Raw genomic sequence first — 144,179 nt, 5'->3', positions numbered from 1 at the left:
TCCAGTACCAGCTACCTGAAAGCCTTTCTGGGGGAAAAAAATGCAATACAAGTAACTGAATGTCAGCGTTGAAGGGCTCCTTAAAGTCTGTCAACTACGGCAACATATTTTACTAATCAAAAAACCTTGGTCAACAGAGGTTAAATAATTTGCTTCATGTCACGAAAGCTCATGGCAGACCAATACTAAATCCAGGCCTCCCATTTAGGAATTAAGTGCCTTTCTCTCCTGTGACTTGGACCATCCTTCTTCTCATATTTCTGAATGAATAAATACACTGACAAGTCTGACCAAATACGGAAGGAACTGGATGAATACCATGCTAGGAGCTAATGATATCAGAGCCAGCCTTTATGGGAATATGATTCCTGCTCACCCAAAAGACATAATTAGATAAGTACTACAAAAATGGATATTTATAGTAAGTTCCAACAAAGTTGTACCGCATTTCCAAGTTATCTTCATCAGTTTCAGTTACCTCAGAGGTTCACTGGGATGGTCAGCCTTTTTCTTAGTTTGATTTGTTGTGTTCTTGCTTCTATTTTCAAAGACATTATGGTGCCATGACCAGTCAAATTTCATTCAAGTTCTTGGGATGCCTCAGTACCCACGGCTCAAAACTACAAACCCAAAAATGCGTTTTTCCTGCCTGCTTATTCTTTCCTTCTCCAATTCTGCAAGTTAGTTTACAAGAGGGACTCATACATTATGATTTTGGATGGAAAATATGCTATCTCGAGTCATTCTCCGTGTTTTGTGGCTCTTGGAGAGCCCTAGGAGAGGAAGAGACTGAGCAAAGAGAGGCTCCACTGATATGCTTGTGGCTCCCTTCATTTGTTAGCAAGAAACAAGAAGGAAACCACAAATGCCATAATTTATAGGTCTCCTTTGCCAGGGACACTCTCAAAGGCAGCACACCCCACTGCAGTCCCGTCTTATGACTCTTGATGGAATTCTCTCAGAAGGGATGGCACGTCAGAGGGCCTCCGCTCCGCCGCCTACCACACTCATCCCTCTTCCCCAACATGTATCTGTGGCTTCTTTGCTTAATGTTGGTTTCTCCTTTTGTCCTTCTTCCTCTCCTGGTTCCCTCAGGTCCAAGTTCAGGAAGAAAATACTTCCTCTCATTCCTGCTTCAAGTCATAGTCTCTTTTTTATTTCATTTGAAGTAGCTGGTATAAACAAATTACAGAGCCGAATAGGGCAATTTCACTAAAGATAAAAAAAATGTTCTTGCATATATCAGTTCCATTCTAAGGCAAATATTACTGATGGGTCACTGAAATGCATATGCTCCTCTTTTCCCTGGGCACACAGCTGTGCAGTATTTGATAACTTTCCTTACATTTGAGTAGTGAATACATTAAGTTCTAGCAAAACCAAACATGAATAGAAGCGAGATGTGCCAATTTCAGACCTAACCTATACAAGCGATAAATATGTTCCTCTATGTCCTTTTTGCCTCTGACTATCACAGAAGCAGGTAACCACAATGATCTTGAGAAACATGGGTTGAAAATGCCAGACCCTCAGTCACCCTAAGTCCCTCAGTTAAGGAGAGCCACCTTAAAATAAATCAATTTCTATTATTTGTCAGTGACTGTACAGTTTGTGCCTATTTGACATGGTAGTTACTGACCCCTAATTAGTGCCCATTTCTTTGTAGGGACAATGCCCAGAGAATAGGTATCAGGATACCTAAATATTACTTCAACTCTGCACTAAACACAATTGCTACCTTAGATGCATTTCTTCACTTCTTTGTATCTCCTAATATTTGTTAAGGATAAAAACAATATGGACAAATCAGAAGTCATGGAACCTTACTGTTAAAAGACCACCTGGTCCAGCTTCATTATGATACAGACAAGAAAAGTACAGTCCAGAACTGGCCCATGTGAACCAAATCATATTGCCACCAGTTAGAGGCAGGTGGTATCGAAATTCAGAACTATTACTCCAGCCCAGGGTTCTTTCCTATAAAAGCTGATAGTACAATGATTCCCCAAAAGGAATATTTCAGTAAGAAAGGGGAAAGAATGCACATATGTTCATTGGGATTCTAGTTGTAATACTAACATTCAAAAAAGTGTCACTTGATCTTGAAAGACTCTATACCTTAATTACATCATGCCTAACAAGAGACCCTCCCCTGCCTAGAAAAGGAAAACATTACAAATCACTGATTAACATTTTCAACTCAAAAGAAAGTTTTTAAAAGTCATATAAATTGGACAATGATGACACAGGTATATCAAATACCAAGTTTGGGGGGGTTGCTATTTCTCTCCTTGGTAATCAAATCCAAAATATCAAAAACCAGATTATTGAGTCCTTGCACTACCCACAATTTCTTGAAAACAATAACATGGCAGGCCAAGATGGAGGCATTAGGTAAACACACCTGGTCTCTGTGCAGTGAAAATTAAAACTAAATTACAAAACAAATATCACCCAGATTTGTTAACAAATCAAGCTCCAAGTTCAACACCAAGGATTTAAAGAAGCCCCATTCATCCAGAGGGTAGAAGGGGTGGAGACTTGGAGGTGCAGAGAGGCATGGAGAAACGGCAGGACAGGCGGTCCCACATCCACATGTGGTAGATAAAAATCAGAAGGGAGCAAGTGATCCCAGCCCCAGACCAGACCACCGAGCAGAAGATTTCCGTGCCAGAAAGATAAGTCCCCATAACTTCTGGGTGTAAAAATCAGCGGAGGTTGGGGCAGCAGAAGAAACTCTGGGACTCTCAAGAGCTTCTCTTAAAGGGCCCACAATGGACTTAGGACTCACACAGATGCACTCCCCACCCCAGGATTTAGCACCAGGGCAACAGCTGGAAGAGCACAGGTGGCACATGAGGAGAAGGGGAGAAAGTAAAGTCACTAGCAAAGAGGCGAGTGCTGGGGAGAAAGCTTCCTCTCTGGCAATTTCCGGAAGCCAGGCAGTGGCATTGTGTCCTCTCTGAGCCCTCCCCGCACAGAGCCACGAAGCAGTGAAACAGGCTGCCCACCCCTGACAATTACGTAATGCTCCACACCACCCAATTTACAGGTGCCTTTTCTACAATAGGCCATGCTACTAAGACAGGGAATCAAAGCAGCTCTACCTAACACACAGAAACAAACACAGGGAGGCTGCCAAATTGAGGAGACGAAGAAATATGGCCCGAATAAAAGAACAGAACAGAACTGCAGAAAATGAATGAAATGAAATGTAGATAAACAACCTATTAGATGCAGTGTTCAAAACACTGGTGATCAGGATGCTCAGAGAAATCACTGGGTTCTGCAATAGCATAAAAAAGACCCTGGCAGAATTAAAGGTTAAGTGAAATAAAGAAAAATCCACAGGAAACCAACAGTGGAAGGGATGAAGCTGAGATTCAGATCAATAATTTGGAACAAGAGAAAGAAAAAAGCATTCAATCAGAAAAGCAAGCAGAAAAAATAATTTTTAAATAACAGAATAAAATGAGGAGCCTCTGGGACATCTCCAAACAAACCAACATCCAACCATAAAAATGCCAGAGGAGAAGAGCAATAAATTAAAAACTTATTTGAAAAAAAAATAAATAATGAAAGAAAATTTCCCTAATTTGGTGAAGCAAAGACATGAAGGTCCAGGAAGCACAGAGTGTCCCTAAGAGGACCACAGCAAGACACATCATAATTAAAATGCCAAAGGTTAAAGATAAAGAGAGAATCTTAAAAGCAGTAAGAGAAAAGCAGAGAGTTATCTACAAAGGAGTGCCCATAAGACTGTGAGGTTGTCTCTCAAAAGAAACTTTGCAGGCTAGAAGAGACTGGCAAGAAGTATTCGAAGTAATGAAAAGCAACAACCAACAACCTAGATTACTCTACCCAGCAAAGCTATCATTTAGAATTGAAAGGCAGATAAAGTGCTTCCTATACAAGGTAAAGCTAAAGGAGTTCATCATCACCAAGTCCTTATTACATGAAATGTTAAAGGGACTTATTTGTGAAAAAGATGACCAAAACTATGAACATTAAAATGGCAATAAATGCACAACTGTCAATAACTGAATCTAAAAAACAAAGTAAGCAACAAGCAGAACAGGAACTGAATCATAGATTTGGACATGATTTGGTAGGTTATCAGCAGAGAGGGAAAAGGAGAATGGGGGGAAAGGTGCAGGCATCAAGAAGTACAAATTGGTAAGTACAAAATACGTGGGAGGAGGCAGGAGGGGGGGGGATGTTAAGAACAGTATAGGAAATGGAGTTGCCAAAGAACTTATATGCATGACCCATGGACATGAACTACGGGAGGGAATTGCTGGAGGGAATGGGGATACCAGGTAGAGGGGGGCAAAGAGAAAATCTGGGACAACCATAAAAGCATAATCAATAAAATATATTTTAAAATTGTCGGGGTCAAGATACTCATATGACCTCAGAGTTACACCCCGCTCATGACATTAATTACACAGGATAAATTTTGTAGTCACCCCTTGACCCATGTGATCAAATGTAGCAACACCAGCAGTGGAAAACCTGACATTATGGAACCTGAAACAATGCAATAAAAAACACACAAACTTGCCCCAAAAAAGAAAAGAGTAATCTTATTCTGTTGACAATTTATCACCAAAATCTAACAAAGTGCTTGACACAAAGAACAACTTTGATAAATATTTGATAAATGGGTGAATGAACTCATTATATTTTTATGATGAACCCCATAGAATTTTTATGCTCTAAATATTTACATCACAGACATTTATGACAGTAAACTACCCATCGATTGTTGTTGGTGTATAATAACCAGCATTGCAAGCTTTTTTGCAGAAAGCCCAATGCTTGCTTGAACCAAGAGGTGGAAGAGTATAGTGACTTAAAGCGTGGACAAGCCAGACAGCCTAGATTTTAATCCCAGTTCCAACAACTCTTTTGGGCCCTTTATTGAACTTCCCTGTGCTCTATAAGTCAAGCGTGGGTGCTGCTAATAACAGAACATACCTTGTTTAATGTGAATATTAGCAAGAAAACAATGTGTCTCTTAGTGTTTGAGGAGCATTTAATGAAGGACTGTTTCCAAATCTGTGGGCATGGAATCAGAGCACCCCTGAGCTTGCAACAGCAGACAGACTTCACCACCCCTCAGCTTAATGCATAAGAGGAAGGAGCTCTTTCCCAGACCCAGAGAGAGCAACCATCAAAGAAAACCAGGAGCTATGGTTTTTGAGAAAAAGAGGCAGCCAATCTACAGTCACTCGAAGGGAGGGAACTAGAGTAATAAGTACCATGATGTCATTTTGCTCCCCCCTTCTGACCTCATGCTGGAAACTGTCATTGACCAAACACAACTAGAGACCATACAGCAAAATGTTCAGTTCCAAAAATCAGGCTCTCAAGGAGGAGAGCAGAGTATAGAAGGCCAGAGAGTAACTTGAGGGGTATGTAGAAAATGAGCATACCTCGTAGTTTTCATGAAGACCAGAAGTCCTGATATATGCAAGGTTCTGACAGTGGTGCCTAGCCCTCTGAAAGCACTTGCCATTATCCTTTTTTAGTAAATCAGCAGTGTAGCCAGCACTGCCTACAATCAAATCTCAATGTTGCCTCTCACTAGGACCATGACCTTTAACAGGTTTCTTAATTTCTCTATTCCTGTTTCTATTCCTGCAATATGGGGACAAAAATAAAACCCTTGTGGAGTTATGATCATTAGGTGAATGGCACATGTAAAACATTTAGAACAGGACCCAGTACATAGAAACATGTGAACATTTTTATTATCCTGTTTACTCAAGAGCTGTTGACTAAAACAAGATTTTAATTAATTCTGAGGCAATGAAACCTCGGGGAGGGGGGAAATCTCCCTTCAGCTGAAATAATTCTCTATTTATTCTAAGGAACTGTGTAGAAGGCTTTTCAATATACCCAGTGCTGCATTGTCCAACAGGTCAATGAAACACAAGCTTAGGGCCAGCACAAGGCAGGGATTGAGCAAATAAGAGAAGAAAAAATGTTGAGAGAGAGAGAAAAGTTGAGCTTTGAAGGATTTATCAGAAAATCTAGAAAGAAGTCATCTTAACACCTCTAAGTTTCAGATGGTTTAGCATTGGTTTACTATGAGTAATATACTAGGAGCTGGGGGAGATGGAGGGCATGCTGTTTCCAGGACCTGGGGGTCCCTCCAGGTCTTCCTATAGTGATGGGACACCATCATTTGCCTTACTAGTTTGTGTGTGTATGTGTGTGTGTGTGTGTGTGTGTGTGCTCACATTCACTTCAGAAATACTATGATCTCTTTCAGGATGCAGTGAAAGAAATGGAGCTTTAGATGGGAAAGGAACATAATAATTGGATACTTAGTATATTAAAGCCATTGTGTTGGGCTCCATTCAACTTACAGACCTTTATCAGATTTACTTTTATTTTTTATTTGGCAAAGCCTCTAAATAATACAGACCCTCACACCCAACTTTAAAAAGAGCTCCCCAAGAAAAATATCTCACTCTTTCATCTTTCAGGAAAAGTGCTACACAAAACATTCTGACTCATCAAAACAGCATTGGGACTGCTCGACAGTGCAAGCACTTCAAACCCAACACTTCAAAACAAAATGTTTCGTGGGTTCCTCACCTGAGTGGGGAAGTGTACACTTTTTGTAACTGGACACTGACACTCCCAGGTCTCACCGAGTTTTACGGTGGCAGTGAGAGAGCACAGCGTTCAGTAGTGTGAGGATGCTTCTGCTGACACTCAGGTCAGGTCTGTTCTTGTTGGCTATGGTGGAGAGAAGATAATGGGACTAGTGGGGAGGGGACAGGTAGGTAAGAGCAGACGGATAGGTAACTCAAGAGTGGAGCAGACAGACCAAGCCTACTCTGCCATTTACTTACCCAGATTTTTTGGAGCCCTGTCTTTAGCCTGTTCAAACACAGAACCCAGAAGATTCCTATTCTTTTTTTGTATTCTTTGATACCACCAAGGAAGATGCCATGATCATTTGAAACCCAACATCCACATACCATTTCCAAAGGAGGAGAAGAAAACGGTCAGATCCCCCCATCTCCTGGAGTTGAAGTTTTTTGAAATACATATTTTTTAGTTCTTAAGAAAAGTTTAGTTCTCAAAAACACTGTTTATAATAAATCATATGTCTCTGTTTTTAAATTGTAATCAACTATATGGTGAGAGCTGCTCTTTTATAAAAACTCTAAAATTAAAACAACCACTTAACACTCCAACCTAATGTCTGCAGTAAATCAAATGTCTTTGTTGTTTAGATTTTAGCTGCACAGGTCCATACAAAAAAAGGAGTTTTAGCACTATTTATAAGAAGAATTGTCTCTCCAAACCCATCCAACAATTTTTTCATTCTTTAGGTAAAAACTTCTGCAGGAACTTAAGTGGGGTATAGGCAAGCTACCAACAACTTTTTGTGCCAGAAGTTATATAACAAGGTCAAATTTTAATGTACACACAAATCTACAGCAGCTTAAAAGAAGCAGTTGTTCAAAAAGCATCCAATAAATCACTGCCAAGGGGCTGGGAGGGATGGGTGAGCATTTGTGTTAAACCACAGCTCCGTCACCAGTGTGTTGTGTGACCTTGCACATACTGCTTAACCCCTCTGCTTTCTGGCTTCCTCCTATGTGACTGCTTTGCTACTCACCCAATGTCCTTCCAGATCCAGCTCTTTATAAGACAGTCCATGTGCACCTTTCTGTTCTCCCCAAAGGCATTGTCTCATGACTCTGCAAATCTGTCCTAAGAAGAGCATTATCACAGGACTGTTCCTTGATGGACAAAGCAGTTCAAGTTCACTATAACGAGAGAGGTGTACATGAACACTATACTAATTCACTATTTTTCCTCCATTGGGTTGATGAATATTTGAAATCATGACTGCATTTTGTTGGCCAGCTACAAGGGAGAAGAGGTTAGAAGCAATAGACCCCAGTGGCAATGAGCAGCATGGCTAGAGCCTCGTCTTGTTTGCTAACTACCATTCCTGACCTACAGGAAACAGAGCTGCTGGGAGAAATTGCTTGCCTTGGGACTGCCTGGAAAAGGAAAATACGAGGGTTAAATGTCATCTTAGGTGAAAACAAAAAATAAGTGCTCAAAAAAATGATGAGAGTATATCAAAAGGACACTGGAATCATTTTGAACGGGCTCTAACTAGCTAAATTTATAATAATTGGAGCACAAAATAAATAAGGGTAAATGATAAATTATAACCTATTAAATAAAATAGAAATTCATAAGTCAATATTGATCATCAATACATAAACAAATAGGGGAGTAAAGAGGGTTCTTTTTCACAGTAAAATTCCAACGGATAAATGTGGAGGGAATGGAGGATTTTGAAAGTCAGTATTTGGTAACCGTCACAGTAATAATTGGTACAGGTAAGAATAGTCAATGATGCAGCCACTGTGGAAAACAGTATGGAATTCCCTCAGAAAAGTAAAAATGGAACTGCCTGGCATCATTAGACCTGGCAATTCCACTGTTGAGATTATACCCTAAGAACCCTGAAACACCAATTCAGAAGAACCTATGCACCCCCAATGTTCATAGCAGCACAATTTACAATAGCCAAGTGCTAGAAACAGCCTAAGTGACCATCAGTAAATGAGTGGATCAAAACACTATGGCACATTTACACAATACAATACCACGCAGCAGAAAGAAAGAAGGAACTCCTACCCTTTGCCACAGCGTGGATGGAACTGGAGAGCATTATGCTGAGTAAAATAAGCCAGGCGGTAAAAGACAAATACCATATGATCTCACCTATAAGTGGAACCTAGTTAAAAAAAAAAAATGAAAACATCCGCCAAGATGGAGGCATAGGTGGAAACACTGTGCCTCCTCTCACAACCAAGTTTAAACTCAACAAAGTTTCAGTAACAAAAATGCAGCCAAAGCACATAAAATTGAACTATATGGAAGACCAACAACAACAAACCATTCAGCCAGACCGGTAAGAAGGGCGGAGCCAGCAGCTGAGCAGGGTCAGGCAGGAAAGATCTCCCGACCCAGGTGCGCAAGCAGCCATGGGCGGATTCCAGGTGTGGGGTAGCAACAGGCTGACCCAGTGAGGGCGTAAGGGGGCAGGTTGACCGCGGTCACACATTCTCATGCAGATAAACCAGTGAAGGAGCAAGCAGTGAGACAGACCATGCAGGCCCCGGCAGCGGGAAGCAGCAGAAGGGAGCGACATTGCCCCTCTCTGACCCCGCCCCCACATAAAGCGTCACAACCCAGTGACTGAGTTGCCCCACCCTGGTGAACACCTAGGGCTCCGCTCCTCATACATAACAGGTTCGAACAGACCAAAACATGGCTCAAGAAGAACTCAAAGCCCCAGAGCGGATAATTCTAAGCAACCAAGAAATAGCCAACCTATCAGAGGCACAGTTCAAAACACTGGTGATCAGGATGCTCACAGAATTGGTTAATTTTAGTCATAAATTAGAGGGAAAAATGAAGGCTAAACTAATTAAAATGAAGGGAAATGCACAGGAAACCAATAGTGATGCAAAAAAAAACTGGGATTCAAATCAAGGGAGTGGACCAGAAGGAAGAAAAAAAAAACAAACAGAAAAATATGAAGAAACTAGAATTCAAAAAAATGAGGAGAGGCTTAGGAACCTCCAGGACATCTTTAAACATATTAACATCTGAATTATAGAGGTACCAGAAGGGGAAGAGGAAGACTGACAAGTGGAAAACTTATTTGAACAAATAATAAAGGAGAACTTCCCCAATCTGGCAAAGGACATAGACTTCCAGGAAGTCCAGGAAGCTCAGAGAGTCCCAAAGAAGTTGGACCCAAGAAGGAACACACCAAGGCACATCATAATTACATTAGCCAAGACCAAAATGAAGGAGAGAACCTAGAAGCAGCAAGAGATAAGGGGACAGTCACCTACAAAGGAGTTCCCATCAGACTGTCAGCTGATTTCTCAAAAGAGACCTTAGAGGCAAGAAGGGGCTGGAAAGAAGTATTCCAAGTCATGAAATCCAAAGACCTACAGCCAAGATTGCTTTATCCAGCAAAGCTTTAGAATGGAAGGACAGATAAAGTGCTTCTCAGATAAGGTCAAGTTCAAGGAGTTCATCTTCACCAAGCCCTTATTATATGAAATGCTAAAGGGACTTATATAAGGAAAAGAAGATAAAAATATGAACAGCAAAAGGGTAGAAAACTCACAGTTATTAACAACCACACCTAAAAGAAAAGCAAACTAAAAGGACAGCTAGATCAGGAGCAGAACCATAGAAATGAAGATCACATGGAAGGTTAGCAACAGGGGAGTGGGGGGAAGGAGAAGGGGGAAGAAGGTACAGAGAATAAGTAGCATAGACGGTAGTTAGAAAATAGACAGGGGGGAGGGCAGGAATACTATGGGAAATACAGAATCTAAAGAACTTGAGACATGTGGTCATAAACTAAAGGGGGGATGGTGGGGGAGGGGTGTGCAGGGTGGAGGGGAATGAGGGGGGAATTAGAACAACTGTAATGGCATAATCAATAAAATATATTTTTTAAAAAACAAGCAAGCAAGTATAATCAGAGACATTGAAATAAAGAACAAATTGACAGTGACCAAATGGGAGAGGGGAGAGGAAGAGGGATGATGGGGTAAAATAGAGGAAAGGCCATCAAGGAACATGTATGAAGGACACATGGACAAAGCCAAAGGGGGTAGGTTCAAAGGCAGGGCAGCAGGAGGGTAATGAGGGAAAATGGAGACAACTGTAATCGAACAACAATAAACAAATATATAAAATTTAAAAAGAATCACCAATAGTTCTTAATAAATAAAATTTGAGGAGAAGGATATTTGCATGGCCTCAGAACATCTCCTCAAGTATTTATTAGTTTTATGAGAGGAAATAGCAACTACAGTGGAGAAACCAGAAGACACCTTGATCAGCTTATCAAAATGTAAATCACCATTGAAAAGCAGATCAAACATCAGGTACTCTCTGATTTGATAGCCTTGTGTAGTGTTCTGGCTGGGGATGCACAACCTGAACCAGATCAGGATGAAACATTCGGACAAATCCAAATTAACAGTCTATAAAATACTTAGCTCATTTGCTTCAAGAATACCAGTGTTCTGAAAACCAAACAAAAAAAAATGCTGAGGAACTGTCTCGGGTAAGGGAGACTAAAGGGCCATAGCTATTGAGTGCAGCACGTGATTTTACACTGGACCCTCTATTAAAAGGGGGGAAATAGTTTTAAAATGACATTATTGGGCAGTGGAAAAAGTTGAAGTATAAACTAAAGTATAAAAAGTATCATGTTAAGTTTCCCAAATGTGGCATCTGTACTACCTTCTATAAGAAAGTACTTCTTGGCCCTGGCTGGTGTAGCTCAGTGGATTGAGCACAGGCCTGCGAACCAGAGGATCGCGGTTCAATTCCCAGTCAGGGCACATGCCTGGGTTGCAGGCTGGTTCCCTGCAGGCCAACTCCCAGCAGGGGATGCACAAAAGGCAACCATACATTGATGTTTCTCTCCCTCTCTCCTTCCCCTCTAAAGATACATAAATAAATAAATTTTTTTAAAAAGTTTAAAAAAAAAAAGTACTTTTTTCCCTATAGGATATACACAAGAAGTTTTCAGGAAATAAAGGATCATGATGTATATAAACTATTCTCAAATCACTTATGATGAAAAATAAATTATAATATGATTTTTAATATAAAATCTATCAAATACTGGAAAAGATGAGGTTTACAGAGACTTTGATACAAATCCCAGTCTCATCACTAACAATAACTTTCGGCTTTTCGCTCTTGGCAAGTTTCAACAGTTTGGAGAGTTAACTACCTCACTTACTGAAATGAAATATAAGGACTTGTCTTATAGTAGGTTGTATGAATAAGATCATCTATGTCTTCTTTCATTATATTTTATTGATTATGCTGTTACAGTCATCCTAATTTCCCCCCTTTCGCCCCCCTACACTCAGCACCCCACACCCCTCAGGCAATCCACACCCCTTGTTCATGTCCATGGGTCATGTTCATTGGTCTTTGGCTCCTCCATTTCCTATACTGTACTTTACATCCCCATGGCTATTCTGCAACTACCTATTTGTACTTCTTAATCCCCTCATTTTCACCCATTCCCCAAAACCTCCTCCCAACTGGCAACCATCAAAATGCTCTCTGTATTCATGATTCTGTCTTTGTTCTTCCTATTTGCTTCATTTTTTAGATTTAGTTACTGACAGGTACACGCTTATTGCCTTTTAATGTTCATAGTTTTAACCTTCCTTTTCTTAAATAAGTCCTTTAACCTTTCATATAATAATGGATTTGGTGATGATGAACTCCTTTAGTTTTTTCTTGTCTTGGAAGCTTTTTATCTGCCCTTCAGTTCTAAATGATAGCTTTGCTAGGTAGAGCAATCTTGGCTGGGGGTCCATGCTGTACACGACTTTGAATATTTCTTACCAATCCTTTGTAGCCTGCAAAGTTTCTTTTGAGAAATCAGCCAACAGTTTTATGAGAACTTCCCTATAGGTAACTATTTGTTTTTCTCTTTCTACATGCAAGATTCTTTCTTTATCTCTGAACTTTGGCTTTTTAATTATGATGTGTCTCAGTGTGGGCCTGTTTGCTTCCTGGACTCTCTGTGCTTCCTGGACTTACACATCTATTTCTTTCACCAAATTAAAAAAGTTTCCCTTCATTATTTTTTCAAATAGATTTCCAAGTTCTTACTCTTTCTCTTCTTCTAGGACCCCTGTGATGTTGGAACACTTGAAGTTGTCCCAGAAGCTCCTTACACTATCCTTGTTTTTCTTCTCATTCTTTTTTCTGCTTGTTGTTTTGATGGGTTGTTTTTTGTTTCCTTAAGTTGCATATCATTGATTTTATTCTTGGCTTCATCCACTCTACTGTTGATTCCCTGTAAATTGTTCTTTTTTTAAAAAATATTTTATCTATTTATTTATCTTTTAGAGGGGAAGGAGAGAGGGAGAGAAACATCAATGTATGGTTGCCTTTTGTGCATCCCCTGCTGGGAGTTGGCCTTGCAGGGAACTGGCCTGCAACCCAGGCATGTGCCCTGACTGGGAATTGAACCGCGATCCTCTGGTTCGCAGGCCTGTGCTCAATCCACTGAGCTACACCAGCCAGGGCAATTCCCTGTAAATTGTTCTTTATTTCCACTAGTTCATCTTTCATTTCTGACTAGATCTTTTTTGTGCTATTGAAGTACTTACTGAGTTCTGTGAGCATCCTTATAACCAGTGTTTTAAACTCTGCATCTGGTAGTTTATCTCCATTTTGTTCAGTTATTTTTCTGGAGCTTGGATCTGTCTTTTCATTTGGGTCATGTTTCTTTATCTCCTCATTTTGGCAGCCTCCCTGTGCCTGTTTCTATGTGATAGGTAGAGCTGCTATGACTCCCTATATTGGCAGCATGGCCTAATGTAATAGGTGTCCTATAAGGTCCAGTGGCACAGCCTCCCCTATTACCCAAGCTGGGTACTTGGGGAACACCCTTTGTGAGAGCTGAGTATATCCTCCTCTTGTAGTTGAGACTTGATTGCTGTTGTCAGATCAATATGAGGGATTTACCCAGCCAGTCAGCTGCAAGGACTGGCTGTGATCACTGACCACCAACCTTCACTTTCTGTGGAGGATCAGCTGTGCAGGGGCAGGTTGGTGGTGCTCTAACATGGTCTGTTGCTGTCTACTGGGTACACAGGCTCTGGGATTTCCTGGGTAGTGCAGGTAAGGGTCAGCCATCACCTATATTCTGTCTAAGGCCACTCAGCATGAGCTACAAAGAAATCTGCAGGTGGCTGCTACTTGTACTGGTTAACAACTTGGGTGGGCTTGTAAGCTGGGTGGGGCAGAACCTCAAGGATTTAACAGGGCAATAAAAACCATGTGAGCCAGGTTGATGGAGTCTCAGATACGGTACCCACCTTCCAGTTCTGCGGCTTTGTTGGGGGACCAGGGGGCCAGAAAAGGAACAATGGCCTCTGCCCACTTTTCTGTCTAGGAGAAAGCTGTTCCCCAGCTCTCAGTCTGATGCCAGACATGCCTACACCTCCATCTTGACCGGAAGTCTCACATGATCTATGCCTTAACACTTAACAAAGTGCCTAGCAGCATAGAAAACACTGAGTAAACCACCAGCTTTTTCTTTCTGCCACAACATTTTTCCAACTAAGTGCTAGGACATTTTAGAAACTCATTAACTCTTTCAGGCTGCTGGCATACAACGAAGTATGTGCAAGTATTGTCATCCAATGAATAGAAGAAGACTCGAACAGTTAACACACAGTGTGTTGGTCCGAAATTCTGTATTACCTTCTATGTAGAACAGTTTCATGAGGCAGTGGGACATTCTGTGACGAGCTTGGGATGACTTGGAATTGAACACCAGCTCCACCACTTCCTAACAGTTGACTTTCAAACCTCAGTTTTCTCACCTATAAATCATGCATACCTTGCATGATATAAGAACTTGAAAAATATATGGGAAACACTTAGTTCCAAAAGGGTGATATAATAAATGGTAGATATTATTATCATGGATTTCAGTGAATGTCTCCTAATTCAGTTTTACAACCTCTGACAAGAGTTTTTGTGTGTTTGCTTGTTTTATATTATAAATAAACACATTTGTGAGAAGACAACAGTGGGTTATGGAACTTTAATTAGAGTTTTGGTGTTTAATACTTCACCTTTCCTCTTTAAATTTGCCAGTTAAGGGCAGTACAGTAGCCACCCTCATCTTCAGTTTTATTTTCCTTCATTTTAATTACCCATTGTCAACTACATCCAAAAACATCTATGTCATTCAATTCGCTTCATCCCAGGTAGGTCTTGTATCATCACATCATCACACAAAGGATGAGTACAGTACAATAAGAAAGCTTGAGAGAAAGACCATATTCACATAAACTTTATTATGGTATACTGTTACAACCTCTATATTTTATTATTAGTTATTGTTATTAATCTCTTATTGTGCCTAATTTATAAAATTAACTTTAAGCAGGTGCATACAGAAAAATAAACAAATACATATGTGTGTGTGTGTGTGTGTGTGTGTGTGTGTGTGTGTGTGTGTTTGGTTCTCTCACAGTTTCAGGCATCCACTTGAAGTCTTGGAACAGATGCCCCACTGTTAAGGGGAACTATTGCAATTGCTATTCAAGGAAATAACAACCACCAAGTAGAACCTGGGTCCTGATTTGTTGATTTCTGAGAGAGAACCCAATACTCTACAATTTCAGAAACTGTGCTGGTATTAGGGATAAAAAAGTAGCTAGTGATATAACTAAGAACTAAAGACAGAAGAAGGAATAGGACCAAATGAACTTTTAATTTCTTTTCCGACTTAAGAGAAAGCGGAGAGTAAAGGACTGAGTGGAAAGCTGGCCACTCAGATAAAAGTCATAAAAAATGATGTTACAACCAAATGATTTGAAAGAGTATTCTCCAGAAATATTGGGAATGGGATTTGGGGAGAAGAGGCAGACATTACCAAATGCTTGATTTTCAAGACTGGAAAATTTCTTGGCTCCCTTCAATATAATCTGAATGACCATAGATATTATTTTAAGATGGACTTTCAGCTTCCACATGTACTCCAAAGATTCACTTCTAGGAGTGGTAAACAGGAGGGAAGAACCTTCTGCTAGCTTCTAAAGCATGATTTATAGAGCTAAAGCCCTGGACCTTCCTCTTGGGTAGATTTGTCCCAGATGTCCTCCATGGGGGCTCAGCCAATAATGTGTGATTTCCCATCCACTAGTCTCTTAGCACCCCTTGGTCTGAGGATAAAAGTAATTAAGAAAGTTTACAAAGTAGAAGATCAAATTCCATGGAACACTGAAATCCTCTGAGCAAATATGGCAAAAACACCAACTATGGAATTATAGGTTCAAAACAACTAGAGAAATCAAGTGATTGAAACTGGATCCCCAAATCTTTGAAATATCGTATCTGGAGATGTCACTCTTATTGATGCAGACAGTAGCACAAAAATGGAAACCAACACTGAAATTTTGAAAGCACATCCACTTTCCAAATGTCAATATAAACACCCAGGATACTGTTGAGTCTTCCAATCCACACTTAGAATAGGTCCAAACCCACCAGTTGCTCCGGGCTGCACCAATCTCAGCCACTGGAGAGGAGACTTCAGGAGAACAGACTTTTACCTTTTCCCACACTAGAGTTTCTTTCGAGCAGTAACTTAGAAGAATGGGTGAAGCAATATGAACATTCAGTTAACAACATTATTTATTAAATTTATTAAAAGTGGACTAGTCAGCAGGAGAAGCAACAGATATCTAGTTCCCAAGACGCCCCTGATCAAGGAGGCTTGATTTCACACATTTCTGTGAAACTGCCTCACCTCTTTCTCCTTGACTTTTTTTTTTGATCCATATTCTTTTCTCGTACTTCCCTTGGGAAGGTTATACAGAGTCACCCACCTTGGAGGTCACTTGCCTAGTTCTTCCAATAACTTCTTTATATTATCAGTTAGATATAGGAAAAGGTTTGGAGTCCCAGTTATTATTTTATTTGGAGTCCCATATGTTAGGTATATACATGGGCTTTCATTGGTATCAACACTTAACAAATAACCTTAAAGCCAAGTTTTTGGACCAAATATAGTAATTCTCTGGGCAAAACTTTATAAGAGCTAGGTAGTACTTGCATTATATCTTGAGATGCTAATTGGTATTAAGCTCTTTTTCAGTATCCTGTACTTTGTTTTAGTTTGGTGGGGGGAGGTTGGCAGAGGTCTCCCTTCTTAAATTATCCTTATACCTCATGCACTGATTTCTAATGCACTGTGAGACCTGCTTTTATATTTGATCTCATGCCCAGTCACACGGGACTCTCCTGTGTCTGTGAGCTGTGAACACTGAACTGGGGGTACACCAGACATTCTGCCCATGTTGGGCCAGTTACAGAAACGAAAGAAGTTTGAAATCAGAGACAAGCTTCTACAGAGATTAAAAAAGGTAGAAACAGGTCACGCCAACAAAGCCTCCCTAAGCAGGGCCCTGCATTAGATGCTCACTTCTTCACATACTCGAATTAAGCTCAAGGAAACCATGGTCAGCTTTGCTTTTTGACCAAGACAGTTGTGTTAGCAGAGACGCTAAAGATAAGAGTTCCTTCTTGACTTTCTGGATGAAGAGATCACCATTCAAATAATGTTATGCATACCAAAGAGATATAATAGTCGTAAAAATCAGAGCCACAAGAGGAGAAATTCACACTAGTGAGAAATAATTGAACCATCTGGGGCGGGGGGCGGGAGGAATGGTATAAAGAAGATACCTTTTAAGATGTTTAATATAGCTGCTGACACGTGAAAAATACCACACCCAGACCTAGCTGGTGTGGCTCAGTGGATTGAGCACAGGCTGTGAACCAAGGAGTTGCCAGTTCAATTCCCGATCAGGGCACATGACTGGGTTGTAGGCCAGGTCCTTGGTGGGGGGTGTGAGAGAGGCAACCACACATTGATGTTTCTCTCCCACTCTTTCTCCTTCCCTTCCCCTCTCTCTGGAAATAAATAAATAAAATCTTTTTTAAAAATATCACACCCAGAAGAGGCATGTACGAGAAAATGAAACGAGCCTCTCAGGCTCCAAGTGTCCAGGCAAGACCAGCAGGAAAAATACAGGAAATAAATGGCTGTGAACTTTTAACCTGTAAGAGTTCAGGTGAAATATCTTGAGCTAGAAAATGAATGGCTCTGGAACAGAAAGCCTCAGCCTGTGGGTCGTGTATTTGCTCCCACCTGTGTGCAAAGCGCAGTCAGGGCTCTGGGGAGCCCTGTTTTGTAACTGCTGAATGGTTTCCCATGGTTCTTTGAGAAGATCATCGCTACCCACGATTTTCCAGGCAGATTTTTCTAAAAACAAAATTGTTCTGAATTCATTTTAGGTTAAACATACTGCTTCCTCATAGAAATTCTTTCCAAACAAGACCTCCACCTTACACTCATAATAGTCCACAGGTTCTCCTTATTTATTTTTCTAGAACTTACTGTTTATCATTCCAAAGCCTACAGTAAACAAAATAAATGTAAGAAAAGTGAGGAGCATAGATTACATTAGTACCTAAAATAATTCCTAGGATGTTAGCCATCAAAAGAGCAACCCCTAGCCTTCTTCCCACAGCTTCATTCCACACAAATGTATCCACCACGATCCCTTATTCTTGAACCAGTTTTCTTCACCAAACCTACATTAGCATATCCCAGCCGTCATTTGGGCCATTCGTCCCTCATTAGATAACAAACAGAGGAAAGGTCCATTTCCTGCTGGTCTCTAAGTGGAACAAAATAAAACGAGTTTCTGTTGGCCCCGCCGAGTATTCCTATTGAGCAGAACATAGTTTTCTGTGGGGCGAAAGGTGTAGCTGTATCCAGAAAACTGTTTCTCCTTTATCAAACTCCATACCTGTATCACTGAATTTCTGTTATTATTCAAAAACAGCCCTGGCTGGTGTGGCTCAGTGGATTAAGCACCAGCCTGGGAACCAAAGGGTCACTGGTTCGATTCCCAGTCAGGGCACATGCCTGGGTTGCAGGCAAGATCCCCCCCAGTAGAGGGCACATGAGAGGCAACCACACATTAATGTTTCTCTCCCTCTTTTTCTTCTTCCCTTCCCCTCTGCCTAAAAATAAATAAGTAAAATATTTTTTAAAAAGAAGCAAAAATATACATGGTGGCAAAGCTTACAGATCCCTCAAGATTCAACCCATTTTCCACGGCTCCTTGTTTGAGGTCTACCTTCTTAAGCAGGGCCACATCTCACCAGCGGAGGATCAAGCAAAAGAAAGCAGGAGTTCAGTTCCAGTGTGATCCAGGCACATCTCTTCTTCCTGGCAAAATTAGGGGTGAATATGAGAAGATAAATCTTGGGCCCTGTGTAACAAACCCATTCTTCTGCTAGCTCTCCCAACCTTGATCAGGCTGTAAGTTTTCATAAGTAAATTGCAGCCACCTATAATATTGCCATTTAGAATAGGAAAAATATAGTTGGTCTTTGTCCTGTTTTGGGAAAGAGCCCCTAAAACCCTTGGAATTTCCTAAGTAATGAAAGTCATAAAGGTGTCCTTTGTTATGTTACTGCGGTGACTTTGGGACCCCACGCCCCTTAAGGATGGGAGCCGATTGCCAGGAGACCAACCACCTGATTAAAGGGTTGGAACTTGAAGTCCCACCTCCAGACCATCACCTCCTCGGAGGGGAGAAGGGCTGGAAGTTGAGTCAATTATCAATGGCCAATGATTTAGTCAACTGTGACTCCATAAAACCCCAAAGGGACAGAATTTCAAGTGCTTTTGCATTGTTGGGTAAAAATTGAGTTGAATTTTTGGACATCCTTCAGTGTCTGAGATTTGTTCGGTGTTGTGTGGAAAGCCCCCACCCATGCTCATCCCTGCCTAAACCTGCTGGTTGGAAACTGAATCTCAGAACACTGAAGGAAGCCTATGCCCTTTATTCCTCTTTTCCCTCATGCAGAAAAAAGGAGAGATTTGTAAAACTGAGAGATGCAAACAAAGGATTTAGTTAGCTCACTCCAAGAAAGAACATGTTTAAATAATATAAGAGAGTCTTGAGATTAATGTGATATTGTATGATCACACCCAGTGGTTGAGGTGGGAGAACACCTTCCTCCCCTCCTGGTCCTGTCTCTTTACTTCTACCTGGCTGATGCCCCAGGTGAAAACTGTATGCTTGTCCAGGTACAGCTGCCTCACCGAAACCTCTGGACGAAACCCTATCTGGCAGCTCTGCATACCAACCTGCTTTCTCCACTCCGCAAAGCTGCTATAGGCACTGGCTCCTGCAACTTCTCACCGTCCATTTGCCTATAACCTCTGCTCCATTGACCCTCTGCATGTCCACCCCAAACCGTCTTCTTAAAATCCAAAGAGCCCAGCTTGGCCTCCCCCTGAGGTTCTAACCTCCAGTGTACCCCTAACACTCTCCTTGGTCCCTTCACCCTCCGCCCTGCCTTCTCCTGGCCCTGCTTCCATCCAACCTGGTGTCATTGACTACTTACCAGACGCTACTTAGAAGATATAATGTAACTCTTTGGCCAATCCTTCCACTTAATGAAAAAGTGATGAGAGGCTTAGGAGCAGTTCCCATCAATTTCTACATGAAGCAAAAAGAATCTCAGTTGATCAGTTCAAACAAGAGTCATAGTTAAAGTGATTTGAGAACAGAATTGACAGAATTCTATTTTTTTGCCAAACAATTTTACCAGTTTGTAAAGTTGGAGATTTTTTAATGATCCAAGGTGGACACCCTAGCCACGTGTGTGCACATGTGCCATATGTGTATACATTTGTTAGGGCTGGGTTGCAATTGTTGTTGCATTATAAAGTGTAACTTTCACAAGAAAAAAAGTTTAATCCTTTTTAGGGAATGGGCATTACATAATCGTCAAATACTTCACCCTTATAGATCATTTAAGGCAGTTTTTAAATCTTGCTACAGTTTTCTTCATTCCAGTCTTAACATCAAAGGTAGAATTCCTGGATGTGTAAGGCGTGGATCTTTGAGTTAAGTTGTAGTAATACCTCTCCAAAACATCACTAAATCATTTCTTCCTCAGGGTTCACTGCTGGTCATTTACCGTGAGAATGGGGAAATACGCCCCTCATTCCATCCGCCTCTGGTTCATGTCAAGCTGACACGCTGTGGGTCAGTTCACTCGTCCTTAATACATTGTTTAAATATATGGTGAAAGCAATATTCATCGAGTGGTATAAGGATCACCACCCCCCAAATTACATCAGCTCTACTCGAATACTTCCATCTTCCACAGAAGTCATGGAGACCTCGACGTCCCCACAGCCCGAGACTCGAACAGACCAACAGAAGCACTCTGAGACGGATGGCACGGAAGCCAAAGGTGACGAGAGACACGAGCACTTTTTCCTCAGGTCCCCCTGCCCAGCATCGTTGCTTTGTGACGTTGGGGGGATGGCCAGTGAACACTGTTTAAGACCATTCTAAGGGGTAAAAGTCTGTCCTAGAGGGGACTTCTATTTACAAAGCCCTTCTCCATCCCCACTGGGGAAACCAGGGCGAGGAAAAGAAGAGACATCTCATGCCTGCGACGCCAGACTGCACTTATGGTTCAGTCTGGCACCAGGACAAAGGACTGGGCCTGTCCATGCAGAATGGAGCAACAGCGATGGTCAGTTTCCTGTCCTAACTTCATGCACAGGTGAGTCAGTATAACACACAACCAGAAAGTCATAGATATCACTAATCACCAGTCTCACTGGCAAAAAGACGCCTAATTTTGACATCCCCACGGTCTGCCTTTGCAGGTACTTAAACAACTTGAAGTGGACATTGGCTCTCAGGAGTGCTCTGAAAGAGGGGAAAAGCTTCATTTTTATCACAGATATTTGTTAAGTAAATGTGTGACTTAGTTCATAAATTACAGAATAATTTGTTAAGACCCTTTGATAAATGTTTATCACAAATAATCCCCAATTCCAGAAAGAATAATATATTTACTTAGAACATAAGAATTTCTGAAGCCAATACGTGTACTTCTGTTTTTAAAAATTGTTATACTATAGATCATTATGCATGAAGAAAAAGTAGATTTCAGTTGGAGAAAAATGTAGTAAAAATAAAAATAAATGTAAACCTGAATACTTCATATACTCATTAGTACGACACACCCCCACCTCTTACGATTATTAAACAAAGATGCTAAAATGAATGTAAGTGAGCAAGCCTGGTGAAAACGAGGCACACTGAAAGTGTTTCATTTTGATGGGCGTGGGTGGCCCACCTTCACAAACAGGTTTAGCAGGCTTCCTGGCAGGAGATGGCAACAGCCCGTCAAGGACATAAGGCCACAGAGTCACAAACCAAAACTTCAGCTGAAAGCTTCCAAGACCCAGAGAATTACTAGTGAATAACATTTAAACCCATTGATATGAGAAGAATTTTAAGCATTTTTCAAATGCAGATGTCTGTAGAAGAATGGCTTCAGTGAATACTTGGCTTTTACTGAGAACTTTTTAAATGAAAACCCATCTCTCCTGGTGGCTCAACAGGAAAATTTAGTCAAATCCAACTGCTGTCCAGGAGGGCCCCCTTCCTGCTTTCCGTAATTGTAGGCAATGCAGACACGACATTTTCCTGAACGGTAAGCCAAAGCCCCAGATGCCTGCCCAGATTCTATCCTTTCCAATTGGCTTTGACATCCTCAGCCCCCCCCCCCATAGGAAATGAACGTGAGCCCTTGCGCTCTCGCCTCCTGGGTGAAGTCCCATCTGAAAGGCCCTTTTCAGAAACCAGCCCACGCTCACCTGACCCAGAAGCGCAACTGCAGTGAACTGCTACTCGTGTCTGGCAGCTGCACTGAGAAATCCTCTGTGATTTCCATTGTCATTCTATCACCCTACTGTCTGCTTCTTAAATCATTGCTTCCACTCCTCTTCTTGAATGTGAGTGAATGTCAACAGTTCACAAAGGGAGGCCGCGTTGCAATTCCTGCCACTGACTGAAATCTGCCAAGTTGATATATGGTTCTCATCATTTTGGGACCCATGCCACACCTTGGCAAGGGCCCGCTCCGAGTCTGACATGATGAGCTGTGGCATCTCTCACGGAGGGATGAAGAACTTGCCCTGCAGTCCATTGCCTTGTGAGATGCAATACCTTGTAAATTTGGCCAAGGCCTCCGCCTAGCAGCTTCAGGAAAGCCAGAAAAAGAGAAGTTATGTTTTTGCTCCTTCTGTACCAGTTACCTACGATACAATTTCCTTATGAGCTTGCTGGCAATTCTAGCAGCAAAGGGACTATTTGTTCCTCTGTGGACATTTTCAAGGCCACAGGATAATGGTTTCAAAAAAAGAAACGGAAAATGATGAAATAGGAACAATGCTATTATCCTTTCAAGGAGAAAACTACCAGGATATGTCCACTGGGTGGTCTAATTATTACAAATGAGTATTTATTTTTTTATTTGTCTGTTGGTAGCATGACTTATTTCAGAAAGGATTTAAACAGCTTCCAAAGAAACTTACAATATGGCGAGACAAAATACCTTTAAAACACACCCGGAAAAAAATCAAAGACAAACTAAGGGGATAGAAAATGAGAGGGAGAAAGGAACAAGAAAATTCATGTTTGCCCTGTGTCTTGCTAAAGGTACGCCACATATTATTACTATTATTAGTTGTTAATTAACTATAAATTACTATATTCACAAGTAATAAGAACACTGTTTATAGAATGAAGATATGGGACTGAAGATCTCTAAAAGTTTTCTCAGAATGAAGAGTATAGGATTCTTGGTGGGAGGCACATCGGTGTTGCTAACAGATGGACTCCTGTTCCATGTGTTCCGTGGGAAGCAGACACGCACATGCTGTGACCACGATGCACTTTTGGTCCCCAAGTTCCTGAGTGCTCAAGCTAACCGGAAAGAGTAGCTCTATTGTACGTTTACACTTATCTGTTAGAGACCATGGCATGAAAATTCCCCACACATGGAAGATACGCGCACCCCAAAGTCCACTGCAGCATTATGCACGGTGGCCGAGACATGGAGACACCCACGGTGCCCTGCGATAGAGGACTGGATAGAGACGATGGTCGGCGTCTACGCAACGGAGCACTACTCGTCTGTGAGAAAAGATGGAACGCTGCCATTTGTGACAATGTGGATGGATCTTGAGAGTATCAGGGCCGAGTGAAATAAGTCAAATGGGAAAAGGTAAGAACCATATGATTTTATTCATATGTGGGTTATAAAACTGAAAGCAACGAGTGAACAAATAAGAAAAGCAAACAAAAACCATAGACACAGACAACAGGATGGTGATTAGTGGAGGAAGGGTGGGGAGTAATAAAGGCTACAGAGGCCAAATATGTGTTGACGGAAGAAGGTTTGACTTTGGGGTGGGGGGTACACAAGGCAATGTGCAGATCATGTATCAGAGAAATGTACACTTGCAATCTATATAACCTTTTAAAAATATATTTTATTGATTATTTGGTTGCAGTTGTCCCAATTTCCCCCTTTAATCCCCTATACCAAGTACCACCTTCCCTCCAGTAATTCTGCCCCCCTTACTTCATGTCTATGGGTCATGCACTTAAGAAATTATGGGGATCTATCTTTCCAGTGCTGGAATCCTGAGCTGTGCAGTCTGGCCTGGGGCTGAGATCGCTTTCTCCCAAGGTGTCCCTCCTGACTTTTATCCACCACATGCAAATGTGGGACCAAGCTGCCTCCTCTCAGTGCCTCTGCACCCACCCCTGCATCTTGCCCCTCCTGCCCACCTGGATGACTGTGGTTTCTTTAAATCTTTGACAGACTTCCATACAGTTTGATTTTCTGATGGCTCTGAGTGTTATTTGTTTTGAGGTTTACTTGTAATTCTTTCTGCCATTGTGTGGGAAGATGAAGCATGCCTACCTATGCCTCCATCTTGACTGGAAGTCAAAGAACCTATATAATCTTATTAACCAATGTTACCCCAATAAACTTAATTTTAAAAAAAATATTCAGCCCGGGCTGGTGTGGCTCAGTGGATTGAGCCTGAGAACCAAAGGGTCACCGGATTGATTCCCAGTCAGGGAACATGTCTGGGTTGTGGGCCAGGTCCCCAGTGGGGAACATGTGAGAGACAACCACACATTGATGTTTCTCTCCCTCTTTTTCTCCCTCCCTTCCCCTCCCTCTAAAAATAAATAAAATCTTTTTTTAAAAAGTACTCACGATTTGCATCCTAAAAGCTGATATCCTACTATTTGGGACAATTACAGATAAGCAGCGGCACCACCAAATAACACTTTAACCGGGACCCAGCTCTCTGACTGTTGACTCAAGAGCAGTTTCCTGCACACCTATGGAAGAAAATTCAGAACTGGGCCAAGCGATGGGGGGGCGGGGGGGGGGCGGATTACTCCCCTTCCAAAAAGAGCAATCAACACTCCATGGATTTGGATGATTTATTACTCGGCACCGTGAAGCTGGCATTCAGAAAACCGACTCACTCTTCATGGAAGTATCCTATTCAAGAATCCTGTGCATGATGTGTTCTGACAAGGCAGAGCCATTTTTCAACATCTCTACCGGCTGCCTGTCACTCCCCCCGCCCCAGTGGCAGAAAGTGGAGAACTGTCCTGGCTCCTCCCCACTGCTCCTTCCTCCGTTTTCAAACCGGGCATGCGCAAAAGAGGACAAGGAAGCTGAGCTGGTGTTAAATGCCTGTTGAGGTCCAGTTACCCTACCCGTCACTGACTCCAGTACGGACCTTGCCACACTGGCCAAAACACTAGCAAGATTTTTAGCTCATGTTAACATTTCCATCTTAAGCCATTGGTGGTTTGTATTGGCCTTGTCTTGGGCCCAGCGGGGTGGGGTGTGATCACGCTCCAGTGCACATCCGCACGCTAAGCAAGTGTCCTGGGAAGCACAGCACTTCGTTTCGCAGTGCAGAAATGAGACTTCCAAAACTCCTTCAGGATTGGCTCCTGCCCAGAGTCGGAAGTTGTCACAGAAGATGGCCAAATTCTCCTGGCTATGAATGAAACACTCTGCTTACAGGGAGGTGACTCTTTGGTGCATCAACAACCAACACCACCACCCACCTAGGGGATCTTTTGCCCTTCCCCAGACTCGCTTATCTATCCCTTGTATCCATGGAAGTAGGAAAAACCTGCATCAGTGTAGCCAAAGCTAAGGCAAGCACCAACAGTAACAGCAGCAGTTCCCATTTACAGAAGACTGTTTTATATGGCTGGCCCCACACCAGTTGTTTATGTGATTCCACATGGTCCTCACAATGGGTTCATGAAATTGATTTTATTAGCCTCGTTTTCCAGAGGAGGAGAGCCAAAGTTAAATAAATGAAGTACTTTGCCCAAGATCACCCAACTAGCAAGCGCTTAGGTTTAACAAGTATGAGGCTAGTTGAAAATTTCTTTCGACTCCTTGGAGAAATGCACCATATAAATCATAAAATTTTTGAACCCTCTGAAAAATTTTCCCCACACTGACCATGAAATTACCAGGGAGTATGATTAAGGAAGCCCAGAAGGCCACAGGGACAGCACAGGCTCTGCCTCCAGTCCTCTAGGCCAGCGGTCTCCGAACCTTTTGGCACCAGGGACCAGTTTCGTGGAAGACCATTTTTTCTATGGACTGGGGAGTGGGGGCTGGTCTGAGGATGATTCAAGCACATCCCGTTCAAGGCCACCTCCTGCTCTGCGGCCCAGTCCCGAACAGGGCTGGACTGGTCCCGGCCCACAGCCGGAGGTTGGGCGCCCTGCTTTTGACGAGATGCGATCCTGGCACCAGGCCTGTGGGTCTGTTGCAAGTGGCTCTTTGTCGGTCTACACCAGTGGTTTCCAACCTTCTTCATCTAGGGGCACACAGAAACTAATGACTAAAATTCTGCTGCATGCCAAAAAACATATTTTTGCCAGTCTGACCAAAAAAAGGTACAGTTTTGATTCATTCATACCGGACTGCTGTTGTGTTAGCTGTTGCCATTGTTTTAGCTGACAATCTAAGGGAAAAGAGGTCAGTGCCCCTGACTAAAGAGTCAGGTGCTGCACGTTTTAAAAATTCTTGTGGCGCAAATTCTTGTGGTGAAAATCGCTGGCCTATACAGGTTGGATAACGACCAACAAGCGTCAGTGAACCTCAGGTCTTCGCAGGCAAGGGGGGCCCACAGGGCATAGTCCACTGCCGTTTGCTCACCGACAGTTTATCCAGACACTCAAACTAGCCCAAGCCCCCTGAAAACACCCTATTTATTCCAAGGAACCTAGTAAAACTTTCTCCGACTGAAGGCTTAGCAAAATGCCTACAACTAATCCAAGGCCTGCAAGTTCACTGGGAGCTAGTTTGAGAGGAGGTCAAAGCTTACACACCAGGGAAAACAAAACATGTGCGAACGTGGCTAAATCTTTCCTTCCAAAGTGGAGCTGGACAACTCTTGTAAACACACAAATACACCGAGCTGTGTTGTGAAAGGAGCCATTTGTTTTACTAACACAAGTTGGTATGGTGCAAGATTTTTCTTGGCAAACAAACAGAACACAATGGAAAAATTTGTAAACAATGGGGTTTTCTGGCAATTTTTTGAAAACTGAATGAACAGCCTTTCCAGAAGGTAAAAAGCCTTTCCTTCCCTCCATCCCCCACAAGTTACCACTCACATAGAATCACTTTCAGAGTCGAAGCAGATGGAGGAACACAGCTCAGCGACCCGCAGAGCTCCTTCAAAGCTCTGTTTGGTCTCTCACGAGCTAACCTGACAAACGCTCCACTTGGGGAAGGACATGGGCCTGGCCGGAAGGAGCAGTCTCTCGGTGACGGTCACATGCTACAGGTCAGGAGGCGGAGAAATCGCGCCTCTTCCCAGAACTCCTCCAAAGGGTAGTCATCATCACAGTGATGGAGGTTCGAGTACAGGAATAGCTTTCATTTCCAAATGTTACTACGAAGACCAAAGGTTCTTGCACAAACACAGGTTTTATTGGAAAAGTGTTGGCTGAAGGGCAAGAACATAGAAAGTTTCCCTGAAGATAAGGTATACGATACCGGCTTAAGACATCTCAGGCCGTGTAGTCACACCTCTCTCCCGAGCAGACCCTGGACCACATGGATGCAGTGTGTCTGCCCTCCGCATCCTGTGCCTCTCTCTCCCCTTGGTCGCTCACAATGGCTGAACACACACACTGGGTGGGAGTCCTTGCCTGACTCATCCCATTAACACGCTCAGAAACTACACCTACAGGACGCATGTGTTAGAGATGCAAAGAACTATGAATTAAATATTTTCTAACATCAGTTTATGTCCAAACATTTTTAAGTGAAAACTTTATATACTCCACTATACCCAATTCACTGATTAGGTACAATTCACTAATTGTATAAAACCACACATAAAAGATGTACATCAGGTTTTGCTATCCAACTCCCCCTCCCTAAGGAACTGGTAATAGCCCTTAGTCACTAAGACAAGAGGTTAATTCTGGTGTACTTCCAGACCCTCTCCTCTGTATTACACACTAGGCTTATTCCACCTGCCCTGTACTGGGATATACCCTCACTTCAGGGTTTCTGCCATCAAAGTCTACAGATGCTGTTTAAGCCTATCTGCCCTCAACCAAGTAACCAATGTCAACAATCTGTTAGCTTGTCTGTATATTTTATACTCTTCTGCATCCTCATATATTCCTATGTAAGCACATACATAATATGTATGTATATTTATGTGCTGCTTTGATATCTATACTAATATAGGTGTTGGGAATTTTTTTATTTTTAAGAATGAGATTACACACAAACATACAAACATATTTTTGTTCCCAGTTAAGAGTATGTCATGGAGCCCTGGCTGGTATAGCTCAGTGGATTGAGCACGGGCCTGCGAACCACATGATCGCGGTTCGATTCCCAGTCAGGGCACATGCCTGGGTTGCAGGCCAGTTCCTAACAGGGGAACACCAGTGGCAACCATACATTGATCTTTCTCTCCTTCTCTCCTTCCCTTCCCCTCTAAGGATAAATAAATAAAATCTTAAAAAAAAAAAGCAAAAAGAGTATGTCATGGAAATCCCTCCAAGTATTCGTGTAGCTCATTTCCTTTCATGGTTATTCACAAGTTCACAGTATTTCCCGCAGTTTAATCAACCACCTGCCTGTCGACGGGGATTTATTTCCTTGCCTGTCTATAACGTAGTCCTATCCCACTGGAACCACAGACAATGGGATACATGTAAAAGCCCAATCTGCCGAGCAAAGGTGTGAGGCCACCTACAAACAGAACAGGAAAACGGAGTATTCACACACCCCCTCTATTCCTTCGCGCCTCCGCTGGCCCCAGCACCACAGACACTGCGCAGCAGCCCCAACTGGTCTCTCTGTTTCCACTCTCACCCTCCTGCATTCTGCCCTTCACACAACAGCCGGTGAATTGTGGAAGTGATCAATCGGCTTATTTCCTTGCTGAGAACATTCACACAAAGAATTACGTCCACAGCCCACCAAGTCCTGTATGATCTGCTCCTTGGCCATCTCTCCAACCTCACCGTCCACTCTCTCCGCACTCACCCCACTAACCATATTCCCTTTCTTGTCCTTCCTGAACCGCCCCAAGAATCCCCCAACTACTGACATTTGTCCCTGGTGTTCTTCATGCCTACACACTCTTCCCCAGGAGTCCTGGGCGCCTTTCCCCAGTTTACACAAGCTTCTGCTTAACTGTCCTCTCCTCAGAGAAGCCTTCTCGAATGATCACATGGGAAATAGCCACTTACCTTGCTGTATGTGTCTTCCAATCCCTGAGCACTACCTGGTAGTATATTATTTAATTATGCAATTATATATTTTCCGCCATTAGAATGCAAGCTCCATGCCTTGTCCTCCACAGTATCCCCAGGCCTGAGAATAGTGCATAGTACGTAGTAGGTGCTAAATAAATACTTGTTGAATAAATGAATGAACAAAGGAATGAGTGCCGACGGTGAAAAAGGGAGCACTGTGATGGAGAGACAACATGTGTAGGCACTGAGTCTGTTAGGAGAGCTGTCGCTGAAGGCGTTTTGCTTAGGTTGGCTCTAGCTCGCACTTCATCTTGTATTAGCTCTTTTTCCACTAAATGTTCTTGTGCTAGAGTTAAAATTATCTCTGAAAGCAGACAGTCGGGGAAAGGTCCTAAAGATTCCTTACGCCACTTGAACTATTGCACACAGTTGCCTGAGCTGCCGTTTAATGCCTCCCTCTGGGGCCTCCCTGGGCAAGAACTACAGTTGCGAGCGGAGACCAAGGGCAACACCGGAGAGAACGTCCCCACATGTGAAGGGTGCTCTGTTCCCCTTTTGGAAGTAATACAAAAAGGACTAATGGAAAATGGATGCTGAGTTATACTGTTTCCCATTTTCCTTTGAGTTCAATGTAGTTCAAAAGACAGACACTCCCATTATCACCTGCTTATGAATATGGACATGCACCTACACTTCAGTAAAAAGAGCGAGTTAACTAGTAAGGACCAAGCGTCTTGTGAAATGGGAAGTGGAATGCGTGCGGGCAGGGCTGACTCCGTTTGCAGTGGGACAGCCTCTCAGCCGACTCCCCGGGTTCTCACTGCCGTCTCTGCTTCCAGGACTCTCTGTTCCAGGAAGCACATGGAGCCGTTCCCCTCCACCGCAAGCTTTGTGGCCTCCCACTTCTTCTCCTGGGCAGACCCAGAGAAATCTTCCAGCGGAGGGAAGGAGGTGGGTTCACCAGACGGTGGGAAAGCATGGGATTCCTACTGAAAGAGCCCACCTGTGGGCCCCCCACCCACCGCTACCTCGGCAAGGGCAGTGAAGCCAGCCTTTCCCAGCCTGGATAATTCACCCCTACCTCATCGGAGGGCATCTTTGGTAATGATCTGATTTAATGTCCCTTGAACTAAGATGCTAACAAAGAGAGTAGAATAGAGTGCATACATTTTCTTTTTAATTTATCACAGAGTTATCTAGCTTACTATTGTTCAGACATTGCTCCAAGAATTTCAAATGATAGCTCGTTCAATCTTCATAGCAACCCTATTAGGTCACAGGTATGATTAAACTAGTCACTGACTTGTCCAAGTCGCAGAGCGTAGACTGGCCACCCCAGGATCCCACCCTGGTGTGTGACCCCAGGGCCCTGCTTCCCCACCCCACACTGCATTGACCCCCCGCCCCCCCCCAAACTGCCCCCCTGCCAGCCCCTCCCCCTGCAGCACTGGCCTCTGACAGTGGGAAGAAAACTAAGTCTCCTCTTACAACCTTTTCTTTCAAATCCAAAAAATTATTTGTAAGAAGTAACCACCTAAAAATGTTTTAAAGCGTACCTACTACCTTAGCAAAACTCAGCTGGAAGAGGAAACTCTTTATGTGAAGGAAAAAAAATGGGTAAAATGTTCATACTCAACGTCCTGGATTTAGGTTAGACCACAGCTCTCTGCCGGTGCTGATTTCACTGGCACTGGTCATTTAAAACCTGCTTCAGAAAGAGGCCCCGTTTCACAGGCACACCCAGCTGTAAGCCTGGTAACCTGTGGTTAATTCCTACAGGACTGCATGTACCCCCTGTTTATACAAACAACACTGGGCTAGGTTCCTGGTGTGTATACATTTGAATTGTTTGTACTTAACAGTGAATGAGCTCAGTTTTCCTATTATATCTCATATTATTTTATAGCAGCTTTTCAAAATGTTCCATACTATAAGGAATGTGTTTTATGCCATGTGATAACAGGCAGGAATTGAAAGAGAGATGATGTGCTTTGAGAGAGGGACATATTAAGCAGAAACTATTTATAAAATATGGAAACTTTAAAAAGATGAGTTGAAGATTATAATCCCACTGGCTTTCATTTTATAGTTGCTCTCATCCCAAAGCCTGAGATATCAAACAAGACCTCTCCAAATGAGATCTCCTATCATTTGGAAAAACAAATTATTCCAAAAAGGAAAATTTGTAGATTAACAGTGGATGGCATAGGGTGTTGTTGCCATCTCGTAATACAGCAAGGACTCAGAATTTCCACTAATTTAAAAATAATCAATAAGAAATAGTTTCTGCCTTATCAAAACAGCAGTAACCCCAAACATACTTTTAAAGTAGTTTAGAAGAAATGTTCAAAACCTACTTGAGAATTATAAACTTCTCTGAATCTGACAAAGGCAGAACAAATGGAAAGACATACCATGTTCTCGAAGAGACGCTCACATCATATGGATGTCATTTCTCCCTACCTTTATTTATAAATTATGCAATCCAAACAAACACAGCTCTCAGAATTTTTGAAAACTAGACAAGTATTTAGAAAGTTTGGAAAGAACAGACAGACAAGCAATAACAGTGAGCAATAATCTTAAAATAAGAGCAATGAGAATGTGTGGTTTTATAGACATTAAATATATTTTAAACCCCCTATAATTAAAATTATATGATATTGGCTCATGTATAAACAGACCAGTGAAACAGAAAATCCAGAAATAGAATAATATACATATAGAAATTTAATGTGTAGTAAACACAGCATCACAAGTAGTTTGGGGAAATGAGTGGTTTGAAGATAATAAAAGTGGTTTGGAGGCAATTAAAGAGCTATATCCAGCTCTCACACCAAGTAAATAGGGAATCTAAATGTAAAAAAAAAAATCACATAAAAATACTAGATGAGACCATGACAGAATTTCTGAATAATATGAAAGTGAGGACAACTTTCCTAACCATGATGCAAAACCCAGAAGCAATAAGGGAAAAGACTGAGAAGTTTAATATTTTTTTACAAATTTAATACTACTACTACTACTAATAGCAATACAATTGTCCCCCTTACCCACGAGGGATACATTCCAAGACCCCAGTATATGCCTGAAACCTCAGAGGGTACCGAACTCTGTACTTACTACATTTTTCCTATGATAAAGTTTAATTTATAAATTAGGCACAGCAAGAGCAGAAGAGTATCTAGTAATAAAATAAAACAATTGTAACAATGTGCTATAATGATACATGCAAATGTGCTCTCTCTCAGCAAACTAGTTGCATATTCTTTTTCCTTATTCACAATTTCAAAGGCAGATTTGTTCCTACCATAGCTTTTAGCAACCTCAGCATATAGATTTATTTTCTTTCCATATTAAGTCAAGAACATTCACCTTTTCACTTAAAGAAAGCACTTCGTAGCTTCCCTTTGGCATATACGAATTTCCATCATCAGTACTCTTGCATTTGGGGGCCATCGTTAAGTAAAATAAGGGTGACTGACACAAGCCCTGAGAGGCAGAGAAGCTGGCCAGGGGTGGAAGGCAGGATGGAGATGCTGAGAAAGGGATGGGTCACAGACGGAGCAAGCCTTGCGAGATTTCGTCACTACTCAGAACTGCCCTGCAACTCAAAACGTCATGAGTTGTTTATTTTTGGAGCTTTCCAGCCAACAGTTTCAGACCGTGGTTGACCACAGGTAACTCATCTCAGACAGTGAAACCACGGATAAGGGGGAACTACCGTAATGTCCTTAATATGAAAGACTGATACCCATCAGAATAGGTTCGACTTTGCTGTAGTAACAAACAATCGGAAACATCTCAGGGGCATAAAGCAACACTGTTTCTGACCCTGTAGGTCTGTCGCTGGCCAGCAGGGAGGGCTATCATCCCATTGCCTCGGGGGCCCAAACTGCTGGAGACTTCATCTCAATACAGATGTCCACAATGGCAGGGGGCAGGGGGCAGGGGCATGGCCACTCTGTGGAGCATGCCCTTTGGTTTGAGGTCTTGAGCGAAGAGTACCGATTTTTGTGGATGGTGATGACAAACCCTACAAAGTTTCTGACAATGTGGAAAAAACAAGAAACAAAATTCTATGTGAGAAATGACCCACGGATATGTTTACCATGGGGTTTTGCGACCTCAGCACCGTGGACATATTCTGGGAGCTAATCCTCAGCTGTGGGAGCAATGCCTCACCAATCATAGGAGGCTTGGTAGCATCGCCAATCCACCTGAGAGGCCAGCGGAACCACCCTCCGGTGGCAGAACCAAAAATGTGCCCAGAGACCACCAAACATCCCCTGGAGGCAGAACCAATGGTTTCAGAAACTGAAATGCGGTTGACCCTTAAACCCAGGGCTTTCTGCTCAATCCTCCCAGAGTAAGAGAAATGTAAATCAAAACCCCAGCACAACATTTAGCACTCCTAATATTGAATAAAACCTCAAAGTTGACTGAAAAAACTCATTTTACAAGGCTTTGGGGAAACTCCAAAGTGTGTTAAATGTAAAAAAACAAGAAAAGCATTTAAAGTATGCTCCCTTTTATCCAGAAAAGGGGGAGATACAAATGTATATTTGCATATACTTGCATCTTTGAAAAGAACAGAATAATAAACTAAACATTAAAAAAACAGTTACCTACGGATGGGGGTGGGCAGGAGAAGGATACAAGGATGGAAACCACTGTATCCTTTTAGGGTTTTAATTTTGGACATGTTAAGATTGCATACAATCAAGAAACAAAATTTGTTTTACAAGCAATCCCCCCAATTTAAAAATAAATAAGCCTAACTGAATATAAAGTTCATGGCATAACCACATAGAGAAGAATTACTTCAAATATTTTAAAATACATTATTCATATTACACATTAATAGTGGGATGTAGCCTAAGGAAGCAAAGTACTGCAAAAAAATCTTCAGCTATTTTTAAATGTCTTACTGTTGGTAGTGATAATATCACAGTTATTTTAAAACTATTATATATAGCTCCATTACTATATATAACTCCAATGTTATGCATAACTCCAATAATATATGTAATGTGTAACTCCAATACTATATGGGGTAAATACTATGTTAACGTCATTAGGAGTCAAGATTCAGAGTAAGAGGTATACCTGTAAAATTACAGTGATTAAATTAAAACCCTATAATCTTACAGTTGAATATGAAGTATCAGAATATATTCGTGATTCTGTTTTTCTCGCTGAGAAACAAAAATTTATCAGGTATCTCTCACCACTAAAAGGGCCCGGGAACAATTACGACTTGGTACAAATGAGCACACCCAGCCCTCAGATCTCTAGACACCACTTGCTGGGCAAGTCGCATGCATGGTGAGCCTGATAATGTGTCATGCCAGACATCGGGGACTTCCGCAGAGTCCTGCAGTGGTGCCACAAGGCAGAGACGCCATCATAAATGAGGTTACTAAATAGCAGAGGCAAATGGGAAGTGAAACATTCCCAACATTCATCAACTGGATTCACAGCCCCTTCCGACACCACTACGTTCTCTGTGGACCACATCATGGCGGAACTGAGAAATGACCGTCACAGACAGGGTTCTGTGACACCGTGACAGTCCTCTGGGACAGAGCTGGGCCAGCGGGCTTGCTGTGAAAACAACGCTGTCAAATAACCCCCAGGCCACACGTTAAGTCCCTTTCATGAAATATTTGGCGCTTTCGGAAAAAGAAATGGCTCCATAAAGGGCCTCTGCGAGAACACTGTATAGCCTTTTAAATGATGAAAATGAAACTCCTGAAAAAGCAGCCATGGAAAGCACGCAGGTTTGGGAGGCAGGCGAGCTGCCTTCAAATCCTACTTTCTTCGCTTACCCAGGTCCTGGGAGCGCAGCTGAGGGACAGGCTGTTTAAATTCTCCAAGCTTCACCTTCTTCTTTGTCAGGGGGATATGAAAATGCCTACTTAACAAAGCTGGTGTAGGGTTAAAAAAACTTTGACACACAGCGCTTAGTCAACCACACAATGAGGGCTAAATAAATAATAGGTGTTACAGTTCAGTGAGTTAGACTGACAAAACGTTCGAGCCGTTTGAGATGGGAGGCTCTGAAACTGCTTTGCTACAGGATTAGAAACAAAGGAATTCAATAAGCCATTTTAAAGACTATTTCAAATGCATCACAACCCATGAATACTTTATGGATCATGTATCAATGCTGAATATATGTCTCCTTGGACATGATAGGAAGAGATCTGTAACTCTACATACGAAGGCCAAACTACATTACCCAGAGTCAGCGAGAGCACTTGGTCAGTGGACATCTCAGTTCTCTATCCTACTGCCACCCACGAAATTGCCATTGGTCCATTGGCCACATCCCATCCATTCCCACCCAGCCCAGGGTACAAACCCTACGGCCATGCCCGCTTGAGTGCTCACCCATCGTCTTGTCTCTGAAATGCACTTACCCTTTCCTTCGTGCCGTACAAAAACCACCTTGTCCATTCTTTATAGTGTCACTTCTCTAATTTATCAGCAAGGTTATTTCTAGTGTGTGACAATTTGGGTAGGCTTTTACTTATTGCTTTGCAAGCTTAGCATTTATGGAACAAACCGATAGTATAAACAAACATGCCTTCAGTTAGTTGCTCCTTCTTTGGCATTTGCAACATCCTATATAAATTGATAGTAATAATAATACAGCTAGTCCTTGTATTTGTCGTAGACTAACAACTCTATTGTGTCTAATGTGCATCAAACAGCTTAATCCTAATAACAACCCTATAAGGTACTATTATTATCTCTCTTATATAACATGGAAACCAAGGCTCAGAAAAGTTCCATTACTTTCTGGATTTCTCACAGCCAGCACATGGAGGAATTCGAATAAAAGCTCAGTAAGTCGGATTCTAGAACCCTTCTTGTTATTCCTATCACTTATTAGTATTTAGGATTCTGTCTTGTGATTACTATATAAGCTTTTATTACTTATCAAATAATAAAAATACGACTCTGAGCCAGTAAAGATCCCGTTCCATTCACCTGTGCACCAGTGCTGGAACTGAGGCCCTGGCACACGCGTGACAATCGGTCTTTGAAGAACAAATCAATCAATCGATATCATACAAAAATATAAAATCATAAGTAATGTTGTCAAATTTTGTTTGTTTGGTGTTTTAACCTAATCTGGAAATTTTAGTATTATTCATTTACCAACAGACTAACATATTAAGGTTAAAAAACATTATAATCTATTAATTTAACACAAAACCCCTGAGAATTTTATATGAGCAATATTTTACAACCCAGCATGTTTTATGTACTTCTAAGTCAACTTCCTTGCTCCTCTTACAGATTCCTAATGCTACTAAAATCTAATCCTCTGTGTATTGTGTGCATAGCCCAAAAAACTCAATGTGATTAGAGAAAAGCAGGCCACCACACAATGGGTCTCACTACACTTATTTCACTTACCTACAAAAAGCTCTTGGGGGCATATGCAAGGGGCCACTGTCTGGACCACTGAGCTGGCCATAGGAAGATTAAGAGACTTCCAGCCAAGATGGAGGCATAAGTAAACACGCTTTGCCTCTGCACACAACCTCAGCAAAAATTACAACTAAACTATAAAATAAACATCACCTAGATTCGTCAGAAAACCAAGCTGTACGCAGGTCCAACAACCAAGCATTTAAAGAAGCCATGTTTATCCACACGGGTGCTTTTCTATAACAGGCCACGCTACTAACCAGGAAGTCACAACAGCTCTACCTAATACACAGGAAAGGCTGACAAATTGAAGAAACAAAGAAATATGGCCCAAATGAAAGAATAAAACAAAACTCCAGGTAAAGAACTAAGTGAAGTGGAAATAAAATTTGCTTATAATCTTATTATAAGCAACCTATAAGAGGTAGAGTTCAAAATGCTGGTGATCAGGATGCTCAGAGAAATCATTGGGTACTGCAACAGCATAAAAATGACTCAGGCAGAAATGAAGGTTGCACAAAGTGAAATAAAGAAAAGTCTGCAGGAACCAACAGTGGAGAGGATAAAGCCAAGATTCAAATCAATGACTGAGAACATAAGGAAGAAAGAGCATTCAATCAGAAAAGCAAGAAGAAAAAAGAATTAAAAAAAAACAAAAACAAAAACAAAAACAAGGATAGCCCTTGCTGGTGTGATTCAGTGGATTGAGTGTGGCCTGAGAACCAAAGGGTCACAGATTCAATTCCCAGTCATGCAACATGCCTGGGTTGTGGGTCAGGTCCCCAGTAAGCAACCACACATCAATGTTTCTCTCCCTTTCTTCCTCCCTCCCCCTCTCTCTAAAAAAGAAAAAACAAAAAAACCAAGGATAGTATAAGGAGTCTCTGGGATATCTCCAAATGTACCAACATCCAGATCATAGGGGTTCTAGAAAGAGAAGAGAAAGACCAAGAAATTGAAAACTTACTTGAAAAAATAATGACGGAAAATTTCCCTAATTTGAGGGAAGGAAATAGACATACAAATCCAGGAAGCACAGAGAGTCCCAAACAAGTTGGACCCAAAGAAGAACACACCAAGCCACATCATAATTAAAATGCCAAAGGTTAAGGATAAAGAGAGAATCTTAAAAGCAGCAAGAGAAAAGCAGAGTTACCTACAAAACAGTCCCCAAAAGACTGCCAGCTGATGTCTCAAAAGATACTTTGTGGGCTAGAAGGGACTGGCAAGAAGTATTCGAAGTAATGAAAAGCAACAACCTACAACCTGGATTATTCTATCCAGCAAAGCTATCATTTAGAATGGAAGAGCAGATAAAGAACTTCCCAGACAAGGTAAAACTAAAGGAGTTCATCATCACCAAGCCATTATTACATAAAATGTTAAAGGGAACTATATAAGAAAAACAAGGTCAAAACTATGAACATTAAAATGGCAAAAAAATGCACAACTGTCAAAAACTGAACCTAGGTGCCCATCAGTAAATGAATGGATCAAAAAACTATGGTACATTTATACAATGGAATTCTATGCAGCAGAAAGAAAGAAGGAGCTCCTACCCTTTGCAACAGCATGGATGGAACTAGAAAGCATTATGCTGAGTGAAATAAGCCAGGTGGTGAAAGACAAATACCATATGATCTCACCTTTAACAGGAACCTAAGCAACAAAACAAACAAGCAAGCAAAATCTAACCAAAGACACTGAAATACAGAACAGGGGGACAGCGACCAAAGAGGAGAGGGGAGGGAATTTCAGGGGAAAAGGGGAAGGATTCACAGAAACAAGTATAAAGGACACATGGACAAAAACTAACAGGGGTGGAAATGGGAGGGAGGTGGGGAGCTCCCATTTCCACTGGGGGGGCTGGGATGGGATGGGAGTAAAAGACAGAAAACTGTACTTGAACAATAATTAAATATTTTTTAAAAAAACCTGAGTCTAAAAAACAAAGTAAGCAAACAACCAGAAGTGGAAAAAATTATAGATATGGAGATCATTTGAAGGGTTATCAGCTTCTTTGGGAGGGGGGAGGGGGAGAATGAGGGAGAAAGAAACACAAATTGGTAGGTACAAAATAGACGGGGGATGTTAAGAACAGTATAGGAATGGAGAAGCCAAAGAATGTAAATGCATGACCCATGAACATGAACTAAGGAGGGGGGAAGTTGCGGGAGGAAATAGGGATACCAGGCAGAGGGGAGAAAAGGGGGGAAATTGGGACAACTAAAATAGTAAAATCAATAAAATACATTTTGAAAATATTTCTAAAACAGGGCTCTTGGTGTTGCCTGGCAATCCTCCCCCTGTCCTGCTGTTCTAGAAATCTACTTCACGTCTCTGTGCCAGTGGCAAACGTCTCCTCTGCCTCTTCCCTACTGGCTCCAGGCTCTGGTTCTACTTTCACTGAGCAGACAGAAGCTGTCAGAAGTGTGACTTCCACATTTCCCCATCCCATCTACTTCCTGATACACCCTACCTTCCTGCCGATTAGAAGGGGCGGACTGACCGTGTGTCCCTCAGGGACCAGCTCGTCCAAGTGCGCCTGGTTCCGCCTGCTCTCACGTGAGCGAGGTCATGGCGTCTGCTGCTGCCCCTGCCCCCTTGTGTGGCATTGATTTCACTCCCTCCTGCATCAGCAGCGTTAGCTTCTTCTCGAATCAATTCCTTGCCTTGCTGATGAAGCATCACTCTTATTAGTCTCGCTAATAATTAACATCGCTCTTACTTAGTCTCCTTTGCTGATTTTTCCTTATGTTCCAAAACTTTAAATGTTGGAGTGATGAGACCTCTCGTGTTCTCTATTTATAGTCACTCCCAGGTGATCTCAAGTCTATGCTTAACAGGAAGTGTAGTGAGCGTTAGACATTAAAGACATCCTGGCTCCAAAATGAAACTTCCTGCTTGATGTGTCAGAAGGTCTTGTGGAAAATTGTAGGTAGTTTACAGTCTCACCACTTGCGCCTGCGTTATTTAATGATGTGCGTGTATCACCCGAATCTTCTTGTTTCAGCCCTGCGGCATGCGCTCCATCCTTTGGGATATGATGGTTTAGGGGATGGTTGAACCCTTAACAGTATCAGCTCTTCCACCCTGGTGTCCTCAACTTCACAGTGGATATAACCAGCAGACTCACTGGAAGCTTCCACGGACCAGATCAGACCCACTTTATGCCTGGACGGTGTGGGAATGAATCTCATCAACCGTTGTTTCTGACTTTATTTCTATACTTCCAAGCCCTTTTCTAATGAACATTTTTTTCTTTGAATATGACCATACTTTTATCAAGAAATAGTCAAAGCTTGTATACCAGGAAACAATTTCATTTCTTCAAAGTAACTTTTTAAATCTCTAATCTGATATGAGGTGTATTTATTATGCACTTTTAACTCTCAGAATACAATCTTATTCCTTTTCATATCTCTAGCAGGACACTTACTGTCACCTGTGTTCTCCTTGTAAGTTCATGATACTGTGGCCCTGCCGGAGCAGGAGCGGGTGCGTCTGTGAGCAGTGACGCGCCCAGTGCCAGAGGAGAGGGGCAGGAGGGCTCGGGCTACAAAGAGTGACTTGCCCTCCCTAAACAGAAAGAGGAAGCCAAGGGCGTCCAGGTAGAAGGAGCCATGGTGCAAGGGCATAGAAGCATGAAAAGTAAAATGTATTTGGGGATTGAAACTACCTACATATGGTCAGGGAAGAGGTGATTTCAATTTAAACAGCGGGTTACGAGAGGACACAGCCCCTGCAAAAGTAACAGAATCCAAAATTCATGCGGCAGAAATCAGCATGGCATAGAGGTAGAAGACATCAGAGTCTGGAGGCAGCTTTGTGCTAACCCTCAGCTCCAAATAGTATTCTTTGCATGCTGCTGGGAGAATTACTTAGCATCGTAAGCCTTCACTTCCCTGCCTGTAAAATGGGAAATAAGACAATAAATGATTCTACCTATTTCGCAGAGCTATTTTTGAGGGTCACGTTAGAGAGTGACCCTGCCTGGTGGCTCTCCGAGGTGGGTCGTTTGCCCCCCAGGGACCTTTAGGAATGTCTGGAGATGTTGATCGTCAGGACCCAAACGGTGGGGGAAGAGGCTGCGATGGCATTCAGCAGGCGAAGGTCAAGGAGACTGCTCCCTATCCTACAACGCACAGGACAGCCCCCACCTCAAAGGCTATTTGGACCCGAATATTAAAGGCGCTGAGGTAGAGAAACCCTGGCTCAGCCTAATGCCTAGCCGACAGCATGAAGTCAAGAAAGGTTCTCCAGAAAGGGAGGAGAGGTGGAAGGGCGATGCTGCTGGACCAAGGAGGCGTGTCCACTGCAGCCGCTTTCTGTGACGGTGAACGTCAGGCCATCACGGCCCACTGTTATCAAGTACACCCCCAATCCCAGGCTCAGCTGTCTTTCTGCAGGGACAACCAGTCACAGGTGCCTGGATAAGAATCACAGACTAGTGGGCCTGGAAGAGCGGTCAGGCCCTGACCACAAGGAAGTCTTGTACAAGGAGATGCACCAAGCCTTCTGGCAACCCTAACACATAGCCACCACCACCTCCTGTCCCGAGCACAAGCATCGCAGGCCTGAGAGCAACAAACAGAAAGAGCCAATGACTATGGCTGAAACTTCATTCGATCCACTAGCCTTGAAATAGTGAATCATCACAACTCGGGTCGGGTGGACCAGACACATATTTTAAAAAGACCACAGCACACCGTCTGAACAGGTCTTGCAATGTAGAACCCGAGAGGCCAAAAAACTTCTGATGACCCTTCCACCCCCAGGCTAAGGACAGCTGGGGACCAGAGGAGAGGGTCCCCTGGTGAGTACAGGGCTGGCTTCCGCTAACCACACTGTGGCAGAACGTAACACAGAGGCGAGGCTCTGCCGGCAGAGGCTTGAGCCACAAACCAAAAAGTAGTCTGCATGTATACACGCTGTGGAGAGACGGCTCGTCAGATGTTGGTTTTCTCCAGCCACAGCCTCGCACACAGTGGTGTCATCTTCAAATTAGGAAGGACGGTTTGAGTCTTGGACTATGCAGGCACGAGAGAAACGAAGGAAGGATAATGCCCTGTGCTGACAAGTTACTGTCTCAGCAGGAAAGCCCAATTAGGAAACGTGTCATCGCGGGTCCTGCCCATAATTCCAGAATCAGCTCAGACAGTGCCTCTGCCTGAACTGGCATCTCGGGGTAACGGATGAAGGCCGAGGCTCTGGAGCCAGACAGCACTGCGTCCGAATACCAGCCCCACTGTTCGCCGCCTGTGTAACGTGCTATGTAGCACTCCTCGGTGCCACAAGGGGGTGACCGTATGGCTATTTGGTGGAGCTGGACCGCAGATCAAACGTGATGTTTCAGGCAGAATTCCTACCACCACCCTCAGCAACACAGACTAACCCTTTGCTAAATACCTGCTCCCTTCTGGCTATTGGTGTCCATCCAAGAAATCACTTAGCTCATTTTCACATCACCCCCTGCATTGAAGAGCAAAGGACAGAGCTCCCGTCTGTCGTACCCCACGCTGAGAACTGTGCACAGGGGCCCGCGTGCACTAAAGACTGACGGCAAACTAGGACTGCGACTCGTAAATTTATGATTCTCCCTGCACGTGGACACAGCCCTTCTTCAGTTTTTAATAGATCCACGTGAACATTCGTCCTAGGTTCTTTGTCACACCCATATCGCCACCATTTGGGGAAGAAAACAAATTTATTTTGAATAATTTCCTCCTCATACACTTTTCTTTCCTTGCTGTGATACTGGGCAACCACGTGGCGCCTGCCGGTTTGTGTCGGCAGCTGAGGTTCCCCTGCGGAGAAGTCGGTATCGGTCAGTGCAACGTTCCTCTCAGGGTCTATCGTGAGAAAACGAAACTCAGAGGAAGCTAAGCTACTATGACGCCTCTACTGAACTATAAGGGGCAGTTTGCTGCCCAAAGAAATGCTTGGTAAAAGAGAAGTCAGTTTTGTGGATAGAGGCAGGGAAATAATACAATGAAACAAAGGACCGTAGCATGAATTTAATTAAATTGGTATTTCCTGTGACTGTTCCATGGGCTATGAATGCAGAAATGGCAGGAAAGTTAACTTTTTTTTGAGGGCTTACTGTGTGCCAGGCACTGTTTTAATTCTCTTACTATATTGTCACAACAATTTTATAAGATGGAAACTGTGGCACCCACATTTAGCAAGATATGGGAAAAGAAGGTTAGGGAGATCATGTACCCAGATAACAGAGCTAGTGAGTGGCAGGTCTGGAGTTTAACTCGAGCTGGATGAACCCAGAGCCTCCCTTAGAATGTCCACAGGTTAATGCCTCTGGATGAAAAGAAGTAAAGGAATATTGCCTATCAGACACCATGCAAAATCCACATAACCACCCATTTCACAAAATAACATTAGGAAAGAAAATGATGCTCTCATCATAGACAATGGTTTCGCTTCAACCAAATATTAAGGTTGTATTTTAAGGAGAGGAAAGAGATGTTTTAATTCACTAGGCTGAACAGTGAGTCTACAAAACATTTAGAATTTGGCAACTATAAGGGTCTTAATGAGTATTATGTTTTCTTCCAAGTGTTTAACATTTTTACGGGAAAGGAAGATGAAGTTTTCTCCAAATAGTCTAGCAACTATAAAGGGCAGTCTTAAATTTTTCTGATTTTTCATTGCCTCATTCTATTTAATTCACAAATTTCCCTTGTGTCCCCATAAGTAAATAAAGCATAAATTCAATCTTTTTCTAATTGGCTCACAAGCGCCATCTAGTGAAGAAACAGAGTAATTCCCACCACCAATCAGGATTTATTCTTTACTAAAGTAAAGCCTAGGTGTGCCCCACTTTACCATTGTTCTAAAACAGATTTATTAAATGCAAACACTGCAGATAAGGTTATACATATTGTGTACTTTGAGTTCTGGTATCGTGCTGAGTTTTTAGAAATTGAGAGTTCCCTTGTTCTCTAATTCCCACTCCCACGGGCCTCTCTCCGACCCACGCCTGCGGGGTCACAGACAGCAGCTGAAGCGGCTGTTTCCGTGCAGCGACATCCCAGGGAGGTTGTTTCCAGTCCATCCTCCGAGTCAGCCCACATTCTGCTTCCTTCCTCCTCCCTTTCCTTTAGCGCACCAGGAGAAAATTGCCCAACGGTCTCCCTACTCACTTAGCAAGGACCATCTCTGCCCTCGAAAGGCTCCCACTCAGTAGACGTAGACTTTAGGGAAGATGAAGTGTTGCGGGGGTAGAGCTCAGCTAGCGCATCTACTCAGAAGGGCCGGACAGAATCGGCTACCATTTTGCAGTTTCATCAGATGGAAAAGAGAGCACCTTTTCCCCCAGCAGCCGCTTTCCTTGTCGACCTCCATTTAACGGACTCATCCCATTAACTGGAGCCCTCCACCCCATCCGTAAAACATCCAACTCATGCCCACTGCCCACTGAATACTCAGGGCTAAGGCTACTCCAAGACAGCCACGAGCTTCTGTCCCTACCCGCTGAGTGGAACGCCTCACAAGAGGCGATTGGGTTTTGTTCCCAAATATTATAGAAACACGCCCGTTCACGTCGCAGTTACACAATATTAATTACACAGCTTAAGTAAATGCAATATCGATTGATTGAACATAAGTTCAAAAATTAGCCTCAAGTTAAATACAGAAGATTGGAGGAAATTGGGAGCTTTTTATGTTTAGTTTGGATTAAAGATATTTTTAGATTCTTGCTCTAATTTTTTTTAAAAAAGAACCTGGAAAATCTTACCTGATGCTTGCGGGTACGTTTTATGCAAGAAAGGCAATGTATGCACGGCTAGGATCTCAAACTTTGAAAAGAAGTGAAAAAAAGATGACAAAAGGATTCATTACCAAGAAAAATATTACAAAGTGGCACAGCGGTACAAGCAGGACGCCAAAGAAAGCAAAAGTACAACATGAGCTCAAGACTGTGGAAAAATAGAACAATCAACTGGGCTCTTTAAACGGCATTTAGAGAAAACTGAGATCATAAGTGGTACAAGTCTTGGGACTCTGGTGAAGGTTGCCACGATGAAAAGGAGCAGAGAGAAAGCTGACTTCCTCAAACCCTCCTGTCCTTTCGTCTTTGTAAAGGAGAGTGAAATTTTTCTGGAAAAGTAAGAAGAGAAGACTTCATAAATAACCTCGTAAGGCCTCTGAAATGTGACTTGTACATGCAATTCCCAAGTTTAACTCCAAAAGTGCCTTGAGACTGCTGAGTCTGTTGTCGGTCCTCTCAGAGGAAGCCAGACAAGCAGCAGGAGAAATGTTAAAAGATGGATCGTGAGCAAACACATTCCTGACCTTCCAACAAGGGCAAGAAGTAGATATAGCAAATGACGAACTAGAAATATGCCAATCATCCTCAGCCACACTCTGTACAAAATATTAAAATTGCAGATGATAAGCATTTGAAAAAGGAACAGTGTTGAGGGGGGATCACAATCAGTTTGTACAGAACAAGTTCTACCAAAACTAACTCACCTGTTTTTGCAGGCTTATTAGGTTAGTTAATTCCCTACGTGTGTGTACTTTTAGAAGACATTTGACAAACATTTAAAGAGATCCTTCTGGGCCAAAAAGTGAAGACATTGCTGTTTATGCCTGAGTGGCCCCGAGCAGCAGATCAAAGCAGCCCCAGAGAGCAGCCTGGAGTGTGTGCTATCCGTTGCGTCCCAGCCCTTCAACATCAGGACAATTTTTTTCCTCAATGAATTTAATAAGAAAACTGATGCCATACTTGCAGGTGACCCACAGTTAGGACTAGTCAACTCACTGGGTGGTAGACCCAGGGTCCTGATCCCAAAGGATAGAAAATGGGCCCAAAGGAGTCAAGGTTAAAAAAAAAATGATAGAGTGTACATGAGACAGAGATGAATTTTCATCCGTGTGTGTGGGAAAACAGTTGAGGGTCATAGTTATTACGTCAGTGACAGAGAGGTGATGTGCTCGTAGCCCACACTAATTGCGGCAGCAACGCCTTAGGAGAGGACGCATCCTCTGTAGTGGCTGATCGGTGGTGTCAAACGTCACAGAGATGTCCAAGAAAGTGAGTTCTGAGATGCACCTTTGGTGCTCAGGAAGCCGTCGTTGGCTTCCAGGAGAGTGATATTAGCCTGACAACTAGGACAGTGCCCAACCACAAAGGTCTTTGAGGAATAGAGAGAGTGCCAACAAAAGTAAGCTACCCATTTGAGACCTCTGGTTGGTCAAAGAAAGAAAATAGTTTTTAAGTAGAGAAGATGAACTCGTATTGAATTAATCTTAAGTTCTCTTGTTTTAGAAAGCTTTGATGATTTTACACAAATCTTTGCTCTTTTACACAAAGAGCAAAACACAAAACCGGAATTAAAATTTAAGGGTGTGTGTGACGTCCTCAGACTCTCGTCTAGCTGCAGCTGTGCTCTGCCTCCAGTAATCAAGAAGTGTTTGTGTTTTGTTTTACTTTTACATTTATTATATAAATAAGCATATCAGAAAGACTGGCTCTTGGGTATTGTAGAAGAACTAGAAAATAGTTTAGCAGAATCATTCGGCCAGTCAAAAGGAGAGAGGGGTCTAACCTGTGAGCAACTGCAGACAGAAAGACAATTTTCGGCAAAACCCCATCAGCTCTACTGCAGAAAAGCAACCTCCCCAAGGAACCCGGACCGGTGGCGGACAAAGGGGAAAGTCAGAGGATGATGACGAACCAGGGAATAACAAAGAGCAGGACCAGAAGTACAGGCAGGATGGAGATCCTGCACAAACCAGATGGCACTCCAGGTTACTAGACAGTTACTGCATAACTGCCTGGCAGAAAGGAGTGGTCATTAACACCAGGACCATGATGTGGTTTTGTAGTTGAATTATTTGTAGCGTATTGGGTGGGTCTGCTTAAGCACTCTAAGGCCTGCAGCTATGTCATTAGACAAGAAACAGAAAGAAAGAAAAGGAAAACTCAGGAGCATTATGCCCTTTAAAATGAGTAGTTCACCCTTGAGCAAAGCCCATGACTGCTTTCATGGCCCCAACCCCAAAATGACAGATTCTGTATTTCTAAAAGGTGAAGAAATCTTTCGGAAAAACTGACTCTGCCAAACACATGCATGGAGTTAGGCAAATGTCAAATTGGTACATTAATCTGTTCTTCTTTGCTTCTTTGTTCAGCAACCCGAAGAGTTCATAAATTACAAGTAGTTCCCAGCTTACCAAGAAGTTGTTTTCTAAAAATTAGTCGCCAAATCAGTTCCGTGACAGCACAGTATCGAGGATCAGAGTGGAGCCGGGCCACCCAAGTTCAAATCCAGAACCCACCACCTACCTAATTCACTGGAATCTGGCTTCCACCACCATAGAATGGGATACCTACTCCAAGGATTGTGTTGTTGTGATTAGTGAGCTGTCCCTCCGAAAGTTCTTAGAATCGTGCCAACCAGTCATAAAGAGTGGTCAACAGTTGCTGGCTATTGTTATAATTAGCACACTTATAAGAACAGGAACACAGTAAGTACTTACTAGAACAGGAGGATCAGAGGGGACAGCAGTTATGGCAAAGGACGAGGAAGAAATATGTCACCAGGGATTTGGTACAATGCCTATATGTCCCCATGTACATAAGAGGGGACTTCTCTCTAGGTCACATCTGCCAAAGCATTTAGCAAAACACATTTAAATTCTAAAGACCGCCCTGGTTGGCGTGGCTCAGTGGGTTGAGTGCTGGCCTGCGAACCAAAGGGTTGCCAGTTCAATTCCCAGTCGGGACATATGTCTGGGTTTTGGGTCAGGTCCCCAGTAGGAGACACACAAGAGGCAACCACACACTGACGTGTCTCTCCCTCTTTCTCCCTCCCTTCCCCTCTCTCTAAAAATAAACAAAAAATCTTTAAAATAAATAAATTCTAAAAAGCATGTTAAGCATAAATAAATAAATATGATTAATTAAATTTTAAAATTCAGTAATCAGATGAAAACAGGAAATGTTGTCTGTATATTATATCTTGGAGATGTACAGTGTATGTTATCAATCCTGTGATTAAAAAGAGAAAAATCCTGTTGAGCTTGGTTTCAGCCACTCTTTCCTACACTCCTGTGCCCTGGAGCCAGCTGCTCCTTCCCTGCCACCAGGAACACACGTGGGGAAAGTCCTCTCCAGGCCGGTCACTTCCCAGAGACTCCAAACGGAAGAGAAAAACAGCAGTTATCCCAAAGGAAACTGAAGTGGAGGCCCTTGACTCAACACTCAGAGAATTATGAAAACACTCTTCAGAGTCTGAACGCGGATGGAATCTTCAACGCTCTCGTTGCTCCGCCCCTTCAACATTAGCGACGTTACAGTAACACCTAGAACTCCAGCACCTCCATTTCTCTGCTCATTTTAGTAAATGAGCCCATTCTATATCATTTTTCTGTTTAATTAAATCTGAGAACTGTAAAGTCTACTGGTGCACCATAGTTCTTCCTTAATAAATCCAAAATTGTTTAATTTTTAAAGAAAGGGAAGCTTTGAACTATTATTGCATGGAAAAACAGGTCATACAGCCGCCCAGTGGTGCTTTTACACTGCATGCTGGTACTCCTGTTAGCGCCCACTAGTTTTCCTGCTGGTGATGTTCTTTTTCTGTGGGTTCGAGCGTAAATGACTTAGGCCTTGCAGAGGGTCCCACATTGATCTAACAGGCCTTAGCCTCAGCAGGGCTTCCTCAGCCTTCATTTCCCTTTGTGAAATCTCTCATAGATCTTTTAAAATGCCGTGTACCTATTTTCTTGTCCACAGCAGCAAGAAAACACTCCGTCTAGGCACAAACATTTCTAATGTAAGAAGTAAGAACCCATTTGATTGTTCAGACTCTCAGCCTCAGGCTGCATGCCCCTTGCTAGCACCCCATTGGCCAAAGCAAATCACAAGCCCAGAGTCAAAAAATGGATTCCCAGGTGCAAGAACAGGGAATTGCTACAAATGGTTATGTTTTCCTCTGTGTGTGTTCCCATACTGTCTGCAAAGCATCCTTAAAAATATTTAGCCTTCTCCTTTTATCACAACTGCAAACATTCTCCACACACATCCCCCACTCCCTGCCACGAAGAAAACAGACTCTACAAGTCTCTTAAAGTCCCTCGTGGCATTAAATTGTGCTCTCTAGAGGAAGCAACTGTTTATATGGAAGAATCACCAAGTAAATGTATCATTCAACTCATTTGTAAAAGGCAGTGAAATTTGAACCACCCAATTTTGCCATTTGCGAGGCGAAATGGTTGAAATTATTAAATAAAATGTTTAATCATCTGTGATTTCAATGACTTACATCATCCCAGTCCCTTCCCACAAACCGGCTATTTGAGAATTCATGATGTGTTCAGTAAGTCAACAAACAAGTACCACCAAGGTTGCGGAGAAAACAGAATCCTCGTGCACTGTTGGTGGGATGCAGACTGGCGCTGCCACCATGGGAATCAGGATGGTGGTTCCTCAGAAAACTAAAAATGGAACTGCCTTTTGACCCAGTGATTCCACTTCTGGGACTCCATCATAAGAATCCTGAAACATCAGTTCAAAAGAATATCTGCACCCCTCTATTCACTGCAGCATTATTTACAATAGCCAAGATCTGGAAACAGCCTAAGTGCCCACCAATAGATGAGCGAATAACAACGCTGTGGTACATGTACACAATGGAATACTATGCAGCAATAAAAAAGGAAGGACTCTTACTTTTTGCAACAGTGAAACTGGAGACTATTCTGCTAAGTGAAATAAGCCAGTTAGAGGAATACAATTACCATATGACCTCATTTATATGTGGAATCTAATGAACAAATGAGCAAAATAGAACGAGAGGCATAGAAAGGTGGAACAGACAGATAGCTGCTGGAGGGATGGGGGCGGGGACTGCTTGAAAGAAGGTGAAGGGAGTGGTCAAAGAGTGCATATGCATGACCATGGACATGATCAGTGGTGTGGGGGTTGCCCAAGGTACTTGTGGGGAGCTGGGTGTAAGGGGGCAAATGGGGGAACACTGGAACAACTGTAATAGCATAAGCAATGAGTCATAATTTAAAACAAAGAAATCGTGGTGTGCATTCAGGGAACTGTGCCAGTGGAGGTTTGATCAGGGAAGCAGAAGCACGACACATAAAAGGAAGAAAGCAGTTCACTAGGATGTCAGCCTCCCACAGTGGTGGTGCGGCCAATGAAGGCTGGGAACAGCTGTGGGCTCTGCTCCTGCTGGTGGGTGTGAGGGGGAGGCAGGGGACAGCCCGACATGAAGTGGGGGACCGCAAAGACAAGCCGGAGCCTTCATCTGCGTCTCACGCTCAGACCCACTGGTCTCTGCAGAAGCTGGGGCCGTTCCCTGTGGACCTGGACTCATGTCTTGCCCAGGATGTCCAGGAGCTAAGAAGGTTTCTACCCAGCAGGAACGGGCGGGCCTGAGGTCCCAGCCGGCAGTCAAGGCCCATAGCAGGCCTGGAGATCCGGGAGGGTGTGCACAGGCTCTGAACAGGCCTCCTTCCGTCCACATCTCACTGCGCTTCTCCTGGGGCAGGGAAGGAAATTCTGGGAAACGTACTACCTCCTGCCTTAGCCGGGCACGGGGGGGGGGGGGCGTGGGAACGCAGCACTGCAGAAACCATGGCCACCACCCCTCCGAAACAGCGCCGCTTCTCACCTGATAGACTGATCTGAAATCAACCCGGAAGGAAAAACAGAAAAACACTCCAGGAAAAGGTAGAGAAACCGCGCCACTGAATTGCTGCTGCCCCAGGGACTCGGTGTTTTCTCGGTAACCGGAGCCTCCTGCAGTGCAAAGCACAGGCCTCCTCCTTCCCGCGGGCTCTGGCAGGACGGGCAGGCCACGGACTGTGGGAGTCACCAGCAATGTCATTTTTCATCTCACTTTCCCTTGAGACCCGTGTAAGAAAAGGGAGCCTAGTCAGCATGAAAAGTGACAAATGACTATTGACAGGCGTTTTTTTGAAGTGTGACTATTCCAGGAGTTATGACCTCAAACCTGTTCTTCATACTAACATTAAAAATTTACTTAAAACATTAAAAACTATTCATCAAAACACAGTACTGTGTTACATACTTCTGGAGAATCACTGCCTTTGGAATCTCTCGATTCGGTGAATTTTCGAATGCTTTTTCCTCCATTTAAGTGCCCGTGTCTTCCTCGGCCGACTAACCATGTTCAATTTCCAGGACCCTCCTGGGCACAAGCCCCCCAGAGCCCACTCCTCTTACCCCGGGGCAGCAACACTCAATCTCTTCCAGGAGCTACCGCCATGACTTGCAAATCATGTCATTTTCACACTTACAGCAAATCACAATTTTACTGTCCTCACGTGCACCCCACACGATGCTGCTAGGGCCCGGGCTGCATACACCTGTTACCTGGTCGGGCTTCTCAGTGGCCCTCGAGCACATATTTTATGAACAGAAGTCCAAATTAAGTCAGAGGTGGAGGGAACAGAATTCAAAACATCTCAAGTATGAGCAATTTCTCACATCACCTTCAGATCTTTAAAAGGTCACTTACTACTACCATCAGCTTTTTTATGGCTTCTTCTCATTTGAATTGCAACCCCTCACTCCACATCCCTTCCAAAATTCTTATGCTAATGATGTCTGTTTCTCTGCCCCTTGGACATCCCCTGCCTCCTCGTCTGGAATCTAAGAAAATCACCCGTTGTTTGGGTTGCACCCACCTCAGGAAGGCTCCTTTGGTCTCTCTTTCCCTGGGGGCTTCCCCTCCCCACCTCACTCCATGTGACCATGTGACCAGAGGTGAGTGTGTGCGTGTTCCAGTGCAGGGGGCTCCACTCCCCCTGGACACGCCCCTCCTCCCACAGGCTCGCCCGTGAGAAGCAGCTTTTAGGCCAAGCTCTACCTTATTGCCCCACATTCTCCTTTGCAATCAATTCTAATTTCATGCTCAGGTAACGGCATGAAAATATTAAATCGTGGCAGTTTTAAACATGTTTTTCTTCTTTGTTCCATTTTGTTCAACTTCCTTTATTTCTGGAGAGAGAAAAAAAATATTATTCCAAAGGAGCAAAAAGCTTATGCACAAAATAGGAACCATGACATTTTCTGAAATGACCAAGCACGAGTAATTTAAGAAAGAAATATAATTAATTGGCAGAAGATACAGTTCTTGTTGTTCCATGTACCACAGAATAATTACGGGAAGATTGTGATATTTGTTTGTGCGCCAATTTCTCCAGTGAAAATTACAATTAATAACACACACCAGAAACCACCATTTATTAAAAAGTTGCTTTAGTACAAAAAGTTAAATGGGTTAAAAATGCGACCTTGTGCGCTTAAAAAGACAATAATTATCAAAAGAGCTGTGTTTTGACCCTTCTATCTTTGTTTCAGATGTGCTCCAACTATGAATGAGTGGTTCTTCTCAACTTCTGGCTATAGATTTAATAGCAAAGCACTGCTGACAAACTAGTCGAAATTGGACGATAGAGCATTTAATATGCCTCACGGGGCAAGGGGCAAGAAAGAAAAAGCCTTCTCCAAAACAATCCAATGTCTCACTCAGTTTTTAAACATGCGGGTATCTGAAGCAATTCAGTCAGCCTCAGAAGAATAATCAAATGGCTCTTCTAAATGCTTTGCTTGAAAGCATTTGGTTTTTATTGGTTTTCTTAAAAGATTTTATTTATTTTTAGAGAGGAGAAGGGAAGGAGAAAGAGCTGGAGAGAAACATCGATGTGTGGTTGCCTCTCCTATGTCCCCTACTAGGGCTCTGGCCCACAACCCAGGCATGTGCCCTGACTGGGAATCGAACTGACAACTCTTTGGTTCATAGGCCGGCACTCAATCCACTGAGCCATACCACTGAGTAACCCTGGTGGGCTACTTAAAGGCATTTGAATCAATTCCATTTCAAATTATCCAAATAATAGAGCACCTACTACTTTTTTGTTCAAATACATTAAAATTCCATTCTCACATAAAACCCTTTAGAAAAACTTCACCCCAAAGACAGATGGTGGTAATGGATAAATTTGCCATAATATGCATATTACCATACCCGCTACCTTGTGAATTTGTTCCTTCCTACTCCATATGCTTTAAACATTTTGTAACTTCTTTTCTCCTGTTTAGCCCACAGAAGAACTAGGGGATGTCAATGGGCAAAGATAATAATAACTAAGACTAGGTGGACAATGCTCATCTCAGAGGATGTCAGACTGGACAGGTGAAAACCAAGGACCCGACAACCCACTCCACTCACCCTTTGAATTTGTGTAATTCACCTCAATCGCCACCCGACTCTACCTCCAGGGGCAGAATGAGGAGGAAACACCCTGAATTAAGGTCAAGTTCCCACACCCAGGGAAAATGGGAGCTCAAGAGAGGAATTCAGTTTGGTTACAGAAAAAGAAAGTCCTGTTTTGGCGCATCTGAGTGAATGACCCGGGCAATGAGAATTCATAGCAAAAAGCTTTGGCCCGTGTGGCCACCAGATGGAAAGGTGTCAGAAGTCAAAGATGGTTTGAAGGTTGAGCAGGTCCGGTCCTGGAAAGCAAATCCCGAAAGAGGAGACGGGGGCCACCTGAGCCAAAGCCACCTCTATTCTGCTCCCAAGGAAGAGAAGCATCCTGAGGATTTAGGCTTTTGTTTTGAGGCAAAAATGGCAGCGACTGCTTAAACAGAGAAAAGTGGAAGAGCAAACCAGGACACCTGCGGGTTGTCTGAAAGCAGCAGGCACTCGCTCCCTCCAGGGAGGCAGGCGGGTACCTTCCTTCCTGTCATCTTGTAAGCAGTTGACATCTTCTTGCTGGACTTGCAGCTGAACTAAAACATATACATTTAAACAGTTTGGTTTGATATGGCTCTTCCGTTTCACGAATGGCATCCTTACCTTAGATGTTTGTAACAGACGCCAACCGAGTAGTTACGTGGGTCTTGCTCTCAGCCGGATCTGAGTGGGTTCCACTCCGCTAGTTTCTACTGAAGCCTGGGTGGGATGCCGTTTAACACAAGATGAGTACGTGTTAACTAGTAGCTACTCTCACTGTGCCCCGCCCACTGAGCTGCCAACATGGATGAGGGGCGGTCTTTCCATCCAGAAATTTTTCAAAGCTGAGATACACTTTCAGTCCATGAAAACTGCCTGCACACGGTCAGTGTGGAACGTACACAGTGATGCTTTGCCCTTCCTCCACTCTGCATGGCCATGGGCCTTTGTGCTGACCTTACCAAAAGGTGACATAAACCCTAGAAACGTAAGCATGGCCAAAAGTGGTTTGTTATGCAGAAGGCAGTCTCACCTCCCTAGCAATGCCATTGTGTAACTACCTGTCTTGGGCTCATCTCCCAAATCCACGCTTTGGTGCCGCTGGTCCAGGCCACATCCGGGATTAGATGCTTACAGCAAGGACCAAAGCCAGCATAGGTACTTCGAAATTCTTACGGGTACAGAATGCTCATCAGGTTCTCCGCTATAGTCTTTGAATGTGCTATTGGTCTCATTCACACTAATGATTCTAATCGCTATGAGACCGTGTTTCCAAGTTTCATAATTATAGCCAACAGCAATGAAGCAGTTATCCCCAATCAGACACAAGGGGGGACCTGAAGTATGTCTAAATCTCATGCCCATTTATAGACCAAAGGGACAAAACCACAGAGTTAGCTATAATTTGCAAGAACAAAATTTTCCATGAATCAGTAAAGCCCTGAAACCTTTAAAATGCTTTTTCTAACGAGTCACTTCTGAAGCATGGTACTCCAGCGAACTCAGAGGGTATCCATCCCAGCTTATCCAAGGGAGCTATGAGCCAGGACCCACAGTGGATGCCCGAAACTAGGGGAGTACTGAACCCTGTGTGTTGCAATACATTGGTTTTTCCTCTACATACATAACTTTTCACTTAAAAGAAGCACTTCCCTTTGAAATAATTGAATTGCCAGCATCACTACTCTCGGGCTTTGGGGCCATAATTAAGTAAAATAAAAGTTACTTGAACACAATGTCAATCCGACAACCACAACGGCTACTCAGCATGTACAGGATGGAGATGCGGGACAAAGGGATGACTCACATCTGCGAGGGGGGCAGGCAGAGCAGGACTCACAAAAATTCATGGAGCTATTCAGAACAGCGCATAATTTAAGTCTGATAAACTGTTTATTTCTGGAATTCCCCCTTTGATATTCTCAGACCACGATTGACCATGGAAACTGAAACTGCAGATAAGGGGGGAGGGGCACGTGACGTTCTGTTCCAGGGCCGTGAGGAGAAAATCACTTCCCTCCCGACATGCTGGAAGGAGGTTACCTAGACCCCTCTCTCCCAGGCCTCTGGGGAGTTCCAGGTGGGCCCGGGCAGCTCCAACCCAGCGAGGCCACAGCCCGGGTGGGGGGCGGGACAAGGCTCCCAAGGTCTGAGGAGAGCCAACCAGGCGCAAGGCCCTGCTGCAACGGCAGAAGCACCATCCATGCTCCGGTGGGAAGAGCGCTCCCCCCGGGGAGGAAGAAGGAGGAAAACAAGGCTGGCTGGTAGCAACTCACTGGCTTTTAGAAGATCAGAGAAGGACTGGTTTAGACAAAAGTTCCCAGGCAAAATCGAGGTGTACGCCTTACTGTGGGAGTCTCCAGGTTCTGCCTTTCCTATAGTAAACCCAAAACAAAGCAGGGCAGAAAATGATGACCTACTTCAATGTCTAAATGGCCCCCGTCCGTGGGTCACTGCTATTCCCTACATCCCATCCCGTCGCTGTGTGTTTTTCATCTTTCGTGCAAGGGAAGGAGGCAGAGAAAAGGTTGGTTAGATCCTCGTATTCCACCTGTACAACTGGCACCCAGAAGCAACTCCAACCGCCTTCTCTGAGTTCTCACTTCCCTTCTCACTGTTCTCCATGGTGGCAGTAAGGAACTAGAGTCACCTGCGCACTCCAAATCACAGCCCCGCCTCAATTGTCAGGGCCCGAGACAAGCACTGAGGCTCCCTGCCACTCTGCGGCAGCCATGTGGCCTTGCCCCTGAACTCAGTCACCCTGGGGGGCCGCATTGCTCAGACCCTCTCCACCCCAGCACCTCAGGTCTCCGTCATCCACCATGACCCAAACAATGCTGCCCGAGTGCCCAGTTCCTGAGGACCTGCTTGGGTCTGCGGGCGAGATGCGAGACACCCAGGGGCAAACTGCACTTCACATCTGTGAGGCAATCTTCCCATGACTATTACACTTCACAAATAGGCTTTGGAAAGAACTGGAAAGCAAAGGTCAAGGTTGTAATCTTTCGCAAGGATATGGGGTGCAAATACTTTATATAGGACAAGGCTTTGACAATCAACATGACAAAGGTGTATTAGCTCCCCATTACTTAGGCTTCGAGATTTTAAAGTTCTCCACAATCATGCACATCCTCTGCCTCTCCAGTATGACTTTGACTCTTGCCCCAAGAACTTATCTATTCTGACCTATTTTTTCCTAACGCTATCTTAATCATTATATGTAAGAGTTTCAAATATCTAATTTCTGTCTCATCACCTACATCATCATTTTACCAGAATCCAAAAGATTCCCATCCAGAATTACACTATACACTGTGTTCAATGTCTATAATCACTTGAATAATGAAGAACACAGTTCAATTCCTTCGCCCATTATGCAACTAAGAGATAAGAGTTTAAGAACGGTGATCTTGAGGGCTTCGGAATTCAAATGTTACCGTTTCTGCTGCTTTGCTAAACAAAGTTTCACAAGAAAGTTTTTGTTGCTCTTTATTTATTAACTTAATTCTTCTTTTGAGAATCTAAAGAGCAGCTGGATTATGCAAGTCGTTGCCACTCCTGTGAAGAGTTTCGGGGGGTTTTTACCATTCTGACCCTATAACATTTGTTTGCAAAGACTCTCAAAAACTGGCAAGAGCTATAAATTAGATATTTGATCTATTCTCCAACTTTCCAACACTAAAATGCTTTACTTCGCAAGACTCGGGCCTTCAGGGACTACAGCATTTGCCTGTAAGTCAGATGAACACAGGGGTTATGAGTTATTATTTCTACAGAAAAGTGTATGTGATCAGATAAATTGAACTAAACCCTAAAGCTGACTGATCTGTAATCTATCCCATATTTGCACTGGATGAGAAAACAGCAAAATCTACAAGACAGGGTGGTCATGACCTGAACAGAATCAGAAAGGCCACGGCCCACTTTCCATATCCTTTACCAAATAGCTAGCTGCTATGCCTGACTTGGGGAAGGCCTCAAAGCACAAAGTGACTGTCCTCTCTATTCCAACTACTAGAAAAAGAAGTTACAGAACATACAAAAAATTTAAAAATGAAAGCTGTACAAAATTAGAAAGGTAGACCTATAATATATAAAAATTATACATTTACTTATCTACACCCTTTCCTTAGATGAGGCCCTTGATCACAGGCTCTCAATTTAAGGGGAAAAGAGGAAAAAATAAAGGATGGTTAATAAGGCCTAAAAGACCAATCAATACGAGCTTCTCACTGCCTGAGTGGTTATTTTTCTTCTCACACCAGACTATAGAATACAAGGGAATAAAAAGAGATATTTATATTTGGATAACAAAAAGATACAGTCAACAATACAAGAATAAAAGTAAGTCATTTCTTATCAGTTGTATGACTGATCAGAAAAAGAGGAACAATAAAATAGGATAGGCCCTGGCTGGTGTAGCTCAGTGGATTGAGTGCAGGCTGTGAACCAAAGGGTTGCTGGTTGGATTCCGAGTCAGGGCACATGCTTGGGTTGCGGACCAGGTCCCCAGTGGGGGCCACATGAGAGGCAACCACACATTGATGTTTCTCTCCCTCTCTTTCTCCCTCCCTTCCCCTATAAATAAATAAATGAATAAACAAATAAATAAATAAAACTTTCTTAAAAATAGGATAGATGAGCCCTGGCCAGGTGATTCGGTTGGTTGCAGCATCATGCCATACACCAAAAAAAGGTTCCAGGTTTCATTCCTGGTCAGGGCACACAGCGAGGTTCTGGGTTGGATCCCCAGTCAGGGCATGTACGGGAGGCAGCTGACTGCCCTCCACATCCATGTCTGTCTGTCTGTCTCTTTCTCTCTTCCTCTCTCTCAAAATCAATAAGCATATCCTCGAGGGAAGATTTAAAAAAATAAAAATAAGGAATGAAAATTATGTTTGTTGATTTTGGACTTCACCATAATTAATCATCCAAGACCAACAATCTTTTGGAGTATTGACTTAAGAAATTATGTTTCAAAAAACTCTTCAAACATCCTAGCCCAAAAGTAAAATAAAACCAAATGGAGCATAAATTTTCAATTCAACTAACACAAATTGATAACAAAGGATTACTGAGCATCAAAAATGAGATCATCCTGAATTTTAAAAATATTTCATGTAAATGATGAAAATAAATCAATAAAGCCAACCATAATTCTTTTGGTTTACAATGAATACAGGAATTTCCTAAAGAAAAAAATCCAAGCTGTTGCTCTCCAGAAAAATCTACAACTACCCCGAGAACAGTAAAGGGGCACAGCAATACTACCTACTTTCTTCCAGTAGAACTTGCATGATACAATTCAGTCTTGAGGTCACTTACAACCTGAGCCCCATTAACAAATCGCACTTATCACTTAAAAATTAAAAAGGAGTCATTTCTGCCTTACAACAAATACACACACATACACACAACCTCAATTTCACACACAGCAAAACAGAAATTGATGGCCAAACCAGCAGGTATTGTGAGTTGTAAACACAGGAAACATGAGCATCACAGTAACAACCTTCTCACCAGTTATTTCTTTGTTGTTGTTGTAGAGATAGTTCTTATGTGTTAACAATTGTTCCAGGAAACTCAGTGCCCCGTTATATAGAGACACGTATTGTAAACAATCACCACACATCCAACCTATAGAGAGCTTTTGGCAATGCAGCAAAGTCACACACACACAAAAAATCTACACTTTTACTGCAAAAAAAAAGAGATGTGATCTTTACTGGTGCTCAAACAAAAAGGTAGCTAAAAAAAAGTGCTACCGTTTCTCCCAAACGTGATCAATTACATAGGACTTCAAAGCATACGCTGATTTGGGAAATAAAACTAACAATTTCTTGAGAAGTGAACTTTCAATACAGGCTAATTTCATCTGTTGTATAGTAGCAAGTCTTCCCCGGATGTCAATACCAAGCAAGCAGAGCTACTCAATGTTAGCATTTTGTTGCCAGAGACAATGGCTACAGCACTGTGCAAACAGAATGAACTCATTTTATTAGGCAAATAGTTGAAATCCATTCAAGTGCACTTAGTACAGTACTACACGTTATATAAATTGATTGAAATTAAAGAGGGCTCCGATTACAAATGGGGTTTTAAAAAATACAACTAATACTGATTTCACATTATGTTTCATTGGTGTTCTAATGAAACACACAAAGCGAATGATTTCACTGCTCCCAGCATCGCTGGAAGATCACCTCATCCTTCACTGTATTAAAATAGAAGTGAGAAAACACACCCCAGAAATCTACCATTGAAAGCACAGTTTGGAAAACTGAAGCCAACGTGATACAGACGATTCAGATTACGGTGAGAGGTCAGAGGAGGGCTCAGGAGTTGATGAAAGTTCAAATGAGTCACATTTGTTGAAAAACCATAAACACAGGTGCCTGTGATGTTTATGCTGCATTAGATTTTTCAGATCCATGTTGGGTTAAATCTTCAAATCCTAGACTTAATTTCTTAAAATGTTACTAGCTACTGAGCAGGAATTTTTTAAAAATCCAAATGGAATACATATAAAATGAGGCTGCTCTTTCTCCTTTTAGAAAATACTTTTTATTTATAACACCAAAAAAATATGCACAGAAAGACATTTAGAATTTTCGATCCTTTTTTAAAACCGAGGGATAGTTGCTCTTGAAAAGTCTCCCTGAGTCTGCGTTGCTTTCTTCAGGGCCTTCTTTATCTTCCAAGAGCTTTGCCCCAGGTGTGTATCGGCCGTTTCTAGTGACACTTGCACCGCCTGTTCCCATGACTGGAGAAGTGGCTCCGTTAGGCAACAGCGTCACCTCTGAAAGTTACTTCTCATACGATTCTCGAACTTTTGCCTGCAGTGCGTCACACGTCTTCTTGGCGTCACCTAGAAGCATGGATGTGTTGGGTTTGTAGAAGATCGGGTTGTCCACTGCGGCATAGCCAACGCCCAAGGACCTCTTCATGACAATGACCTAGGAATAGGAGGCAGAGAGTGCGTTTAACAGACCTGGCTGGGAGGTGCTAGGCACACGAACACAGCCCTGCCCTAGCGCCAAACAGGCTTTGAGAGGCTTTTCAAATACACAAGGAGTATTTTTAATGCATACTTACATTGCATTAACTTTAATTTTTTAAATGGCCCCATACTTTTATACCCCTGAGAGAAAAAGTCATTTTAATAGTTTATCACTGAATGAGAAGATTGTAAGTGATTTTCTTCTTAGTGCCTTTGTCCATAAAGACTATGCATGGCATTTACTAGTCAGAAAACTAAGCATATTTTTATGAATGGGCTAAAGAGAACAAACAGAGTGCATAAGCTTCTACTAAAAATTTAAAATAAATGGTTGAAGGACAAATACCATATGATCTCACCTTTAACAGGATGCTAAACAACAAAACAAACAAGCAAGCAACATATAACCAAAGACACTGAAATAGAGAACAGGCTGACAGTGACCAGAGGGGAGAGGGGAGGGAATTTCAGGGGAAATGGGGGAGGGATTTAGAGGAACATATATAAAGGATACATGGACAACAACTGAGAAGGGTGGAAATGGGAGGGAGGGGGGAGCACGGGGGTGGGATGGGATGGGAGTAATAGACAGAAAACTGTACTTGAAAAATAATTAGATAAAAAATTTGAAAAAAAAGAAAACTAAAAAAATGATAATAAAAAATAAATAAATGTAGCTGAGTGGGAAAAGTGGTATGATTCCTATTCTACCACTTTGGCAAAATATATCAGAAAGTTCTAACACAAAAGCTCAAAGAGCAATCTAGCTTGTCCCAAGGGGCGTGTCAATAACTAATAACACCACAGAGCAGAGTGGAAGGGGTCAGTCCATCTCGAATGCTGATGGGCCACAGGCGTTTACAATCACACAGATTATGGAGGGTGATGTCCTATTCAATACGCAGGCAGTCCTTAAGAAATGAAAAACCTTTCTGTGGTCCTCTAGGACGGGCCATCTATCCAAAAACGAAAGCCATAGGCTCACACTCCAAACAGCATTAGTACAACAATACACTCTGCAAACTCTCAAATGTTAGTAATGACCAATGCAATAATTCTTCCTAGTCACATGACCCAGCACACAGCGTATCTACTCACGCACCACAAATATTAAGTTTTAAATTTATGTGTCTACAATAAAGAGAAACAAACTGAAGGGGGAAATGTACATTCTGTAATTATAGTTCTTTTTTTCTATTTTTTAAAAGATTTTATTTATTTCTTTATTTTTAGGCAGAGGGGAAGGTAGGGAGAAAGAGGGAGAGAAACATCAATGTGTGGTTGCATCTCACGTGGCCCCCACTGGGGACCTGGCCCACCACCCAGGCATGTGCCCTGACTGGGAATCAAACCAGTGACCCTTCAGTTCGCAGCCCGTGCTCAAGCCACTGAGCTCCACCAGCCAGGGCTGTAATCATAGTTCTTAAAAAGCAGCTATGACTCGGGAGTGGCACAGACGGGCCCACTGCTGGGGCAGAGGAGCACTGACAAGCCTCCGAGCTCCCTGCCACCCGGCCCCCCGCTCGTTCAGAAATAACGTGCGCATGCAGAATGCGCTTTCTCGTGCCGTGTTGCTGTTTGGATTCCTGAGGCTCCTTCCTTTTAGACACCCCCTAACAACATAGGAATTCCCTTCCAATAACATTAAATGGAAATAGGTGCTCATCTTCAGATACAAGGGCTGTGGTGCTGACTCACTGTCCCAGAGAGAAGCCACTGGCTTCCCTGGACTCACGCTGGAGTTCAGTCAGACTCAGTCCAGAGCGCTTGTCTCAGCAGAGGTTACAGACCACATTCACCCCTCCTCACGGTCCCATCGAGTTCCACTTAGGGTCAGGGCATTCATTCCGATTCTCTGGTGACCATGGAGTGGACAGAGGCTGCCTGGAGAGAACTGGACCCTAAACATACGCCAACCCCTGGGCCTCCTAAGCCTCATCACCTCTCACGGAGTGACCTGGGAAAGCTCTGAGTGTGCGTTTGAAGGGAGTGTTGGTCACAGAGCGGAGCACGAGTCTGGACTATACCTGCTTTGACTTCCAGACCTCGAGAACTGGCATGCCTGCAATAATAGAGTTGGGGTCTTCTTGAGCCGCCGAATTCACAGTGTCATTAGCTCCAATGACAAGGACCAAATCAGTGTCTGCACGAGAAAAGAAAAAAGGGAAAATATAGACCTCAAGGGAGTCACTTTCACTTCTTTTCAGGCAAATTCCTGACTTTATAAAAATGATAACAACAAAAGCTAGTATTTACAGGACCCACATTTCTGCCAGGCACTGTACAAAGAGCTTCACCAGAGAGGTTCAGGAACTTGGCCAGCGTCTCACAGCTAACGCGCAATACGCCCTGCATCGAAACCTGAGCATCCTGACTGGAACGTGTGCACTGTTATGCTTTCGCTCCCCACAGTGGATCTACCTAATGTGACTTCACCTAGTTCTTTCACTATCCCCAAATGATCTTGCCAGTTACATTATTTTATAATGTTTGCATTCCACCTTCAACTTCTAAAGTGACCAGTTAAATGCAATCTGATGGCTAAAAGAAAATGGTCTAAGAGTCTGCACTATGTTAAAGCTGTGTCCATAACTCCTGGAACTGGCAGCTTTCACACATAATTAAGCAACAATGAAATCTGAAAGGAGGCATAAAACTAAAATGGCCTAAATGCCCTCTTTAAGCACTATCATATAAACTACCCAGGACTCCGCCAAAAGGCCATGTGAATCTAGACATGTGCACGATTTCATTGTTTTTCTCTGACAAACAATATTTTTTTAAGTTTACAGTGGATGCTTGCCAGAGGGAACTGGTTTAATTTTAACAAACACGGTCCTGGGCCGAATGTCATTAGCAGTCAACACCCAGTGACAGCCACGAAGTTCAGCGCCTTACCTAATCAAGGTCTAGTGCTCCAAAGGAAAAAGAAACCTGCTCTACTGACCATGAATTGGTACAACCAGAAACCAATAAACATGGTAAAAATGAGAAATGGAATCATCGATGGCAATTTTACAAATGAGGAGCCTGAGGCTGAGTACCTAGCTCAAGATCACGAGAGAGAGTCAGGGCCTGCATTTCAAAGCCAGGTGGGCTCCGGGACCCCGCAGGCAATGCCGGCTCAGCATCACCGCCCAGGACCTGTCGCATCCTTCCGCTCTCCTCACTGGGACACTGTTAGCTATGCTGCTCACAAACCTGGTGACCCGCAATCAGTACTACTTCATTTATTTGGTTTCCACTGCATCCCTACTGGGAGCAGGTTCCTCTTCCTCTGACCAGGGGGTCTTCCGGGACCCCCCAACCCGTGTCTTAAGGCAGGCACAGCTTTATTCACATTAAGAATATGTGAATGTCCCCATCGGCCCCATCACTTACCTGGGAAATCATGGTTGATCTCGTCCATTTCCAGCACAATATCGTATGGCACCCCAGCCTCCGCCAGCAGCACATTAAGCTGACCAGGCATCCTGCCGGCGACTGGGTGGATTCCAAACCTGGACAGGAAACAAGCGAACAGCTGGCCTTACTGGATGGGCCAAAGTGCACAGAGACCCCAGTATCGCCTCCCAATCTGCACAGTCTGTTCTTGGCGCCTCTGCCTCTCCTGGTACTATCTCATCGCTACAGGCAGGAACAGAATTAGCCCAGATATGTGGTCAATTTACAGATGTTGAAGTTGGAGATTCATAGCTCTGTATACACAAACTAGAACGCCCCTCAGAAAAATAAGTGTAACTTTAGAACCTGACTCTTCTATATATGTTTTAAGTACAATGAACTTCCAACAATATTAATACATAATATCACCTTACATTTAATAAGCAGTGTTCTTTTGTTAGAGTTTCTGATATATCTTGAATCTTTAAAAACTGATGGAAGTCAGCATGGCATTAAGCAGTTGGCATGAAAAACCATTATTCCATCAAAAGCTGGCTCTACATTCAACTTTAACCTCTGTGTTCTAAAGTGGGGAAATAAAATACCATCATGTGCATAGTTATGGCCTTCAGTCTTTCAGAGAGCGATTTTCTTTCTGCAAAAGAAACTGAGGCATCAGCCACAGTGGGGTCTCTGCAGTCATTTAATCCGACTCTTCCCCACCGTGTCGATCACGGTCTCCCAGCACTGGGCAGTGCCGGTCACATAGGAAGGTCTCGGTAAAAAGTGAGTGAGCGAGCGAGTGAATGAATGAGTCCAGTGAAGAAATGCATTTTATAGAATCCCTGGACTGCGATCCACCCAGTCTCAGCTTTAATTCCTTCAGTGACCAGAAACTTACTCCTTCCTCAGGTTTACTGCATTACTACACAATCCCGATAATGACATATAACACCTATGCACATGTGCACACACATACACTCACTACAGGAAGCCAGGGAGAACCCCCACCTCAGGGCTCTCCCAGGTCCGCAGTTTTGGCATCTGGGACCATGAGTCTACTCCCTCTTTCAAACGGAAGTCCCTTTCCGCTCTCCCAGGACGCCTAAGCAAAACATCCTCAGTTCTTTCAACTATTGGACGACCAACAGGATGTCCTAGTTACCTGTCCTCACCTCCGCTGGCAATGGCCAGCTCAATCTGCAGTCCCCTAAAAGGAATGTAGTATGTTGGCTGTGATCAGATGCACAAGGCCCAGCAAGAAAATCACATCCTCGGATCTTCCGCTGACAAACCACGTCTGCACGGGCATCTGCAGCCCGCACACCGTCTCTCACAGAATGCGTGGCCCCTGACGGAGCGCTGCTGCCCACGCAGGAACTGCCGCCCAGCCAGGCCGCCCTCCCCACTCCTAACACAGGTCCTGCTAGGAACAGACTAAAGCACGGGAGTGGACCCCTCAACAGGCCTGAAAGGAGCTACAAAATGACCTTCCACCACCCGGAAACTGGCCGATGCTTCTCTACAGCTGTAAAACCAATCATGAAGAGTCTGAGTTACTGGAAGGCTCGTGATTGGAAAAAAGGAAAGATATCAAGTGACCGACAGTCTCTTTTACCAAATTCCCTTTTATATAATCTTCCCGCTGGGATCACTGAATGTTCCTAAATAACCGATTTATGTTAAAAAAACAACAACAGAACTCAGGCTAAGAGGAAACCACCTGTGGGTGGCTGTACAGTGGAGCATCACTTTATTTCTCCTCCTTTTAATATTTTTCTATGAAAATGTACAGTTTAAATTAACTATAGTTGAAATAAATTAACATGTCTTGTTTTTATATTGATATCATTTATAAATTATTTCTCAGCTATTATTTTAGTCTGTCCCTAACAAACTCCATCAAGAATTAGAATTTAGGGTAATTGATTCAAATCTAATACTTACTTATTTACTTAAATAAACTGGGTTTTAGAGCTGCATTCCTATATCCAAAAAAGTGAGCGGGAATGTATGCAAGTATAAACAATAAAATACAAAAAATAAAAGCAACAATGAAAGAAAAAAAGAATGTATGTAAGAGGGGCTGGCATGCATTTTGACATAATGACTACGACTGATACCTTAGGATGTACTATGCAATTTGCTGAACCTTTTTAGTAAATAGTTAAGCTGCTATTCAAACTCAGGCCCTTCTTCCTGAAGAGTCTGACCTTCTAACTACTGTACAATGCAGTCAGTAGAGTCAGGCAATTTCAGAGATGATTTTGTTTAATTAACAGCTTAGGTTAACCAGCTGTATGACGCTGGGCAAGTCACTTAATGACCCTCTCTGGTCACTTTTCCCATAGAGCAGTAACCAGCTGTTAGTATAAGCCCACGCCATGCCTAGGAATATAAAACCTCCGTGCAGAGGAGCTCTGAGAAAGCCTGTTTATCTCTGCTCGAATGGGTGAAATAAGGAGTTCCGAGATCCAATTTATTGTGTGCTTCGAGAAAAACTGAGAGCCAAGAAATGTTTGACAATGCTACAAGCTACTACAAAAATGAAATATTTGCATGGACCCATAGACACAGGAGAAAGAAAATGTCTCTTGTGTGCAAAGTACTACAGCTATGCAAAGCCTTTACCAGAACCCCTTAAACACTGGGGAAGCAGACTTTGAAAACAAGACTACGGCTGGGTGGGAGAAACGAACTGGATAAAATAAACTATTAGTCAGCTGAGATTCACTCGAAAGGAAGTTACCGCCTCGTCCCTCAGCAGCCCCTGCAGCCATGCAGTTATGGTTACTGACGACGGTGCTCACCCACTCTCCCCCTCCCACCGGGTTTTAATTCTGCAATGGTAATTTCTCCGACCACTGATGGGACCGGAACAGTTCAACACCTGAGTGAGAAAATTAAAAATGTTCTCTAAGAACAATATTGCTGAAATCCTAATGCCATCCTCTGTTCCACATCAGACTTCTCCATCACTCCTGAAAACCCGGCAAACGCTGACGACGGACAGTCACCCTCCTCCCGGCAGAAACATGAAGCGCATCCTGCACAGCTGCTTCCCACCCCCTCTGAGAAGGCGCCTCCACGCTGCGCTCCAGTTCAGGAAGCCGCTTCAAATGTCAGTATTTTTACAGTGGCAATAAAACATTTGAAAAAAATTTCACCGGGTACCAAAGTAAACGAGGATTACCACTAAACTTTAAATACAAACATAAGTAGCATTTTAATATTTGCATAATAACAGCATTGTAAAATGAATGTAAAAAGACAGACTTGGAAAGAAAATGCACTGTATTAAAATAACCAACACGCCCTCTTCAGCCTGCCGGTGGCCATGGCTTTAGGAAAAGACATGCTAAGGGGAAGTTTCAAAGGTGCGTGACTCTGTGAACAAGCATCTGAGTCTTTAGTCCAGGACTCTGAACCTTGTCTTCTAGGATGGGATGGCTAAATAATCCCTTAAGTTCATGGGCAACGGCAGTGGTGAGAAAAATACATTATCAGGCTCAGAGAAGGGAAGGTCACTTACATGTAATAATCCAAATTTTAGAAAAGGGGGAAGACTGAATGTGTGTGATCCTTGCTTAAAGTGAGACAGAGGGCAGAGCATAAGATAAAATGATGCACCTGAGAGAAAGGCTTGGTCATGTGGCTTTAAAGCCATGCAGGACACTAAAGTATGTAAAAATAAGAAAGTCATTTGAACAGCAAAATAAATAAGGGTAGCAATAGACTATAAACCACTGGGGAAAATGCAAATTCATGAGTCAAGACTGATACCAGACTCATAAGTCAACAAGGAAGGGAAGGAAAGAGGGAGGGAGGGAGGAAGAGTTACCCTACAGTGGTAGACCATCCGCTGATACATGTGGTGGGTTATAAAACCACTATTTTGTAACCATCATAATAAAATTGGTCTGGATAAATTTCAGCAGCATGCACTCAATCTAGGGAGTAAATGAGGGGCATTTGCTAGATCTTAAACAGCACTCAAAGCAATTTGCCCGTCCTTACTCTTACCTCAATAGAGAAAGAAAAATATTTAAAGACGTTCAGTGCTTTCTCTAAGAGCTATTTTATTAAACTTGATCAATAAGAATGAGTGATTATTAGAAACACTAAACATCTATACTTTTTGTACCACGGGCATTTGATTAAGTGGATAGAGTCCGTATTTTTCCTTCTCCTTCTCCTCAGCTAACAGTTCCTTGTAAATACCTAACAAAATAGATTATCCAGATTAACAAACTACATCTCAGCCAAGAAGAACTTGCAACCCTGGAACTGTAATTTATTTTAATGCACTGTTTGGTTTATACGGGTACTAACTGAACATTCTTCTAAGTATTATGTGAGAGAACCAAAGGCCCAGAGAACACACTCCAACAACGGCAGGGATCTTGTAATTAAATTGGAGGGGCCTGATGCGTCCTTTGTTTTCAACAATGATGGAACAGAATAATTTCAAACAGAACATCTTAAAATCAAAACTTGTACTTTAGAAAGGTCGTTTCACTTTGCAGAGGTTCTAACGTATTATTGGTCAGCTGATCTTCATTCCAGGGTCATGTCAGTTTGTATTTCAACCGTGTCCGCTTCGAGCCAACATTCCGAATTAATACGGGTTTGTTTTCCCACATTCGCAAACCAGTGCTCCTGCCTCTGTCACTGACTAGACCCAATGACGTAACTAAATAACCAGATTTAGTTCAGGGAGTTGCTGCTTAACAGCATCAGAGGTTCAAGAAAAACACAAAATACCCAAAGACTTAGAAAACAGCACACTCTGAGTGAAAAAAAAAGTTGGCAGGCTAGAAAAAAGGCAAAACATTATTTTCAAGCAGACCAAACAAAACAGAAGTTGAGCAAAGAGTCCTCATTTTTGGAGAACAGAAAGGAATAAAATGGTCTTCAAATGCAAAAGAAAGAATTGGAATTAATTTTTTAAATATTTTTGTTAATTTAAACCAAATGCCCCAGTGAAGGAACGTTACATACTTCTTCTCTGGATTAGGGAGAGAGAGCTGATGTACTAACTACCCATTCAGCACAAAGTGGAGTCAAGAGTATTTCACACAGAAATGTGAAGGATGGTTGGTTGACAGCTGACATGATAAAGCCGGTCCTAGCAGCTGCGACAGTCCTGCAGGTATGGGAGCGGGGAAGGGATCAAAACCAATGGTCTGAACTACTAATAAGGAAGGAGCAGCTCAGGTGAGACTGGGACTTCCAGACCCTTCAGACACTGCTCTACCTCAATCCTGGAGGATTAATGACTATGAATTACTCATCTGAGTCTTTTGAGATGTCAATAATAGTCTTGGACCCCAAAAACTTAATCTCCCAATCCTGATCACAAACAAGTATTCTCTGCTTTCCCCGGGTCCCCTCCTCTTTCCAAAACCTGATTGGTGAGACTTAAGACTAAGAAGAGTCATTGTACTACATGACATGTAAGGTCTGAATTCATTTCCTATTGCTGCTGTAACCAATGACCACAAACTGAGCAGCTTAAAACAACACAGACGAATGCTCATACAGTTCTGGAAGCCAGAAGTCCAAAACCAGTTATCCTGCACTGAAACCCAGGTGTCGGCAGGGCCGCATTTCCTCTAGAAATCCATTGCATGCTGTTTCCGGCAACAGGACGCTGCCCCCATCCTTGGCTTGCAGCTGCATCACTGTGACCTCTCTTTCCAATGTCACATTTCCTTCTCTGACCCTGACCCTTCTTCTTCTTTCTTATGTGGACCCTGGTGACTCTGTGGGCATGCCTGAATAATTCCAGATAACTACGCTATCTCAGATTCCTCATCTTAACCTACTTAGTCCCTTCCGCCCTGTAAGGCCACACATTCCCAGACTTTAAAGATTAAGAGATGAACTTATGTGGGAACCATCCTTCAGCCTACCACAGACTCCCCGTCCAGCCCTCGACTGCCGTGAACTAGGGCTTCTATTTTAGCTGAGTAAGCCAATATACACCTTGTGATTTACTTTTGGATTTCAATTTTGGATTCCTCCTTGATTCCAGTTTTTTGTTTCTCTGTTTAACTTTATTTGTTTCTAATACTGCCTTTACTTATCTTCAAATTAATCCATCTAGCTATATCATCTTCATGCTTTCACTCAGGTGCCTTGGACCAAATTAGAAATCAAAAACCTCAAAATGTATTAGTTATCATTGTAATATTTGATTAACTACAGACTTCATGAAGAGGATGTTCCCTTTGAGCTGGTTGCGAAGGGCAAATAATCACAAAGCTAACCAACATGTTATGCTGAACATCCCAAAGGACAGATCTCTTTATATCTGTTTGCAGGATAATTTATTATACTAAACTTGAAGACGCTAAGATTGGAGGAAAAACACACGCAAGGCTATTACAACACAATGCCAATGTTTTGAGAGAAACAACAGAACACACTACATTTACAGAAATATGTATGTGCATGTTGATGAGGCAATGTGAGTTTATAACAATTCTGGCCCATGTAGCTGGCTAATCTCCAAAGTACGTATTAAAGTTAATTGTATCAGACATCGGTCAGCCGTCACCGCCAGTTTCCAGGAATCGCTGGCCAAAGCTCACCAATGTTCCATCATCACATGAAGAATTTCCAGATTTCCAAACTGCAAAACCTACTGGCCTTTTACTTCTTCCCTTTGAACTACAAAAAAATAACTTTTACTGTGCAAATGCTTAAAAAAACAGAGTCGACTGTCCCTGACCACAATAATATTCTACAGAAGAGAAAGAACTACTGGAACGAGGTCACAGATCTTCCGCGCAGCCTCGCGCTGCCTGTATGCACCTGCTCTTCCCGTGCCCGTGTCCTCACGCCTGGTGGGCACGGCTGCACGCTGCAGACGGAGAGCTCCTGCGTACATTCCCATGGTGCCTGGCGCTCGAGTCTAAGTGGTCAACTGAGATGAGGAGGGTTTTAAGCAACACAGTGTGCCCCACAGGGTGTGCTAACTCATAAACTTTTTACATTTCCTTTTAGACAAAGAACTTAGGGAAGTCATAGAGAGTAGCAAGTAAATGCTGTGGAGTCCCACTGTCTGAGTTCAAAACATCTGGTTCATACAATGTGCCGTCACTGATGTGGCTCAGTTGGCTGAGCATTGTCCTGTAAACCAAAGGCTGCAGTTCGATTCCCAGTCAGGGCATGTGCCTGGTTTGTGGGTTCAGCCAGTTAAGAAGCAACCAATTGATGTTCGATGTTTCCTCCTACTCTTTCTCCCTCCCTTCCCCTCTCTCTTAAAATCACTAAGTATGTCCTCAGGTGAGGATAAAAAAAATGTGGACAATTTACTGCTGTGTGCCTTCTGTCCTCAAGTGTACAGTGTGACTGATAAAAAAATGTCTCCAGAGGATCATTGTGCGATTTCGGTGACAGAGCCTCCGTAGAGGACTTTTCACACGAAGCTCTTCAGATCGACCAATGGCTGGCCCGTGCGAGCATTCAATAAATGTAACCTGTAATTAAAACATTATATTCAAGTACATTTTGGTCATTTAATGTTCACCTGAACTTTTCACTTAAACACCCATTTTTGTGATCATTTACATGAACACATTTTTACATTAAAACAAATGTTGGTTTGATATCAGCATTTTTGAAGTTGGTTTTCTAATTTTTACCTGGAAATCCTAGTAAATATCAATATAATCCAAGAAAAACCAGAAATTATTTGTACTTACAACTCCATCAAGACCAGAGAAATTTCATCATCAGCACAGACTGAGGCAAACAACCATGAGCACTGAACTCAGTGGGAACTGGTCAAAACTAATATTTGAATACAGATCGACTTGGACAGAATCAATTTCAAAAGGCCATAGTTAACCCTTCCACTGATACTACTGAGCAAAAAGTATTATTTCTTCAACTCACAAATGTCATCAAATCAGGGCAGTCTCTTCAATTATCTTTTTTTTATTTTATTTATTTATCTTTAGAGGGGAAGGGAAGGAGAGAGGGAGAAAAATATCAATGTATGGTTGCCTCTCATGAGTCCCCTGCTGGGAACTGGCCTGCAACCCAGGCATGTGCCTTGACTGGGAATCAAACCGTGATCGTGTGGTTCGCAGGCCCGCACTCAGTCCACTGAGCTACACCAGCCAGGGCTCTTCAATTATCTTAAAGTGAGAAAATTTTTAACACTTTTGGCTATTTCCCTCTCTCATATATGAAAATGATAAAGTCTTTCATAGAACATTATACAATGAAAGCTAAGTCTTCACTCACCAATAAACATAGACCCAGGCACAGTTTTGTTTTTGGAGTTGGTTTTGTGGGGGGGGGGGGTTGGTAAAATAATCTACTCAAATGAAACAACCTGATCTTCAGAGCCTTTTAAATTAATCAAGAAAGAATAAAAACAAATAAAAGTTTAGACAAGAGCTATCCATGAATATCATATGAAGTGGGTACAATTTGGTGAAGAAGCAATTTCTTAAAAAACCATAACCCTAAGACTCTCTTATATGATATGAATTTCATTCTTAAATGTTGCTACTACACATTAGATTTCAGACACCACATGTCCTAAAGGGGACACAACAAGGTGAACTTCTACAACCACGAGCCTTGGAGACAATGTGTCCCGACCATTGTATGGACACCGATGTGTCCTGACCAGGGTGCACTGTATCCGCTGTTCTTGGATATGCGGGAATATTCCGGAGTATAAAACAGCCCCATGGGTCCCACCACAACTGCTCAAATGCACTATGTTCTCCTGATTGCATTATGGAAATACCCAGATTCAGTTCAGTAACAAATCACCAAGGAGAGCCAAGGACCCAACACAGGGACACCGTGCCCTTGTTCTAAAGTATTCACAGTGTTCTCTCCATTTTAGAGCCTCTTGCAAATAAATAGTGAAAAGGGTCTCCGGATTGTTTTGATCTCTTTAGATGTTTTTGGAATCACTGTGCAAAATCTATTTTCATACTCAAGATATTCAAAGGCCTAATGTCCTTTCTGTTGCTGTGTTTTCTATCTTAAAAATCAAACTACAGGACAATGTACATCGATAGGATCCTGGAATTCTGCCTGTGCAGTATCATCATCCCACATTTACCGAAATACGTTATTCTCAGCTCCAAGGAGGAAGACAAATTAACTAGAAAAAAGACACAGCAAAGGAAAAAAAGAAAAGGAGGGTTCCTTTATTAGAAGCCTACTTATTCTTCCTGTTTTGAATCATAAATATTTATAAATCAATAAAACCTTAAAAGTGAATGTAGACCTTAAAGATCCTCCAATCCAACTGTTTCTTAAGGCGGGAACCCTCCATTCAACATTGTCCCAAACATGTGCACGTTCTGTTCAGTTGCAGGACGGGCTGGGAGCTGCCCTGGGCTGCACCAGGTGGTCCCTGGAACGGGCTACACATGACGGACCTTTCATTCTGCATTTGCATGTGGCAAGGCTCCATTCTGAGAAGGGCCCGTGGAGGTAATAAGAAGGTTTGCTACTCTGGTCAATGCTTTTTAATTAAATTGTGTATGTCACTGGTGAAGAGTAAGGTGGCATCTGAAAAAGGCAGATTTCTTTCCTGTGTCACATTCTGATCCGAATTTCTGATGGACAGTTACATGTCACTTACTGAAAGTGCAAGAAAAGGCTATTTTTTAAAGAACTAATTTTAGCAGATGTAGTTTGGGAGAAAAACAGGAAGGAGGATCACTGTGACGGGACTGGTGAACTCCCCTTGCTGATGAAAGGCCGGGACCAGCCGGGAGGGGCTGGCCGGTCCCTCTCAAGGAGAACACGGCAGCGAAGTAGAAAAAGCCTTCCTCCCAAGGCGGACTGTGTCCACGAAGCCTGATTAATGACAGAGATGAGGGAACCAACTTTCTGGTGAAGTTCCTTAGGCAAAAGGACAGACATCCAGCTTTCAAAATTGTGAAAGTCCTTCCGACAAGCAGTGGTCCAAACAAACTCACTCACACAATTCCAAATGAAAAAAAAACGTTCATTTCATTTCCTAGGACTCTCCATTAGCCAGAACAAGAGAACAGTATGTATCTTCCTGTCAGCAAATGAGGGCTGAGTGGCTGCCCTGATCTGAAGCCTGGGGTTCAGAGCCATGGCCTGTCTCTCTCCAGGAAGAAAACGATGAAGGTTAGAGAGCTCACAAAAATGTCTCAGGGGTGCAATTTTTCTGGTAGAGAATAGTAGAACCTGTCCTATGACGGGGAATGAGGAAATGTTTGATGAATGGTGACAGTCACATTTTCCATGAGGACATGTGGCCTGTGACACAGAGGACACCCAAAGAACGAGACGTCATCTGAAGAGGATGCAATCGGGCCACTGAGTGCAAACTCTAACCATGTCACTTGGAGGAGAGTATGAAAGATGGGGCCCAATTATGGCTTTTCTACCACCTAACCCAATCCAGCTACCAAACCCCAAAGACCATCAGAAGCACTGCTAAAGCAGTTTTTATTTCAAAGTAACCAGCAAGACTGTGAAGAATGATATCAGAGAAAAAGCCAAACTTCTACTTGGCCACTACTGTCCTAGATGATGACAGCCTGACACGTTCTGGGGATTTAGTGGAAACTGCACAGAACTGCATCGTTCTGTCTGATGTTGCTGAATGGCTCTTGGGACACAGTGGCCGGTGAGCACCGAGAAATGCAAGCTATAGGCAAGATACTGAAGGATCAGAGCACGAAATGAGAGGGGGCTTTTATTTCTCTACACTCTGCCAAGTTTGCATGGACCTCCCGAATAAAATCCGCTCGGGGAGTTTGTTGTGACTAATACTAGCACTAAGAGCCCAAAGTCACCCTGATGGTCAGGGTTTCCAAAGAACGAGTCTGCAATGCACAGCTGGCAGAGGCTTTATAAAAGCAGTAAGTCACTGGCTTTTAACACAGTCTTCCGTGGTGGACGGTGTAAAGCGACAGGAAGCCCAGTGGACAGTCCAAACCCAGAAGGAAGATGGCCACAGCAGTCACCTCCGACCTGAGAGGTCACTGGCAATTCCACACATAGGTTGAACAGAGGTGTGAATGAAGACCCACGCTTTCTTTGGTTTTCCTCTACTCCACCAAAAGTGTCACTCGCTCAACCAATTACGCAAATAACTCCCATCATACCCCGCTCCCTGGCCACCATGTTTTTCAGGAGGGCAAAGAAACACCCCATATTCTTCCAGAAAACCAGAAGCACTGGCTACATTGTCATCCAACAGAGCCAGTTATAACTCAGAGAGTGACACTTCGTTTCAACTCACAGCTGAACTGGAGACACAATGGGGTGATAAGTGACTCGCACACAGTTCAGAGGCTCGAAAGCCTGTGAACCAGCCTCCCGCTGAGTGTGAACTCCGCAGCGTCAGGCATGCTGATCTGCGCGTTCACCGACATGTCCTCCAGACCTGGAACAGGGCCTGGCACGAAGCAGTGTGTAACTGATTACTTGTTCAGTGAACGGTCATGGACGCTCACAAACAGTCACGTCTGAAAAGAGTGTTGCAGAGCTAGCATGAAATGCTAAACAATGTCTGCTTCTTTGCCCACATACTACACTGAACCTTTTGTCTGGCCTCATTTCTATTCTTGCCGCAAACACTTACCTTTACTGCTTTATAAATGTGTGTGTGTTACCTCTCCGACACCCCCAAAACCTAACAAATCTAAGAAAGCTGAACTCTATTTATTTCGATTACATTTAATCCATGAAATACGGGAAAATTCCGTTAGAGAAACAAAATCTTTCAGAATCTCCAAAGAATAAATTGTTTAGTAAAAATAACATATATTTATACCCATAGCCATGTCAGACAAGACTGTAAAACACTATTAAACTCTAAGTACCACTGGCAGCTGGAGGTGTTAAGAGACAGAGGAAGAAAAAATACTTATTTTTAAAAACCTGCAAAAAACCTTTGTGTGACAAGTAGTATAAGCGGGTTGCAATGTCCCCTGGGCGGTCACCTGCCTTCTCCTCTGCATTCCTTCCCTACTTCTGCAAACCGTCACAGTGAGGAACGGAGTCCATCGGCTGCTTCCTTTGTTTACAGATTTGCTCTCTTTACAACTATAAACTTTGAGAGTGGGAATTGGGCTAATGCACTCTCCTGGCAGTCTCAGTGCCCAGCAATAAATTTCTATCAATAAATTATGGAGAGAAAGATATAGTTGATCATCAATATGAAAGCAATATTTAACATCAGCTAGTCAATTTAAGAAGTTGAAAGGTGGTTTGACAAATTCAAAAAACTTCTGTGATAATCCAAGCTAATAATTCTTCACAAAAAGAAACTCAAGCAGTGATTAATTATTTTAAAAAATTATACGTCTTTCTAGGAATTATTCACTAGGAAAGCTAGTGAATAATTGCTTTATAAGGAAAAGCCTATCCTATCAATGCAAGGATTAGGAAATAAAGACAAAAAATGTCTATGTTCTTGTAAGCTTTTCCCCTGAAACGCTTTCAGAAACCAAGTGCAGGTTAGGTAAGCACCAGAGGCACCTGGGCACCTGGGCAGCAACAATACCGGGGCCAAATCACCCTCCCTCAGCTGCCCAGGACCACGTTGTGGCTGCGGCCGAAGGGAAGGCACACAGGAGCGTCTCAACATCCATCACGGGCCATGAGGCCAGACAGTCTGCGTGACAGATGCGACTTTTCTTGGCACCACATGGACATAACTCGCTGATGACAGTCGTATGTCCACACTGGCACCTTTCCACCGGAGACGGTGCGGATACGTCACCCCATCTGGACGCTGGGCGCGCTGGGGTCCTGGGGCTCAAAGCGCTCCTCGAACCAGAGCCCCGCAGCTGTGCTCAATGAACACAGCGGGAGCACCACGGGGTGACGAAAGGGCTAAATGACCGCAAACTGTAAATACAGACTTCTTTCATTAAAACCCGAGGTAGCCACGGCAGCCATCTCCTGTTGAAAAAGACGGTCTGCCTCTTGGAAAAGCAGCCAGCGGCTTGTCCATACGTGTTCCTAACTTTGTAAAGAAAACACGCCTTTCTGCTAGGAAAAGATGACGACACGCTTGAAGCAAAATCAACAAAGTTCCTATGATTTCCTTTAAATGAAAACAAAAAATCTTCACACAGAAGAAAGGAAAAATACGTAATCCACAGTCATCATGTCATTAGTAAGAACAGCTCTCCCCCATTTAAATCAAACTTGAGATTTACAGAGCTTGTTACAAAGCCCATGTGGAAAGTTCAACCTACTATAGTAAAAAAAAAAATCTATTATCTACTAACAAAATTAAATATCTCCCATAAATTTTCAGTCAAATAATGACTTTTCCCAGGCATTGTGACAGATGCCACCCGACAGTGGCAGTGTGTACGTCCTCGTGGACAAAATGCAAACTTCGATGAGGTCAGAAACTCAGCTTCCAGGGGTCTTACCCTTTCCTTTTCAGATCTTCTCCTCCACCTGCTCATTTCCCTCCGTTCATGTCCCGCCTCCCGTCAAGCTGCCCATCAAGCAGCCCTATGACCCTCTCCAACCGTCAAGCAGCCGTAGTACCTTCTCCAGCTCTGTGCCCAGCTAACACTGGACCCACCTTCCCTGGCGCCTAGAGGACACGGCTGACCAGCGGGAAGCAGAGGGCAACGTCAAATGAAGCATCCCCTTCTCTCTCTCTTGCCATCTCTCTCCACATTACTATGTTCGCCAGTCATCTCCTAAACATTCATTGCAGTGACAGAAGGCATTGCTAATACATTCAACTCTCCACATGTGGATTGAATACAGAGAGACCATTTCTTTTTAGGAAAATCATTAAAGATTCTTCAACACATCTCTTCCACTTGTAGGTCTGCAAAGTGGCAACCGTGACTGAAAGGGAGGCAGCGTTTCAGAGCCTACGTGAGTGAAACTAGGAACGAGTTACTGAAATGGGACTTCTTACATGAGAATGAAGAGACAGAGCCACCGATTTTTCTGACCTTCTGTCTGCAGTGCTCTCGGGAAGCACTAACTGTGGGAACCCTGCACGGCCCAGAAATGCCAAGCCTGCCACAAAACAGTATTTTAACGCTTCATATGCAAAACGCATGGACTTGGGATCACCAGGTGGCAGAGACTGGAGGAAGAAGTGAGAGAAGAAAGGGTGGGGGGAAAGAGAGAAAGAAAATGCCACCTACGTGAACATTTCAGGTAACACCCTGATTTTATCAGGGGTCTCTCACTGCTACTAATAGCTGAGACATTCCAGCCAAAGCTCAGGGCTCTGCAAGCATCCTGCAAACATCCTGTCCAGTGCCAGTCAGGAACTGGACTGGAACCTCCAGCTTGAGGCATGCCATTTCACTTATTTTCTTTCTTTTTTTAAAAGATTGTATGTACTTATTTTTAGAGAGGGGGAAGGGAGGAAGAGAGGGAGGGAAAGATCAATGTGTGGTTGCCTCTCACGTGGCCCCCAGTGGGGACCTGGCCTGCAACCCAGGCATGTGCCCTGACTGGGAGTCCAACCACCAACTTTTTCACTCGCAGGCAGGCACTCGATCCACAGAGCCACACCAGCCAGGGCTGGCTTACTTTCTTATCATCTGCCCTTAGGCAAAAGTATAAGGTTGGCATCTACAAGGGATCTTTATTTATGGACAGCAACAGTTTCGTCAACATACATTCACATCCTGGTGAACTAACTCATTCCCGTAATCACAGTCACCTTGTCTCTCAAGGCGATGCACCTGCTCCCCCACAACACACAGCAGTCTGCCTCCCCTCCCAGGGAGAAGTCCGCACACACGGCGCCTGCGCCACCTCCCAGCCAAGCTCCAGAGCAGGGACCCAAAGGGGCGAAGGACAGACACCAGGAGCCTCAAGGGTCAGCGCCCTCTGGCCCCACTGTGACATCCCTCAAGCTCACTCTCCATCCAAGGCCCTTTGGAATGATCTAGAAATGCAGAGTGCTCCCCTTTGGAATGATCTAGAAATTCAGAGTGCTCCCCTTTGGAATGATCTAGAAATGCAGAGTGCTCCCCTTTGGAATGATCTAGAAATGCAGAGTGCTCCCCTTTGCCATTCTTCTGCTCTCCCAAGAGCAGAGTCCTCTGCCCAGATAGCCCCTGGCCACCACAGCTTTTGCTCCGATTCTCATTTCAAAAAGTGGATGGTTTCATAAAGAGAAATTTCAGCAGCCTCTTCCACCCTGAGAGTACGAGAGCTGGATGAGTCCAATGTTAGCCCATGCACGGCTTTCCCGGGGCACCCCTCTTCAAAGACCTCACGCCTGCAATGGTTTCCTTTGGTGTCAACGACAGAGGCCACAGCCTGGGTGTGACTCAAAGGCCTTGCTTGACTTTCTTCCCTAAATCAAACCACAGAGAAACAGGGCTTCTGTTTCTCCCCATTAATAAATATCCTGGAATAAATATGAGCATAAAATCTCCCTTTCTAAAATAAGCCTATGTTGCCCTGGCTGGCATGGCTCGGTGGATTGAGTGCCAGTCTGTAAACAAAAGGGTTGCCAGTTCGATTCCCAGTCAGGGCACATGCCTGGGTTGCAGGCCAGGTCCCCAGTAGGAGGCATGCACGCAAGAGGCAACCACACAGTGATGTTTCTCTCCCTCTCTTTCTCCCTTCCTTCCCCTCTCTCTCAAAATAAATAAATGAATAATCTTTAAAATAAGCCTATATTTAGGTTCCACACTATTAGACAGAGACGGCGAAAACCAGGTAGTAAGAATAAGGCTAGAACAGGGTTTCTTCCAACTCAGTTTCTTTAACTAAGATTACATATGCAAAACTGCATTTTGAGAACAGTCTTAAATGTCTAACCACTATGCCCTACTCCAGAAACCAATAAAATATTGAATGTCAACTGTAACTGAAAATTTAATAATTTTCTTTTTTACTTCTTGAACTCAATTTCCCAGTCTCAGCTCAGTAAAGCGCCCGGCAGGCAGGAGAGAGAGGTCAGGGGCTACCCACTGGGAGTCTGCCGCTCTAGAAGGCTCGCGTTTTCACTCAAAGTTCTGTCGGTTGATGCAGGTTTGGACCCGGAGCTGCTCAGCTCGGGCCTTCGAGCCTCGGGGCCAGGGCGTGAGCCCTCTCCCAGAGTGACGTCTCTGCACCCGTGAGGGGCGCGAGCAGGTGCCCTCGGGCTACTCTGCAGTTGGTCTCCGAACCTGCAAAGCACCGGGAACGGGGGAGGGGTGCTGGTCAAGGAGTGCACAGTTACCTGACTGCTCTCACCCAGAAAACCAATGCTTACGTGGTGGGGAGGGGGCCAAAGGGCCCATGGGGGCTGGGGTCACCTTTTTCTTCTTCCTATTTATGCAGGCCTTTTGAATTGTATTCAGTAAGCACAATACTCCTTTCTGAATTCACAGAAACTGCACTTAAGGTCACTGGGGAAAAAGGCACAGCCTTCTAAGAACAGTCGCGGTTTTCCTCTCGAACACAGCCAAGCCCACACCCCCACCCCCCTACCCCCCCACCCCCACTGCGAGCCACCCGCCCCCGCGCATGCGCCTACCTGACGTTCTTGCCCTGGGCGCAGAGCATCTTGACCAGGTCGGCGATGGGGTACTGCGCCTTGGCCGCACAGAGACCGTAGCCTGCGAGGGACAGGACCGACGCATTAAGGAGGTGGGTTTTAGTTTGAGATATGTTTTTTAGCTTGAAATTTTTTAATTTCTTTCTTGATCAAATCATTTTAATGCCAAAAACAGCAGTCCAACAGCAGGACTAGAAATGAAGGCAAAGTTATAATGTGAACTTTTTAAAATACTGGCCTAAATTTCAACTTCAAAATCTAAGGGTTCCTCCACAGTTTTGTGCAGGTCTGATAGTGCTGGGCAACCCCCCCTCCACCCACACACACACACACAGTCTTGTGTTCCCTCTGTCTGTCTGTTCTGTGTGTCTCTGTCTCTATCTTTTTCTATCTCTGTCTCTTTCTCTGTCTGCTCTCTCTGTATGTCTGTCTGTCTCTGTCCCTTTCGGTTCATCTCTCTCTTTCTCTCTCTCTCTCTCTCTCACACACACAACTGTGTTCAGACCCTCTGCGTGCACAGCCTGATCACACTGCAGTCCCTGGTTCCCTGCCTCACTTTCTTCTCTTCTTCCTCGGTCCTTGCACCGGGCTTCTCCTGCTGCCCGCCTCGCACCATGAAGCTGCCCACAGCTCGGACCCTGCCTCACACTCTCCTGGGAAAACCTCAGCCCATCCCGTGACTTCAACACCCTCTGATGGCTCCCAATCCGTCCCAGGCTCAGCCTGCTATTCACACTCCAGCACAGCATGTCCACTGTCCCTTCTCTACCTCGTCTCCACCTCAAGCTTCATGTCTTCAAAATGGAACTTAAAAGTCTTTCCCTCTGCCAAAAAAAAACACAAAAAACAAAAAACAAACAAACAAGACCCACAACCCTCCAGGTTTCTGATGTTGGTACAGGTACGACCAAAAGCCTCGGTCCTCTTTCTTCTTTAACCTTCTCTCCCCAGACTGTGAAGTTGCCTATCTGTCCCACTGTCCTAGCCCATCTTCCCAGATCCCAGTCTCTCCTCCAGCTATCCCCTCTGCCTCCCCCCACTCCCAACACCACCCACCCTCTAAGGCCCAGAACAAATCCTCAGCTGCCGACAATCTTCCCTGTTCCCTGGAACAGAAAAACTGTCCACACAGTCCGGCTGAGCTCTTTCCATGACCCACCTGCATCATCAGTCTGACTCTTGACCAGATGCAAAATGCCCACAGGAAAGAGTGTGTCAAACTTCCATCCCCAGCACCGTGTTTCTCAACAGGTAACACCAGGGCCACCCAGGTAGGGATAGTTCTTTATGTGGGAATGTCCGGGGCATTGTAGCAAAAGAACGTGTCTGCTCCCACACACAGCGGACAGCAGCTGCCCTGACTCAGACCATCCGAACCCCAAGCCCACGTGTCCAGCATCTCCAGAAGATGACCCTGACCCCAGGTGAGAAGGCTTTCACCTGAGCATCCAACTATGTTTACCTTTATTGATGGCTTAGTATATAACCAGCCAAACCACCCACATGTCAAATCAGAAGATTTCCTTTACAGAAAACTCCTATGATATAGCATGAGAGTGAAAACCTTCATCTGAAACCGAGGTCTTGCCTGTAACACCGCAACATGCTATCATCGCAGTGGGGAAGAGCTGAACCCAGCCTCAGAAAAGAAAGAGACTGAGGCCTGAAGAGATCAAATGACTTGACCAAGGTCCTGTCAATTGTCCGAAGCAAAATGAAACCAAACTGAGATACTGAGACTCCCAGACTCTCTCTACTAGGCCAGGGGACCTCAGCTTGTTGGAAACCACAGGACTCACAGTGATGCTTTAAAAGAAAAATCATTTACTTTTAAAAAGAAACAGGCTAACACTTCCTGGGCAAGGCTAAAGAGTGAGCTAGATCCTTGAATATACTATCTAATGTAATCCTGACAATAGGCCCCAAAATGATCAATAAACAACCAAGACTCAGAGATGATTCTTGTGTACAGAATCACTGAGAGACATGGCACACTCCATCAATGTGTAGAATCTCTATGTGATCCCCAAAATATTAAACTGAGAATTCTCAATATTTTTCACTTTGCAAGGATAAGGTTGCTTCCAAGTCGCCCTTATGTTTTCAGAAACAAACAAATCCCCGTGGGATTCAGCCCGGTTAGCCCAGTAAGCCCCCGCGAGGTCAATTGCAACGGCTATTACAGGTTACTTATTTGCTTTTGCTTTTTTTCCTTTACCTGGAGTAATAATGATGCTATTAGCTTCTCGAATCATGTCAACTGCATTGTCGAGGTTAATTTCTGTATGTGTTCCAGTAATTTCCATAGGTTTTCCACCAGCTGTCGACGCGGTGCCGTAGCCACCGAGAATCACATTGGCCAGGGAGCGATTCATAGCCTGGAACACAGAATGATCCACTGTGAGAGCTTAATCCACGTAACTTTCAGAAAATGGTCATGCCTATGGTATTCAGAACCATTTAAAGAGGTGTATCTGACCATCTGAAACATTTTAGTCACGTAATTTGATCTAGCTTCTGAAAATTATCTCCAAAAGTTAAATGAAAAAAAGACATCTGGGCAACCACATATACTTTTCTACAAAATCAGCTATGCTCAAATATATTTCCAACAAGAGAGTGAGATTTTTTAAGGTACCTAATGGAAAGTTGCCAGTTACATTAAGAAATTAATGAAAATCACAGATCTGGTTCCTGTCCTCTGCACACTGATGGAGCAGGTTGCACTTCCACACTCACTCCCGCGGATTTCATAGGAGGAAAGAGCAAGCACGGGGACGCGAAATTCTGCAAGGTGACCCTAGAGGTCTCTCAGGTGAGTTCTGCTACCAGCTGCCAGCTGTCCAGAAGCCACCGGGAGAAAAGGGGGTAGGGATTCATTTCATTTAGAACTCTGCTGCCCTCTGCCGTCAAGGAAAAAAGAATGTAGAAATTGCTACTGTCTTATTTTCCAAATCAGCTCCATGAAGCTATAATAGAAGTGACTGGATGCATTATTAGACTCCTAAAATATTTTATTTCCAAAAATATAGATAAGTTATATGCTGTTTCATTAAACTACACACCCACCCATTTAACCTGGAAAAATTATCATGGAAAAAAAATAGGAAGGCATTTCTTGTTCTTGTTGTATAATCACCTAGCAATGTCCCTCCCATGCAAACAGCACAACTGAAACATAATGGTAACTGACTAGATTTGGAAAATGATGCATTTGTAAAGCCCTTGAGGTGAGATGGTAAAAGAAAAGACAGCCCTGGCTGGGTAGCTCAGTTGGTTAGAGCATCATCCCATATGCTAAGGTTGTGGGTTCAATCCCGAATAAGGACACATACAAAAAACAAGCAATAAATGCATGAATAAATAAAACAACAAATCTTTCTCTCTCTTCCCCTCTCTCCCTCCCTCCCCTCCTCTCTCTCTAAAAATCTATTTTTAAAAAATGAAAAGACAGGAAGTTAGATGTTTTGAGCAATCAAATGCACTTTAAGAGTTCAAGTTCCTGTCCATGATCAAAGCAGTCATTCTACATAATCAGAACTGAGTTTATCGCATCAAAAAAATTCCAAAAATTATCAAACCCTATTTTAGAGGTTGTAATACATTGATCTATTGTGTATACCACTTATAAGCTATATAATTATCAATCTATTACTTTCTTAAAAAGACACATTATTATTAAAAAGCAAAAAAGCACCTGGAGATTTGCGGTGATAAGTAACAGAGAAAAAAAATGCGCCTCCCCACCCAAGGGCAGCCCCGCCCACTCCCCCCTCAGGGGAGACGTGTCCCTACACTGCTGAGAGAGACTGAGGATGGAGGGACACGACACGGAGACAGATGTAGACACCCAGCCCCTTTATTCCAACTTGACTTAAAAGGAGCCACTCCTGACTCCCTATAAAACAACATGGAAAAGGAAGGAATTCCTGACGACACTTCATTAGTGCGCGCCCTCTTCTGATGGCATCTTAGGGAGGAACCGAGGGAACCACCCAGTAGTTTAACAATCAGAGTCAACTTGTTGAACACATATCCACAATTATATCGCCATTAACCTAATTCCATGTGGTCTCTTAAAAACTAAACTATTTTTCGTCTCTGAATTCACCATTGCAACATCATATTTTCAACAAATGTTTGGGGTTCAGGGCGTGGTTTCCTCTTTTCTTTCTCCTTTTTTTGGCTTGTCTAAGTGCTTGAGTGATTAATGAGACTATCATGTGACCACTGATCCCCAGACCGAAGAGTTCCCAGCTTCGGAGACAAAGCGTTTGCAACACTGCCCAAGACTGTTCCTTTCAAGTTGTTAAGCCCTATAATGAAAATGGTGTGCTGCATTAAAGAGATCCTTAATTCAAGTAATTCAAAGCAAAATGTAGGGAAAAAATATGAAAACAAAGGAAAGGTCATGAAAGAGACAAGACCGAAGCAATAACAACATATATGCCATTTAGTAGCATCTCTCATTTCGGTGCTTTGTAGGTGCTAATGAATTGGTCACAAGGCCAAAAAAAAAAAAGAAAATAGTCTGGCACTGATCTACTTCATTCTGTTCTATCGTCATTCGAAAACAAGTGGCAAAATGCAAAAATCAAAAAATGTGGTATGAAAATGCTGTTCCATTTCCCGAGTAAATGGACTATAAAATCATAAAAAGAATAATATCGAAGGACATCTGGATATAAGGCAAATCATTTCTTGGAGCTGGTTCTCTGAACGCTGTCGACACTTTTTGGTTTTTGTAAAACTGGGCGTTGTGCAACCATAACACTGAACTCATGGGACACCCAAAACAACTCTCTGTCCGAGCAGAAATTCAGTCTCGGGGGCTGCCGACCAGTCACCTCGGCGCAGTCCCTTCCCTCTCACAGGACAAAACCACCCTGCTCGGGCTCGGACCTGCACATCTCCCTGCAGAATAAGATAAGGAAGGTAAATACACTGGTAATAATAATAATAGGTATTGAGATACAATAGAGCATCTATCATAACCTATCTGCTATCGTAACCTGTCTAGAAAGGAGCTAACAAATAAAGTATGCACCTCAGAGTTATTTAACAATTATTATATTCGTTTAAATGTGCCAGGTCAGGCTCCATAAACACAAAGCAAATAATAAATGACATCTTCAAATACCTTCCTTGCAACACGAAGACAGCATTTCCTACCTCCATACTTAGTGTGGGGAGTAAGGGAGCTACGACCCACAAGGCACGGGGCACCACGCTGGCAATCTGGTGCTGGGCCCGATGCCAGCAGCCACCCTGCGCTGCTCGGCACCAGCCTGGAAGAAACAATTTCGTATCGTACACAGGCACAGGCTGAGAATCAAGGAAGGTGAATGTGAAAAGTCAGAAATCAGGAGAACTTAGAAGTGAAGAAAATGCCTGCCTTGGAAACGGAAACATTCAGCAGGCTTGTTTCCATTGCTGCCGTCTTCGGTTTGTGACAAGACAGGAGCAGAGTATTCCGGAAAAAACCCCCTGCACGCATCGCCCACTGGGGAGGACTTTCCACAGTGAATCCCTTGTGGACATCAATTTATCAACATCAACAGCCAACACAAAGATCCTACTTGCTTTGATGAAGTCACTGAAAAATAATTGGCCCAAGGAAATAATCAAAGGTGCACAAGGAGAATGTGCTGCAAGGGGGAAAAAAAGTAAAAATGGCTCATAAAATGTTCGTGGATAAATAAATGACAGTGTGTCTATATGATGTAATACCATCTTAGCAGACACTAAAAACTGTTAGAAAACTGCTAGTCAGAAAATTACACAACACAGAATGTATTTAAACATATGTGTGTGAAAAAAAACTATAATTAGATTATTAGATGTTAAGAGTTAAGTGGTAATGGCAATAGAGATGATTTTATTTCCTTATTTGTCCTTGTCTATTTTCTTCCAAATCTCTCACATTAAATGTCTTTTATCTTCATAATTGAACAATTTTTAAAAATGAAAACTTCAACTGGCCTTGAATCCACATGAATGAAATTGGCTTCTACAGAGTATTAATCTGCCCCAGGATGACACTTATGGCCACAGACAGCCGTAAGAATGCCTTCTTGGCCTTACACACAGTATAGGAATGAAAAAAACACCTGCAGGATGCTGACAGTGAATGGCACGCCTGAAGCAGAGGACAGAGAGAGAAACAACAACAAAAAGCATAAGTAGAGAAAGCAGATTAAGAAATAGGAAATAGAAGAAATTCAGAGGAAATGGTATAATAACACGTAAGTATACATAGAAAAGGATATTCTGGATGTGCGTCCCTTTCTACTTTATTCTAGTTACTATTATAGAACGGCTGCTGTCAAAGTTACTATAGTTATTATAACCAAAAATAAGAAATTAAATAAAGAAGGGAAAAGAAATGGAGAAGAAATAAGAGACACAGACAGAAACGGAGGAAATAGTGCCGGTAAACTTAAGAACATAAAGAAAACCATTCAAGAAAAAAAGAAGAAAGGTAAATAGGTACCCATGATGCCACTCCAAGATTTAGGTACAAGTCCTCCCCTTCTCTCCCCATGCCAGAGTGCCACTAGCCATATTAAAACTTAAATCCTCCCATTTAATTTTAAATCAGTATTTTGCGTAACTGCATTAACGAAAATCTGCTGCCCCCTGCTGGTCACTCAAATTCACCAAGTGAAGCCAAGTCAAACCAAGGAAGGGTTAAAGGTTCGTTTTGAGAGAAAACTATTCCAATACAACTAAATGAATGTTTTCTTCATCATACACATTTTAAAGCCTAAAGACTGACATTCTCAAATAGGAGACACACAACCTCCACCTTTCCAAAATTCCCTGAACAACGTGAGGGATATGATTTTAAAACCTCTTAATTGATTTTGAACTTTGGCTATCAAATCCTTTTTTATAACATGATCAAAGAGAACTAATTTCTTAATAAAAAAGGATAAATCCAGCATTCAATTTACAATGAGCTTTTCAATTAAAGTATAAGAGAAATTCTCACTTGTAAGATAGGAGTTTTTTCAATAATGCAATAAAAAATGGAGGCGGGATAAGCATTCTTCTCTGCATCATTAATAAGTGTAAAGTTCACATGCTGATTTCACTCAGCTTCATGCCTGAACTTGCAGTTGTTCAAAACTAGTATTTAGATAATAATATCTATAATTAGAGAAAGGTTTCTAGTTGAACCTTTAATTATTTGCAGGATATCTGCTGGCCATCAAGAAGAGAATTTTTAAAAAGGAAGCTAGAGAGTATTGGTCTCGTTCATTTTTCCTTTTCTTTTTAAGAAAAATCATGCTGACCACAAAACTCCAGGAGGCCACTCCCACAGACGGCCCGTGGGAGTGCAGACTGCCCCAAGCTTTCCGGAAACCACTCGGCCATGAGCAGAGAGAGCCCCGGAAATGAGCACGCACTTCCTGTCCACAGCCTGATTGTCAGGCAAAAATCTGAAGTGCCAAAGATGTACTTACACACAGAGAGAAATAGCAACCAAACAACTTAACAGGTATGGGGTTAGGAAGGATTAAATATATTTTGTACATCCATGTGACGGATTAGGATAAAGTCCTTCAAAATAATACTTTAAAAAGCATTTTAATGAAAAGAAAATGTCAAGAATATATAGTTCATAAGATTAAAAAATAAATGTAAAAGTGTCCCTTATGATCAGACAAGTAAATACACAGGTATGTAATATACCAAAAAAAAAAAAATACAGTAGAAAGAAATAAACCAAAACCTTAAGTGTTTATCTCAGAGAAAGTGAAAAGATTTTTGTTCGTATTTAATTTTCCTGATGGTCTACACTGGAGTCCTTTAAAAGCAGCCTAGCAAACTTATTCAAATGCTACCCTTTGGTACCTGGGCTGAAGAGAATATAAAGGGAGACAGTCCCCGCTGCTGCCCGTGGAGCAACCAGCCGGCCCATCCTTGCCTGCAGAGCAAGCCCGTGTCCACCCGGAGTGTGTCCCTTACCACACACATGATGTAGGACAGGATGGCGCCGGAGGAGCCGATGAGCGCGCCCACGATGGTCAGCAGGTTGTTGTTGAGCAAGAAGCCCTCGGCACACAGGGCCCAGCCGGAGTAGCTGTTCAGCACCGTGATGACCACAGGCATGTCCGCACCCCCAATGGCGGCCGTCAGAGTCACGCCCTGGGGAGAAAGGCAAGCACAGCTCAGACTTCAGGAAACAAAAAATAATGCCTCCGACACGGAGCATCTTGATTCTTAACCATTCCAGTTCTCCAGTTACTATGTTTACATACTCGTTTCTCGGCTGGTAATGACCAGGTGCCCCCTACCCAGCCAACTCTCCCACAGATGGAACAAATGTACACCTGGAGCCACCTCCCCACAAAAAGTCCCGAAGTCCCCAACAGGCAGTGATGGAAGCAGGCGGGACCCGGACCGGGGTCTGGAAACAAGCAAGTGTACTGAGGGAGTATCCCAGCTTTTGTGGCGTTTGCCTCCGGGCAGGTCCTTGTTGGTGCCAAGTGCGACAGCAAAAACAAAATATAAGCCCACAGTCTCACTAGACTGAAGATCCAGAGGTATGGTCAGGGTGGCTAAGGCCGTTGGAAATTGAGAAAGTAAATTCTTCAAAGGAGGAGGTTATAAAAAAAAGCCCGAGATTCTGGGCATAAACTCCACCCAAAGCTCTGGCTGACTCCTGAACTAGGCACATGTGGGCAGACTCCACGCAATCCTGTTAAGGATAAAATAATGACAGATGGTTGGGATGGAAACTACAGCCCAGGGAATACAGTCAACGATATTGTAATAACTATGTGTGGTGCCAGGGGATACTGGAAATATCATGGGAAACACTTCGCAAAGTCTGACTTCCTAACGATGATGCGGTACACCTGAAACTAATACAAAATAATAGCGAGTGTCAACTTTGGTTGAAAACTTTTTTACAAGATTGCAGCTGCCCCTACCATAGGGGAGCCAGATTTTGAAATCTGGGCCCAGCCTGGTGAGGTGCCTGCAATAACCTAAAACAGCAATAATCAATACTCTTTGGAGGAATACGACAGGACCTAAAGTCTATCTTTCACGAAGTCCATGATGTGACCCAAAATCACTAAACCACAAAGGAACAGGGTTGGCGGAGAGAAAGATTTCTGCTTTGTATTCCACATACTCCTACATGTCCTGAGTTTCTTAGGATATAGATGTATTCTTGTATTACTTACTGAAGTCAAAGCCAATTATTAGTCCATGAAATGTTTTATCTTACTCAGACAGTCTCATAGATTCATTAGGTATCTTTTAAATATTGAATTCACCTCCTCTCAAAGCTAACACTCCTTGAAGTGTCACATTTCAATGCTACAGTTTTGACGGAGGAAATTTTTTACTTCTTCTGCCCTATTACTTAAAAAAACATCAAAACTATTTTTGTTTTATTTAAAATAAAACAAGTCAGTGCTAGGTAAGTCAGAATAAACTAGATCATCAGTAGTCATAGAAAGATAGAATTTTAAATTACTTTTCAGTGTTCTAAAGGTGTTCTGTGTTAAAATCATGGCCAAACTTTTAGAATTACATAAAAATCAGTATCATTTTAACACTAAATCTTGTGTTTCTGAACCATGCAGCCAGTATTTGATAAGCAGTTGCTCTATATCTGTAACACTAAATTATTTAAAATACTGAAAACATAAACCCTGTTTACAAAGCACCCACTAGACCAGATGAACGTGACGCCATCCATGACTAACACAGAGCGGCACGCCACAGCATCACGCACTGGTAAAATGGTACATGGTAAATACAGACAACTGAAGAACACTGTATGTATCAACGTCCTCAGTGGGAAAACCGGAGAGGAAGAGGAGGACAGACCTGTCATGAGAGGCTTCACTGAACTCCCTCACTGAGTAGCTTATTAAATACCTTTCCTTTTACAGAATTCTTTGACTTGGCACCATAGCTGCCAATGAGTGTGAGAGCGACCAGTGGGCAGGGAGCAGCCTACTCTCACTGCAGAAGCTGCTCTGCAGGCCTGTCACACAGCAGGCACGGGGTGAATGGGATGGAAGCGCTTGGCTTTTTGGCCTGGCTGGGTAGCTCAGCTGGTTAGAGCATCATCCCGACACACCAAGGGAGCAGGTTCGATCCCTGGGCACGGCACACAGGAGAGTCCAGCGGTGAGTGCATCAGTAAGTGGAACAGCCAAGTGACACCTCTTCCTCTCTCTCAATTCAATAAATATGAATGAATTGCTTGGCCTTTTAAAACACACTGACCCAGTGAAATGACCCCAAAGCAACAAAGATGTCACGTGACAACTTCAAAAAGAACGATTAAGTAGAAAAACTGATTTTCTTCTTACACTTTCCTCTACTTTCCAGATTCTAAAAACAAACACCCAACATCATTTTAAAACATATTGATTCTGTCGGGAATCAATTGAAGCAAGAGAAATAGGACAGGACTCTAATCTTACAAACTACCGCCAGCTCCCGGCTAAGTACGCCTGGTGGGCCTTCCCATCCCTGACCCTTACTTACCATGACGGAGGAGAGCGCCGACACAGAGCCCAGGCAGAGGATGCCGGTGGTGAAGCTGGGGTCCAGCATGAACGGGATGATCCCGCCCACACTGGTGGCCAGCAGGCCGGCGTTCAGCATGTGCCTCCCGGGGAGCAGCAGGGGCGCGGAGTTCAGGATCCCTAGAGCCGAGCACACACGCAGTCAGAACCCCTCCCACACGAGTGCAGGTCACCTAACCCAAAACTTCCAAAACGTGACGTTGGAGTTAAAACGTGGCGTCCACATATCGCTCCGGACCACCGGGAGCCGCAGTGGGAGGGCAGCGCTCCTACAGGGAGCAGGTAACTGCAGGCAACGGAACGGAGCGCCCCGGCTCCGCCGTTCCCGCGTGACCACGGGGCAGTTGGTTCACTCTGGTCACGGAGTCGCGAAAGGCCCCTTTTTCCCATAGGGCCAGACCGACAAGGAAGTTAAATGTCTTATTTATTTAAAACGTCACAAGAAAGTCCTAGCGCATAAGCATTTCTGATGCTATTAACTGAGCCCAGGTGAGAAGACGCTGGCTTGCTAGCTGTGTCTAAAGACAAAGCATAAGACGTTGTAGGCTCAAAGTTCTTTTTACAATGTTTAACTTTCATGGAAGTTGCCCCCTTAAATTTAGTGACTTGATGACGGAGAGGCAAGACGAGATTTTTTAAATCACAAACTAGCTTTTCTAGACACTCGTTTTTTTTCGTGGAAACCCTGAAAGCATCCTGGGTGGGGTTTTTTTCTCTGCTTCTACTCTCATGCTTGGTTTCAGCCGTCGCAGAAGTTGCCAAACTAGAGCCCTAAAACGTGTGTTTGTTTTTAAGAGAAGTACCATGTACTAATCACATGAACTTATTCAATAAGCTTCCCTCTGTTCTGGAAACCAAGGATTAGGAAGATGTTGTTTGGTCCACACACACCAATATCCTCAAACATCACTCAGCCCCTCTGGGCAAAAGCCTGTGCCGTTTCCTCCCCCACCCGTGCGCAGACAAACAAGCTTCTAAGCAATGAGATTTGTACTGAGGATGGGAAGCCACCGTTATGGAGAGAAAAAAAAGCCCATCTACTCTGAGTGCTACTCAAAGTCCTCAACTAACAGGTTCTACTGTTAAGCTATTTTCTGACATCGAAATGGACCTCTAACCCCCTCACCCTAAACAGTAGCTATTCAGCCTTCTCCTGTGTGGACTCACTTACCCTGCAATTTTCCATAGGCAATGAGAGACCCACTGAACGTGACCCCACCGATGTAGGTCCCGAGGTAGGCCACGATCTTGGTGAGGTTCGCTGTCGCGTCCGTGGCAAAATGTGGATACTCCACAATGTACTCGGCTATGCAGGTCAGCACGGCCGCCAAGCCCACCAAGCTGTGGAAAGCAGCCACTAACTGAGGTAAGTCGGAAATCTGGATGCGTTTGGCGATTGTCAGTCCTGTCGGGAAATGCAGGTCAAAGAGGAGTTAAAACTGGACAGGCCCTTGGGACATAACCACAATAAAGACCGCACTTAAAAATTTCCATCCTCGTCACCTCTAATTATCTGCTTCCTAGCATGGGCTAAAGACACGCTAGAGGGGCTGGACAGGTGCTAAGGATACCAGTCACATCCACCCCTTCAAAGAGCAGGTTTTCTTCAACACACCCAAGCAAGGCCCAGCTCCAAAGAGCCCCTTCCCTTCCCAGCCTCTACATGCACCCTGGACAAGCGCAACCTCACACGATCAAACCCCCTTAAATTCTCCCCATGGCATGAATGAGCCAGGCCCTGCCCACAGGAAACTGCCAGATACGAAGGAGGCCTAGGTTTTCAGGTGGGTGGACAGGAGCCAGGTCCAAAGTCAGTGAAGTGCACACATCTGGGTAGAAATGTCCGAATCAGGAGACACTGGAGGAGTTTCACACCTCCAGCTAGGTAATGTAAAAGGGCTAAGTTCACACCCGAAGGTTTTCCTGCCTGGACCACAGCACAGCAGGTCTTCCTGCGAGCGCCTTTCTGGGTACAGCCACGGTAAAAGGGTCCAGAGAACAGTGGGCGGTATTTAACCAGCCGCTCCTTGGGCAAAAACACCCATGTGTGTAGACACACACTCGACCTTTCACGGATAGAGAGGTATGCAGCACACGGTTTCCAAGTGACTATGAAATATACGGTACTCTTCATTGTAAATTCTGTATGGCCAACTGATGTTCACAGAATGCTTTTGTTGGTGTTGGCCAACCTCGGGTATCACAGCCAATCTCATGTTTGCTGATGAACGAGTGTGGTTCCAGGTGAAGTTGGATTAACAATTTTGTCGGCAGTAAGAAGTAACACGAAAACGAAACAAGACACGTGTGAGAACTTCACTCACTGTCAGCCACGTGAGTGACGACTTCGCTGAGTCTGGCCCCAGTCTGCAAACACCTGAGGGACACTGGCTCAGTTTCTTGTGCTGTTCACGACATAGTGGCTACAGACATGGCACACTTTCTGGTTTAAATGGCACTGTTAACATTTCCTCCATCGCTTTCTAAGGTCTGGACAATCAACGAAACAATAAAGAAGCCCAGATGTGTAAATACAACCACCATGGCCAAATTCAAGCCACCAACATGGTCGTGAAGCCTGGAGTTGCGGAGAGGTGAACCCAGTATTTCTACCCCACAGATACAATAAACAGGAAGACCTTGAGAACCAAGATTTAAAAAAAAAAACCTATCAACTAGAAAATTATTGCAGCATTATTACCTCTGTTTCTAACATAATTTATTTTATTTTGGTGAAAAGTCATCACAGTTGGTATAATTCTCATTCAAACACAAACACTTTAAGACATTTAATTGAGCAAGTACTTTGGTAGAGTTAAAAGCAGCCTAAGAAGTGGGCCTGGGTTCAGGCAGAGGCAGAAGCCCACGAGTGCTTACCCATGGTGCCGCCCAAAGCCATCGCTCCGGACATCTGGGCCAACAATTCGGGGGTCGGGTTCAGGCCTCCCAGCGTGGCTGCCAGGCCTCCAGCCACACCGATCATGCCCAAGGCATTGCCAAGACGAGCAGTTCCCTGGGTGGAAAGGCCGGCCAGGGCGCCGACACAGCACAGGCCTGAGCCCAGGTACATGATCTTCCCAAAGGAAAAGGGAGGGAGGGAGAGAGAGAGACAGAGGCGATCAGAACCTTCGGTGTACTAACACAGGAAGGACCTCTCTTGAGGAAGCAGGGTTCTCCAAAGACAGTTTTAAATTCAGACCACAGAGAGGCCAACAGGAGCTCTTCTTTTACAACTTCAGTATATTCTCCTATCCATCGGGAATACTAAATACATTGTACTGGCAATGATGCCATCTGTGTGCATTGGTTTCTTCCGGATTTGATCGAACGCACAAGACATAGAAAAGCACCTAAGTTTAAATTCTGTTGTTATGGGATCTGACCCAATGCCACAAAGGAAGCAGCCACTAATGCCCTAAGTGCCAGGGACCAGGCCACACGCATCCCGAATGCTGCAACTCAGTCCCCGAGACCCGAGGGAGGAGAGGATCGTTGGCCTCCCTTCACAAGTGAGAAAACCAAAGTTTAAAGAGGTTACATCATGCTTCCGAGGTCGGATGACCAGCAAATAGCAAATCTGGGCCAGACGTGCCTCTCTCTGACTCACGGCTCCAAATGTTGTCAGAAGAGATTTTGTTCATTCAACAAACGCCGTGTGTTGGAAATGGGAGGCGTCACAGGAGACTTGATTTTTCCCCTGTCAGGGACGCTGTGGTCTGGTGCTGGTCATGGCGAAGGAGTGGAAAATGCTCAGTTCAAAGTGGAATATTATAATTATATTTAGACCTTTCAAAGTTCAACTTGATTATTTGTTTTTCTTTGGAGCATGTGTTTTTAAACTACCTTTTTAAACTTAATTGGCATAACATCTCTTAATAAGAGATGATGTACTGAAATTGGGGCCGGGGGGGCAGGAAGAAACGGACTAAGAGCACTTAGTAACAGACGTTTTCCAAATTTGTTACTGATCATTTCCTTGTATCCCTGCAGTAACCCAGCCAGGCGCATAAAGAGGCTGCTAACAACTTCCTCATTCCCTCTAAGATGGGGAAAAACATGGGACAAACAGGCCCACCAGGTCTGTGCATCCGGTTCCCGGGGAAACCTGTCTCCAGAGTCCAGGGCCCTGATGCTCCGGGGATGGAAATGTCGTCTTTGAGGGAGATGGGTCTAGAGCTGCTGCTGTGTGTGCTCGACAGAGTTTGAACCCTGGTGATGGCGCTGTTACGTCGCTCCACGGAAGGGGAACAGGCAGTGGCCCAAACTAAACTTTCTGAAGAGTCTCTTACTTGTTCAATGTTATAGCCACTGGAGAGGGCGGCCAGATATCCTCCCACAAAGGTCCCAGCGGGGAGCAGATACAGGTAATTGTATTCGGGGGGATCCGTGGGGCGCTTAAACATGTCCAGCATTCTCTGAGTCACGAGAAAGCCACCTTAGCAAAGTAAATAGAAAACACAAAGGTCATCGTATTGAGCAACATGATTTCTTAAAGTGCTATAATTTTTCAGTTTTAAGCACATCTTTATCATCTATAGATAAACATCCTTTTGAGTAACATTTTAGACCATCAACATTAGGACTTGTTTTATTGCTCAAGCCTGTTCCATTGAAGGAGGAAAAGATCCCCTAGATTTGCTATTGGTGCAGAACCAACTATTTCCGCATGACTACAAGTAAACAGCCTTTCAAACAGCTTAGGAATGCAAACCATTAAAGGCCAGGATTTATTTTCCAACAGGTTATCCTGGCTGATAAACCCTATAATGAAAGGTAAAAAGAAAAAGGACCACGCCAACCAGCACCAAGTTTCTTGGACCCGTTTAAGAATCTTTAGCTACAAAATAGCATCAGATGAGTTTCATGCACAAATTTATGTGCTGGGCTTTCAGATTTTAGAAACAAACACAAGCCAGGCTAAGGCAAAAGGCTAAAGTTTTATCTCAAACTACACTCATTTAGAGATGCTATGGTGATAATGCTTCATCAACAGAGCACCAAACTATGCAGTAATAACTCGCCAGCTAACTTGCAGCAAGACATCATTCTGTGTATTTTGAGGGGTACTGAGGGCTTTATCAAGAGTTCCTAAAAATTACAGACAGGCAAAATAAACTAATTTCCCCTCATAGAGAACATTTATGGTCTTAGTGAAACATTTTTTCCAGGCACAAATTCTTAACCTCGGAATGTCTATTTTATCATCATAATTCTATTTGTTTCTCATGTCTCCACCCAAAACAGCGCCGCAGCTTCTTGCACCGGCATCGTACCTGCAATGTTGACCGAGGATATGAATGTAGCAAGAGCAGCGAGGCCCTGCGAGGTCGTGGAGGGGTACAAGTGTCCTCCCATCAGTGCCAACCCACCAACTGCAGTCAGCCCTGCGGAGAAAGCAGCGATGTGGTCAAGGGTTATGGTGACGCCACCAGTCAAACGCCACAGGGGATGGGACCCACATGCACCGATTCATAAAGCATAAAGTTCTCACACACCATTCCCACTGAAAAACTCTCCAGGCAAAGAGTTAACAAAACTCCTCCTTTTGCATAAAATCTTGACCTCCCCTTATCTTTTTTATCTCTGTTCCCCTGACAAAGACATAAATCAATAGGGCTATTAAGCCACACGGCTTATGGGAAGAAGGGCCCCTGGAGGAAAAATTGCATCAGAACTGGAAGGAACCATCCCTGAACTGGAATCTGCGCTGCGGAAGCCATGGTGCAGGGCTTTCCCGAGGACAGTTCTTCTTGGAATCAGACATCATCCCTGCGGAGATCCGGAAAGCTCTGCCTGCGACAAGGTTATAAGAGAGGCCCCCTGGGGCCAGGACGCTTCCAGTAGGGCAGCTCCCCTGTCTGTACGCACTGGGTCTCATTCCTCTGAACTGAGCCTTCACTGGGGGCCGAAGGGAACAGCTCCAGGGCAGCGGTGTGGACGGGCCTCTGTGAGCACTCACACCAAGAGAGACGCCAGGGGCTGCCCTGCAGGCCGCTGTGTCCCATCAACTTCTTGAGCTTGGGGCCTGGTGGCCCACAGTACACTGGCTCCACGGAAGGCTTAGCTGAATCTAAGGCCCCAAAAGGATGACACAGCAGCTGTGATCCTAGGAAACCCAGGGTTCCAAATGCTATCGGAGGAATCCTTTCTTTGAAGGAAATCACAACTGAAAGCAGTAACAGCGGCCTGCACTGCCTGAAATGGAGGCACCCCCCTAGGCCCTGTGGGGGCCCAAGTCACCAAGCACACACCCAGGTGCCAAGCCACACAAGGTGCACACACAGCCTCATGTGCCTCCGTAACACAGACTCCGGAAACCTCATGGTGAGCGCTCTGTAACCCACGAAACGCTGGGACGAGGGAAGGCGAGGAACAAACCTGAGATTGCATTGGTCACAGACATCAGCGGTGAGTGGAGGGCAGGGGTCACTCCCCAGACGGTGTGGTAGCCCACGATGCCAGCCAAGCCAAAGGTGGTCACCATCTGGGAGAAGGCCAAATTGGGAGCTGCGAGGCCCAAGCCCAGGATCCCCGTGAGTCCTGGAGAAGGAGAGGGCAGAGGTGAACTGACAGCCAGGTGTCCGTGGCCCGTGAGAAGCACACATACCCCCCGACACAGAAACAAATGTGGCACCGTCAGGGCTTTGCAAGTTCGTGCCCTTGACAGCAGTGAGCAGAGTGTGGAGACCTTTCCTGACTGGGAAAGGGGGCGGAGCCAAGGTGAAAGGCTCTGTGAACAAAACCCAACTTCGTGTTCCATCAGGCCCCAGAATAAAATAAATTGTACAGATCTATTCGAATCCAGGAGTTGCCTTAATAACGGTTTGCACATTTTCCCTCCTGTGGCTCGTTCCCTTCCCTGGTTCAAGTTCCCCCGAAGATAGTGCCACGTGTGTTCGTACAAGTGTCTTTATCCCAAAACGACAGGCCTACAGAGGACCTAATGGAGCTCTTTCTCCCTAGGGCGGACACCACCTCCATGTGAGAGGACTTGTGTGAGGCCAGTTTTATGTCCCTTCAGATCTGGCTGAGGAAGAGGGATTTGAAGAGTAGGAAGGACTTCATTTCCTCCTGCACCTCCCCAGAACATATGGCTTCCACCCACCCGGGACAGAGTTTTGTAACTGCCCCCGAATCTGGGTCGGACTGCTGGCTGGGGCAATCGGCTCCCACCTCAGCACCAAGTCAGCAAACAGGAGTGTCCGAAGGAAAGGCGGGGGGATACAAATTAAATTAAGAATGTGCAGAATACAGTCAGCTCTGAACATGCATCTTTAATTATCGCCTCTCCGGCCAGCAAATACAGGGACAGCAGTTCCAGAAGAGAGGAAAGGGCTACCTCGTGGTCGGGCGACACAGAAGGACAAGGGGTGACCAGGGAGCCAGAATTTACTTTTCCAGAATGAGGTACTTTTCTCCCCTGATGTGAACTATTTCTTTATCAGTGGCACAGATTGCACAGTAATTTTACCTTCAATCATTCAATAAAACTGTAGTTTTGATTTCTATTTTCCCACACCCGTAAGATTTCTAATGCAGGGCCTGTTAACCATCCGGAGGGAGAGGTGGATGGAATTGTGTGTCAGGTCCCAGTCTGTCATGAGAGAAGCTGTGCAGGGCTCCGGTTAAGGACACCTTTTCTTAAGCCAGACTGCCTGCTCCAAAGCCCGACCCGACTGCTTGCCAGCTGTGTGATCTCAGGCAAGTTACTTAATTTCGCTGTGCTACCGTGTCCTCACCTGTACAATCATTAAACCTCTTTGTTCTCCTCTGGAAAAAGGAGAAATCACGTGGCTGAAGGTACTCCTATCACCTACTTAAGGAACTAGAATATACATGTAATAAGGTGCTAATAAGGTGCTATTAAAATTGTGCTATTTCTATAGTCTGTATAAGACAGGAAAAGGAAGAGAAAAGCAGAGGAAAAAGAGGAAAAAAGAAGATCAAATTCCTTGAAGCACACTATTCAACTAGATTCCTCAACACATGGACAAGAAAAATGCTCGTTTTTATTACAAAGGAGGAAGTTCACGGTAAAACAAAACAAACCTAAGGCCATCCTCTCACACACTGGAATATGCTGCTGTCACATCTATGAAAATGCAATAACTTTGCCTTCACCAACATAAGAGAAACCCAGAAAAACAAATCATCGTGCGTGCCTCTCTGTGTTTCCTCATGAATCTCGAAGACAGATGGCAACTTGCAATGCTTCCGATAATACTCTCCATGTACGCTGCAAAAGTATGGCTTCTTTTGTTTAACCAGTAAGTGCAAGTAGGGACACTGCCCCATTTATTCACAATGTTCACCACCAGAGAGTTGCTGGTCATTTTGCTGAGACTTGCTCTTTATTCAAGGAGAGTTAGTTACGTACTTAGCTTTACAACAGCTGGCCTCACGGGGGAGTGAGGAGAATGCTGAGGCTACAAGAATTCTCTCCGCTGGTGCTGGTCCTTAATTCTGTATAGTTTGCTTTTGTTTGGTTTTTGTTTTGGCTCTAAGCAGGTCTAAACATTTCTAATTCATTCTATGGGAGAGAAACCAATACAATATCAAATATCCCTATGTCAGACTCAACAATTCATAGCCAGAATGAGTATCTGTCCTTACACGACAGTAATTCTTTAGTGTTTTCACAAAGATGGATTTAAAAGCAAAGAACTGACATTAAATTATAAAGAAAAAGATAAGCATTTAAGAACTGGGGTTTTTTACCAGGCTAACAGGTCAGAGTGCTGGGCAGTCGTCCGGAGGCCGTGCCTGTTTCGGCGCCTGCGTTCCACCGAAGCAGCGGGGCCCTAGTCTGTCCCAGCTGTGCAGGCGATCACAACTGAGGTTCGACAAACCACCAAACAAACACACATGCACACACACACACACACACACTAGCAACCACATTTCTACACACCCAACATCAACACAATCTGATGGACATCATTACTCACTCTACCCAACGCAGATAAAAATATTAACAATTACGTTTAAGGTGTTTTTATAAAAGGAAAGTATTAGCTTGTACCTTCTTTTGCACACACTCATTGCCGTGTTGAGCACAATGCCTCCTACCTCCCGGGGCAGCGAATCCACACAATCTCCACTTCCAAAGGGGGCGGGGCAAACAACACGCGCAGGAAAAACTGCTGCCCACAGGCCCGATTCCGAATGGAATCCACAGATGGGTGCAAGTATTTCACTTAACAGTTTTGACAAAGAATACATCGCTTTCTAAATTCAAAAAATCACGGCTAAGTCGGATGAGTGGGGCCCGCACCTGCTGTGTAGGCGGAAGCTGTGGTCATCGTTCTCCTGAAGGGAGTTACAGACGCCGCTTTTTCGGCTTCTAGTTCAGCCACTGTCTTGGGCTTCACTGGCGCACCTTGAGGAATATTTTTGGGTGTGGGAGCAGGGAAAATCACTTTGCCATCCTAACGGAAATCAGAAAAACAGTATTTTGTAAGTCAATCCAATATTTCAAAAATATACAATGGGGGGGATAAAATGTTCTTTTAAACATAATTTTAAACAAATTCTAATAATGCATAGCTTATTTTATATAAATACATACTGCATTAATGCACGTGCACATAAATATACAACACTGTTATTACACACAGGCATAGATGTGTAATTTGTGTGTGCATAAAACACGCATGGAAGAATACAGAGCAAACCCTTAAAAGCAGATAGATTTGTGAAACATTTCATTTTTACTTTTTTCAATTCTGATTTTTTGTTTTGTTTTTCAAAAGTAATGCATATTTTAGGTTATGTGAGTCATATATATATATATATATATATATTTGCAATACTTAAATCATTCTGCATTTTTAAACAATTTTTATTGGCATAAATCCAACATAACAATACTCTATTAGACTAGATCTCAATTCCCAAACAGGACTCTCCCATGAGCAGAAACCTAAAACCTACAGTGAAAACTCAGGAAGGACCAGAGCTCTTTGCTTACCTTCATCACCACAGTGCCTCTAATGACATGGCCCATTGTACCAAAGTCAAAGTCATCTTTCACTTCAAAATAAAAGTTATCTTTGTCAGGGCTGATGGCCTTGAGAAGCTTGGTGATGTTGTTGGAATACAGGGTGCTGGCCTGCGTGGCCATTCGGCTGGGAAGGTCCGTGTAGCCTATGTGCGTAATGCCCTAAACAAAGACAAACGCCATCAGAAAGTTCTGTAGCCGAAGGCTCACACTCTTTCTAGAACAAGTCCCAGTCACAGGCAAGGGCAAGTTTAGAAATTCTACATCTTTATAAATATATGCATGTACAAACAAATACATAGTCCAAAAGGAGCCTTAAATATGCCTGTATCTTTATTTTTAGTGTTTTATTTCAGGCTTCAGTTTCTCCAAACACTTCAAGGCACAAGCCGTTTCACCCGAATCACAGCAGCAGCACCGGACCTTATGAACATACAGTTCCCCTGGCCTCGTGGTCTCAAAGTTGCCGCCGGCCTCAGCAGCTAAATCCACAACGACGGAGCCTTCCTTCATCGACTCGATCATTTCTCTACTGAATAAGACGGGAGCTTTTTTACCTAGTAAAAGAAAAGTACGAATTATAACTTTTTAAACTATATTCTGAGTGTTACCGCAGTCCCTGGGCACTCGGAAAGCTAAGGTCTGGAACTGGAGCTCTTCCCAGAGAGGCCTCCAGTCCACTCCGAAGGGGAGACTGGTGGTTGTCCTTGGGAAGCAATGAGACCACAGGCTTAGAGGACACAGCGCAGGACACGGCCCTGTGCAGTGTGGAAACCAAAGCACCGCTCTTCCCCAAGGGGTCACGTCCAGCAGCACTGCGGAAGAGAGAAACACTTCTCTTGTTCTTCTTACAAAAGCATGACAATAAGCTATTAAGGAAACTATATGCACCCAAATTGGACAATTTGTGAAAACCACAAATGTCAAGGGAATGATCAATCCAAATTTATTAACTACAAAATGGAATATTCATAATCATCTTAACAAATGTCCCCAGTTTTCCTGCTTGTTCTATTTGTCTACCTTAATTTAACACAAGGTAGCTTCAAAGAGAGTCAAGAAAGTACCATGACCAATACACATATGAAAAGATGCACAACATCAGTAACTATCAGACAAATGCAAATTAAAATCACAGTGAGATACCACCTCACACCTGTCAGGTGTAATGATGATACTGGCCATCATTAATAAGTCAACAAACATCAACGGCTGGCGAGGACGTGGAGAAAGGAGAACCCTCGTACACTCTTGGTGGGAATGCAGACCGGTGCAGCCACTGTGGAAACCAGTGTGGAGTTACCCAGAAAATTAAAAATGGAACTTCCTTATGACCCAGTGATTCCACTTCCATGAATATATGAAAAGAAACCCAAAACAGTAGAAAGAACATATGCACCCATTATTGGAGTATTATATACAGGAGCCAAGACATGGAAGCAACCCAAGTGCCCATCAATAGACAAGTGGATAAAAAAGCTGTGGTACATAAACACAATGGAATATTACTCAACCATAAAAAAGAATGAAATCTTGTGCCATTTGTGACAACATGAATAACCAAGAAGGTATTATGCTAAGTGAATTAAGTCAGACAGAGAAAAACAAATACCATATGATTTCACTTACATATGGAATCTAAAGAACGAAATAAGTGAACGAACATTTTGAAACAGACTCGTAGACACAGAAAACAGACCGATGATTGCCGGGCTGGGGGCAGTGGGGAGGGATGCTTGGGAGCTGGGTGAAGAAGCTGAAGGGATTGAGGAGTACAGACTGGTAGTTGCAAAATAGTCACGGGGATGTAAAGTACAACAGGGGGAATATAGTCAATAATACTGTAATAACTATGTGTGGTGCCGGGGGGTGATGGGAATATTGGGGGGACAACTTTGCAAAGTACATAATTGTCTAACCACTATGCATACACCTGAAACTCATATAAAATTATACTGAATGCAAACTGTGATTAAAAAATAAAATAAAATAAATAAAGTGCTGTGAAATGAAAGTATGGTACCACAACCCCGAAAGGCTTAGGGACCACTCACACACTTTCGTTCCCACACAACAACTACTCTGGGGGGTCAAGCCTTCCGCCTGGTGATGGGCGTGTACTGACGGAGAAACACAAACTCTCTCAAGAACAGCCTCCTCGAGAGATACTTCACGCTTTAAATTCATTCTTACATGAAACATACGGCACCAAAAAGCATGCTTCGAGCTCATAAACATTCATATGTTCAAGGGGGAACCACACTAACCACTCTATCCACACACGTTCAAGATTCATGAAACGATGCAAGTCCCTAAGCCAAAATGAAATGAAGTAAAATAAGATAAACTTGTGGCACTGGTGTCAGAAAAGCAAAGAGTGAGTAGGCTAATTATCTTTATCTCTTTTGAAAGTTGTCAAATCCGTGCTTACAAAATTTTAGCAAAAACACTCATTTTAAAAATGAAAACCTACTCGAATTAAAATCTGCATTGTGATCGGTTTTTCAGTCTACTCGATTGGAATACATGTGATTAAAAACTACTCCTGGTTGGGTAGCTCAGCTGGTTGGAGTGTCGGCCCAACCCACCAAGGCTGCGGGGCTGACCCCGGTCAGGGCACATGCAAGAACCAGCCAGTGAACACAATGCACCAACCAGGGGAACAACAAACCAAGGTGTCTGTCTCTCCCTCCCTTCCTCTCTCTCTCTAAAATCAATAAATAAAATGCGTTAAAAAGAAAAATTGCCTTTATTTGTAGCACATGTGGAAAAAGAAGGGCTAAAGATACAAGTGGATGTTCATATAGTACCCCCTTTATTTTCGATGCAAACTCTGTGCTTCCAAGATCAAGTCCAAACCCTAAGCCTCCTTCTATGAAGGACCCCATGCTCAGGTTGAAGGGCTCTTTCGAACGCTGTCTCTCATTGCTGCCCCACCGGACCTTCCCCTCCAGCCCCGCTGGCTGGGGGCACACAGTGTATCAGATGACCTCCGGGTCTGTCTCCTGCATCTCCATGAAAGAGCAAGAATGAGGAGATGTTTACCCCCAAGACAACATCCTGAACTTTTAATAGTTTAACTGCTTCTCAAAATTCTCTAGAAGTATTCCTTTCCTCAACCCCCCCCCACGGGAGGCCAACAAAAGCATCTTCACTATGTAACTAACCTTTACTCAAGCATGGGACTTCAGGGATGCACACCACACACACTGAGGAGGCTTCCCAGATTAACGGTCATGCTGTTCAGCTCCACGGTGATTTGCAGCCCTGGGCCACACGGCTGTACCCACAGGAAGTGGCAAAAGTAGAGCACAAACCTGCACTTTCCAGGTACATAGTGTATTAACTGCCATCGCCCTCCCCACTCATGTGCGGTCCAGAGCCTCTTCTCTAGTAACCAGCCTCCGGTTTGTTCCAGCCCTCCCCCCACCCTCCTGGCACCCAGCAGTCCCAGGCAGACGTGGCTTACACTAGCCTTCTGACTACAGCCCACTGGGATCTGGGTCCACCGGCTTGTCTTCTAACTACACCAACTTTATAGCCATTGACCTCACAAATTTGATTTGGCATCCGATTTCTCCTGCCCTCAAAATTCTGGATTCTGTCTTTCTTTGGAGACGCCTACAGCTAAGGGACCTTCCCTGGACTGCAATGCTACCCATTCTAAGAGACAGCCAGTGGCCAAAACCATGTAGGCTCCATAGAAAATGTCTGATGTACCACCTACTGTCTTCTTTGACTCGTTCAACCTTCACAAAACAGTTACACAGTTGCTGACACCCTCTGTGTCCACACACAGACACATGTACCTGCACACCACTCTGAAATCCAATCCCTTTTGAAAAGATAGCAGATTCTTCTACATAGATTAATTTATTTAGTGTCTAGTCAATTAACTCTGTATAAGTTTAAGAAGTTAAGTTATAGAGGAATGTTTAAGACATGGAATTGTTCTTTCAAAAGCATGCAACAGCCCTGCCCTGTATGGCTCCGCTGGTTGGAGCATCATCCTGTAAGCCAAAAAGTCGTGGGTTTGATTCCCGGTCAGGGCACATACCTGAGTTTCGGTCTCCAATTGGGGCATCTGTGGGAGGCAACCTATTGAAGTTTCCCTCCCACTCTCTCTCTCCCTCACTTCTCCTCTCTCTAAAATCAATAAGCATGTTCTCCTGTGAGGATTTTTTAAAAAAAGAAAGAAAGCATGCAACAAAATAGTATATATAAGATGCTCCCATTCAGTAAAAATAAAACATATATACTACATATATGAATGTTTCACATATACGTATGTTTATACATACATAAACTATTACTTATACTATATAGTTTCTATTAAATTCTATATAATATAATGTTTAACAATACCATGATATCTTTGAGTGATGAGACTAATTTATTTCCTTCTTTGTGATTTTCCTTACCTCCTAAATTTTCTATAAGAGCTTGATTTAATTTTATAATTTAAAAAAATTAAATAAGGGTGAAAGGGAACACAATGACAAATGTAACAGAGCAGCCGCCTTCCGGCACTCACATGTGGATTAGTTTTTTGAAAATTCTGCGAAGTGCAGAGATAAAAATTAGAAGCAGAAGGGAAAAAACAGGGCCAAAAAAGAAGCAGGGTAATACGTAAAAGTCCGAATGAGCAAATCCTCAAAAGAACAGGTCAAAAGACAGAAAAAGGCTGAGAAGGCAATTTCAAAATGTTGTGCTCTCTCACCCTGATGGCTAATGTGACAGAAATGTCATGGGTGATAAATGTGGCATCACAGATGGGAAGGAACAAGGGGAATGAGACAGTTAGGTTTTGGGGGAAATCCACCCAAACAAAATATCATACTTCAAACTAACCTCCACATTCTGTGGATCAAAATTAATTCCAGTATAAGATAATCAACCCATAAACAAAAAGAGAACGAAAAACCTTGGTGAATAGCCCTTCCTAATCCCTTTGGAGTAGGAAGCACTTCCTAAACGTAAAGCAACAGGGAAAATTACAAAGGAAAACATCAATAGATTTAAATGTGATCAATCCTCAAAAAAAGCATAAATATGACAAAAATTTAATTAAAAGGCCACAGAAGTTTAAATAAAACAAAACACTAAGATCCTAGCAAATAAATGAATAACAACACAAGTGGTCATTTTAAAGAGAAATGGAAACCAAATTTAAAAAAATGTCCACCCCCAGTGAGAATCAAAGAAATGTGAGTAAAAATGTGAGATACTTTGTTTTGTCTAATTGAAGGAGTCAAAATTTATAAAAATATTGAAATGAAACAATTAGCCAGACAGTCTATTGGTGAGATTAGGAGCTAAACAATTGTTTGGAAAATCGTGGTTTACTGAGCACATACCAACTGGCCAAAATGTTGCTACCCATTCATCCAGTAAATCCACTTCTAAAATCTAATTAATCCTAAGAAAATTAATGAAAATCCAGACACAGGAATAATGCAGAAAAATGTTAGAGCATTGTTTTTAGTAGATGAAAACTGAAAAGAAAAAGAAAAAGGCCAATTTTGAGGGAACTGTTAAATAAAATACAGTACATTCGAACAAGAAAATTCTATAAAACCATTAAAATATGTTTATTTACAAAGAGTTTTTAATGACTCCGCATATTATATTAAAGGGAAATTTTTATGATATAATATGAAATGGAGAAAATAAGAAAGATATTATATTTTGGTCCAACATAATAAAATACATGAAAAAAAGCTGAGGGGAAATGGAAAAATATTAACAGTATTTTTCACTAAGTAGAGGGATCATGGATGACCCATTGTCTACTTGGTGCCTTAGTAAGTTTCCAACAAAAGTCACATACTATTTTATAAGTACCACCTTATAAAAAAGTCACATACTATCTGTATAAAATAAATAATAAAGTATTCCTACATAATCACAACCAGTTTCTGCTTTAAGTTGAAGACATAAGTTAAGTTCATCAGACCAGGCCCTGGTTGGTGTGGCTCAATAGACTGAGCACCAGCCTGTGAAGCAAGGGGTCTCTGGTTCAATCCCCTGTCAGGCCACATGCCTGGGTTGCAGACCAGGTCGCCAGTGGGGGTGCATGAGAAGCAACCACACATTGATATTTCTCTACCTCCCACCCTTCCCCTCTAAAATTAAGTAAGATCTTTTAAAAAAAAGAATTGTACTAGAAGAATTAAAATAACATAGAAATGCCATTAGACCAATTGATTTACTGGCCAATTGGAATGGCTTCACTCAAAGTCACCTGCCCTTCCTGCCACAGTACTGGAAGCAAAGGCTAAGATGACCTTTCAAAGAGCGCATCACGAAACTCACAAAGGGGCCAGACGGAACCAAGGGTGGATAACCAACAGGGGGATGAGTAGAGCTTCTTTACAGTGTAGAACAGAAAAGACTATATGCAATGGTTAATGCAAACCCTCCAAATACAAAGGGATGTCCCATACACCCCAGACCAGCCTGGAGCAGATCCGGATACAAAGGTAAAAGATCGAGTGAGCATATCAGGTGTTTCAAGACATAGCTGTAGCAGAAGTTGGAACAGGTCATTTTAAAAGGCAGATAGCATTATTTTTTTAAGATTTTATTTATTTTTAGACAGAGCAGAAGGGAGTGAGAGAGAGGGAGAAAAACATGGATTTGTGGTTGCCTCTGGCATGCCCCCTGCTGGGGACCTGGCCCGTAACCCACGCATGTGCCTTGACTGGGAATCAAACCAGCAAAATGCTTTGATTTACAGGCCGGCACTCAATCCACTGAGCCACACCAGCCAGGGCCAGAAAAGGTTATTTTTAAAGACACAGTTGGGATTTCCCCTTTTGACTGTTCATTTCTGTTAATTTTATCGTTTATCTACACAGGATGAGATACACAAAAAGACCAAAGTTGTTGTGTTTCCACAAAACCACATTCTCATCCCCCCAAAATATCACTGTGATAGAAAATAATGAGAGGAAAAAAATGTCAATATATCTCCTGGCACATTACAAACTGTAGATGGAAAATCTGGCATGATGGTCAACCTCCTGAACCATTTCTTGGTTCCTCCTGGCGACCATACTCCCTAGTGAGATCACCCAGGCCCTTCCTAACGGGGAGTGTATTTCCATACTCTTGTCAGGGCGCCAGTATGACATCATGTACTCACAGCCATCATTCAAATACCCATTCATTCACTGAGTCTGTTAACACTTACTTAGTGCCCACCAAGTGCAGACTAGGTAGGGAAGGAAAATTTTACTGGAGCTCTGAGGTGTAATGTTTTAGGCCTAAAAGAATTTGCATTTGAAGGTTAGTGAGCGGTGGTGTTATTAGAACGGCTGAAGGATTAAAAGTACTCATCTAAAAATTTTAAGTAGAGAGCTTCCCAATTGGGTGGCCATTATTTGGGGTGAGAGGGGGTGCCACAGGTTTGTGTAAGGTACCCCTGAACCTCTCTCTACACACACCAAGAACTGACCGTAGACACAAAATGCCTCACTCGCGCACAGTTGGCATTACAGCTGCGATCCACACAAATTCATCCTTAAAAGTGACTCGGTTCATGGTATCTTCTCATACTCCTGCATTTGCTCATTAATTGAATACTAAGATGCAGTTATAAAAGTATGAAAATTAGAAACATCCCCAAAAGTACTCATTTTTAAAAATTGCTTTAACAGCTTATTGCTATGTATAGCAAAAGAATATACCATTGGTCTCTCTACAGCACTAAATGCAGAAAGAGTGACTGCGCCTAGACACCAACAACTAGTGATTTGCCAGGAAGTTCGCGATGCACTGCACCCCGGTGAGCGAATCAGACCTGACATGATCCTCTGAACTCAACGTGCTCTCAGATTCTGTCTTACTAGGAAAAGAACCAAGCCCTCGCAGACAACTTCAAGGGCATCACAAAAGAAAGAAATTAAGAGGGAGCCACTAAAAATATTAAGAACAAGAGACCAAGATGAAATGGGTTTACCACAAAATTTTATGATGTTTCCCAAGAGCGTTTCCCATTATTTACTGGAATTACTCAATGGCACTTCATCAGATGGAGAAATTCTTAACTTCCGGACCTGGAAGGCATCGAATCAGACCAGGTCAAGAAAACTCCCTGCTGTCACAACAGCATGATATACATAACAGTATAGTAGCAAGGAGATTAATAACATAAATCACGGGATACATTTACCCCAACCACAACACGTGTGTCACGAACAAGCTCCGAGAAGACAAGGATACTCTTCGATGTAATGCAACATCACACACATTGACTAAATGCAAAACAGAGCATGTGAAGACCCTGTGAACGAGAGTATTCACACATTCAGAAATGTCATTTCAGGAACACAGTTTCACACTGAGCTCTGTTGGTGTTTCACCAACACCCTTCTCCTCCTCTCGTCGTGACTCTGGTTTTCATTTTCTCCACCCAGTCCATGAGCCTCCGGAGAAATGACCTCCAGAACCGCTCCAGAGTGGGCCTGGCTGATCTGAGGGTCATCTTGTCACCTGATCAGTGACGGGTGCAGAAATCCAGGTGGAAGCCGAGGTGCATCTCACTGCCCATCTGCACAGGCTGGCTCCCCCCATTGGAACAGCACCCAACGAAGACCAATGAGAGCTACCACGCAACTCAGCAAACCCAGCTCTGGATACCTATCTAAGGAAAATGAAACTAACTGCTAGCTTCCCAGTCTTAAATTATCCCCTGCGGTGTTGCTATCCAAAACTGGACTCAACAGAGCATTCTCTATCTTCCTTGGATCGCCCCGGAGAAACGAAAGGAACGGTACCCGCCAAGACCTAAGGAAGGCACCAGGGTTACTAGCTCGGCAGCGTTAGCTGAGCCACTACCGTGTGCGAGGTTCCATGCCAAGCACACGCCAGGACAGGATGAAGCAAACTCTCCCACCCCATGACCAGGGACACAGGGAAACCGAGGGCAATGGCACGGAGAACGGCTGGCGTGGGAGGCCCAGGCCGAGGGCTGCGAATGAAAGAAAAGGAGGGCTTCCTGCTGAGCAGGCAATGGCAGGAACCACGGAGGAAGTGTTAACTGGCTGGGGTGGGACTCTGAAAGGCAGGGCTGGGCAGGGACGCGTTCCAAAGGGAAGGAACAATGTGTGGACAGGCCTGAAAGTCCTTGGCCTCTTCCAGGAGATCAGAGCAGCCAGCACAACTGAAATCAGACCCAGAGGGTAATAAATTAGTTCAACATGAGGCGGGAGAGCTAAATCTAGAAACTGAGAGGTGAGGAACATTGTTCCAGGGAGCACAGGCTTTGCAGCACAGGCTGGGTGCATGGGGCTGATGTGATCTGGCCCTGATTGTTTAGACACCTTTACGTAATGATGCTGGGAACCGCAGGGCTCCACATTAGCCACCATGATTGAACAAAACCCTGGGACTTCCAACAGCTATAGTTCAATTACAAAACCTGAGGACAAGACCTGAGGGGGAGAAGGGGACAGTGGGAGAGCTAGATGGCCTCTTGATGCTTAGAATTTTTCCAGAAGGTGGTTTCTGTGTCTAAACTGGGATCCTCAGCACAGGCTTGGTGTGAGCTCCACAGTCCTCAGATCTCACTGGAATTTGGGGGCAACCTGCCTACACACAGTCGGAGCGACAGCACCCTGATGCCTCCTCACCCCACCCTAACTCACCCCTCCTTAACTCCCTGATCAAATTTTCAACCTGATTCCATCTCCTCCTGATCAACCCTTCCAAGTCTGTGAAGTCTCTCCAACGCATGAGGGATGCTTGGAAAAAACTCCTCGTGTCTCAAAAGATGTAGCAGAAAAGACCATGAGCACAGCCTGAATAGTCCCCGGGAGCAGGGCTGCCTTACTTTCTGAGGGTGGTACCCAAGGTCAAAGAGATGGACAGGGAGGTGGCGGGTTTGTCCTTGTGGGCAGAGAGCACCACCAAATGGGACATTCAGCGAGGCCCCATCCTGAAGTTGCCTACCTGGCATGAAATCCTAACCTCTAACCCAGCACCCAACCCCCCCCCGCCCCCCCGCCACCCGGGGTGTAGGTGATGGAGCAACGGTGAGGCACAAAATCCCAGCACGGCAGTTCACCGGCCACAAAACCATTTCTCTCCCCGCACAACCCACATAAGTGGAACATCGTTGCTTTCTCAGGCCCACTGACCAATGGGCACCTCGGGGTCAGATCCCAGCCTGAAACTAGCTGCCTGTGTCCCTCTGAACACTGTCACCCACGCCAGGCCTCCCGGACAGCCACAAGGATCCCAGTCCCAGGAACCTCAACTCGGAGAACTTCTGACATTTAACTTAATCCTCTTTGGATCCCACTCAAGGAAAACCTCAGAATAACTTCTGCCCTGAGAGTCTTCCCAACGTCAGACACGCCACCAGGTGGCCCGGGCAAAGGCTCAGGACAAAAGCCCGTCAAGGTACAAGGCCCAGGACACTGATTTTCAAAGGGCATTCGTACCTCTTTACAAGGGGCGACCAAAAAAAAACAAGAATTTATTTATTAAAAGTTGTATACTTATTCTTCCACGTTGAAACTTCAGTCACCTTCAAAGTACTGTCCATTGGATGCAATAAACCTACCGAGACTTTTTTTCTCACTGCTCAAAACAGTTTTTGAACTCGTCGATTTTGATGCCTTTTAGCTCTGCTGTTTTCTGTTTCACCTCTTCCATTGGCAAAACTTTTCCCCTTGAGTGACTTTTTTCATCCAGAAAAACAAAAAGAAGTCACTCAAGGGGTGAGATCCAGTGAACAGGAAGGGAGGGGCACAGGTACCATGCCATTTTTGGTCAAGAACTGCTGAACACTCAGTGTGGTGTGGGCAGGTGCACTCATCAATCACCCATCATGAGATGGGCAAACACACTGAAAGAGTCTTTAAAAAAATGTGCTGGAACCAAATTCAGCCTCTCACAACAACACCAGGTGCTGTACTGCTGCAAATGGGTTCTGAGAACACTCACCTAGCAGGGGAAGCCTGTCCTATAAAGGGCCCACCCTCCAGGAGATAATTCCAGGTTTTGGGGGGCCTCCCCCACATATATAATCTTGTTTTTTAGTGCTCATACTTTCAGGTTGCAGTCCCCCAGAAATATAAAAGATCTTTAAAAAGATCATCTTCTCCCTTACAATATTTTAATTTGCTTTTTTTGGGGGGGAGGGGGGTCAGTTCAAAAAAATAAAAATAAACAGAAAGGTCCTTTCCAGACCAGCTTTCTGAGTGTGAGCTGTGGACCGAAGCGCTGGTCTCTGTAAGTTTAATGCACTGAGGCAGAGCGCAGCTTCAGAAAAGGCTGAAAACAGGAACGACTGAGTGGAACACACTGATTAACCTCCTCGACAAGGCTTCTTTAAGATGTGTTATACAGGCTCAGTGGGTATTCAGCTGGGCAGCTTAGTGGGTACTGCACTGTCCCAATATGCCTGTGGTTGTGGCTTGACACCCCGGTCAGGGCACGTACAAGAACCGACCAGTGAGCGCATAAATAAGAGTAACAACAAATCAATGTTTCTCTTGCTCGATCTCCCTCTTCCCCTTTCTCTCTCTCTACAATCAATTAAAAAAAAAAACTCGTTACATAACTTGACCTTCCACTACAGTTCACTTACTATAAATTACTTATAAAAAAATAACAGCCCTTGGTTGGGTGGCTCAGTTGGTTGGAGCATCGTCCCACACTCAGAAAAGTGCGGGTTCAATCGCCAGTCAGGGCACATACCTAGGCTGCGGGTTTGATTCCTGGTAGGGGCACATATGGGAGGCAACCAATGGATGTCTGTCTCTCACATCAATGTTTCTTTCTCTCTCTCTCTCCTCTCCTCCTTCCCTTCCTCTCTCTAAAATCCATAAACATATCCTCAGGGGAAATTTAAAAAATGATAATAAGATATCATGGAGGGCATGCCCTAAAAGTCGATATGTGTTTTAGATAAGAAATGATGATATGAGTTCTATCACTTACTTCAAGGTTTATGGTCAATTCTACACGCTGTGTCCAAACCAACCTCAGTTCTTTAGTCAAGTCTGACCAACTATATGAACAAATGCTTCGGCGCCCTCTGCTGGCCACTTGACACATCTAGCCAGCTGGTGACTCCTCTTCCCAACGGGCAGCAACTCCCTTTCTAAGGTCAGATGACGCACCAAGGACGCACCATCCCTCCTCCAAAGCCACCTGTGCCACAGCTGAGCCAGGAGTCAGCAGGACGAATCCTGAAGGGCTCTCCTCTGGCAGATGGCACAAACACCACCCTGCCCCTGACTGGCCTGACCAGCCCCCACCTGCAGGCCTTATTTTTACACTCACTGCGTCCTCAGTGGGCTGAGCCCTGTGACACCCTCCCCCCCAGCTGCTCGTCCATCCAGCTCTGGTGGGGTTTCTGACCAGCCCGCCTACCAGGCATCACCAGGACACACAGAGGACAGAAAGAGGCGCTTGGGAGGCACGTTTCCCCCACAAACTCAAAGGTATGATAAACCTCCTGCTCCTGGGTCTATCATAGCCAGATTCGGGGGGACAGGGGACAGAAGAGACCTTCTCCTCCCCCGGGACCTCATGAGCAACCTCTAATTGTCCACAGTTCCCTAGAGAAGGTGAGGCTCCGCTGGTGTCTCAAACATGAGAAACCCCATAAGCTCTCATTACACTGCCCCCTTCCTTACAGAAAGGAAAACAATTAGAGTCGGCACAGTGTTCACTGTCCAATAACACACAGAGAGGCAGAGAGGAAAAACCATAAAAGGCGGGATATAAAAGGCGCTAGCGCAAGCTAGTGTTTGTTAATTCATAAGTGCTTATTGGTTTGACATCTATCACTTACTGAGTGAAAACTATTCTTTAGAAGAGGATGTAGTAATGGTCTGGAAAGTAATTCCTGACACTGAAAAAGTTCACAATTTGGTTGCAAAGGCCAAACGTGTGAACAGATAAAATGAGAAAGTGAGAAAGCGCCATATCCTTAAGTAAAAAACATACAGGGTCCGGCAGAAGTAAGGCCTGCCTGAGTGTGCTCGGTCAGGTAATGAGAGGGGTGTAATAATTTACAGTTTGACTTTGAACGTTTCACCTACACTGTCCTAGGTTGTGCTTGAGTGTGACCATGTTATGTCACAGCATCCCATGCCTGTGATTTTGTAAGAGACAAAGGGGACATTACTTGCGCCAGACCTGAATAAACTGGAAATCCGTAAATAAACACACACAAAGCCCCTCTCTTTCTCTCACACATACGGACAAATGATCACCATCATATTAATAACGGCCACCCCTGATGGGACCCCAGATCCGCACTATTCCTCCGTAGTTTTCAGCAGGGTTTGAATTTCCTATAATAAACAGGTGGCGCCGTACCGAAGAGAACAGAAATCAATTAAAACCCGTTTGTCAAGGATGTAAATAGAGGAAATTACATACAAATATAATCTTTTGTATGTACAAATAAGGGTACATAAAATGTTCTCTGTGTTCAAAGAACGTGATCTGTGAACACAGATAAAAATACACAGAAAAAAAGACTGGAAGCAAATACACCAAATCATCAATGACCATTTTTGTCTAGGGGCTGTGCGGTTTGGTCTTTTCTGACTCTTATGTGCTTTCTCATGTTCTGGACAGCAAATTGAGCTTTACTGGAAGAAATTCAAACGTGAAACAATGACTGACCCTCACTGGAAGACGTCCCCAGCCACGGCGCCTTGGTGGGGCCCGGGCCGGCACACACCTGGAATGAGCGCGGTACTGATGAGGATGTCCACCTCCTTGCACTGCTGAGCGAACAGCTTCATCTCGGCCTCGATGAACTCCTTGGACATCTCCTTGGCGTAGCCTCCTTGTCCCTCACCAGATTCCTTCACATCCACCTCTAGGGGCTCGGCACCCAGAGACTTGAACTGCTCCAAAGCTGCGGCTCTGGGATCGTCGGAGGGAAAGCAGAGGTTACTTTAAGGCCCTGATACAGACTCCAGATCCTCAGTGACATAGGCATCTTTTAAAAGAAAAGGTTGAATATGTTTAAAAAAGTGCAGGTTTTCTTTTGATGTCTGTGATTGGACTGTTGCTGTGTTTTTCTAAATGAAGGTAATGCATTGTATGATGATTTTTTTCTGACACAAAAGAAACTACAGGAACCTCTTTGTCAAATGACAAAAGGAATTTCACTCTCTCCAGCTCCAGTAACCCACTCTGCTTCGCGAGGCTCCCCAGTCAATGACGATGAGAAATCGGACCAACATTAAGATTTGACTTCATTCAAATCACTCAGGTGGAGGTTTTCATTGGCAAATGTTCCGATTTATGGGGACTTTTCTCACATGAATAACTCTTACTTAGACATATTTTACCGGAATGATTTTGGCCCCAAGTGCAAATTAAACCATGTTTGAAAAAAGCTACTTGTACATGGTATAAACGTAAAGAGCCAATACGTTCAAATTATGTAAAAATACACTCAGTTTACGTACACATAAAAAACACTGTGGCCATGCATTGCATACTGGCTGGAAATCCGAAGGCACCGAAGACCTCAGCTCTGCGGTGCTCACCTCGCCCACACCCATCCTGCAGCGGATCCCAAACTCCCCCAGTGGCAACAGTCACCCCAGCTCCCTGGTGAAAGCTCAAATTCCCAGGTGCCCCCCCAGACCCATTCAATTACAACCTCCAGCAGCGGGTTCGGAAGCTATTCTTGCTGTGGGGGAACTTCGGGAACCTGTGCTCTGAGCCCATCGGTCCCTGGCAACCGTCCTGGTCAGGGAGCAGACCCAAAGGGCAGGACACAAAGAGCACAGCAGGACATGGCTGAGCAGGAGGATCTGTCCCTTTCTGCTGGCACATGGGGAGTCCACCGAAGCCCAGAGGATAGTAGCGGGGGGTGGGGGGGGGAGGCGGGGGGGGAGGGCCAGAAAGACCCTGATCCCGGCCAGCACACAGAGCTGCTGCCTGGGGCCTTCCCATGAATTCCCATGGAGGAGAAATGATATCTTTTTATGATAATCGAAGCCAATTTGAATGGGTGTCTCCTACTCCTTACAGCCAAAGGGATACAGCTCTTTAAACAGTTTAATAAGAAATCACTGCTATTTTTAATAAGATTCATTCAAAATGATATGCATGTACCTGTGGGTGAGTGTATATAATATATATCAAATGATCCCAATTTTGTCCCAAAGATATAAAAAATACCAAAAAATCATCAGCAATTATACCTGACAGATAGAATTATTAGTTATTTTTATTTTCTCCCTTATGTTGCTCTGTATTTTTCAATAATGAATGTGTATAAGTACTCAATGCCATTTTAGAATCTTTGCCCTCAAAATAATCTCAGAGTTTTATGATATTATATCTCAATATTTAAGATGTGAATACCTTTTGATGCAAAAATTCCAATTCTAGGCATTTATCCTAAGGAAATGACGAGCTATCTCCAAATACACCTGTCTCACACACACACACACACACAAAAACACGCACACACACGATGGAATCCTATGCAGCCATTAAAAGCATTTACAGGTAAAGAGCTTCAGAGTCCACTGTTAAGGAAAAAGAGTTAAACAGTACTATTAGTAAAATTACATTTTAGTGGATGTGTGGGAAAGGGAACAGGTACTAGACTATCCATAGTCATCTCCAGGTGAAAGGATTTCAGGGTATTTTAATTTCATTTTGTGTACTTCTTCATATTTTTGTGGATTAGGGGAATAAGCATGTATAAGTCTTTATGATCAGAAAGAAAGTAAACCGGGTAAGTTATGAAATTAACATACATCTCTTTTTAATTATGTAAAATAGGGCTAATTAACCCTGCTTTGTCGAATTATTGTAAAGAACAAATCAACCAAAGCATACAGCACATGCCTGAGAGACAGTAAGCATGTAGGACAGGCATCTGAAAACTGTTGACAGCCCTTGACCTGCCCATTGCTTTTGTGAATAAAACTTTATTGGTGCGCACGCACGCGCACACACACACACACACACACACAGAGAAAGGTAAGAAAGAAAATGATGCTTTTCTATTTCTCAACTTTGTAATATAGGCATTAGGCAAGACGCTCACTATTGGTATAAGGGGAATCTCCCAGCTACCTAAAAGAATTCAAAAATCATACCCCATTAATATCACTGGCCAGTGTGTTGTCCTTAGGTTTCTGGATATTTAACTAAAAATATACACCGTTCAGTTTCCCAAAAAGAATTTATAATCAAGTAGGTTTCTAATACACTTGGGGTACATATTTATAATATGATACCAACCCCTAGTCTCAAAATAGTTATTCACAAACTACTCTTACAAAAGTATTATATCAGTTAAACCACTTCCTTCTTCATTGTGTACTTGAGGTATCTTAGTGAAGACAAATAAAAATGGAGTTAAGCAACAGCTATATTCCAGTTGTCTTCTCTATATACAATCTAAACCAATGATATCAATTAATAAATTCTCAGTAGTTAACCCAACACCAAGTTTTGAATTATCTCTTAGTCAAGTAAAATATATACATTTTCATTTTAAGAATATTGTCCACTACAATGAAGATTGAACAAACTGCTCTCCCCAGGCTTGGAGGCCTCCCAAAACTTCACATCAGCAAACACCAAAAATTAAAAGACAGCCTGGCTGGTGTAGCTCAGTGGATTGAGCGTGGGCCTGCGAACCACATGATCGCGGTTCGATTCCCAGTCAGGGCACATGCCTAGGTTGCAGGCCAGTTCCCAGCAGGGGACTCATGAGAGGCAACCATACATTGATATTTTTCTCTCTCTCTCTCTCTCCTTCCCTTCTCCTCTAAAGATAAATAAATAAATCTTTTTAAAAAATTAAAAAAACTAAAAGACAGGACTGATGGCATGCGTAACTCTGGCTCTCCTCGGCTCTCGTCCTGGTGACCTTGGAAATGCCTTTTCCTATTTCCGCAGGACAGCTTTTTATCCACACATCACTTCTCCAGATCACCAGAGAGCACTGTGAGCCATATTCTACAGAACACTCTGTCCTCTGAAAAGTCACATTCTTTCCACCCCTGAGTGGTGGTAAGTTTTTCTGATCATTCTGTGTTGCAGATCAGCAGTGGTATTATTCCTCCACTGACCTCAGCTGAAAATAAGTAACTACAAGTTTCAATCTCGAGAAAGAACCAGAACACAAATGACAGTAATATTCAATAAGCATTTAATGGAATCTAGTATCTAGTGTCTTCTGAAAGGAAGATTAATTTAAATGGAACTTCTCTTTAACAAAATTCTAGGAAAATGTTGATATGTCTTCTTTAAAGACATATGCAATGAATACGATCAAGTGCTTTCGCCTAAGAGTTCTGCTGTTGCTCAATCAGCTTTATCTGCTTCTATCCAATCAATGCAGAGCATGCCCCTCACACACACACCCCAGTCTATTCTCTAAGGTGTCTCCTATGCTCCTTCTTCAGGCTCACAAACATCTTTGTTCACACCCAACCTGATGCCAACTCATTCTGAGCAGAGATAGGGCACAGGAGAGCAGCACGTTAGAAGCTGAGCAAAGAGATAACTCTGGTCCCATTGCTAATTCACGTGAAGTAACAAAACTGAGTGTGAGCTTTCAATTCTTTGGTTTTGTGATGGTTTTTTTTTTTTAAATTATTTCTGCTGTACTGAGTCTTGGTCTTTAAATGTTTTCGACTAAGGAATACATTTTCGCTTTGAGTTAACTTTGAAAAAGTGGACACATGTTAAAAGCTTTCCATGAGTTCCTTAGATTGATAAATTCTACAGAAGGCATCCACCCGAAATGTGATCTTCCCTTGACAGCCATCACCAGGCAAGCACTCACCTCGTGTCGAATCCTCGCACGATCGCCCCCATCGACTTGGCTGCTCCGGCAGAGGCGAGTCCCGCAACACCCCCACCGATTATCAGAATCTAGGAAGGAAGGCAGAACCGGCATGTTTTCAAGCACATTCATTACCAACTGATGATGAAAACTCATCTGCTAATAACTCTTTGTGCCTGATAAACGGTCAGCTTTCAGTAACAAACGAGGTGGTGCTGGTGGCAATGACCAGCCCTCACAGAATGTACGGAGTGGAGAGACAGCTATTTAACCAAAGGCCACTGTTTCTTTAAAATTTATCAAAGGAACACTGCGGGCAAAGCCATCAACTGTCACCAAAAATAGCCCAACAACAAGCATCTCAGGGTAACAGCTACACCCAGCAAGATCAGCATTATTATATGTGTTAAAGGTCAACAGGTTCTTTCAAAAAAGCTCCTGAACATTCCCAGTGTAGCATTCTGGCTCCCCCTCACCTCTCAGATGGTTAGGTTTTACGAAGCTCATAAAATGCCAAAATGAGCTTCAAACATGGATACAACTTTGGTGAAACATCTACTCCAACCCTGACTTGGACCTCAAATGCTTTTGAAAGGAACAGCAGGCAATCGCCGCCTAATTTTGACCCATTCTGAATGAATTATACCTGAAATACAAAGCAATGTCATTAATCTCCCTAACCACAGGAGGCTCAGAGCCAAGGAAACCAAAGAATTCCTCAGAAACAAGAGTCTCCCCTGCCTTCTAAGAAACAAAATGAGAACGTTGTCTCCGGTGTGGAATAAGCTATCAGAGAAAAGCCCAATTATGCTTCCCAGCCAAGTGAAGGCAACTCCTTGGAGGGAGGGCAAGAGGGAGGGAGAAAAAAAGAACACAGAGAAAGAATGCCACCCACAGACACAGGGAAGTCCACGGACCCCTACACGCCCATCACGCCCACACCTCCTTCCCACTTTCAGAACACTGACTAGTCTAGTGGTGCTCCAGTGACCCCGGGCAGTGTCTCAAAAGTCCTCTGAGTTGCTCTTACTGGTGGTGGTTTGTTCTGGATTTTTTAGAGGGGGTGGGGGGAGGGGCACGAGTCTACGAGGAAGGGGATGAAGAGGGACCAGAGGGAAGAAACAGCTCTGGCTAAAGACCCCCCAATTTAAAAGAGGGATTGGCACTAGAATAAAGCAACGTAACCTTACAAGAGGAATATACCCTTTGTCTCTGGAAACACTTAACACTTTTCCCACCTGACCTGTTTTTAAAGCAATTAACTCGATTTCTCAAAGCGGCTGTTGTCTTTATTTCATTTTCCTAGGTGGTTCGTTTCGTGTGAGAACGCTGGATTAATAATGACGGAGCACTTAAAAGCAGGGTGCCCGCGTGCAGCTGCGCCCCACAGACAGGTACACTCTGCAGGTGGATGACAGCAGTGAAACCCCTGTCCCCTGGGCCTTCCGAGGTGCTCCTGTTGTCACTGTGTGTAGGAAGGGTGGGGGTCACAACATAACTACTCTTTCACCTGGCCACCGCCACCTCTTGGCCCTCCACTCTGCTCTCAATTTAGATGAAAGAAACTGCACCCTCTCCCTCTGCCAAACATCCTGATTATACCACCTCAGTCTCCTGTCCTCATGACCCAAAATTAGGCAAAAATTGAGGAAACCAAAGCAACCTTTTCAATGATCCAAAATGTCACAATAATTGGGAAATCAAGAATTTGCTGAATGGTATCTTGAAGGTTTTTCTTTAAATAGTAATAAATGGGAAACATGGAACAAGTTATCCAAAATCCCTTTAAGAATTCAAGTAAATCAAAAACAGAAATAAGACTAGAATGTGTACACATGTCAACGATTTTTTTTTCAAGCAATTTTAAGCAGCCCTGAGGCCCCACCACACATCTGTACAAGTCACAAAGGTCATCGGTGTGCAGTTTACATAACAAACTGGGAGAATAGCTGTCTTTTAAAACCCTTAACACCCCTGCCGCTAATGAGCTCCTACTATGAGAAATGGGCCAGGTTTCACCTACCTTCGCCGGAGGGACTTTCCCAGCAGCTGTGATCTGACCGGTGAAAAAACGTCCGAAATGATTTGCTGCTAGTACAACAGCCTTATAACTTCAAAAACACAAAAAAAGAAAAGGAACAAATGCATGAATAATTCCATAAAGTGAAAGATGGTAGGCTCATATATCCTCATAAGTCATTATAACTGAATCATCAAAGAATAATAGCTAACGTTTTCTAGAGTACCTACTATGTGTCAAAAATGGTTCTACGTATTGCAGACACACTTACGCCTTTACCCTGCACAACAATCAGGTACACAGGTACAAGTATTACCTTCATTTTTCAGGTAAGGAAACTGACACCCAGAGATGAAGAGACCTGCCCAAGGTGCCTCAGTTCATGAACAGCAGAGCCCAGGAGGCTACCCCAGCATCCAACCTACAGAGACATATTTTTATGCTCGATGTTCCCCACCTTCTTTGTAACAAATGCTGCAGAAGGCCGGTTGTGATTGAAAAAAAATGAAGGAAAGACAAGAAAATGCTCACAATGCTTTTCTTTGGATGCTGGGACCACAGGCATTTCAAACCTTCTGTTTTACTTTATTATAGTGGCTGAACTCTCTTTGGTGATGATACAGTATTTATATAACAGGAGGAAAACTTTAAAATTAAAAAATTGGGTTTGCTATATGCTTGTACATAATAAAATTACAGCTCCAACCTCAGAACAAAAATAGAAAAGAAAATGCCTCCCTTGATCTCTACTGGTTGAAAGCACGGGATTCTGAGACGGAGGGGCCTCGGGTCACAGAGTCCTCCTGCTGACTAGCTGGGTGACCATGGGCACGTCTCCTTAACATTCTAACCCTTGCTTTCCTCGTGTGTGAAGTGGGGACAAAAAGAGCATCTCTCAGTGTTGCCATGAGGACTGACCCAAAGCTTGTCACAATAAGTGCTTGGTAAATCTTAGTGTTTCTAGCTAAATACACACCCCATGCAATAAAAACTAGTAGAATATACCATCTTTTCCTTAATAAGATATTTTTAACACATTACACAAATTCCACTGTCATACCATTTTAGACCTAAAAGACACTTTTACACATTCTCACTCAGTAACACACACTCTAGCTTCATATTATAATGCAACTATTTGATAGTAAGCGCCACCTGCTAGCTTACAATAAAACCTTTCCTTAATCATATTTTCACAAAATAAATATTACTGGACATAATAATTGGTGCAAAAGCATGCACTGTTTTAAGTTAAATTATATTAAAAGCCAGAAAATAATATTTTAGAGATTACATGATTTGTTAGTCTATTTCTGAATTCTAGTGATAGAAATTCTCAAACATGATAAACCAAACATAACAAAGATTCAAAGGCCACTGTAAGAAATTTGGAATTAAAGTTCTAAAAGACACTGTTGCTACAATGAAAAAATAACAAAGTTGATTGCACAGGAAATGCACAAGAAAACATTGATGGTAAGAAAAGGTGGAAGTGGGCTTGTTTTTGGTGAGAGCAACAAAGCTCAGAATCAACATCAATAAACTGGAAGGAACATGTCTTCAACATAGTGTGGCCATGCATGTATGTGCGTGTGTGTATGTACGTGTGCATGTGTGATTTAGACAGAAAATGACTTATCACACATTGTGTGACAAGAATACTAGATAATACATCTCAAACTGTGCGCTTTGCACATGTCAGCTGAGGACATGAGTAGTGATTCTTTAAGTTGTGTTCCCTGGGTCCCCACAGGTTCGAATTCCATCCAGCCCAGGGCCCTAGTGGGTGGGCTAGAGAAGGGACCTGTTTCTGCACACCCCTCCACCCCTCAGCCCGGCCAAGGCCATTCCGTACTGAGTGGGTTCATTTCCATTGCCTCATCACATTTCATTTGCTCAAAAGATTCTGCAGCTAAAAACCACCAGCCTACAGGGGCTGGTCTTGATAACCTTTCCCAAACGTACATTTCACATGACAGAATCAACAGCGCCCTTAAAAGTTTACATTGTACATTTTCTATATAAAAGTTTAAGTTCTTCATCACAAAACTTTTCTACAAGCTAAATAAATATGGCAAACATTTATTTTGTTCCTTTATATATAAAGGAACAAAAAACATCTTTAAACCAACCATTTGCCATATTACATTAAGGACAACAAAATGTGTTTTCGCTTTGTCATTTTTCTTTATCAATCTCATTTGCATCTCAAGTGAACAGCTAAAACCCAAAGAGTTTGTGGCATATGACATGCTACACCTAAGATAAAAGCCTAAGAAAACTTTCAGCTCATGCGCCAGGCTTTATTCGAGTTATTCCTCTTATCATGAAACGTCTTTTTAAACATCGTCATTTGTTGGCACCTCACTCATGTCACAAACTGTCACTACCAGTAGTTTTCATGTTTAAAATCTCATCCAGCTACTTTCTTAGATGAGCTGATGTCACAAGCACCCTCCGATTTCCAGATCCTTCCCCCGCTCCAAGCCGAATGAGCACCACGCCCCACTCACAGGGCTATTCCCATCCCTCCCCAGCAGCAGGCAGGACTACCCAGAGCCCCATTCTTCATGGCAGACAGGCCCTAACCAGGATGACTCTCCACACAGTGCTCCTGGCAGCAGACTCAGTGCATCAGTGCTGGATGGCAGATGACGTTTATCGCGCTCTTGGCCGCACAGGTCAGAGGAAACAGTTCACTTTCAGTTACCAGCACAGGCTTGGCACCAGATGGAACTTCTTCGAGTGCAGACATTTTCCCTAGTAAGTATTTTATGAATTCACTGGAGCAAAACTAATTAAAATGCCAAAACCTGCTAATATTTATCTATTAGATTGAAACATAGGAAACTGCCAATATCCAACCATTTTGACCTATAAAAACAGCAAGTTATGTCAACAATGCTTAGTATGGTAGTCATTTCATAATGCATAACATGATTCTACATGTTCTCCTTAAACTTCCACAGTGCTATATGTCAATTGGACCTAAATGTCACTGGGGGAAAAACAGATATTTCAACCTAACATATACATGTATGCACACACAGATGAAACACAGCAAATTCCTCTTACAAATAATCGGTCAGTAATTTCCTTTCCTGGGAAGAAATACTCCTCGCCTTCTACCCATGAAAATTAAAAAGGCGCATACAACGTGGGGCACCATTTCCTATCTGGTGACTGGGAAACAATAAAATGAGTCTTAACCATTTAAATGCACTCTCCAAAGGCTACAGTCGCCAGCCATGGCTATGAGCAAAGTCGCTGCAAGAGAGAAGAGCTACAAGAGTGTGTGCTGGGTCCACCACGCATGTGCTGGGTCCACCACGCTCCCCTCTCGCTCAGTGGAGACAGAAGAGACCTACCCAGCGATGTTGGCCATGGAGCTCAGCGCATCATACCCCTGAGCGATCGTGACTCTTGGAACCTGGTCCATCGCCAGAACAGTAGTTTTCCTTTTGGAAAGTTTGTCTAGCAAGTCTGGATTTTGGGCCGGATAAATAAAGCTAATCAGTGTTCCCGAGTTCTTTAAAAGTTCTGCTTCATGAGTATTTAATTCTGGATTGAGCATGGGGGCTCGCACCTGAGGAAAAAGTCAAGTCACCGATTAGAAATGCAAATACCTTTATGACATTTTTTAAGTATAAAAAACAATATAAGTAATATGGCAGGACAGAAATGATACTCCAGAAGTGATCTTTCGGCAATAAATTTCTGACTAAATTCCTACACAAGGGTAAGGCACCAGGACTGCTTTGACAATGAACTACAGGGGAACCACATGCAGGTTCTGCAATGAACCTGTCCTCCCCAAACCTGTGACTCTGGTATGACTAAGGGACGTTATAATACACAGGAGGTTTTGGTTGTGTATTCAAAGATTCGATTCTTTTCACTTTAAGAAGCATAAACATTTGGGGTATTGAGAGGACATTATAAGGTAAAATCTCCTGATCATACGTATAGATTTATATCACTAACATTCCAGATGAATTCAAGGCCTGGCAGAAGTAACGCCTACCTGGCTGTGGTAGGTAGGGTAATAATAGGGGTGCAATAATTTATAGTTTTATTTTGAACATTTCACCTAAAATGTCATATGGTGTGCTTGAGTGTGATATTGTTATGTTACAGAATTAGATGCTTATGATTTTGCAATAAAAGCTTTTGCAATATAAGAGGGGCGTCATTTGTGCCAGACCCTGTATTTATAGACAGATGAAATCAAAGTGTCGCTGAATTGGGTGTAAGTAAAAAGCTACAATAAACTCTGTTCTGGTAACAAGTACCAAGTCAGTCAACAAATACACACTCCACATGCTTGAAAGTTCCAAACGTCCACATTTTAAAGGCACATTTTTCAAATTCCATTTTAAAAGGGCTTTAAAATGGGTTTAATATCCAAGATTAAAATCAACCTTCAGTGAAAGCTAGGTCCCAGTTCACAGTAATGCTTTTAGGCAAGTAAGCATAGGGAAAAAAACACCAAGACGCATCTCCAGGACTTAGGCTTTAAGCGAAAGTAACAAACACAAACCCTGGGCCAACGTTTTCATCCACATCTACCTCGAGACACCTTGCTCTGCTCCTCCCGTTCAGCTGTTGATCTGGTCTTGCCTGTGAGGTTGGGTTCTGGAGTTTAATGAAGACGCTCTGACAAGGTCTACCTTTCCTCAGTGAGGATCTATAATGTACCTTTAATAAACACTAAAGGACAACTTTGAACTGACTCTACTGGCTGCTGTGGATGGATGCCCAGAGGAGACTGTTGACACCTGAGCAAGTTAAGCCAACAGAATGCTCCCTTGAACATGCTTTGTAGGTCACTAGTTCCTCAGAAAGCTAACAACCTTGACTCAAAAGAGAGGCCCAGGGTCAAGCAGTTCATCAAAGTGAGGACAAAGTCCCTGTATTACGGGGTTTTCCAGCGCCTTGAACACGCTCACTCACCGGAAAACTCTAAAAGGAACACAGAGCATTTCCAGACTTATGTGTGCCCTCCTACACCTTTTTTTGTAAGATATCCCAAAAAGTTTTGGTCCCTAAAGTACACATTAGAATGGGTTACACTGATCTTTCTGTTTTTCCTAAGCTCTTTTACTCTATACCAAGTTATATCACCAAGTATCTGTCTGCACACCTAAACACTGTAAAAGCTTTAGCTAGATTACAACTTATCACCAAGCCATACATTTTACTATTTATATTCTAAGGGGAAAAAACATGGTTTTGTGTCTTCTGCAAGAACCACAATTTAACCCTATCAAGATATGCAGTGGACTTCATGTTAAAAAACAAACAAGAAAACCTATCTGATTGATTCCTGAGAAATTAATACAGAAAAAAGCTGATCGTTCCTAAAAAAAAGTGAGTTCATTTTAACCTGATAATCATGCTCATATACTCTCTACTTCCCTGTTTGCCTTGGCTACAGAAGGCTTAGGATTCAAGTTTACGTTCAACTCTGAGGATCTGTGCTAGATTAGAGATTCAGTCTTTCTTCATTTCCCCAGATGATTTTTTACTTCAGAGTTATTGCTCGACTTCTTCAGCCTGCAGATTTCTATTACATACTAAGACCTTTTATTAAAGTAAATATAAAGTAAGGCCACTCGCCACTCAGGCCAGTGCTGCTTCCTCCAGAACAGTCCTGCCTGGTCTAAAAATAGCACTGACGTCAGTTAAATCACTGTTCCTCCCGAAGATCACCGTACATTCAGTCCCAAGAGGAGTCCCACAATTTCTATTTTAGTGGCAGTTAAATACCTGTGGGGAAACATCCGAACCACGAAGTGCGAATAACCTGAGCTAATCAAAAGAGAACTTCCACACAGCAAATGTGAATCGGAAGATCGTTTTTTCTCTTCTCACAATTAAACATATCACGTGACCTGAATGTGAAGAATAGTCCTGACAAGCAACCATTTCTTTGAGAAAAAGGCATCATTTGAAACTATGAAATGCTATCCCATCAGACAACACCAGTTCATTTTTCTGTGGAAAGATTTTGAGAAGTCAGCATGCCATAAAAAAAGGGGGAAGAAATAATTACTTTGACCACCAAATCAGAGGCCAGCACTTCCTTGGTCCCCTGGATCTGGGCACCTGCTGCTCTGTAGTGATCGTCTGAGAACTTGGAAGCCTCGCCAGCACCCGACTCCACGACGACATTGAAGCCCTGCTTGACCAAGGCCTGGACGCCGGCAGGGGACAGGGCCACTCGCTTCTCATTTTGGAAAATCTCCTTGGGGACCCCCACGGTCAGTTGCTTATATGGAATTCCTACAAAGCCAAAAAAAGAGAGAAAGAACATTTGGTAAAAAAAAAAAAACAAAAATGTTTCAATAACAGTTCAGAAAATGGACATGGACGATCTCTTCAAAAGAGACTGTCTGGAAAAATTACTGCTCAGAATGATGTTTGTGATTCAGAATCATCATTCTTTGACCTTCTTTTGATCGATAAGAAGTTTTTATGCCCACTCTCCTGAAAATTCTAAATATTTTATTTAACCAAATGCCTCTCTTCAAGGTATGTGATAGCTTAGTTTATTCTTACAGGAAAAAAAAACTGGGTTGGGAGACCACTCAACCCGCTAAGTCCACTCTTCAAACTAACCCTCTCGGGTTTACAGTCTCCTTGTTCTTACTGTGAAGGAAGACGGAGGAGTAATTAGCTGTTTTGAAGACCAAGCCTATGCTAGACACCCAAAGTTACCCTCCTGGCATTTTGGCCACAGGCCATGCCTCACAGATTCCCAAGTGTTGTATCCTGAGACCTTACTTTCTCAGCCATGACTCATTAGACCCAGGGATCAGCACCTGGGCCAAAGGTAATAGTCTCCAGGCCAGACGTGAGAAAAACTGGCAGCAGACAGGATGACGGATACAGGAGCTTTGCCAGGGGCCGCCCTATGCTGGCCAGTGACCACCCACCCAATCAGGTCCTCTGTCAGGACGTTTGAGGGGAGACCCGCAGAACAGGCAAAGGGATAGAAGAGTGTGGTCAGGAAGCACAGCTGCGGGGTCTGCAAAGGGAGGTCGGCGCGCGGTGGTGGTAGCAGAAATATCGGCAGTGGAGCGGCGGGGAGAGAAGGTAAGTCACAGCCACGAAATCCAGAAGGACATCCCACCTCTCCAAGGAGCGGCCGAAGGGCTCCCTGGGCTCCCGCACGTCCCAGGAGCCCTTACGCTAAGGGCTCAGACCGGCTTTAGCTCGAGTACATAGTTTCTTCTGTCGTTGTACTCCACAGGGGGGCACGCACAGGTTTGTTTTAATAAACAGGATTTGCTTCCACATAAATCTTACTAAAGTTTAGGAAATCTAGCAAATCAAATTATCTCTACAGAGTAACTAACTTACCAAGACCTTAGAGAGCTTGTGTCAACCTACAGATATCTGCATTGGAAGAGTCTTAGATTCCACAGCACTCAAGCAGCAATAACGGAGAGTAAACTCCAGGCAAATACACGCTGCACCTTACACTTTACTTAAAGGAGAGGAAAATAATGAAAAGCCGGCAAATATTCTGGACTGATGCACAAAATTAAATCACAGATACTTACCTAGAGTTCACTGATGTAACAATCTCGATTATCTAGGCCCTACATACCTACGTCAAAGAAGGCACAATCAAAGAAAGACAATCAAAGAAAGACAATCAGATCACATCAGAAGGATTTAGGAAACAACCTGAAATGACCAAATATGACAAAATTTGAGCATCGAAAAGAATAATTCATTGCAATGTAGTAAAATACATCCAAGGCCCCGGCTGGTGTGGCTCAGTGGATTGAGCGCGGGCCTATGAACCAAACACTCGAGATTCAATTCCTAGTCAAAGCACACGCCTGGGTTGCAGGCCAGGTCCCAGCAGGGGATGCAGGAGAGGCAACCATACATTGATATTTCTCTCTCTCTCTCCTTCCCTTCCCCTCTAAAGATAAATAAATAATCTTAAAAAAAAAGACAATCACATCAAAAGGATTTAGGAAACAATCTGAAATGGCCAAACATGACAAAATTTGAGCATCAAAAAGAACAATTAATTCCAATGTAGTAAAATACACCCAAGGCCCCGGCTGGTGTGGCTCAGGGGATTGAGCACTGGTCTGCAAACTGCAAGGTTGCGGTTGGATTCCCAGGCAGGCACATGATGAGGTTGAGGGCCAGGTCCTCGGCTGGCGGTACGTGAGAGGCAACCAATCAATGTTTCTCTCACGCATTGATGTGTCTCTCCTCCCCTTACCCTCTCTCTAAAAATAAATAAATAAAATCTCCAGAAGAAGAGAGAAAACAATGATTTAAAAATAAATACATCCAAGGATGTGAAAATACATGAGTTCATGATGATACTAAAAAAAAAAATTCTTTGCAAGAGCTTCCTCGGTCAACGTCCGAGGAAAGAATGTGTTGCAGGCAGGATAACGGTCTCCCAAAAAGACCACGTCCTGATCCTCAGAACCTAGGACTACATCACAATACACAGCCAAGGAGAAGGGAATTGAGGTGCAGGTGGAATTAAGGTTGCTAATCAGATGACCTTGAAACAGGGAGATTATCCTGTAGTACTTGGGTGTGCCCAATGTAATCACAAGGGTCTTTAAATGAGAAAAAAAGGGGCAGAAGAGTCGAGTCGAAGAGTAATTTGAAGATGCTCTGCTCCTGGCTTTGAAGATGGAGGTAGGGGCCATGAGCCAAGAAACGCAGGCGGTCACCAGACTCTGGCAGGAACAGGGAGCCAGGGTCTCCATGAAAGGCTCCCAGAAGGAGCACGGCCCTGCCCACACCTTGCTTTAAGCCCAGTGAGAGCCATTTCAGACTCAGCGTCCAGAAGTGTAAGACAATAAACTTGCGCTGAAGGAAGCCAGTCGGATTGTGACCATTTGTTACAGCTAGAACACTCACATAAGGGAACCGACAGGTTGCCACCAAAACCAGTAGTAACGGGAAAGAACGGACACCTACCCCACCTTCCCACTGCACTCTCAGGGTGACTGAATATCAGAGGGAAAGTTGTGCTCTATAAAAAAGTCTGCCTAATAGACAAAGATGGAATGAGGGAACATCACCAATTTAAAACCCCAATGAAACCAAGGATTTAGTGAATAATCATCAATCAAACGGCTGCAATAGCCTTTGAGGGGAAAACCGGTGGAGCTTCATAATGGACGGATCACACTGACATCTAGACTCCCAGACTGGCCTTCTTGACACAACCCAGCAGACAGTACATGGAGTCACCTAGGAAGCATCCTCGCCAGAAAAAACAACCCTGACTCTGATCCAGCCTACAGATCTGTCTGAATGTTGCAGAAAATACGAGGCACAGGGAAACTGGTTAAACAATACCGAGGGAATACAGCCAGGCAAACCTGGAACGTGAGAAATTCTGTAGGGTGACAAGTAAATTCTTCAAGAAATAAAAGGAAAAAAGAGGAGGGGAACATATTAAGTCAAATGGGACCTAACAACATAGCGAGCCAATACAATATGTGGACCCTGTTTGGCTTATTAATTGAACAAAACAACTGTAGAAGGAAGGAAGGGAGAGAAGGAGAGAAAGAAAGAGAAAGATAGAAAAGAAAAGAAAGGAAAAGAAAAAATTGAGAAAATATAAACACTGGAATTACTTTTCATGCTTTTCCATGTGATAACAAAATTGCAATTTTATTAAGGAAAAAATAGAATGCTCATCTTTTAAAGATTAAAAAGTAATTATCTAGGCAATAGTTCAGAGTCAGAGCCTGAACAAAAATAAAGTCTCATACATAATACAGAGGTCTTGATGGCCGTACATGACTCACAAGGACAACTGTCCTGTCCTCAAGGCAGTTAGTTACTTTTATTTTATACACAACTTTACCGCACTAGATAATACGGCTTTCTAGAAAACTTGTTTGAATATCGGAAGATGACACTCAGGACCCCCAGGTGCAGGTCTCCTGCCCAGGGTGACTCAGCACACAAAAACAAGAGGCTGTGGCATCTATTACAGGCAGACGTGAGAATTCCCAGGCCCAGGAGCTTAGGGCCCTTAACGCACAACAAGCAGCCTGTGAACCTAAATTTAAAAGGGCTCCCAGGTATCCATCCTGTCCCTCCACCTTAGAAACCAAATGTCATTTTTAGATGAGAATGTTGCCATCTGGAAAAAAGACAAGATGTCCACATGTCCCTGACCACTACAACTGGCCACCATCTGAGGTCTTGCCAGTGAGGGGCAGACAAGAGTGCCGGCGTGGTCTCTGGGTAACACGCTCACAGGGATCTGTCCGACGGAGCTGAGAAGGGCCCCCTGTAGCCTTTCCTCCTTCTGGCCTGCACCCCAGAACAGAAAGTGGGGGGAGGGACAGGCAGTTCTAGCCGGGAAGGCCTTGTAGACCACCGGAAGGCTCCAGATGTTACCCTGCCTGAGTTGGGAAGCTAGTGACAATTTCTGAGTAGAAGATGAACATCACTGTCACACAGAGAACAGACTGTAGAAGGACAGAGGTAGAGAGCCCAGAGATCATTCAGAAAAGGAGTGCAGGAACCCAGGTGACAGGTGACGGGGGCTGGGACCAGAATGGTAACAGTGCTGACACGGTGAGAAGGGGACAGGTTCTCGAGACCAGGTAGAGCTGACCTGCACCAATAGGGAGCATCTGGGGCAAAAGCCCATGGGTTATGGCCCGAGCAGCTGAGACGAAACTCCGCCCCTCCATCCTGGGTGCAGGTGAGCCACTCATGGCAAGGAAGGCGCTGCCGGGAGACGGGGTCACCATGAACACTAACTCCCAGGGCCCGACTACACCGGCTGGCCCTTTTTCTCATTCTATTGTCTTCCCTTCCCCGTGAGTACCGACAACCTGGAACTTCTATACGTGGGAAACGTAAGAAAGTTCTCAGAATGATCACTCCCCAGCACCAGGCTGTAACACATGGCTTTTCCTTTTCTCAGTCATCAGGACATGGTTCGCTCCCACCACTCAAAGGCTCGTTCCCCGTATGTTGAAGTGAGACCTTACCTTGATTTACAGGGGATTTACACCACAGCGCCTGATGAGTATGAAATGTCCGTAAAAACTCCTTCTTCCCAGGTAGCACCTTACAGGACCCCAAACCGCTAAGTAAAGGACACGAACAGCCAGTCACCACTGTTTTCAGCAGGTTCGCCATGTTCACACGAGCTCCCGACCTTCCGAATCCCCAATTTTCTTGAAGGTAAACCACTAAGAGGAAAGAGAATAAAATATTTATGTGCTGAAAAAATACACTTTTTTTGAACATCACAAACATAAAAACACTTATCCAAAGAGCTAGGAATAAAACAGTTATATGTGGGAATCTATAGTGAATTTCTTTGCCAAGTCTTTTACTTACAGAAGTTTGTTTCCAGTTCAGGTATTTAGAATGTGTAATCTACTTTCCCACTTAAATTGTAATTATAACTCACTATTCAGTTCAGAGCCTAGTCACATAACTCTAGTTGCTCCTTAATGTAGCTGGAAAGTTAAAAAATGCTATAGAGGCCAGTTTCATCTTATGTGAAAGTTATTTCATGCCTGCACGTCCAGCAAAAATTGCATATAATGAAAGTCACCCTGAGTTTCCCTTAAATTGTCTGAAGCACATGGGTTAGATGCCACGGTGTACAGGAAACATGGCTTCCCCTTCCACGTAGCAGGCTGCTCGCTCATCCTGTTACAACCCTCAAACTGAGACTGAATGAAGACGCAGGTTCGGCAAGTACACCTCGCAAGAAAATTAAACACATGTGGGATACAACTCCGATAAAAAAAAAAAAAGAGGGAAAAATTCCAGCTTGTGTTTGCAGACCGGGGTGTAACTCGGGGCTCTTCTGCCCGTGGTGCTCAAAGTGGCCACTTCTCAGCTCGAACCAGGCTGGGTGCAGTGGCATTGACCTCTGCTGTTACTGAGGTGGCCACCTTCCTTGCTCTCCATAGCAGATTCCCAGGGGTTCATGGGAGGCCCCCCACCACCCCCAGGATTCCCAGTGTTCTCCCATCCTTCTTTCTTTTGGGGACAAAGCAGAGGACCTGGAACTTTGTCAGTCAGGCTCAGCTGCCTCTGCTCCACGGCATGGGCCCCTGCGGCACCCAGCACCCAACCACAGCGCACTCCATAAACACTCCCCCAACCTCCCAAGGAAGAAGGGTCTAGCTCTTTTTTAATTCCAGAACTGCTACCACAACTTCCTAAAGCAAACTTCTTGCAAATACCAGAAAGAAACACTGAGAATGGCAATCCTCAGTCCAAACCTGACCCTTAAGGAGTCTTTAATTCAACAACCCTCTACCAAGGGCTGGGTTTCCGAGCCACAGTCATGGGGAGCATCTGAAAAATCAAAGTGGGCTGGTCACATGCTTGGAGATAACAAGAGTCAACAAGCAACAACGCCACAAAGCGGAGTAAGGCAAGTCCAAAGTTCTCAGAGAGACCAAAGGAGATAATATTCTCCTATAGAGCTCAAAAAGGAAGGAAAAAGCATTGGAGATGGAGGCAGCAATATGAACAAAATCTAGGGCAGAGATGTGTTCAGGCATGCAAACAGAAACATATACGAGTAATCCTTTGTATTTGAATGGAAGGGTTAATATTTTCAAAGTGTTTCCCCATACATCATTTCCTTCCAGTCCTAAAGCATTCCTGAGCCCCATAAATACCCTCCTCATTTATTTGTAGGTCACTTCTAGGGTAATTCATGGCCGAGGATGGAGAGCAAGTCAGTTCAATAGTCAGCCACTCATTCAAAACAGTCCCTGAATCTACGCTAAGAACCAAGGGAGATACAGAGGGAAACTGTGTCCCACCCTTATCAATAACCTCCCCTAACCCTCCCACTCACCCCAGCTCCTCTCCTTGGATCACCCCAGCTCCCCAACAACTGCCCTTCTCTTGGGCTTGACGAGGCTTGCCCAGACCTCATCAGCGAAGAAACAAAGCTAGCTCTACCAGAGCCCAGGCACTGTCTGTCTGCGGCTCACACACTCTCTGACCTGAGCATGCGCCTGGGTCTGCTCCTCCGTGAAAGGAGCCTAGGAAGGCGGGTGTCGCCGGATCTAGAAGTCTTGCGCTCGCCGTATTTTGCCGTGTCGAAGGCATCCCTACCTATGATGCACACCCACATCTTTGGCCCAAACTCTCAGGGGGAAAAAATCTTTCATTTTCATTTTTAAATTAAATTATTGATTTATTTATTTCTATGTAGATACTTGTTCTTTTGTATTATAAAGGAATTTTAGCATTTTTAACATGTTATGGTGCAAAAATTTTTAGGTAACAAATAATTACAAAACACAAGAACAGATACAAGGTATTTCAGGTACTACCCATGCATAATATACACCCTTATTTTTCTCTCAAAAGTTTGGGCAAAAAAAATTCATGTTACACACAGCAAAATACAGTAGATGAGATTCCACAATGCTTTATTTTTTTAAAGATTTTATTTATTTATCTTTAGAGGGGAAGGGAAGGAGAGAGAGAGAGAACTATCAATGTATGGTTGCCTCTCATGCGTCCCCTGCTGGGAACTGGCCTGCAACCCAGGCATGTGCCCTGACTGGGAATTGAACCGGGATCGTGTGGTTTGCAGGCCTGAGCTCAATCCACTGAGCTACACCAGCCAGGGCTATAATGCTTTAAAGCTGAAGCCCCACTGCACAGCCTGGAGTCTGGAAAGGTTCTCTTGCCCACTTGGAAAACGGTAGTTTGCTGAGGAGCAGGTTCCTGGCACCAGATGCCAACAAGGCCGGAGCCTTCAGAGGTCAATTTCTCCCAAAATTCCCACCTGCTTCAGGTTATGAACATACAGCAAAGTCAGTGATCAAGAGAAGTTTATTGCGCCCTGGCTGGCATAGCTCAGTGGATTGAGCACAGGCCTGCGAACCAGAGGATCGCGGTTCAATTCCCAGTCAGGGCACATGCCTGGGTTGCAGGCCAGTTCCCTGCAGGCCAACTCCCAGCAGGGGATGCACGAAAGGCAACCATACATTGATGTCTCTCTCCCTCTCTCCTTGCCCTCTAAAGATAAATAAATAAATAAAATTTAAAAAGAGAGAAGTTTATTGCCGAGAGCAGCCCTAAGCCTAAATCAAATACAAAAGACCCTGAAAGATATTCAGAGAATATTTGAGCCACATTACCGCAGACTGGCACTTGTTACCAAAGATAGTATTCCACCATAATTGTCACATTTCCCCCTCTCTTCATATAAAGCTCCCTGCTGTTTTATTATACGTGTGCTTCTTCGGCTTTCCAGCACAGGGGAGACTTTACAACTCAAAATTGAGATATAAGGTGGGGGTTACCATGGTATCCATATGGCCCTCTCTAATGTAAGCTGTTTGGGTAACTATCTTCCCTCATTGATACTAAATGCCTTGAGGACAAGCACCCGAGAGAGAGGTGAGCTGAGAGGCTAAGAGGGTGAACTGTGGATTGGAAGCCTGCACTCCGCACTCAGTATGCTGGCTGTGTGGCCTTGTCCAGTGGGGCACTTAACTTCTCTGTACCCCACGTCCTCATCTTTAAAATGGAAATAACAATAATAGCACCTACCTTATAGGATTATTGTGAGCTAGTGTTACTCACTTTGGTACTACCTCCGGCCCAGTGCTTTGCACAAAACAGAGGAAGTCAACAAGTACTTTCTGACCCAATCGATGAGTGAATAACCAGAGCTAGGACCCTGGAGCCTGGGGATCCGTGGGACGCACTCTCAAAGGAGCTTCAGTAAATTTCGTTTGAAAATAAAATGCTGTGTAGCCTTGTGGAAAATTATTCCCATTAGCAAAGGTAAGCCGCCTGGGCATGCTGGATGATAAGAAAGTAATTCTAAACTGTCTGTCCATTCAGTTTTAAAAAGAAAAAAAAAACAGCTGAGATTTGCACGTTACAGGGGCACGATGGAGAAGAGGGGCACATTTCAGATAAAAGTAGCCACGCAAACCCCACCTGTCGGAATGGAGCCTGTCCTTACAAGACTCCTCAAAACAGATCACTTAAGGACGGCCCAGCATCATGGGGCGAATAAAGGACGCCTGCACCCGTAAACAAGTCCTGCCTTTGCAGCGGACAAACCAACCAAGGACGAAATACCCTACAGAAGTTTGGGCTAGCAGGCGGCGTGACCTTGCCCAAACCCACCGGTACCGCCCCTTGCTAGGCAACTAAGCTGCCATCAGTTGGCATCTGCCTGGGACCGCTATTTATAACCTTCCCCCGAAGCCCATTGGCGGAGGCTGCACAATGTCATTCCGCCCCCAAAGTTCGAATCCCCCGCCTGGCCCCCCGCTGCCTCTTCCTCCCTCCAGCCCAGCCCCGCTCTTGGCTGCCTAGAGGTTTGCCCAAACCACCATTAGCCCTCCCCGACATACATGTACTATTTCCCCTCGCCACCTATGTCTCCAGCCAGTCACCCACTCCGAATCCCACTAAGGTGCAAGAACAATTTCGGGGCGTCCAGCTGCCTCCCCTCTTGGTGCGCCCCTACCAAAAGTCCTCTATGACCTCCCGCCCTCCTCCCATCTGGCTGGCCGAAATGATCCCGTGCAACTCCGGCCTCCCCACAGTGTCCCAGGACCTGTACCTGCACAGTTGCCACCCTGTCCCCTGCTCTCTGCAGAGACCCAGTTTCAGAATCCACCTCCCACCCCCAGCAAGAGACCAGAAAGGGCGCTCCGCAGGCACCGCTCTACTCCCGACCGAGAGTCCCGCGGGCTGGAGCCCGGGTCCCTGCCGACCCCGCCCCCTTCTCCTTGACAGGTCTCCCTCCCCCGGGGGCCCGGACAGTTCCCGCGCGCCTTCTCTAACTGCGACGCCCAAGCTGGGCCCTGGGCGCGCACCCGTGCTGCCCGGCTCACCTCCGCCGGGAGGCCTGGCTGTTGCGGGCGGTGCTCGAGGAACCGCGAGCGGACGCCACGCTGGCCGACCCGGCCTCGGCCCCGCGCCGCTGAGTCTCCAACCCGGAAGAACAGCCTCAACCGAGTAGCGGCGGCCACGTGACGGCGACGCAGCACCCACCCGGCCCGACTCCCCAGCCCGACTCCCCAGCCCTGCTCCCCAGCCCGGGGGGCCCTGCTGCCCTCCCGGCCCACTCCACCGATCCTCCGGCCCGCAAAGCGACCTCACCAAATGCCCGCTCTGCGCGCCAAGGCCAGGTAGCCCAAAGGGCCCCGCACCGTCCTCATGGAAGCCGAAACCTCTTTGTCTCTGCTTTCCCTCGGCCCCCCGCCCCGCCTCCACGTTTTCCCTCTGCGGGTCCTTGTCAATCAAACCTGGAGCCAAACCCGGCGCTGGGATTTTAAGGGCTGCATCTGACCTCTCCCTGGAGAGCCAGTTACAGACTGTGATTTCCTCCCCGGTGCCCCACCAAAACAAATAAGAGGGTAACAGAACTCCGTTCTCGGTACCCGACTTTCCTCTATGTCTCCAGGAAAAAAACAGAATTTTCGGAACGGGATAGGACCAAAAAGAAAGTAGAAGGAAGCCAGGGGCTGGTGAAGAGCTGGGAGGGTTGCGTTGTTTTTCTGTGCTGGCCAGAAAGGTAGAGTTAAGTTCCTAGGAAAAGATACCGGGCCCAAACGTTAGCACAGTCTGCGAACTCTTGTCCAAAGGGTGGCCCAGAGAATGCTGTGTGCTTCGTTAGTATTAATAACCATCAGCTGGAGAGGGCCCTTGGTGGGGCCTTCAGTGTCCTGACCAGGCCTAGGCTGATTTCAGCAAAGCTCTTAGAGGACTCCAGAGCTCAGTGACTTAACTGTTCTTTGCATAGGGTTCTGTTCCTTAGTCTGCAGGCGTCTTCTGGTTGAAAGGAGGAGGAATGAAATACAGAGTATGAAATGGCCCATCTCCCCTAAAGCTGAATCACCAAACCTCTGGAAGGTAGGGCACTGCTTTTTTACTTCAATTGAAATATCTAAGGTGACCCAAAGAATGGTGAATCGGAAACAGATATTCCATATTCTTAAAAAGAAATATATTACAGAGAAATACTTATGTTGAGGACATCTCTTGTGTTTAACCTTCACAAAGGTCATTCAACTAATGGACCCTCACTGCCCTCTAGGCTGGGCGAAAGATTGTCCCTGTCCTCGAAGCATTCACAGGGGAGGAGACGCAGCCAGGTGTTTTAAAATGGTCGTGAACCGTGGTAAGTGCAACGGTAGGGACGGGTTCAAGACGCTGCAGGTGCAATGAGTCAGGAGTAACTGATAAGGGTTGAAACTAAGCTTGGTTCACAACATATATGTCACGTCATTATGCTATGTATACCTTAAACATATACAGTACAGTATGTCAATTACTTCTCAATAAAACTGGAGGGGAAAAAAAACTAAGTTCTTATTTTAAAATGTGTGTGTGTGTGTGTGTCAGGGGTTTGCTTCTTTTCAAAGCTTAAAAATCAGTGGTTCCTACTGCGGACAATTTTGTCCCCTGGTATCTGGAGGCATTTTGGTGATCACAACTGTAAAAGGGAGGGACCTAGTGAGTGGAAGCCAGGGATGCTGCCAAACGCACTACGTCGCACAGGACAGCCCTTTACCACAGAGAATCATCGACCCAAAAAGTCAGTAGTTCTATGACTAACACTCGCTTAAATAAATGTTCAGTGGATTATTTACTTGACCTACTTATGATCGTACCACATGGCACAACTCCAAAGATGACAGACAACTTTTCACTTATTCTGTTAATGTACACCTATGGTAATTTTTAAAATTTATCCCATTCATTTGTCCAACAGCATTTGGGTACCATTGTTCCAAATGAGAACAATTGTCATTCGGAAGGTTTTGTTTTAGGCCTTAAGCTCCTACGTAGTCATTACAACATGCACATGAGTCCCCAGAGAAAATTGGATTAAGTTCCAAAATTTGTTAGTTGCCTCTGAATCTTCGCCACTGTCTTGTATGAAATTTTGGCAAAGATTGTGTATCCCCACCAAGGTGGGAGGGCTTTGTCCAGTTTGATACCTGCTCCTTCCCCATCGGCTTTCGCGGCCACCAAACAGTAACACTCACGTGTGTGCAAGTGTTCGTGACACATTGTTCTGTGAGTCGATACTTAAATTTTAAATATATTTCAAAATTAGAATGTACATTAAAATTTAAGCCCTCTTATATTTAGGAGACTGTGCACCCACAAATGCTTAAAGAACATATAATCAAAGCAAAAAAGGTAGAATCTTGAGAAGAATATAACACACCATTAGGCTCTGTTTTAAAGCCTCAAACCAGGGAAGTATCCAAAAGCCAAAAATCAAAATGTACACCAAGCCTGAGAAGATACATGAGGAAAACTGAACTCTGAAGGCATGTTGCCAACTCCCTGCCTCAAGTTAAAACCAGGCCAGAGAACGAGTCAGTTTAATGTGTTTTCATTGTGAAGATTATGGTACACAGTTTATCAGCAGCTTATTGTTTCCAGCTTCCTTTTTATAAGTAATTGTTAACAAAGTGAACAATGTCAATGAGATAGATGCCAGGGGGGTTTAATAATGCAGACACTTGTCAGACTTCAAGGCAACTGCTCAACCTCAACCTCAGTGCTCCTCTTTCTCCCAGGAAGACTAGTCAAGAGTGTGTTTGTTCTGAGGAAGCAAATGTTAACCAGCTAAGTGCACGCACACAAATCAACATCAGTTAGTTAATTCATTAGTTAGAGACTTCAGGAGAACTGACAATCAGCCAACACAACGTTAAATAATTGGCAATTTGGGTTATTTAAAGAAAATCAGTTCATATTTAGAATTGTTAAGAGATCTAAAAACTAGCTTTAGCATACCCATGTGGATATTTTTCTCTCCGTATAGTAAGTGCCAATGATAAAAATCTATGTTTTTTGCCCTGGCTGGTGTGGCTCAGTGGACTGAGTGCCAGCCTGGTAACCAAAAGGTGTCACCGGTCTGATTCCCACTCAGTCAGGGCACAAGCCTGAGTTGTGGCCAGGTCCCCAGTAGGGAGCACTCGAGAGGCAACCACACACTGATGTTTCCCTTTTTCTCCCTCCCCCTCTATCTAAAAGTAAATACATAAAATCTTTTTTAAAACTCTATGTTTTGTGAGTATAAAAATTATTTAATAATACCTTTGAGGGGCTGGGAAGATGGTGAGGGATAGACGCTCATTCCTAGACGCTCATTCGCTGCTCTAACAAAGGACAGAAGTTTCAAGGCCTAAAACACCAAAAATATATTGTCTCTCAATTCTGGAGGCCAGAAGTCCACAACCAAGGTGTCAGCGGTGGATTCCTCCGACTCTCTGAGGGAGGCACTGCCCCACTCCTCTCTTCCAGCTTCTGGAGAAGGCTGGTTGTCAGGATTCCTGGTGCTCCTTGCCCTGTAGGCACATGACTCCAGAGTCCGCCTCCTCATATTGTGGCCACGTCCCCTGTCTGTGTTTCTGTACCCAAATCTCCCTCTTCTTTCTCTTCTAAAGACACCAGTCAGTGGATGTAAGTTTCACCCTAAATCCAGGACTATTTCGTCTTGAGATCCTTAGCTGATTATATTTGCAAAGACTGTATTTCCACATAAAGTTGGTCATGAATTTTGGGGAGGAGCGCTGTTCAACCCAGAGCAGGGGCACCTCCAGGGGTCGGGGTGCCACAGGGCAGGGTGGCTTTGCAGGGGTTCTCCTGAAACATAGGTAGATTTACCAGTTCCTGAGTTTTAAAAAAAAATCCAAACTATTTTTGGGAAATCCAGGTTCAAGTCCTTTTGTATTGATAATTAGAAGAATGTCCTTCTATATGTTTGCTTTCTTAATAAAGGCTCAACCTAATGAGTTTTTTCTTTTCCTTTTCAATACATAACTGTTGGCAGTGAGAAGGCCATCAGACATTAGAAGGGTGGGGTCAGACCAGACCTCGCTTCAGCTAAGAAAGAATTCAGAGCCAAGACAAACGATAAAAGACAGTTTACTCAGGAAGTCATGGAGGTAGAAGAAGTGAGCTGTAGAAGACGTGGGCCGAGGAAACGAGTTACAGAGGCCAAAGAAGGGCCCCTGGAGCTTGGGAGAAAGAGAGAGGCGAGGGAAACATGCCTGGGGAAGGGGGGGTCGGGAAAGGAGGCGCTGCATTGAGAGGGTGGAGCTGGGTCCTCAGTCCTGGGGGTATTTTTCTGGAGGTCCCAGGGGAGGACCCAGGAGATTTTTCATCTTAGAAAAAAGAACACAGCTTACAGGTGTGTTCTTTCAGGGCCATGGTCTGCACTGATTGGCTGGCTCAGGGCAAGGGGCCATTAGTCAATGTGGCTGGTCCTGAGCTGAGACACAACAGAGACCTAGATGTATCTGATGCCAATCAGAACCTCGTTGTCCTGGGGGCTTCATGCTTAAAGTCTATTCTCTGATGGCTTGTTTGTTCCCCTTCTAGGGGGTCTAACCCACGTGACTAGCAGTGTGCCAGGGGAGGACGGGTCAGGAGAGGGTCCAAACCACATACCCAGTGCTAGGAAAGGTCAGGGGGTCTAAACTGCACGACCAGAGAGATGCCGAGGGAAGAAAGGTCACCCTGGGGGTGAGGCTCCAGCCCAGTTTTGCCCCTTGCTGGCCACCCTGGGCTTTCTGCCCCCGTGACCTTCTGTACCTAGCCCCTCGTGCTTGCTCTGCCCTTGTCTGTCTAATGCCTACCACCCCCAAAAATACACACACACACACACACACACACACATATATAACCATATCAAACTACTTGATTATAAAACCCCTTAATTACAATTACCATGCTTATATTTAACTTTTTAAATATTGCATTTGATGAAAACTCTAGTTCACATATGTTTTGAACAGTTTTGTGAAACATCTCTTCATAGATTTGTTTTAAATTTTATTTACTGATTTGAAAGAGAGAGAGATGTGTTCTCCCATTTCTTGACCCTCTCATTGATTGCTTCTCGGATGTACCCTGACCGGAGATCAAACCCACAACCTTGATATATTGGGAGAGTGCTCTAACCAACTGAACTACCCAGCCAGGGCATAAATCTTTTTAAAAGATATTGCTCATTAAAAAATAAAAAAGCAAAAACCTCAATTGCTCACCTTCATCTGTCTTTCTCATTCCAGTCTCCAATCTCCTCTGATTTCAGTAACCATTTATTCTCAGTTCTTGTAGCACTTCTATTGCAAATATTTCAAATATTCCCTTGGCCCTCCTTCCTTTTAATGCTAATGCTCTCTCCCTGGCAGTCCAATGTCAATTGTGCTGTGAAAACTCCCAAAGCAACCTGGCTGGTATAGCTCAATGGATTGAGCACAGGCCTGTGAAGCAAAAGGTTGCTGGTTCAATTCCCAGTCAGGGCACATGCCCGGGATGCAGGCAAGGTCCCCAGTAGGGAATGCAATGAGAGGCAGCCACACATTGATGTTTCTCTCCCCCTCTTTCCCCTTCCCTTCCCTTTCTCTAAAAATAAATAAATTAAATATTTTTTAAAAATTCCCAAAGCTTAGTGACCAGCCCAAATCCTTCTCCAGAGGTCCAGACTCACGCAGCCAACTGCCTGCTGGTCATTTTCGTTTAGTGTCATCCACAGATCTTAAATCGGTCAGGCCAGGGGGACTCCTCTTACCCCTTTCAGTCTTCTGGCTGATCAAATAAATCATATGACATACAGATTCATGGAAGAAATCAGATTTTAACACGTGTGGACGGGGAATTTACATATGCATGAAAATTCCAAAGACAGTGAGGCAAAATGAGGGGTATCATTTTCGGACTAAGGAGGAGGAGGCATAGCAATTCACACAGATGAGCAAAGAGCAGACGTGCAGTGAGCAGTCTCTTGCTGGGCCACCCAGAAACGATGGGACACGGGAACCTGGGGAATGTTTGCATTTGCACCCTCCCAGTCCGCCACACCTACTGTACGTGTGCTAAGCTGAGACGGTCCTTTTTCTGAAGCAGTTTCTATCCGGATTTCTTCAGGCGGAAAAGAGGGAGGTTCAAAAGCACCTCTTCTTCACTTTGTTGAGCTTCTTTTTCAACTCGAAATAATCTGCCTGCCAAGGTAGCACATTCTGGGGAGTCTTGAGACCCACCCCGCAAGGAACTCAACCTGTGAAAATTCTCTCCTGCTCTCCTCCTTTTTGGGCATCACCAAATGCTGCTCCCCAACTGTCAGAACTGCTTTACGCGCCGCCGCCCCCCCACCCCCACCCCCACCCCCACCCCCGGCCCTGCAACCTCGACATCCGTCTGGAACACTGTCCCCGCCTTCCCTACCCTTNCTTGAGACCCACCCCGCAAGGAACTCAACCTGTGAAAATTCTCTCCTGCTCTCCTCCTTTTTGGGCATCACCAAATGCTGCTCCCCAACTGTCAGAACTGCTTTACGCGCCGCCGCCCCCCCACCCCCCCACCCCCACCCCCGGCCCTGCAACCTCGACATCCGTCTGGAACACTGTCCCCGCCTTCCCTACCCTTCTCCTTTGTGCTCATCCTCAGGGTCTAGCTTTTGTCTTCCTCTGTCAAGCCCCCCAGAAAGCCGTATTCCTCTCATTCCCCTCATTCCCCTGAGTTTACCACGGTGCTTGGCACAGATGCTAAATAACTATTTCACAGGTTGTTTTGAAGAGGAGGAAAAACTTGTGTAAAGGAGCTGGCCCGGGGTCTGGCACATAGCAGACTGTCGAAAGCACGCCCAGGGAGGAGAGAGAGCCGTCCTGAGTGCTGACCTGTCTGAACGGTCATGGGGGCAAAAATGGGTCTCAATCCAAGTCTCACAGCTTATACAATAGTTGAATCAGAATCAAACGTGGTCTTCGGTATCAAACCATAAAACTTTCAGGAAAAAAAATAGAAAATCTTCAGGACCTAGTGTTAACTAACCAGTGTTTAGCTAATTATTTAGAAAAGAAAAGGCAACAAGGTGACTAGATATTGAGCTTAATAAACTGGAGAGCACAAGCCTATTTGCTTTACCAGGAAGTGACAGCTTTTCACCCCCCAGGAAACCACAGCACTGTGTCTGCCAAGGGGATTAACACTCCTCCTTCCCAGCTCCGGGTATGGTACCAGTCTGCCGGGGAGCTCAGGGGGAGGTGCTGGGCCACAGAGGCCTGTCAGTCTAACTGGGGAGTGTAAACCAATCCAAAGCCCATGAAAGTTTGGAAAGTTCAAAGAAGTTCTCTCTCTCTCTCTCTCTCTCCCCCCTGTCTCTCTCCCCTCCCCTGCCCCGCCCCATGACCTGCACTCACACAGTGCACACGCCTGTTCTCTCCTTGGCCATGTGGCCCTAGCAGCCACATGCCCATGGCGGTGAGGACTGCCCTTGCAGGCTCCAGGAGGAGGCTGAATACTGCGGCACAGCAGTGGACTGCAGCTGGGAACACACGCCAAGCAAGCTGGCCAGATGCGGGACTGGACTAGGCTTTAACACGGAGCACACACTCTGGACACTGGTTTTTGCTGTGGCCCTGGGGAGGGCAAGGCTGGACTTCCTCCATGGCAGGATGGACAGAGATGGGACATTGGAAACCCAGCGGCAGCTTCTATTTCTGCCTGATTAAACCAGGGCACACCCCGGGCTCCCAAGCATGGGGCCTTGGCGTGCTTTTCTCGAAATCCCGTGGGAGAGTCTGATTCCCACCAACAACACTAGGGCCAGGCATAACACCAAAGGCGTGGTGTGTGAAAAGAAACCGCTGATTAATTGAACCTCATAAAACACATACGCACACAACTTCAGTTCTGCGAAAGGCCTGATTAGGAGGATAAAAAGAAAAGCAGCAGATGGTGAAACAATATTTGCAAAAGAGGTAACTATAAGACTTGTGTTTAGAATATATAAAGAACTCTCCCAAACTCAAGATTTTTTCTATAAAATCAAAAAAGGGAGGGGGGAAGCAAAGGATATATTTTG

The 144,179-nt window shown here is 43.9% G+C and overlaps 1 protein-coding gene and 1 long non-coding RNA gene across 6 annotated transcripts; one reads left to right on the top strand and one right to left on the bottom strand.

Moving 5' to 3' along the window:
* Positions 1-59,000: 59,000 nt before the first annotated feature.
* NNT (nicotinamide nucleotide transhydrogenase) lies at positions 59,001-136,889 on the bottom strand. Of its 5 annotated transcripts, none has more exons than XM_037038522.1 (22): positions 136,594-136,889; positions 131,320-131,523; positions 126,363-126,592; positions 123,676-123,893; positions 120,311-120,398; positions 118,288-118,376; positions 114,196-114,383; positions 100,908-101,041; positions 100,455-100,646; positions 99,759-99,912; positions 96,863-97,024; positions 95,758-95,868; positions 94,774-94,919; positions 93,362-93,557; positions 91,656-91,889; positions 90,444-90,604; positions 87,898-88,077; positions 82,142-82,301; positions 79,903-79,984; positions 63,405-63,523; positions 62,051-62,166; positions 59,001-59,979 (listed from the first exon to the last, which is right to left on the bottom strand). In XM_037038522.1, the coding sequence occupies exons 2-22, from the start codon at positions 131,468-131,470 to the stop codon at positions 59,830-59,832; spliced, it is 3,261 nt and encodes a 1,086-aa protein (XP_036894417.1). In that variant the 5' UTR covers positions 131,471-131,523; positions 136,594-136,889; the 3' UTR covers positions 59,001-59,829. The 5 variants fall into 5 exon arrangements, with proteins under 5 accessions (XP_036894417.1, XP_036894418.1, XP_036894414.1 ...); XM_037038523.1 differs by lacking the exon at positions 136,594-136,889 and adding an exon at positions 136,448-136,541; XM_037038519.1 differs by lacking the exon at positions 136,594-136,889 and adding an exon at positions 136,180-136,263.
* On the top strand, positions 136,354-137,655 carry LOC118981700 (uncharacterized). Its single transcript, XR_005065397.1, has 2 exons — positions 136,354-136,476; positions 137,113-137,655. It is a non-coding gene; the product is annotated as an uncharacterized LOC118981700 (long non-coding RNA).
* Positions 137,656-144,179: the final 6,524 nt, after the last annotated feature.

The sequence above is a fragment of the Sturnira hondurensis genome, unplaced genomic scaffold, assembly GCF_014824575.4.
Source record: "Sturnira hondurensis isolate 20B ecotype Veracruz unplaced genomic scaffold, ASM1482457v3 Scaffold0024400, whole genome shotgun sequence".
Classification (NCBI taxonomy): domain Eukaryota; kingdom Metazoa; phylum Chordata; class Mammalia; order Chiroptera; family Phyllostomidae; genus Sturnira; species Sturnira hondurensis.
Note: the sequence above shows the minus strand (reverse complement) of the source record. Positions and strands in the feature narration are given on the sequence as shown.

Bases quoted from the DNA above. Each gene is read 5' to 3' on its own strand.
- NNT (XM_037038522.1), bottom strand. From the start codon at position 131,470: ATGGCGAACCTGCTGAAAACAGTGGTGACTGGCTGTTCGTGTCCTTTA. The intron at 118,377-120,310 runs GTAGGTGAAACC...CTTCCTTCCTAG, and splicing joins GGAAAGTCCCTCCGGCGAAG to ATTCTGATAATCGGTGGGGG. The intron at 97,025-99,758 runs GTGCGGGCCCCA...CTCCTTCTCCAG, and splicing joins AGCTTCCGCCTACACAGCAG to GACTCACGGGGATCCTGGGC.